At 42.0% G+C, this 122480-nt stretch overlaps 1 protein-coding gene across 1 annotated transcript; it reads left to right on the top strand.

Annotated features, from left to right (window-relative positions):
- Positions 1 to 19950: 19950 nt before the first annotated feature.
- Positions 19951 to 67803, top strand: nsun2 (NOP2/Sun RNA methyltransferase 2). The gene is made up of 19 exons (XM_060825335.1): positions 19951 to 20160; positions 25805 to 25962; positions 29493 to 29597; positions 29680 to 29785; positions 32007 to 32078; positions 35702 to 35786; positions 39138 to 39333; positions 40390 to 40464; positions 44595 to 44725; positions 45082 to 45155; positions 47585 to 47715; positions 49561 to 49657; positions 50236 to 50360; positions 51492 to 51584; positions 55149 to 55284; positions 55658 to 55738; positions 62646 to 62784; positions 64328 to 64367; positions 66286 to 67803. The coding sequence occupies exons 1-19, from the start codon at positions 20098 to 20100 to the stop codon at positions 66731 to 66733; spliced, it is 2355 nt and encodes a 784-aa protein (XP_060681318.1). The 5' UTR covers positions 19951 to 20097; the 3' UTR covers positions 66734 to 67803.
- Positions 67804 to 122480: the final 54677 nt, after the last annotated feature.

The raw sequence follows: 122480 nt of genomic DNA, 5'->3' as shown, positions 1-122480 counted from the left end.
GCTACGCTGACTATGCTAGACAAATGATTATGTTTCTTTGGCAAAAATATGAAGTTCATAATGTCATGCAAAGGGAACCTTTGGAAGAAATAAAAGGAATTTTGAGAAAAGCGCACTTCTTACATGTTAAGATTCAGTAGAATAGTCAGAGAATTGAGATGGATATTAAAAATATTCAGGATAATACTTGGTGGAATGACATCTGGAAATGGGGAGAAAGATGTAATGACCACTTGGGTTGGTACTATTACACATATAGACATTATTTTGTGTACTTGGATATATCTTATTGTCATGTTTTGCTGTTAGCGTCAGCAACAAATGCTGCAGCTAAAAATGGAATTAGTTCTGATAAAACATGATAATCTTCAAACTGCAATGGGTAACAGGCCAGAAACTGCATGGCCAGCTGCAAATGGCCATATTAGTTTGGAACCGGACCACTGTTTAACCCTCCAGTGAAACTGCTTTGTTAAAAGAATGTTGCTTGTCATAGTGTAAACTTCAGAACTTAAACAACTGTTTCATGGGTAGAAAGAAGCAGCAACGTCTCTGTCTGAAATCAACTGTTAAGGAACAGGGGGCAAACTGCTGCACAGGAATTCAAAACAATTAGCTGGGCCTGGGAGAAGAAGGAGTTAAAGTTATGTCAGCAAAACTGGCTGCCTTATGCAAAAAGCATATATGATTGCCCTGGAGTTAATCGACAGTCAATGCCAAATGTAACAAGGAACATCAAAATTACTTCCGATAAGGAGTTTCTTGATAACGTTTCAACGGAATTATGTTAGACCTTCCCTCACTCTTGATCCCTTTGTCTATCTCACAGTGTAAAGCACCTGAGTTAAAAAGATTACAGCAAACGAGTCAAGGTTAGTCAGTTAGAACTTTAACAGATGTGCCATGAGTACATATCCTTAACTATTCATGGCACGTCTGTTAAAGTCCTGATGGGAATAAGACAAATAAGTTAAACCGAGGAACATAGAAAATGGAGGTGTCCATGTAATCTATCAAGCCCGCTGTATTAATTAATATGATCATGGCTGATCAACCACTTCAACTACTTTTTCCCACTCCATCCCCATAGCCCTTTATGCCACTGGAAATCAGAAATCTATCAATCTCTACTGATAACTAACTCATAGTCTAAAGCTTCAGACATAGAGAGTTCCAAAGAATTACAAACATCTGGGTTAAAAAAAATCTCCTTGCCCCATTGCTAAATGACACCTCTGTTATTTACAATTTGCATCCCATGACTCTAAGCTCACCAACCAAGGGAAACAACGCATCTGCGTCGACTCTGCCTATTCTTTCATTCACTTTGTAGATTTTAATGGGGTTTGTCCTTTCATTTATAAGATGTGGATGCCAGATGGCAGTTAAATGTCTACCACATTGCTGTGGGTCTGGAGTCACATGTTGGCCAGACCAGGTTAAAGAAGGCTGAAGGAAAGTTAAGGATACCTTCCTCAATGACATTAACTCTTAATTGCTAAATGCTGTGTACATACCGCTACAAGCAAAGGATGAGGAAGCACTGGATGTGCTGTACTCTACCACTAACACCCTGGAGGTGGAACACCCCGAGACTCTGTTTATTGTGACTGGCGACTTCAATCAATCCAATCTAAGGAAGGTGTTGCCCAAGTACCACCAGAACATTACCTGCCCCACCAGGGGCCCGAACATTTTAGACCACTGCTACACCACTGTGAAAGATGCCTACAGCTCCATATCCCGTTCTGATTTCGGGAACTCCGACCACAATGCCGTGTTTCTTCTCCCGGCATACAGGCAAAAGCTCAGGCAGGAGACCCCCTTGCGGATACAGGTCCAGTGCTGCTCGGAGAAAGCAGAGAATCAACTCCGGTGCTGTCTGGAATCAACTGCTTGGGCCATGCTCCAACAGTCCGCTGGTACCTTGGACGAGTGCGCCACCACTGTCACAGAGGTTATCAGCAAGTATGTGGAGAACTGCAGACCAAGGAAATCAATCAGGTGTTCTCCAGTAGGAAACCCTGGATGAATCAGAATGTAGAGAACCTGCTAAAAACCAGGCGTGAGGTCTTCAGATCAGGAGACCAACACAAATATAAGCAATCCAAGTATGACCTTCACACACCCATTAAGACAGCCAAGAACCAATACCGATCCAAGCTAGAGACTCAGACAGACATCTGGTGACTATGGCAAGGACTGAATGACAGATCGTCTCAATGTCCTCTATGCTCACTCTGAGCAGAATTTCGGCAGAGAGGTAACACCTATCCCAACAAGTCCCGACGAACCTATCCCAACAGTCACTTCACCAGGGGTCACCTTCTGATGACCCCTTCTCCCGCCTCCAACACACCCCATCCACCTGGACACCCCGTGCTGGCCTCTTACCCGCCCTTGATCTCTTCAAGGACATTAACCGCCTCAACCTGTCCACCCCTCTCACCCACTACAACCTCTCACCCTCGCAACGTGCAGCCCTCCACTCTCTCCGCTCCAACCCCAACCTCACCATCAAACCAGCAGACAAGGGGGTGCGGTGGTAGTTTGGCACAGCAATCTTTACATTGCTGTGGCTAAACGCCAGCTCGTGGACACCTCTTCCTACTGCCCCCTTGACCATGACCCCACCTCCCACCACCAAACCATCATCTCCCAGACCATCCATAACCTCATCACCTCAGGGGATCTCCCATCCACCGCCTCCAACCTCATAGTCTCACAACCCCGCACTGCTCGTTTCTACCTCCTGCCCAAAATCCATTGCCCCGGCCAACCCATTGTCTCAGCCTGCTCCTGCCCCACTGAACTCACCTCTGCATACCTCAACACGGTCCTGTCCCCCTTAGTCCAAGAACTCCCCACCTATGTTCGGGACACCACCCACGCTTTCCACCTCTCCATGATTTTCGCTTCCCCGGCCCCCAACGCCTTATCTTCACCATGGACATCCAGTCCCTATACACCTCCATCTGCCATGACCAGGGCCTCAAAGCCCTCCGCTTCTTCCTTTCCCGCTGAACAAACCAGTACCCTTCCACTGACACCCTCCTTCGACTGACTGAACTGGTCTTCACTCTGAACAACTTGTCTTTCCAATCCTCCCACTTCCTCCAAACCAAAGGAGTAGCCATGGGCACCCGCATGGGCCCCAGCTATGCCTGCCTCTTTATCGGATATGTGGAACAGCCCATCTTCCGCATCTACATTGGCACCACCCCCCACCTTTTCCTCCGCTACATCGATGACTGTATCGGCGCTACCTCGTGCTCCCACAAGGAGGTTGAACAGTTCACCCACTTTACTAACATCTTCCACCCCAACCTCAAATTTACCTGGACCGTCTCAGACTCCTACCTCCCCTTCCTAGACCTCTCCATTTCTATCTCGGGCGACTGACTCAACACGGACATTTACTATAAACCAACCGACTCCCACAGCTACCTAGATTACACCTCCTCCCACCCTGCCCCTGTAAAAACACCATCCCATATTCCCAATTCCTTCGCCTCCGCCGCATCTGCTCCCAGGAGGACCAATTCCAATATCGAACAACCCAGATGGCCTCCTTCTTCAAAGACCGCAATTTCACCTCAGATGTGGTTGACAATGCTCTCCACCACATCTCCTCCGCCCTTGAACCCCGCCCCTCCTATCGCCACCAGGACAGAACCCCACTGGTCCTCACCTACCACCCCACCAACCTCCAGATACATCGTATCATCCTTCGTCATTTCCGCCACCTCCAAACAGACCCCACCACCAAGGATATATTTCCCTCCCCTCCCCTATCAGCATTCCGGAAAGACCACTCCCTCCATGACTCCCTCGTCAGGTCTACACCCTCCACTAACCCAACCTCCACTCCCGGCACCTTCCCCTGCAACCGCAAGAAATGCAAAACTTGCACCCACACCTCCCCCCTCACTTCCCTCCAAGGCCCCAAGGGATCCTTCCATATCTGTCACAAATTCACCTGCACCTCTACACACATTATTTACTGCATCCGCCGCACCCGATGTGGCCTCCTATACATTGGGGAGACAGGCCGCCTACTTGTGGAACGTTTCAGAGAACACCTCTGGGACACCCAGACCAACCAACCCAACAGCCCCGTGGCTGAACACTTTAACTCCCCCTCCAACTCCGCCAAGGACATGCAGGTCCTTGGCCTCCTCCAGCGCCAGACCATGGCAACACGACGCCTGGAGGAAGAGCACCTCATCTTCCGCCTAGGAACCCTCCAACCACAAGGGATGAATGCAGATTTCTCCAGCTTCCTCATTTCCCCTCCCCCCACCTTTTCTCAGTTCCAACCCTCGGACTCAGCACCGCCTTCTTGACCTGCAATCTCCTTCCTGACCTCTCCGCCCCCACCCCCTCTCCGGCCTATCACCCTCACCTTAACCTCCTTCCACCTATCGCATTCCCAATGCCCCTTCCCCAAGTCCCTCCTTCCTACCTTTTATCTTAGCCTGCTTGGCATACCTTCCTCATTCCTGAAGAAGGGCTCATGCCCGAAACGTCGATTCTCCTGCTCCTTGGATGCTGCCTGACCTGCTACGCTTTTCCAGCAACACATTTTTCAGCATCAGAAGTCAGATCAGTTTTCCTGCGTGTGAATCCAAGGAGCGCGATGGGACCTGATGGTGTACCAGACTCTGCACTCAGAGCATGCGGAGATCAACTGGCAGACGTCTTCTCAGATATCTTCAACCTCTCCCTGCAGCAGGCTACTGTCCCTGCCTGTTTCTAGAGGGCCAACATCATCCCTGTGCCTAAGAAGGCTCAGGCAGCATGTCTCAATGACTACTGTCCAGTGGCCCTAACTTCAGTGGTCATGAAGTGCTTTGAAATGTTGGTCATGGCACTAATCAACTCCAGCCTCCCCACTACTCTTGACCCACTCCAATTTGCCTATCGGAAGTGAGAGGGGCAAGATTTAAAGAGACCCAAGGTGCAACTTCTTCATGCAGAGAATGGTGCATGTATGAGTCAGAGAGTCATAGAGATGTATAGCATGGAAACAGACCTTTCGGTCCAACCGTCCATGCCGACCAGATATCCCAACTCAATCTAGTCCCACCTGCCAGCACCTGGCCCATATCCCTCCAAATTCTTCCTATTCATTTAACCATCCAAATGCCTTTTTAAATGTTGCAATTGTACCAGCCTCCACCACTTCCTCTGGCAGCTCAGTCCATACACATACCACCAACTGTGTGAAACATTTGCCCCATAGGTCTCTTTTATATCTTTCCCCTCTCACCCTAAACCTATGCCCTCTAGTTCTGGACTCCCCGACCCCATGGATATTTACCCTATCCATGCCCCACATGAATTTGTAAACCTCTGTAAGGTCACCCCTCAGCCTCCGACGCTCCAGGGAAAACAGCCCTGGCCTGTTCATCCTCTCCCTGTAGCTCAGATCCTCCAACCCTGGCAACATCCTTGTAAATCTTTTCTGAACCCTTTCAAGTTTCACAACATCTTTCCGATAGGAAGGAGACCAGAATTGCATGTAATATTCCAAAAGTGTCCTAACCAATGTCCTGTACGGCCTCAACATGACCTCCGAGCTCCTGTACTCAGTACTCTGACCAATAAAGGAAAGTATACCAAACGCCTTCTTCACTATCCTATCTACCTGCGACTCCACTTTCAAGGAGCTATGAACCTGCACTCCAAGGTCTCTTTGTTCAGCAACACTCCCCAAGACTTTACCATCAAGTGTATAAGTCTTGCTAAGATTTGCTTTCCCAAAATGCAGCACCTCGCATTTATCTGAATTAAACTCCATCTACCACTTCTCAGCCCATTCGCCCAGCTGATCAAGATCCTGTTGTAATCTAAGGTAACCTTCTTCGCTGTCCACTATACCTCCAATTTTGGTGTCATCTGCAAACATACTAACCATACCTCTATGCTCGCATTCAAATCATTTATATAAATGACAAAAAGTAGAGGACCCAGCACCGATCCTTGTGGTACTCCACTGGTCACAGACCTCCTGTCTGAAAAACAACCCTCCACCATCACCCTCTGTCTTCCACCTTTGAGCTAGTTCTGTATCCACGTGGCTAGTTCTCCCTGTATTCCATGAGGTCTAACCTTGCTAACCAGTCTCCCATAAGGAACCTTGTCGAACGCCTTACTGAAGTCCATATAGATCACATCAACTGCTCTGCCCTCATCAATCCACTTTGTTACTTCTTCAAAAAACTCAATCAAGTTTGTGAGACATGATTTCCCACGCACAAAGCCATGTTGACTATCCCTAATCAGTCCTTGCCTTTCCAAATACATGTACATCCTGTCCCTCAGGATTCTGGCCAACAACTTGCCCACCACCGATGTCAGGCTCACTGGTCTATAGTTCCCTGGCTTGTCCTTACCACCCTTCTTAAACAGTGGCACCAAGTTAGCCAACCTCCGGTCTTCTGGAACCTCACCTGTGACTATCTATGATACAAATGTCTCAGCAAGAGGCCCATCAATCACTTCTCTAGCTTCCCACAGAGTTCTAGGGTACACCTGATCAGGTCCTAGGGATTTATCCACCTTGATGCGTTTCAAAACATCCAGCACTTCCTCCTCTGTAATATGGACATTTTTCAAGGTGTTACAATCTATTTCTCTACATTCTAAATCTTCCATATCCTTTTCCACAGTAAATACTGATGCAAAATACTCGTTTAGTATCTCCCCCATTTTCTGCGGCTCCACACAAAGGCCGCCTTGCTGTTCTTTGAGCGACCATATGCTCTCCCTAGTTACCCTTTTGTCCTTAATGTATTCGTAAAAACCCTTTGGATTCTCCTTAATTCTATTTGCCAAAGCTATCTCATGTCCCCTTTTTGCCCTCCTGATTTCCCTTTAAGTATACTCCTACTTCCTTTATATTCCTCTAAGGATTCATTTGATCTATCTTGTCCATACCTGACATATGCTTCCTTCTTTTTTTTAACCAAATCCTCAATTTCTTTAGTCATCCAGCATTCCCTATACCTACCAGCCTTTCCTTTCATCTTGAGAGGAATATACTTTCTCTGGATTCTCGTTATTCACTTCTGAAGGCTTCCCATTTTCCAGCCATCCCTTCACCTGTGAACATCTGCCTCCAATCAGCTTTTGAAAGTCTTTGCCTCATACCATCAAAATTGGCCTTTCTCTAATTTAGAACTTCAACTTTTAGATCTGGTCTATCCTTTATCATCACTATTTTAAATCTAATAGAATATGGTCGCTGGCCCCAAAGTGCTCCCCCACTGACATTTCAGTCACCTGCCCTGCCTTATTTCCCAAGAGTAGGTCAAGTTTTGCACCTTCTCTGGTAGGTACATCCACATACTGAATCAGAAAATTGTCTTGTACACACTTAACAAATTCCTTTCCATCTAAACCCTTAACACTATGGCAGCCCCAGTCTCTGTTTGGAAAGTTAAAATCCCCTACCATAACCACCCTATTATTCTTACAGATAGCTGAGATCTCCTTACAAGTTTGTTTCTCAATTTCCCTCTGACTATTGGGGGATCTATAATACAATCCCAATAAGGTTATCATCCCTTTCTTATTTCTCAGTTCCATCCAAATAGCTTCCCTGGATGTATTTCCAGGAATATCCTCCGTCAGAACAGCTGTAATGCTATCCCTTATCAAAAACGCCACCCACCCTCCTCTTTTGCCTTCCTTTTTGCCCTTTCTGTAGCATTTGTATCCTGGAACATTCAGCTGCCAGTCCTGCCCAGCCCTGAGCCATGTTTCTGTAATTGCTATGATATCCCAGTCTCATGTTCCTAACCATGCCCTGAATTCATCTGCCTTCCCTGTTTGGCCCCTTGCATTGAAATAAATGCAGTTTGATTTATTAGTCCTACCTTGTCCCTGCCTGTCCTGACTGTTTGAGTCACTTCTGTTCTCAACTGTACCAGTCTCAGATCATCTCTTTCCTCACTATCTCCCTGGGTCTCACCCCCCCCACCTCACTTGTTTAAATCCTCCTGAGCAGTTCTAGCAAATTCCCTGCCAGTCTATTAGTCCCCTTTCAATTTAGGTGCAATCCATCCTTCTTGTACAGGTCACTTCCACCTCAAAAGAGATTCCAATGATCCAAAAATGTGAATCCTTCTCCCATACACCAGCTCCTCAGCCATGCATTCATCTGCTCTATCCTCCTATTCCTGCCCTCACTAGCTTGTAGCACCAGGAGTAATCCAGATATTACTACTCTTGAGGACCCCATTTTTAAATTTCTACCTAACTCTCTGTAATCTCCCTTCAGAGCCTCCACCTTTTCCCTTCATATGTCGTTGGTTCCAATGTGGACAATGACCTCTCGCTGGCCCCTCTCCCCCTTGAGAACGTTCTGCACCTTCTCTGAGACATCCTTGATTCTGGCACCAGGGAAGTAACACACCGTTCTGATTTTTCGCTGCTGGATGAGTTGCCAGAGGAAGTGGTGGAAGCTGGCAAAATTACGGTATTTAAAAGGCATTTATAAGTTGAAAAGGAAGGGTTTAAATGGATATGGGCCAAATGCTGGCAAATGGGACTAGGTTAATTTAGAATGTCTGGTCAGGATGGACAAGTTGGACTGGAGGATCTGTTTCTGTGCTGTGAAACTCTATGAATTCTATCAGAGAAACTTTGTTGCACCGTCTATACGAGAATAATGTCCTTCCTGAGGTAAGGAGATCAAACTGCGCGCAATACTCCAGATGCAGTTTAATCAGGTTTCCACACAGCTGAAGCAAGACCCCAAATTCCTGAACTCAAATTCTCTTGTGATAAAGCCTAACACACTATTAGCCTTCCAAATGGATTGCTGCACCTGCATGTTAACCTTCAGTGACAAATTGACAAGGACATCTCATTCCCTTTACATCTTGACTTTCTAACCTCTCACGATTTAAGAAATGCACATCATTAACGTTCACCTTGCCAAAGTGGATAACCTCACATTTTTCCACTTACATTTCATTTGACATGTTATTGGCCATCCACTATGTCTTTGCAAATCCTGCTGCAGCTGTTTCACATCTTCCTCTCAATACACATTCCTACCTAAATTCATAGATATTTTACAATCAACCAATTCGGAGATGTTATGACATATCCCTGGTGCAGGTGGTTCTCGAACCTGGGCCCTTTAACTACACTACCACTCTGTCACAAAACTACACCAACTTCCACCCCCAGTTTAGCTTTGTTTTACCTACAAATTTGGAAATATTACATTTGCTCCCCACATCCAAACATATAGTGAACAGCTTGGAGCCCAGATATTGAAAGATGCAGTACCCCACTAATCACCACATGCCAATGCGAGAATTACTCATTCATTCCTACTCTCTGTTTCCTATCTGTTAGCTAATCCTTAATCCATCCCAGGCCATTACCTCCTGTTCTATGGGCTTTAATGTTGCTAACTAATCTCCTATGGAGGACCTTGCCAACAACCATCAGAAAATCCAAGTGTACAATGTCCATCGATCCCCTTTATCAATTTTGTTTGTAACATAATGAAAAGAACTTCTATAAACTGGTCAGCCTGAGTCCCCATTTACAAATCCATGCTGACAATGTCCAAACAGATCATTTTCATCCAAGTCTCTGTCTTTAATAATATATTCTATAATTTTCCAGTGACTGATGTGAGGCTAAAGATTGACATGCATGCAATTTTCCATTTTCTTCCCTGCTCCCTTCTTAAATAGTGGGGTGATATTTGATAGCTTTCAATCTGCAAGAATCATCCCAGAATTTATTGCATTTTGGGAAACGATCACCAATGCAGTGACTATATCTCTAGCCACTTCCTCGCATACATGTTCCACAGGTAATATGAAAGGCAATTAAATGTTTGGCTTTATTTCAGAGGGAAGCGCATACAAAATTAGAAAAGATTTTCTAAAACTACAAGGCATTATTTAGGTCTTATCAGGAATACTATGAATAGTTTCGTTCTCCTTAACAAACAAAAGATATACTGAAGGAGTAAATTACTGCAGATGCTGGAATCTGCACTGAAAACAAAAATGTTGGAAGTCACAGTGAGTCAGGCAGCATCCATTCAGAGAGAGCAAGCTAACATTTCAAGTCTAGATGACTCTTCATCAGGGCTCTTCACCAGCTCAAATGAAGAGTCATGTAGACTCGAAATGTCAGCTTGTTCTCTTTCCATGGATGCTCTGATGAAGAGTCTTGAAATTTTACTTTGCTGTCTCCCCACAGATGTTGTGTGGCCCGCCATGATTTTCAGCATTTTAATTTTCAAAAGATATACTGAGGCAGTGCAGAGATTGATTGATCCCAGGTATGAAGGGATTGTTTTATAAGAAGAGATTGAGTCGGATGGGCCTGTAATCTTTGGAGTTTAGAACAATGAGAGGCGACTTTCTTGAAACATACAAGATTCCTCAGGGACTTGAGTGGACAGATGTGAAAAGATTGTCTTCCTTGTGTGGCAGCGTCTAAGACCAGAGGGCAGGATATCACAGTCAGAGATTGCCCATTTAAACAGAGATGAGGAGAAATTCCCTCACTTTAAGAGTGGTGAATTTGTGATTTTTATTTACGGCAGATGGTTGTCAAGGCAGACCTGTTAAGTATACTCAGAGCTTAGATGATTCCCTTACTGATTAAAAGTGTTTAAGTGTTATGGGGAGGAGTCAGAAATGTGGAGATGAGGATTATCAAATCAGTATGATCTTATTGAATGGCACAGCAGACTCAATAAGCTGAAAGACCAGCTACTGCTCCTACATCTTGAGATCTTATGGTGTCCTGCAACACCCTGGAATGTGGATGATCAAGTTCCAGACATCTATCAACTTTCAGTCCCACTAAAGTTTCAGTTAAAGCCTTTCTAGAAATACTAATTTTCTTCAACTCTTCATTCACCCTCGCCACTTGGATCTTCAGTTCTTGGAGATTTATGTAATCTCCCATTAGTGAAAACAGACACAATGTTATGATGTAGATTCTCCACCATTCCTATATTTTCCTTTAATAATTGTTCTGATTTTCCCTGTAACGGACCTACAGTCATCTGAGACAAACATTTCCTTTTTACATACCGAAAGAAGCTTTTACAGGCCATTTTTGTGATCTTTAGTAGATTGCATTCACATTTTATTGTCCCATTTTCTCATTGGTTTCTTGGTTCTCATTTTCTATATTCTAAAATCCTCACAACCTCAAATTTCTGGCAACACCATAACCTTTTTCCTTTAGATTAGATTATTAATTTAGATTAGATTAGATTACTTACAGTGTGGAAACAGGCCCTTCGGCCCAACAAGTCCACACCGACCCGCCGAAGTGCAACCCACCCAGACCCATTCCCCTACATTTACCCCTTCACCTAACACTACGGGCAATTTAGCACGGCCAATTCACCTAAACTGCACATTTTTGGATTGTGGGAGAAAACTGGAGCAGTCGGAGGAAACCCACGCAGACACGAGGAGAATGTGCAAACTCCACAGAGAGTCACCTGAGGCGGGAATTGAACTCGGGTCTCTGGCACTGTGAGGCAGCAGTGCTAACCATTGTGCCAACACATTTCTTGACTTGAAGAAGTGAGGACTGCAGATGCTGGAGATCAGAGTCAAGATTAGAGTGGCGCTGGAAAAATCAACTTTTCGGGCAGGGGTCCTTCATCAGGAATGAGGCTGGGAGTCTCCGGGATGGAGAGATAAATGGGAGCCGGGTGGACTTGGGGAGAAGATAGCTAAGAGTGCAATAGGTGGATGGAGGTGGGGATAAAGGTGATAGGTCAGAGAGGAGGGTGGAATGGATAGGTGGGAAGGACAATAGCCAGGTAAGACAGGTGCTGAGCTGGAAGGTTGGAACTGGGATAAGGAGGGGGGAGGGGAAATGAGGAAACTGGTGAAGTCCACATTGATGCCCTGGGGTTGAAGTGTTCCGAGGCGGAATTGAGGGGGGGTGTCAGGTGGTGAGGGAACGGTGGTGGAGGAGGCCCAGGACCTGCATGTCTTCGGCGGGGTGGGGAGTGGAGTTGAAATGTTGGGCTACGGGGAGGTGTGGTTGATTGGTGCGGGTGTCCCAGAGATGTTCTCTAAAGCGCTCTGCGAGAAGGCATCCAGTCTCCCTAATGTAGGGGAGACCGCATCGGGAGCAACGGATACAATAAATGATATTGGTGGATGTGCAGGTAAAACTTTGATGGATGTGGAAGGCTCCACTGGGGCCTTGGATGGAAGTGAGAGAGGAAGTGTGGGCGCAAGTTTTACAATTCCTACGGTGGCAGGGGAAGGTGCCTGGAGGGGAAGAGGAGTTGTTGTGAGGAGGCGTGGCCCTGACCAGGTAGTCACGGAGGGAACGATCTTTGTGGAAAGCGGAAAGGGGTGGGGAGGGAAATATATCCTTGGTGGTGGGGTCCATTTGTAGGTGGCGGAAATGTTGGCGGATGATGCAGTTTATGCGAAGGTTGGTGGGGTGCAAGATGAGGACCGGGGGTTCTGTCCTTGTTGCGGTTGGAGGAGCGAAGTTTGAGGGTGGAGGTGGGAGATGTCGATGAGATGCATTGGAGGGCATCTTTAACCACGTAAGAGGGGAAATTTCAGTTTTTAAAGAAGGAGGCCATCTGGTGTGTTCTGTGATGGAACTTGTCCTCCTGGGAGCAAATACAGCGGAGATGAAGGGATTCCTTGACTTGCTTTGTCAGCCATGGTTGACTGACATTTTTGAGTTTTTGTACCTTGAGGAAATGTATAGTTGCTTTAAGCTACGTAATAGTTATTTTAAGACTATCCAAAGCATTTGTGCAGTCATACCTTTCAGTATATTTTTCCATTCAATTTCCTCCCATGTGTGCTTCTTTAATTTGCATCAGATTAAACTACCTCACTTTTGAACATCATGTAAAATTCTATGGTCACTCATCTCTCAAGCTTGTTTTATAACAACATTATTACCGGTAATTAACCCTGACCCTGACCTTCCAGTTGCCTGTCACTTCAACACACCAGCTTGTTCTCTGGCCAATATCTCTGTCTCAGGCCTGCTGCAGTGCTCCAGTGAAGTTCAGTGTAAGCTGGAAGAAGAGCACCTAATTTTTTGTTTGGGACCTCTACAGCCTTCTGGATGCATTATTGAGTTCAACAATTTTAAGGCTTAAGATGTCCCATGTACATGTCCTTATCCTTACTCTTTCACACCACCGCCGCACCCCCCCCCCCAACCCCACCACTACCACTAGGCCACCCTACTGCGAATCCTCTTGCAAGGATGTCTGCCTTGAAGAAGTTTTCCTCCTTTCTCTACAAGAATCTCGGAGTCCCTCTCCCACCGCAACTTCCAGGTCATTTCCTCTGCCCTGAAGCTCTTTTCTCCTTTCCCCTTCCCCCACCTCATCCTAGTTTCAAACTTCCAGTTCAACACTCTCCCTATGACTTGTCCAACCGGCTTATCTTCTTTTCCACCTATCCACTCCACCCTCTCCTCCCTGACCTATCACCTTCATCTCCTCCCCCACTCACCCATTGTACTCTATGCTACTCTCTCCCCACCCCACCCTCCTCTAGCTTATCTCTCCATGCTTCCAGCTCACTGCCTCTATTCCTATTGAAGGGCTTTTGCCCGAAACGTCGATTTCGCTGCTCGTTGGATGCTGCCTGAACTGCTGTGCTCTTCCAGCACCACTGATCCAGAATCTTGTTATCACATTGTCTGTATTACAGACAACCCATTGTTAGCCACAAACAGTCCCCATTAATAACCATTCATCCTCCCAGCCTGATTGTTATCCGCTTCTTTGTCTGTCCAACTGTTCACTCTTTCTCTCCACCCATCGTTTATTCCTTATCTCCATGTCCCCCCACCCCACCCTTTCTTATGTGTAAAAACCAACAGTTACTATCAGTTATGAGGAAGAGTCACTGGATCTGAAATGTTCACTCTGATTTTTCTTCACAGATGGTGCCAGACCTGCTGAGCTTTTCTAGCAATTTGTTTCTGTTTGTTATTAATTAGCTCTTTTTCATGACATAATACGGCGCCCCAACTTACTGCTCTCGAAAACCATAATACAGAAACTCATCCTTCACAACTTTGGTGTTGAATTGGTTTACCCAGTCTATGTACTGATTGAAGTCACCCATAATAACTGCGTTGCTCGTGCTACACGTTTCTCTCATCTCCTGTTCATTACATGTCTCACTATAACTACTATCAAGTAGATAATAAATCACTCCAAATAAATGTCTTGCTTCTAGCTGTTTTGTAGCTCTATCCAAAAAGATTCCACATGTTCTTCCAATCTGAGATCCTCACTTACAAATGTACTTAATATCAGTGCAACTCCACTTCCTTTTCTTTCTTGTTTGTTCTTCCTAAATGTTAAATATCCTTCAATATTCAGACATCAGTCCAATAACGTTGCAGCCATGTTTCTGTAATAGCAGTTATTTACCTCTATTTGTACTCTCAGGTCATGAATGCAATTCAGGGAGAGTGATCTTAACTTTATCTTCTTGATATCATTCAGCATTTGAAGCGTACTTGATGCTGGTTTTGCTTCTGCTGTTTTCCAATCTCCCCAGCATCCTTCTGACTTTCTGTTACCAACTATACTTTCAATCCAACTTAGGTTACCTCTCAGGTTCCATTCTGGAGAAGCCATCCAACAGAAAGCTTACAACCGAAAAGTTGACTTCTCCACCTCTTAATGCTGCCTGGCTTGCTGTGTTCTTTCAGCCTCCTGCTTGTCTACATTGGATTCCAGCATCTGCAGTTTTTTTTGTTTCTAACCCAACAGCACTTGCAGTTCTCCCTGCGAGGATATTTGTCCAGCTTGAAAAAAACCAAGTTGTCCTGTATCTGAGGCTTTTTGGTAGAACACATTCAGCAGTAATGCTGAGACAAGTCATGATTCTCATTATTCATAATATGGTTTACCTTTGCTAAGATGATTTGAGAGCAGATTTAATCTCAGCAAATACTTTTTATGCATTGTTGAACACTCTTTTGAGCATTATAATCAACTAGGTGAAAGTGAGGACTACAGATGCTGGAGATCAGAGTCGAAGAGTGTGGTGCTGGAAAAGCACAGCTGGTCAGTCAGCATCTGAGGAGCAGGAGAGTCAATGTTTTGGGCATAAGCTCTTCATCAGGAAGATAAAGTCAAGCCCTTGAGCCCAGCATGGCCAAACTCTTATGGACTGTGGTGTTGAACTGTTAATTGTTTATTTGTTTTTCAACTTTTTTTAGTAAGCAGCATTATAATGTTTAACTTTTTAATTTTGTTTCTTATTTTTCTGCTTTGTACCTAAGATTCTGTACCTAAGATGGCACCGTAAGTGTAAACTTTTCACTGTACACGTGTAAGTATATTTGACAATAAACTTAATTCTAATTCTAAAATAGTTATCCACAACAAATCAGTTCAAATTGCTTTAATAATACTCTGATTTAAATTGAGACTTTTGTGATACATAGTCCAAACTTGAACACAAAAAGACCAACTGATGTTGAAGTGCTGAAAAAGGAGTGCTGTCCTTTCACAGGCACTATCCTTTGGATGCGATGTTAAACTGAGGCCCGTATCTGTTAAGGTATTTGTAAAAGGGATTAAAGTAGGGAGTCTTCTTTGCTGTCCTGATGAATATTTATCCTTTCATTAAGGTCAACAGATTTTCTGGCTATTATCATATTGCTATTGTGAGGGCAAATTGATTGTTGCATTTCGACATTACCACATGAAACTCCAACACTGACTGCACTTCAGATGTATTTAACTGGCTATAAAGTTGCTCCAAGGTGAATGGTGCTTTCAAAAGCTTTATATAAATGCATGTCTTTCTTTCTGTTTACCCATTTGAAAAGCTGTAAGTAGGCTGATTCAATTTTGTTTTTGGGTCACTCGGAATGTAGCATAAGTACAAATATCCATAAGATATGATTCCAAAACATTTCCATCTCGTTTCTAAGAAAGTTTGGTCATAGACCATAACATTTACAAGTAGTGAACAAATTAACCTCCTATGTCCAAACTCGACTGTCTTAATGAAGTCAATTTTGAATCTCCCAGAAATATTGTCACCATTTTGGATGCAGGCACATTTCAGACCATTCCATTTGGAGTTCCATATGCTTCTCACACTTAGTATAACCAAAGTTAGAAATCACACAACACCAGTTTATAGTCCACAGGTTTATTTGGAAGTACTAGCTTTCAGAGCACTGCTCCTTCATCAAGAAGCTATATGATAAAAGAGCAGTGCTCCGAAAGTTAGTACTTCCTAATACTGTAAACATGTTGAACAAAAACCTGATGTTGTGTGATTTTTAACTTTCTCCACTCCCCCAGTCTAACACAGGTACCTCTACATCATGGCTACTAAAACAAAACTGATGGTAATTGATTATATACTAGCAATAAAGTGATATAATTATTTAAGACCATAGACCATAAGACATAGGAGTGGAAGTAAGGCCATTCAGCCCCTCAAGTCCATTCCACCATTCAATCATGGCTGATAGGCATTTCAATACCACTTACCCGCACTCTCCCTGTATCCCTTAATTCCTTGCGAGATCAAGAATTTATCAATCTCTGCCTTGAAGACATTTAACGTCCCAGCCTCCACTGTGCTCCGTGGCAATGAATTCCACAGGCCCACCACTCTGGCTGAAGAAATGTCTCCTCATTTCCATTTTGAATTGATTCCCCCCACCAATTCTAAGGTTTTGCCCACAGGTCCTAGTATCCCCACCTGACGAAAACAACCTCCCAGCATCCACCCTTTCTAAGCCATGCGTTATCTTTTAAGTTTCTATTAGATCTCCCCTCAACCTTCTAAACTCTAATGAATACAATCCCACGATCCTTAGCCGTTCATCGCATGTTAAGTCTATCATCCCAGGGGTCATCCGTGTGAATCTCTGCTGGATTCACTCCAGTGCCAGTTATGTCCTTCCTGAGGTGTGGGGCCCAAAACTGCACACAGTGTTTTAATTGGGGCCTAACCAGAGCTTTATAAAGTCTTAGTAGCACATCACTGCTTTTACATTCCAACCCTTTTGAGATAAATGACATTACATTTGCTTTCTTAACTACAGACTCAACCTGCAAGTCAACCTTTAGAGAATCCTGGATTAGCACTCCAAGGTCTCTTTGTACTTTGGCTTTATGAATTTTCTAACTGTTTACAAAATAGTCCATCCCTGTATTCTTTTCTCCAAAGTGTAGTGCAAGACCTCGCATTTGCTCACATTGAATTTCACCAGCTATTTCTTGGACCCCACCTCCTCAGAACTACCTGCCTGTCCAACCAACTTTGTATCATCGGCAAACTTTGCCAGAATGCCCCCAGTCTCTTTATCCAGATCATTAACATATAAAGTGAACAGCTGCAATCCCAACACTGAACTCTGCGGGACACCACTTGCTACCAATGCGAAAAAGAACATTTTATCCCAACTCTCTGCCTTCTGTCAGACAGCCAATCCTCAATCCATTACAGTAGCTCACCTCAAACACGATGGGTCCTCACCTTACCCAGCAGCCTCCCGTGAGGCACCTTATCAAAGGCCTTTTGGAAGTCTATGTAGAACATCCACTGGGTTTCCCTGGTCTAACCTACTTGTTACCTCTTCAAAGAATTCTAACAGGTTTATCAGGCATGACCTCCCCTTACTAAATCCATGCTGACTTGTTCTAACCTGACCCTGCACTTCCAAGAATTTAGAAATCTCATCCTAACAATGGATTCTTGAATTTTACCAACAACCGAGGTTAGGCTAATCAGCCTATAATTTTCCATCTTTTGTCTTGATCCTTTATTGAACAAGAGGGTTACACTAGCGATTTTCCAATCATCTGGGAGTTTTCCGGACTCCAGTGATTTTTGAAAGATTACAACCAACGTCTCCGCTACTTCTTCAGCCACCTCCCCAGAACTCTAGGATGTAGCACATCTGGGCCAGGAGATTTATCAATTTTTAGACCTTTTAACTTTTCTAGCACATTCTCTTTTATAATGGCTACCATACACAACTCTGCCCCTTGACTCTCTTTAATTGTTGGAATATTACTCGTGTCTTTAGATTAGATTAGACTTACAGTGTGGAAACAGGCCCTTCGGCCCAACAAGTCCACACCGACCCGCCGAAGCGAAACCCACCCATACCCCTACATTACCCCTTACCTAACACTACGGGCAATTTAGCATGGCCAATTCACCTGACCCGCACATCTTTGGACTGTGGGAGGAAACCGGAGCACCCGGAGGAAACCCACGCAGACACGGGGAGAACATGCAAACTCCACACAGTCAGTCGCCTGAGTCGGGAATTGAACCCGGATCTTCAGGCGCTGTGAGGCAGCAGTGCTAACCACTGTGCCACCATGCCGCCCACAAAGACTAACACAAAGTATTTATTAAGTTCTTCAGTTATTTCCTTATTTCCCATTTCCTGCATCAATTTGGAGCACCCCAATCTCTACTTTTGCCTCTCGTTTGTTTCTTATGTATTGAAAGAAACTTTTACTATCATTTCTAATATTACTGGCTACCTTTACATATTTGATCCTCACTTCTTTATTTCTCTGATTAGAGTGGTGCTGGAAAAGCACAGCAGTTCAGGCAGCATCTGAGGAGCAGGAAAATCGATGTTTCGGGCCTTCATCTGCAGTCCTTGTTTTTACCTTCCTTATTTCTCTCTTTGTTAGCCTGTGTTTGTTTTTGTAGTCTTCCTAATCTTCTGATTTCCCAGTGCTCTTGGCCACTTTATAGGCTCTCTCTTTTTCTATGATACATTTCTTGACTTCCTTTGTCAGCCATGGCTGTCTACGTCCCCGCCCGCCCCCAGGATAGCCTTTCTTTTCTTTGGGATGTACTGTGTCCTCAATTACACCCAAAAACTCCTGCCATTGTTGTTCTCCTGTCTTCCCCACTCGGCTCTGCTTCCAATCGATTTTCGTCAGTTCCTCTCTCATGCCCTTGTAATTATGTTTATTTAACTGCGACACCATTACATCTGATTTTGCCTTCTGTCTTTCAAACTGCAGACTACCATATTATGATCACTGCCTCCTAAGTGTTCCCTTACTTTAAGATCATTTATAAAGTCTCTTTCAATAGCACTAAGTCCAAAATAGCCTGTTCCCTTGTGGGCTCCATCACAAGCTGTTCCAAAAAGCCATCCTGTAAGCATTCCATGAATTCCCTTTCTTTGGATCCACTGGCAACATTAATCACCCAGTCCATTTGCATATTGAGGTCCCCCATTATCACTGTGAGCTTACCTTTCTGACATGCCTCTATCTATTTCCCAGTACATCTTGTGCCCCTGGTCCTGGCCAATGCTGGGAGGTCTGTACAAACCCGTCTGTACAAATCCATAAACCCGACTGCCCGGTCAGACCCGTTGTCTCAGCCTGCTCCTGCCCCACCGAACCCATCTCTGTCTACCTCCACACTGTCCTGTCCCCCTGAGTCCAAGGCCCTGAAGCTCTTCAGTCTGGACATAACACCCATTTTGGGTTTTTCCTTGCCTTTGAGGTTCCTCAACTCCACCCACACAGGCTCTTATCGGTTTGTTCTTTTTTTTCAATGGACGCTGCTTTATCACTCGTTTGCGAAACTAGAGACGAAAAAAAAAGCTGCAGATGCTGGAATCCAGGGTGGACATGAAGAGGGGGGGGCAGGAAGAACACAGCAAGCCAGGCAGCGTTAGACAGAGACGTGAAAGAAGTGGCTGCTCTGTAAGACACTGAAAGCTGCGGGATATGAAGTCACGGCTACAAATGTATCATTTCTTTTGCTACATTTCGTTGCTGTGACGTATACGCCACACGCGCGGCTCCAACTCGCTGTGTCAATGAATGAATGAGTGAGTGAGTGAGAGGTTTCCATCCGGAGGAGCTGCAGAGATTCCGCCCCCGTGCTCCAGTTCAGATCCGGCTCCAGCCTTTCCGCTCCACTCCGCTTTGGGATCCAGCTCCGGTCTTTCCGCCGTGTGTGCTGCCCCTCCGGATCTCCCCGGGGCCTGCTCTCTTTTCCTCTGCCCCCGCGCCCAGTTGGGAGCATCACGTTTCTTCGGTTCTCCTCGGTCGTCCGCAGCATGGGGAGGCGAAAAAACAGACCCAGGAACCGAGACAGGAATGTAAATACCGACAACAAGCCTGTAGGTATTGAGACCGTCCGGCCTCCTTAATTAATATATTCCGTTTAAACACGTGCCTTAACTCCGGCTCCTGTTCGACCCACAGGTATTTCAGAGTCTGCTTTATACATTGTTTTTGTCATTATCGTCTAAAAGGCCATGCTAATGAGCCCACTGGTTTTATTTTAACTTCTGGTTTTACACATTCTCAGGTGGTGGATGGCTGTCGGCCTTGAGAAGTGGCTCATGTAGAGCTGCTGCCTTGTACCAATACCGTCTGTAGTCTACCTGTTACCAGAATGTTGTTAGGGAGGGAATTGCTGCCCTTCTACCCAGTGACAAGGGTATATTTCACAGATGTTTCAGGGTATCGGAGTCTGGATGGAGTATGGCTTGGAGTGGAGCTCGCAGGGGGATGGCGTACTTGCTGTCCCTTGTAAGTCCAGTTGATTAATGTTGTGGTTATGGGAGGTGCTGTTGGCAAAGTCCGAGTGAGTCTGTTGCGGGGCATCTTCTACACATTACACGTAGCTGCCACTTCGCACGTGGTTAACGAAGTGAATGTTAAGGTGGTGGATTTTTGCCAGTTAAAGGGGGTTCTTTTTGGCTTGGATGGAGGGGCAGCGGGTGGGTCTGTGATGGGATGATCTTTGGAGGGTTGGTATGGACTTGTTGGACTGAAATGGCCTGTTTCCACAATATAGGGATTCTGTAACCACGTCTCTATAACTAGGGCTCTTTTACCCTGAGGAACTTATTGGGACCCTTACGAGATGTCCCTACCGCTGGAACAGGAGGCCTGGATTTAAGTTCCATCTGTACCAGAGCTATGTAAGAATATTTCTAACAGATTAAGTAGAAAACAGCTAGTTCAGGCACCTGAATGTGGGAATCCTGTGATAGACCAGGTCAGTTTTGGTGCTAAAGATGTCCTTTGGCCACTTGGATGCAGTATCACTTTGTAAGTGGTGGCTTGTTAGCTCAGATGACTAAAGCATGATACTGACAGTGCCTTGGTCATATATTCAGTGTCTCTACTGGCCAGTGTTGTTGGTGTCTTCCCCAGACTTCAATTCTAAATGGCGTTTGTGGCTTAGAGGTAAGGATATTGCCCAATGCAGCAGGAGGACTGGGTTTAAGTCCTTTCTGCTCTGGACACCTCTGAACAGGTTGATAAAATACTTTCACCCAGGAACTCTTGCAGTGATGTCCTAGGGGTGAGATAATTAGTTTTTAATAGTGGCAGTCATCTTCCTTTTAAACAGGTATGACTCCAGCCAATGAAGAATTTTCCCTCTTGATTCCCTTTAGCTCGAATCTTACCAGAGCTTCTTGACCTCATGTGAAAAGCTGCCTGAGTGTTGAAGGTGATTATTTGTCCCTGATCTTTGAAAATTAGCACTTCTGTTCATGTTTTAATCTAAGCTGTGATGAAACCATGTGCTGAATAGTCCTGGTTCAGCTCAAATTGAGTATTGTTGGACAAGGTCTTTTCTGGGAGCTGGTGACATCATCCATAACTCTGTTGATCAAGAGCAGGCTAATGGGGTGGTATTTGACCGGTTCGGCTGTCTCGCTGATTGTGGGCTGGATGGCATTTGGTTAAACTGACGGGGTGTTATTTAAAAATGTGGTCTCCCGTTTAAAATGGAGCTGAGAGGGAATTCTATTGGTCTGTGGATTTGGTGTGTTTTGAAATCTCTTTCCCAGAGAGGAGTGGAAGTAGGATTATTGAACCATTTCAAGGCAGAAATGATGACTCCGTTAACTATTAAGCTGTTCATTGCAGAATCCACCTGTATGTTAAAGGGGTGAACGGTGGAACAGGCTTGAATTCGTGATGTTGGCATTTTTAAAAATTAACTCTTAGGAGACAGGGGTCACTGGTGAGGTCAGCATTTATTGCCCATCCCTAATTGCTCAGAGGGCAATTGAGACTCAACCACATTGCTGTGGGTCCGCAGTCTTATGTAGGTCAGACTGGGTAAGGGCAGTCGACGTTCTTCCTTGAAGGGCATTAGTAAAGCAGATGGGTTTTTTTCCCCTGACAATTGGCAATGGTTTCATAGTCACCATTAGTTCCAATCTTGACAAACAGGGAGTTGGCCTAAAAGTGGAATTGAAGTCACAATCAGATAAGTTGTGGTCGTTTCAAGTGTGGAGGTTCCAGGGCTTGAATGGTTAACTAGTGTTCTTAATTTTTGTATTTGTGTATTGTAAAGTGTATGAGGAAGTGAGGACTGCAGATGCTGGAGATCACAGTCAAAAAGTGTGGTGCTGGAAAAGCACAGCCGGTCAGGCAGCATCCAAGGAGCAAGAGAGTCAACATTTCGAGCATCCGGAATGAGGGAGTGGCCCAAGGGGGCTGAGAGAGAAATGGGTGGGTGTGGGGTTGGAGGGAAGATAGCTAGGAATGCGATAGGGCAATAGAGGTGAGGAGGTGATGGTGATAAGTTGGAGCAGATAGATGGGAAGGAAGATGGACAGGTAGGATAGTTCAAGAGGGCGATGCTGAGTTGGAAGGTTGGCTCTGAGATAAGGTTGGGGTTGGGGGAGAGAAATGAAGAAACTGGTGAAATCTACATTGATCCATTTGGTTGGAGGGTCCAAAGGCAGAAGATGAGGCGTTCTCCCTCCAGGCATCAGGTGGCTAGAGTTTGGCGGTAGACAAGGCCCAGGACTTGCATGTCCTTGGTGAGGTGGGAGGGGGAGTTAAAGTATTCAGCCACAGGGCAAATCCAAGCCCTGCGTTTCTCCCTCTCCCGCCAACCCAACCAGTACTCTTCCACTGACACAATCATTCGATTGGCTGAACTGGTCTTCACCCTCAACAATTTCTCCTTCAAATCTCCCCACTTCCTCCAGACAGAAGGGGTAGCCATGTGCTCCAGCTATGCCTGTCTCTTTATCAGATTTCGTGAAACAGTCCATTTTCCGCAGCTACAAAAGCACCATTCCCCATCTTTTCTTCCGCTACATCGATGACCATTGGTGCCAAATCATGCTCCTGCAAAGAGGTTGACCATTTCATCAATTTCACCAACACCTTCCACCCTGACCTCATTCATCTGGACCATCTCAGACATGTCCCTCCCCTTCCTGGACCCCTCTATCACGATTCCTGACGACAGACCCCGCACGGATATCTACTTCACACCCACCGACTCCCACAGCTACCTGGACTCCTGCAAAAACACTATCCATTACTCTCAATTCCTCTGCCTCTGCCATATTTGCTCCCAGGAAGACCAGTTCCACTGTAGAATATCCTGGATGGCCTCCTCCATCAAGTACTGCAATTTCCCCTCCCAAGTCGTTGACAATGCCCTCCAGTGCATCTCCTCCACTTCATCTTCTCTACCCTGAACCCCACCCCTCCAATCGCAACAAGGATAGAACCCCCTTGGTCCTCACCTTCCACCCCACCAAACTCTGGATACAATGCATCATCCTCTACCATTTCCTACAAACAGACCCCATGACCAGGGATATATTTCCCTTCCCACCCCTATCTGCATTTCGGAGAGACCAATCCCTCTGCGATTACCTTGTCAGGTCCACACCCCCAGTAACCCACCCTCCCCTCTGGGAACATTCCCCTGCCACTGCAAGAAGTGCAAAACCTGCACCCACACTCTTCCCCCACCCCCCACCCCACCTCTGTCCAATGCCCCAAAACATCTTTCTACATCAGACAGAAATTCCCCTGTACTTCCACACACACAGGGTCATAGAGATGTACAGCATGGAAACAGACCCTTCGGTCCATGCCGACCAGATATCCCAACCCAATCTAGTTCCACCTGCCAGCACCCGGCCCATATCCCTCCAAATCCTTCCTATTCGTATACACTTTGAGGTGCCTTTTAAATGTTGCAATTGTACCAGCCTCCACCACATCCTCTGGCAGCTCCTTCCATACACGTACCACCCTCTGTCTGAAAATGTTGCCCCTTAGGTCTCTTTTATATCTTTCCCCACTCACCCTAAATCAATGCCCTCTAGTTCTGGACTCTCCCACCCCAGGGAAAAGACTTTGTCTATTTACCCTATCCATGCTGCTCATGATTTTGTAAACCTCTATAAGGTCACCCCCTCAGCCTCCGCTCCAGGGAAAGCAGCCCCAGCCTTTTCAGCCTCTCCCTATAACTTAAATCCTCCAACTCTGGCAACTTCCTTGTAAATCTTTTCTGAGCCCTTTCAGATTTCACAACATATTTCCGATAGGAAGGAGACCATTATTATTTCAACAGTGGCCTAACCAATGGTCCTGTACAGCTGCAACATCATCTACTGTATACGTTGCTCTCAATGTGGTCTCCTCTATGTTGGGGAGATAGGACACCAACTTGTAGAATGCTTTTAGAGAACATCTCTGGGGCACATGTACTAAATAACCCCACTGCTCTGTAGCCGAACACTTTAACTTCCCCTCCCATTTCACCAAGGACATGCAAGTCCTAGGCCTCCTTCACCGCCAAACTCTTGCCACCTGACACCTGGAGGAAGAATGCCTCATCTTCTGCCTTGGGTCCCTCCAAGAACATGAGATCAATTTAGATTTCACCAGTTTCTTTATCTCCCCTCCCCCCACTTTATACCAGATCCAACCTTCCTACTTGGCACTGCCCTCTTGAACTGTCCTACGTGTCCATCAATTTGCTCCATCTTCCGCTCTGACCTGTCACCATCACCTCCATCTACCTATTGCAGCCCCAGCTCCCTCCCATTTATCTCTCAGCCCCCTTGGACCACCCGCTCATTCCTGAGTAAGAGCTTGTACTCAAAGCGTTGACTCTCCTGCTGTTTGGATGCTGTCTGACTGGTTGTGCTTTTCCAGCAGCACACCTTTTGACTATTGGACGATGTATATCTGGGCAATTCAGTCAGATAGGTGCTAGTGTTGCAGCTGTACTTCAATAGCTTGGCTAGGGGTATGGCTAGTTCTGGAGCACATCTTCAGCATTGCTGCTGGATTGTTGTCTGGACTCATCCTGTTTGCAGGATCCAGCGTGCTCAGCTGTTTTTAAATACTGTGTAGAGAGAATTGCATCTGCTGAAGACCGTCATCTGTGCTGACTGGAATCTTGAGCAGGCTGAGGTCTATCATCCACTTTTGATTATGGCTGAGCATGATTATAAGAGCTTCAGGCTTATCTTGTGCATTCCTGCAGGATATTGATTCCGGGATTGCTTAGCTCTCCTGTTTGTGAACATAAGTCAATGCTACTTCAAGAACTGTGCAATCTCCCTTCTTGTAGATGGATGCATTTGAGACAAATAGAGATGAAAATGTCCAGTAGAATTTCTCCCATACCTTGACCTTCATTGTCTGCCACTTGCTCAATCCTTCAGGACCTGATGTAGTCAGTCGTGCTTCTGATCCACTCTTAAAAATGGATGCTCAAATCTCCAAACAGGAGTTTATTTGCCCTGCTTACTTTCAGTATTTGTTCCAAGTGACTTGAACATGACCATGAAGAAATACCGAGTTATCGGTGATGGGAAAGTGATGATAAGTGGTGATTTGTTCGAAATTCTTTGTCCATGTCTGACCAGATACCATGGACGACAAAGTGCTCTAAAGATGAGTTTAGTTGTAAATGGGTCCAAATTGTTGCACTTATTTAACAGTTGAATATATATTATATGCTTTAATTTACAGGGTTGGGGAGCTGGTTACCAAGAGATTATTAAAGAAAACAAACTTTATGAAGAGTATTACCAAAGACAAAAGATTGTTCCTGAGGGGGAATGGGATCAATTTATGGCAACCATGAGGGAGCCGTTGCCAGCTACTATTCGGATAACTGGATATAAAAGGTAAGTGAATGAGAACTGGGTTAGTAGCCCAAATATTTGTGGTAGAACAAACAGTCAGACCATTACTAAGGGGTAAGTCAAAGGCAGCCTCCAGTGACTGTGTATACACAACTAAACTTGGAAATTGCTGACATGTCGTTCATGAGAAGAATCCCTCTTAATGGTATCTTACCAAAAGCATCAGTAACATTCAATCAAACATTGGGAAATTAGGTTAGAGTGCATCTTCATTGGATAACCAAAAATACCATAAAAACTTCATTCATGTTTAAGTACATTTTTAACTGTCTTAATTACTTTTGAACAATCTCTGGCAATGAAAATTTGGTTGAAGTCTCAAACATTCCAAATTTTACTTGGCATTGAAGACATAAAATGCAAATTAAACCTGTCTCAAAAACATTTTCATTCTCTTTCTTGTGTCGCTCTCAGTTCTGATTTTTCCTTCTCTCCCTTTTGTTTGCTGTGTACATGAGTTTGGTATTGAATTGATTGCTTGGACTCACACTTTATGGTTTATAATACATGTCTGATAGTCAGGTAGATGTTTCTGCAAAGTAGGTGGGAGTTGTGTATCGGAATCCTGCAGAATTTCCATCATAGCAGATTCTGAGGGAAGTATCCAGAAAATTGATTCTGCTTGGCACTTACCCTGTGCCTGGAACCCTCTAAAAGTACCCATTACAAATGAGAGAATTTGGATGGTTCGCTTGCAAAGCCTAGACTTAGTTCCTGGATGACTAATAAATTGTTCCCCAAGTCCTTGTACTGCCCCCACCCCCAACCTCCGCCCTGACCCTGACCCAACATGTTCCATTTCTGCCTCGGACATAGTACCTGCTTTGTCTCCCAGCCATTGCAGCCTATCCTCTTTGAACCCTAAACTCTCACTTGGTTTGAATACCTGTGCTTTTTCATGAACTGTCAAAATGGTTGTATGCGTTCCTGGATATCACTGCAATCAGTGCCATGATGACCCCTGATCCCGTCTCCTGTCAGAATATTTGGAAAAAAGAAGAGCAGAATGGCAATCCGAGTGTGATTGTTACTTCTTGGAAAATCCAGCTCCGTGTCCTTTGGTAGGAATTTATCAATCTGTTTATAACAGCTCGGCTGTTAGGGTTCCACAATCTTTTGGGTCGCTGTAGATCATATTACAAAAGCCTGAAAAGTCTGTGGGTGAGCATCGTAAACAGTGAGTGTGTTCATTCATCACTGATGGCAAAATTCAGGCCGGTAAGGAAAAGGAAGAAGTTTCATTTATTTAATAGTTACTCTTAAGTCCTATGTAAGCTCCATTAGACCAATGATTTCTTTTTAAAACGTGCAGTCACAGTTGTAGATACAATACATTGGATAATTAATACACGGCAGCACCTCACAAAAGGTTTTTTAATATAGCTGTATCAAATGCTTGGGGGTTGGTTAGCTCAGTTGCTGTACAGCTGGTTTGTGACTGTGTTACACCAACAGCATGGGTTCAATTCCTGCACCTGCTGAAGCTACCAAGAAAGAATCTCTTTCTCATCCTCTTCCATTGCCTGAGTCATGGTGACTCTCAGGCTAAGCATCATCCATTCTCTTGTCCTCGCGCCCACTCTCTCTCGCACTTGCTGACACTCTCTAATGAGAGTGCAGCCCTGTGGTCCCCGGAAATTTGACTTCTGTTTTTTATTCCCCAAACCTATCCCCCTCCAAATAGACTGCATTTCTCAAACTAGAAGGATATCTAAGACTTAATAACTGATGGCGAACAATTGCTCTAAAATAGTCTTGTGCATTGAAATTTTAAATATTTTCGCTATCTTGTCGATTTGACAATCCTGTGACATTGACTTTGGCATGCTAAATTGTAAGCAAGATATGCTTTTGTTTAAATTATAGCTGTTGATATTATACTGCATTGTGTACTTTTACACAAATATAAACACTATATGCTATATCACGATAGTTAAAACAGCATTGAGTTATGAAGCAGTGGTGCCAATCTTGCCTTTAAGTCAAAATTTCAGATCTCTAGTCCTGTTTCAGTATTTGGGCACAACAACTTGACACAGGAATACTACCTCTTAGATTTGCTGTCATGAAATGAGACCTTAAGTTGGATGATAAAAGGACTTTGTGCTGCAATTTCAAACATAAAAGAGGAGACTTATCTCCAGTTTTGTCCAATATTTATCCTTAAACACCATAAAAATCTGGTCATTGCTATACTGTGGGCACTTTCTGTAAGGAAAGTAGCTGCTGAATGTCCTTCATTATAATTGGGACTGCCCTTTTCAAAAGTATTTCATCATTTGTAAAGTGGACTGTAGAGTTCTCTGAGATGCCCTGTGTTCATGCAATGTACAAAGAAACCTCTATTGTCGGAAGGCATGGTGGCACAGTGGTTAGTACTGCTGCCTCACAGCGCCAGTGACCCGGGTTCAATTCCCGCCTCAGGCAACTGTCTGTGTGGAGTTTGCACGTTCTTCCCGTGTCTGCATGGGTTTCCTCCAGGTACTCCAGTTTCCTTCCACCGTCCAAGAAAAAATGTGCAGGTTAAATGAATTGGCCATGCTAAATTGCCTGTAGTGTGAGGTAAAGGGGTGAATGTATGGGAATGGGTCTGGGTGTGTCGCACTTCAGCGGGTCGGTGTGGACTTGTTGGGCCAAAGGGTTTCCACACTAAGTAATCTAATCTAATACACAGGCGGGAGTAGTTTGTTCGGTTCATCGATTCCGGATAATCGAATGCTGGATAACATAGTTTAGCCAAGAATCCGGACCTTGTGATCTTGCCGAATAATAATTCAGATGATTGAATGCCAGATAATTGAGGTTTCTCTGTAAGTGGACCTCTTTCAGTTGTTTGGAACATTTTGCACAATTCAGTGATTTGCATTAGCAATTCACTTGAAAATAGCCTATCGTTATGCTTCTATATAGAGTTCGTGTAATTGCAAAGACTGAGAAAGAACATTGCCAATGCAATATAAATTTTGCTTTAAGTAAATTTTTCTTCTCAACAGTATGCACCAAGATTGTTCTTTATTTACACAAAGTGCGATGTTTGCATTTTGACAATACAATGTTTTGTCATTTTTACCCAAGATTGAAACACTTTTTTTTACAGCGGTTATAGATCCTTTTAAGAATGTAGTAGTATAACGTGTAGTGAAGTTGTCAGCTGCTGATGTATTGCTGGCTCAGTTAGGCTGTTTCCAATCACACCTCAATCCCAAGTATCATTGCTGAACTGATTCTTGATCGTATCACTTCCTCTGGTCATCCTTTCTTTTCAAAGGAGCTGCCATCTTCCATTTTAAACTCGTTAGCTTGTTTTATGGAAGACTTTATTCAGCCAGGGATTTAGGTTTGGCATGCACCATTCATGGATTATGTGCTTCATAAACTTGAAAGGACGCCAGGAAAAAGTTGGTTTTCATGAACAAAACTAAATATTTGCCACATGACTGTCATTCGTTCAGTCAGAATATTTGATTTATCTCTTTTGTTCTTTTCTTCCCTCTCATTTTTGATTTGTAAAGCCATGCTGAAGAGATATTGCATTGTCTAAAAACAAAGTACTTCCAAGAATTGCAAGACTTGGAGGTGGACGGGCAGAAGATTGAGGCCCCACTACCTTTGAGCTGGTAAGAAATGGTCTCTTTCACACGTGTGACGGTGAAGTTGTAAATTTCAACAGTTTGAGATAAATTAAGATTTCTTTTGTAGGTATCCAGGTGAACTAGCTTGGCATATTAACATTAGCAGGAAAATGCTGAGAAAGTCACCAGTCTTGGAGAAGTTCCATCAGTTCCTTGTTAGTGAAACAGAGTCTGTAAGTATTCATATTCATTAGGGGGAGGGGGAGAGAGAGGGAAAGTGCAGTAAAATGATGAAAATTTTCTTGAGTTGAAACGCAAGAGAATGTAATTCACAATTTAGTCCACAAGTTTGTTTCTTTTGGTTTATTAATTACAGTTTTATTTTTGAGGATGGCATAAATTACTTCATGTTACAAACACAGGAATTCAGAATACACTTATGCCTGCTAATTATTTATTTGTGACTTTGTTTTGTGATATGATGGGAAAATGCATTATTTCCTTCAAATCTAAACGTTTTCACAGCTAGTGGAAGTTTTAACAATGCAGACAGATGTTAATCTTGAAATATTTGATTCTTATCTTAACAAGATAAATTGGTCAAAATTAAATAGCTGTTAATGTATTTTGGCATTTTTAGATGTGCAGAAAGCCTAAATAAAATGTTGGAAAAAAAATACGTGTCCCAAAGATCTTGACCTAATACAGCATAATTTCAAATCCCTTTTTGTGCAATTGCTGTTACTGCTTTGAATGTTTGTTTATTAATCATTAGTTCTTTGAAGGAAAAGGGATGGAAGAGATTTGGAGAAACCTTCAGTATGGTTACCCAGAACTTGTATTGGAATTATTGGTTTTCCTGGTACACTATGCCATGCATTTGGGTAAAAGGAGTACAATTTCAATGGTTGCAAATAATACAAAAATTGGTAACCTAGTAAAGTGTGAGCACGAGGAAGACATGGGTAAGATGGAAAGGCACTTTGCAGATGCAGTTAATGTTTACAAAATAATGCACTTGGGAGAAATAATATGGAGAGAAGGTTGTACCTAAAATACATGATCAGCGGAACATAGGAAGTGCAGGGCAAGTTGAAAGTGTAATTAAGAAAGCACGTAGGATACCTTCTTTGTGGCCCTCTACATTTGGGAAAGCATCTAATCATCCCTAATTCCGAAACCAATTTTGTCCCCAATTTACCACTGTCTCTTGAACACGATGCGCACTTATTTCCTGAATCAGACTTCAGTAGTTGACCAAATGCCTTTGAAAGCCCAAGTGCAACAATATATTGTCTTTGTTAGACACTTTTACTGAAAATAACAAAACAAAAAAACAAATAAATAGCAGAGGGTTCACTTTATAAATAGTGGGTATTGAATACAAAAATGGGGAAGCCAGTTAACCTGTTGTAAATATTTAATGAAGCTTTGGATAGAGTATTGAGACGCCACATTTCAGGAATAGGATACAGGGGAGTCGACCAACGTGACATCAATGATAAGGGACTTCAGTTAATTTGAGAGATTGGAGAAGCTGAGATTGATTCTATTTCATCCATATCTTACGTTTAATACTCCAACACACTTGGCTGGTGTCCCATGCTCTTTAAACATAAGATCATCCAAAATTATGTCTATGTCCTGACTTGAGCGAGTCCCATTCACCCGTCCGTGCTTTGCCGCCTTACCTGCATACATCTGTTTGAAAACTTTTCATTCTTAATTTGAAATTTCAATGTGGCTTTGCCTCTGCCTATCTCTGTAGCTATTATCTCAGTTTTGATCTCTCACGCATCATCACTTTTGGTCTTTGCACCAGTGGTGGCTGTGTGTCAGGTCCTTATAATTCTGTGTGTAGCTCATGTCACATTTTGCTTTGCAACAACTTTGTGAACCACCGTTGTGCACACTTGCGTTTGTGAGTAATACAATAAATGCAAGATATTCTTGAAATAACAGAGAAGATAAAGTAGGGCCTTAAGAGAGAAATGCAAAATATAAGGGATTGTGATCGAGCAAGTCAGGGAACAACTATCATAGATATTTTAAAAAGGCTAGAGAATGTGGAAAAATGTAGTTACACAGAGTTGTCAAAATTGATAACATTCTACCTGAAACTGCGGTGAACCACTTGCCATAGAAAATTTTACAGGGCAATTGGAAACATAATTAGACAGGACTGTTACAAAACTCAGGTATAGAGAATAAATTGAATGGCTATTTAAAGAGCTGGTAAAGACATTATGGGCCCAATTACTACGTTCTGTGCTGTAAGATTTATGATTTCATAAAATTGCAAAATTAAGTGTGCCTTGCACAAATGAATCCTGGTAAATCCTTTATCAGTTAGTCTTTGTTTGATTTGTGGGCTAACTTCCTTCATTTTACATTCTACTACTTTGTGACTGTAACAAACTTGGAGTTGTGAAATTTTTTTCTCCTTTTTTCCAGGGGAATATCAGTCGCCAGGAAGCTGTCAGTATGATTCCTCCTTTGCTACTTGATATTAAGGCACATCATAAGGTACAGTAGATATTTAATTCTAAAATATAGGAACAAAATACTCTGCATAGTAATAGAAAAATAGGTTAGATTACTTGTTTTGAAGCTAGTATTTCAAAATAAATTGCAGAATAGATTGAAAATGACGAGAGGGTATCATGGTGCTGCTGCTTTTGAACCACAAGTAATTTTGGATCAATGTCAATATCAAAATGGTAGAGCAACATGGTGCTGAGGCTTGGAGGTGTTCTATATTATGACAGTTTGAGTTTGCATTGAGTAGCTTTGCAGCCTAGCTTATTTCTGTTTGCAGAAGCTGTGGACCAGTTTGCACTTTGAATTAGCTAGTATGATTCTGTGAAAATGAGCAGAGCTTTTGAAAGTAGGTTCTATACAAAATAAATATATTTATCCTACTAAAGGCTTGTAAGTTCTTTTCATTAAACATTGAGATAACCATGTAGTGTTTTCTGAAGTCGCACTGAGAGGTGAAGCCAAATAGCTTCTTTTCCATGTTGTATATTCGTGAGCCAGCTGGCTTCTTACAACACTTGAACAGCTTGCAGATTTTGTTTTCTGATGCTAATCTGCAAATTATCTAATTATTTTTAGTTTCACCATTTTACCTAATGAACTTGTGTGCTAGTCATATGTCAAGGCTGATATGTGAAACTGCCCATAATTGAAGGTTGGAGGAATCTAGGAGAACAGTTCAAATAGCATTGACTAAAGTAGGCTTGGAGAAACTGGAGTCATGCCTACAAACTTTTTTTTTTGGTTAGTGTATGTGCGTGGGGTTTGCTGGAGCAGTCTCCCCAGACATGAAAGCGGATCTTAAGTTTATAAAAGATTTGAGCTTTGAATGTAGGTTTGCTCGCTGAGCTGGAAGGTTTGTTTTCAGAAGTTTCGTTACAATACTAAGTAACATCATCGGTGAGCCTCCAGATGATACACTGGTGGCATGGCTCACTTTCTATTTGTGTTTAGGTTGCCTTGGGTTGGTGACGTAATTTCCTATGTCATAGATTGACCTGAATGGGTAACAGGGAGTTTGAGGAGTTGGGGAGGTGTGGGGGGGAGAGGCTGAGGGCTTGAGAAATTTTCTGTACTTTTATTATTTCTTTTAGATACAGTTTTGTGCTGACAAGAAAGGTTTTCCATCCAGTCCACCCCAGGAACTGGCAGCCTCCTTGGCAATTCCTGGGTCATCTGGCTTGACTCACAAGTCAGCCTGCTCCCCAGGACTAAAAGTAAGGCTGTGGACATTTCTTAACGAACAAAGAAAATTACTGCACAGGATTAGGCCCTTTGGCCCTCCAAGCTTGCTCTGATCCAGATCCTCTATCTAAACCTGTATCTAAGGTTTAGATAGAGGATCTGTATCCATCTGCTGCCTGCTCCTTCATATATCTGTCTAGATACATCTTAAATGATGCTATTTAACCCGTCTCTACCACCTCCGCTGGCAATGCGTTCCCACCACCCTCTGCGTAAAGAAGTTTCCACTTATATCTCCCTTAAACTTTTCCACTCTCACTTTGAACTCGTGAACCCTAATAATTGAGTCCTGTACTCTTGGGGGGGGGAGTTTCTTGCTATCCGCCCCGTCAGTACTTCTCATGATTTTGTAGACCTAAATCAGGTTGATCTTCAACCTCCGTCTTTCTAATGAAAATAGTCCTAATTTACTCAACCTCTATTCATTCCTAGCGCCCTCCATACCAAGCAACATCCTGATGAACTTCCTCTGCACCCTTTTCAAAGGCAGACTGTGTTCATTGGGTACCCATTCTTTTTGAATACACTGTATAGGTGATTTTCCTCTGTGCTGCAGTGTATGGTGGCTCGTTGAGATAATGTTCTCATGCAGCTTCAGTTGTAGGTGTTGGAATGACTGGGATGATATCAGGATTCTTAGCAGAAGCCGTAATACAGGGACTCGAACAAACAGCTCTGCCAACCATCCAACCCAAACTTTGGGTCCGCTATGTGGATGACACCTTTGCCACCACTCAATGAAACAAATTAGAGGAAATCTTCAAGACCATCAATAATACCCTTACTGGCCTAAAACTCACCAAAGAGGAGGAAAACAACAACAAACCGCCAATCCAAAATGTCGCAGTAGAATGAACAGCCATTGGGGAACCTCAAAACAACATTTACAGAAAAACAATACGTACGGACCAAATATTGAACTACAGAAGCAAACATCAAAACACCCACCAATGAACCTGCATTAGAACATTATTTCAACGAGCCACCACACACTGCAGCACAGAGGAACTATGCAGAGCAGAGAAAAATCGAACTATACTGTGTGTTCAAAAAGAACGGGTTCCCAATGAACACAGTCTGCCAATTTCTCAGCAACAAACCTACCAACACGCTGAAACAGCAGCTAATGAACTTACAAGGCTCTCTACAGGCAACACGCAAAATTAACGTCATTTGTAAAATACCATGCAAGAACTGTAACAAACACAACATTGGACAAACAGGCAGAAAACTAGCCGCATGAACATCAACTAGCCACAAAAAGACATGAGCCACTCTCTCTAGTATCCTTACATACAGATGAGGAAGGACACCACTTCGACTGGGGCAATACATCCATCTTAATACAAGCCAAATGGAGACATGCATGAGAATTCCTAGAAGCATGGCATTGGAACTCTAATACCAAACACATTGACTTGGATCCCATTTACCACCCCCTGAGAAAAGAGCACGAAATGACATCACCAACCCAAAGAAACTTAAAACATATAAATAGACAGCGGACCATGCCACCATTGCTTCATCCAGAGGCTCACTGATGTTACCTAGGACGTTGACTAAATGTCTGAAAACAAATCTTCCAGCTCAGTGAGCAAACCTACAGCCAGAACCTCAACCTGAGCTACAAATCTGCTCAAAACTCGCTAGATTTGAGCTTTATAAAGAGTTGAGGAATTGAACTGAGAACTATTTGGTGTGAAAGAGCAAACTTTAGCAGTAAAGGAGATGTGCAAATATTTCGGAGATCAAATTCTATAATGATCAAAATATGGGAGACTAAAGTTAGAGGTGGTGGCTGTTGTGTAGAATTGGGAAGAATAGATCTTAAATTTCCTGTTTGTAAATCTTTCTATAATCTTGTTTGTTCTATGATGGCACGATCATCACAATGCAATTTAGGCATTCTCTTAGAACAGAAATGATTTAATGTTTGTGATTTAGGATTTTCATGAAGATTTGGCAGAATTGTCAAATTCTGTCTTCAAAATCCACTGCTGTAAAGCAGCACTTGACTTTTCCATACCTATTCAGTGACTTGCAAAATATGACCTTTGGCACTTTGTGATTTCTGAACCTAAATGTTATGAGCCCTTTTGTTTTCATTCCAGTCTATTCAGAGATCATTTTGACATGATTCTTCAAAACTTCATGCAATTTTCAAAATAATAGTAATTAATTCACGGGTAAAGCAATAGAAATGCTGCCAATGAATATTTAATTCTCTATCTCAAGTGTTTGGCCTTTCATAATTTAAATTTTGGATTTCATTATTGTATCATATTTTGTGTTTTTTTTCCTTAAAGTTGAATTATGATGTAAATTGAGTGAACAAGTCGAAGTGCAAAGTTTTTGTTCCTTGTTAGATTCTCGATATGTGCGCAGCACCTGGATCAAAGACTGCTCAGCTGATTGAGATGCTGCACTCTGATATGAACGTTGCCTTCCCAGGTAATTCTTTTTCTGATGGTTGGGCATTCAAACTCTGCAGTGTCAAAGTCTCTGCCCTGCTATTTTTATCACTGAAGAATAGACCTTCTGCGAATCACTATGACATCAATACCTGCGAATGGCAATCTCAATGTAATAACCTGATGAATTGAAAATGCAGTGTTCTGTCAATCCTGGTTTAACATGATAAATGCGAATCCCTGTTTTATAAATTTGATTTGACAAATGATTACATTTTATGGGCTATATTGTAGATTAATTTCCTGTTTCAAATAAATATCCCTTTGAAATTGGCATCCTAATATACAATGGGCAAAACAACCAGTTGTAAAATGCTATTTGTTACTACTTAAAGATTCCTGACCTTGTTTTCTCTCTCCATTTATATAAAGTTTCTACACACACTGGGCAAATATGTGATTTAAAATCTATTCCATGCTTATTCTTTTTTATCATTTTATGCACTTAAAACCTTGCTATGAATGCAACTGTGCCAAACTAGAAGGCAAACAGTCATTATTCTCGGTTGAATTCTCTTCCTGATTTTGTTTGGTCTAATTGAAATTATTAACACACTGTCCTCCCTGTTTTCTGTCAGCATCACTTATTGTTTTTGCAAAGAAGTGTAGAATGTAAATTGGTTTTGAGAGACAATCATTATTAACAACAGGTGGGAGACTTCATCTGATCTTTGCATATTGCCAGAAGTGTAAGCCAGCTTGATGCTATTGCTAAAGCTGTTTAGATTTTAATGTTCAACGTATTAAGGATATCACTACTTTTTATTTATCATTGGTGGTGTAGAAGTGGTGAGTGTAAAATGCAGTTAGGAAGGACGACTGCTGAGCACATGCGCACTGTTTTTAATCATTTACTGATTACCATGTCTTATTACATTAAATCAGGAACAGATTTAAGTTGTAGATAAAGTAAATTGAATTTGAGGTCTGAATTATTTTTCTGGGAGGTTGGAGGACAACTTTGCTATAGTTGCGAAAGCAAATAATTGAGTAGAGTCCATGAGCTGAGATTTTGTCATAATTGATTCAGGGGGAACCCTAATTCTGTTAATGATTTCTCCCATGGTCATTATCTAGGGGTACCTACCTAGTGGTGTTTATAGTGAGAGTTATAAATGCAAAAGGAATGCTACTTTTATTTGATTAGATTAGATTACTTTAGATTAGATTACTTACAGTGTGGAAACAGGCCCTTTGGCCCAACAAGTCCACACCGACCCGCCGAAGCGCAACCCACCCATACCCCTACATATACCCCTTACCTAACACTACGGGCAATTTAGCATGGCCAATTCACCTGACCCGCACATCTTTGGACTGTGGGAGGAAACCGGAGCATCCAGAGGAAACCCATGCAGACACGGGGAGAATGTGCAAACTCCACACAGACAGTCGCCTGAGGTGGGAATTGAACCCAGGTCCCTGGCGCTGTGAGGCAGCAGTGCTAACCACTGTGCCACCGTGCTGCCCTTTTAACACCTTTACCCAGTGCCCTTCTTAAACCATTGGCATTTGTTTGTTTAAAATCTCAGTCTGCTATCTTATGTTGTACTAGATGAAGATGGAGGCTGAAGTTGTTTTCCTTTTTACTTCCAGACTAATATTACAAACAAAGTTTGAAGGCAGTAAAAAGCATGGGATATGGAATGTAAAAAGTGGACTATGAACCACTTACTAATGATTATTCAACTGTGATTTGAGTATTCTTTGGCAGGAGGGGTTAAAGTTCGAGTATTGCTGAAAAGGACACTTTATCAGCATTTTGTACTCATCAGGACAATACTCAAGAATACGAATGTAAGGGAAAACCATCCTCTTATATTGTATGAAAGGAGAGTGCAAATTGGCACTGTACTCTGGTAGAGGTATTTCCATGGAGAATGCACCAATTAATGCTATTGGTGAATGAAAGCAGTTAGGTATGGGTTAAATTTTAAACTAGGTGGGTTACTTCTGATTGCACCAGCTGATGGCTGTTACCTGTTTGAGTTGTAGCAGGAGTGATATGTACATCTGTCTGCACTGACCAGGCCCTGTGTGTTAATATATTTAACTTCGGTTATTACACTGGCAGTCCCAAATTATTTGTCAGTGTAATTCTTCACGTATTCAGGATTATGTTGTCCTGTTACAGAATCATATCTGATGCTGGTGGCTTTATTGCAAATTTGGCATGTGTGGGCTGGTTGGTTGTGTTCAGTATCTTGTTTGCTGCAAACGGTTGAAGAGTTGGTCAAAATCCTAGTTGGACCCTACTGTGAGCAGATCTGGGAACCACAATTTAGGGGGTGCAATGAAGTTTTAGAGGAATGATACCTGGACTTCAGGGACTATGTTATGAAGAGAGCTTTTCCAAAATTAAACCTGTTTTCTTTTTAATTTTGAAGGTTAAGGGGTGATCTGATCAAAGCCTTCAAGATATTAACGGGTTAAAACAGGATCGATAAAGATCAACTATTTCCACTGGTTGGGAATTCTAGAACTTGGGGTCATAATCTAAAAGTTAGGGCCAGTCAATTCAGAAGAGCTGTTTGGAAGCTTATCTATACGCAGAGGGTGGTAGATGTTTAAACTCTCTTCCATAAATGGCCGTGGATGCTACATTAGTCATTAATTTTAAATCTGAGATTGATGAATTTTTTGTTAAGCTAAAATATTAAGGGATATGCACCAAAGGCAGGTACGTGGAGTTAGGCCACAGATTAATCACGATCTCATTGAATGGCAGAACAGGTTTGAGAGGTTGAACAGGCTATTCCTGTTCCTATCAGCTGTTTGATTTGATCTTCTGAGGAAGGATCAACAGACCCGAAACGTTAACTCTGATTTATCTTCACAGATGCTGTCAGAAATGCTGAGCTTTTCCAGCAGGTTCTGTTTTTGTTTGATTTTCTGCAGTTCTTTCGGTTTTTATTTGATGTTATAGTGGTACGAAAATTCATCTAACATATTACTTGTATATGGGCAAACTTTTTGCCTCAACTACAGCATTCTGTTAGAAGTGAACTTTGGTCAAGGAGTTGCCCTTAAAGATTTGAGACACTCTGCCTGACTTAAAATGTAAACACAACAGGGCCATTAGCTGTCAGTCATCATTAACTGATGTGTTTTCCATGTCACTTGCCAACTAATCAGCACTCTTCTCTCGACTAAATGTTGTTATCCTTTACATTGGTATTTATGCGATTTGTTGAATGCTTTGGCAGAATGTATTTATTCAGCAGTACTCAAGTTCTGTATGATCTCACAACCTATTTAATTTGTTTTTGTTCCTCCATCACATTTTAGTTATGAAATTTGATACTAATATTTTGTTTTGTTTTTATATAAGAGGGTTTTGTAATTGCTAATGACGTTGACAACAAGCGGTGTTACCTGTTGGTTCATCAGTCAAAGCGCTTGCATAGCCCTTGTATTATGGTAGTGAATCATGATGCATCGAATATACCAAGATTGCAGATGATGGACAGCGATGGTCAAAGGAATATTCTCTTCTATGACCGGATTTTGTGTGATGTACCATGCAGGTATAGTGGTGTGCATGCCATAAACTTGTTACTATATTTTTTGTTGGAAGAAATTCCTTTTTATTTACAGCTAAGTATCCTTCGAGTAGCTGCATGCCTTTCACAAACACAAATTTCTGTACTGATTCATGGTAATTTCATAATTATCCTCTTCAAAATCCTCATTTAAATATTGCACTTAATTTCTTCATTATTACAAGGAAGAAATGTAATTCTATGCATTTTGTGTCTCTAGTTTGCACTTTTAATTATGCTGTATAATTGGAAGCAAGCCTTACAAAACTGTGAAGGTGAACCAGTAAATGTAAGGTTACTTATAGTTAAAATTTTGTGAGCATTTGGAGTATGCTAATGTGACTGAACATTTGAGAAATAATTAGTTACTGCAAAACATTAAAGATCTACTTAAACGGCCTGTTATAGGTAATTTGGGTTCATTGTTGTGAAGGAGATGAACGAAAGTAAAATCTCATAGAAGTAAGCATGTTAAAGGTTAAAATCCTGTTGTTTATCTCTGTATATTCAAAATGTTTATTTATTGGTGTTTCTTTCCTCTGAAAGGGGGTAGAAAGAGATTACTCTAACAGGGAGTTTTGTCATGAAATTTGTAGCCATACATGAACTGCCTATAATGCAGAACAATTTGCATGATGCTTTATTTTCCATTGAGCTGCATCATCCAGTCAATTGATATTCTCAAATTAATAGTATAGGGGGTCTCTGATTGAAGAACAGGTGTACTTACGGACGCAATCCCATACAGAGTTGTAATTTAAAGCATCCATCGTAAGAGCGTTTCTTGTATTACAAACAACTATTGAATATTGTCTGGCAGTGTGTTCCAACTTAGTTACAAATCGACTTGCAAATGCACTGAAAAACAGAACCTGTCACAACCCAAGGATTGCCTGTGTTTATTTTGTGGTGCTAGCTTGTCCTGTCAGGGAAATTCACTAACATGAAAGAGTAGGCATTGGATTTGGGCAGCTTGTACACAAGTTTGTCTGTTAACTAGTTCTTTTCTCATTTTGAGAATGTGCTTCTTTATGATTCTAGTGGTGATGCAACCTTGAGAAAGAATATTGATGTGTGGAAAAAGTGGACAACCAGCAACAGCCTCCAGTTGCATGGGTAAGACTATTAAGCTTCCCCGTTGAGGATAGAGTCTTGTCTTCTGTTTATTTCTCAAGTAATAAGTATTTTACCAATCTGTGCATTGTTTGGCTCACAGTGGCACATGGGCTGACTACTTCATTTCTGAATTGAGCTGCTGAAACTTGGAGTCCGGGTCAATAAAGAACAAGCATTGATATGAAAAGGATATGTTTTAGTAGAGTTGTTTTGAGGATATAAATATGTTAGAGGTGATTCAGAGGATGTTTGCTAGATTAATACCTGACATGTGTTATCTTATGAGGAAAAGTTGGACAGGCTGGGCATGTTTCCACTGGGATTTAGAAGAGTGTGAGGGGTTACTTGATTTTTGTGTAAAAGATTCAACACGATCTTGATGAGGTGGATGTGAAAAGAATGTCCTCTCCTCTCCGTCTGGAAACAGGGCACTGTTTCAAAATTGGGGGTTGGCCTTTTCAGGCAGAGATGAAGGTTTTTTATTCCTGTCTGTTTAGAACACACTCAAAGTGCTGAAGGTGGAGTCATTTAACATTTTCAAGGCAGAAGTTAATAGATTTGTTTTGGCAAGGGACTCCAAGGTTACTGGGGATGGCATGTGGAATTAGACATAAGCAGGTAAGCCATAATCTTGTTGAATATCTTATTGAATAAGCTATAAGCTTGTATCAATAAGATTACCTTATTGATATGCTGAAATCTTAGTTGAAAATGTGTTGCTGGTTAAAGCACAGCAGGTTAGGCAGCATCCAAGGAATAGGAAATTCGACGTTTCGGGCATAAGCCCTTCATCAGGAATGCTGAAATCTTATTCAGGCTTAGGGACTGAATGGCTTACTTCTGTTCCTAGTTATCTGACCTGCATAGAAAGGAGTGAGGCGCTGGAGCTTCAGGATTTCAGAAGTCTTTTAATGTTATCCCAAGTAATTGACTGACTTAGAAAAAAACATTTGAGATAGTTATTTAGCAGAGTGGTTATGCAAAAGATGTTTTCGTGAAATCCTGCAACAAATGAATTCCACATTTGCAATATTACACTGTTAGACTGACCTCATGATAAACAGAACTTTGTTCCCTATTTCAGTATCCAAGTGAAATGACAAATGTTTCTCTATTATTTATCAGCATGTTCCTTTTGATAGAGGACTTTGTATCCCTTGAAAGCGGTTGGTTTGTTCTGTTGGCTGGACAGCTGGTTTGCGATGCCAACCACATGGATTCAATTCTTGTACCAGCTGAGGTTACCATAAAGGACATCTGAACCTCTCCCCTTGGCTGTGGCATCGCTCTCTAATGAGAGCACAGCCCTATGGTTTGTTAGGACAACGGTGACTTGACCTTTATCCTTGTATTCCTTGCCTTTAGTCTCTGCGTAGTCACCATAACTTTAATATAATTTAGTCTTGACATTTCATAAACATTGAAGACAAAATCATTTATTTCACTTTTTTTTTAATTCCTTGATAGGATGTAAGCATCGTTGGCAACACCAGTGGTTGTTGTCTGTCCCAAATTACCCCTGAGAACTTGATAGTCGTGTCATCCTCTTAAGCCACTGCAGCCTATGTGGTGTAAAGTAACTTGTATTACTGTTCTTTCTGGGAAGGAGTACCCATGATCACGAAAGAATGGCTTGTGAGTTGTTTGCAGTCCATTAGAGAATGGAACATGTTGATATAAGAAGGTTAGCGAAGGTTATTACCTTGCACTTGTTGTGGAAAAAAAGTGTTACTTGCCACAGATTAGCCAAGCATAGATATTGTCCAGATCTTGCTGCGTTGCTCCTCAGTAGGTGTCGTGAATGGTGTTGAGCATTGTGTAATCATCAGTGAACATCTCACTTGTGAGCTTATGATGGAGGCACCTTAACTGGCAAAGCACCTGAAAATGGTTGGGCCTGGAACGCTCCTGCAGGAGTTCCTCAGCATAATGTCCTGCAGGCTATAATGATTGGCTACCTACAATTAAAACTATCCTCATATGTACAACCAATGACTTCAGCCTTTGGAGAATTTACCCTCTGATTATCTTTTAACTTAAATTTTACTAGAACACCCTGATGCTGCTATAGGTCAACTAATGTTAAGTATGTTCCACCTTTGGAGATAAGTTGTGTTTGTCCATATTTAATCTATAGTGAGCTCGGGGCTTTGTGGCCCTTGCAGAACCAAAATGTGGTTGGGTGTACAGGTTATTGCGGTCCACGTGTCACATGAAAACACCTTTGATCACTTTGATGATTGAGAGATGACTGGAATGTTACTTGGCAGAATTACATTTCTAATTTTTTGATGGATAAGAACTATCTATCCATCGTGCACGTTGTCTGCCAGATACTATTGTTGTAGCTGTGCTGGAACAGGCTGGGTAGGGACACAGCTAGTTCTGGAGAATAGTATTTCTGCCAGGATGTTGTTCGACCCCATACGTTTTGCTGTAAGTAGCAAATTGTTGATTCACAGTTCAGCTATTTTTGCAATGTCACATGTAATGTTGATCACAGGAGGAGACTGAGATGGATCATTGAATAGGCACATCTGGCTGTGGCTGTCAGTGGTTGTACATCCTTCCATCTTGTGCAGTGATGCATTCCCCATCATTGAGGATGGAGATATTTGTGAAACTGTCTGCCCTGTTTGTTGTTTAATTGTCCACCATGATTCTAAACTGGATATGAAAAAAAATTGATCTGTTGGCGTATGATTTTGCTGTTTGTTTTGGAATAAGTCCTGTGTTGTAGTTTCACCAGTTTGGCTTATTTTATTTTGTTGATCTCCTGCCTTGCTGCTAACGGTAGTATGAGAGATATGCCAGTCCATGAGGTTACAGATTGTGATTGAATTAAATTCTTTTGTTACTAATGGCCGACAAGGCTTCAAGGATGCCCAGTTTTGACTTACTACCTGTTCAATATCAGTCCGTCAGTACCACACAGTTCAATTTGGATTAATATCGACAAGGATTCCTAACTAAACTGTTGAGAATGTTCATTCACAATTCTTCACCTCTCTGGAGCAAATCAGTCATTTTCTTCTTCTGTCTTGGAGGGTACCAGCCACTTGTCTCCGGCCTAGTTTGGCAAATGTGTCTCTTCGGACCTGGGTAGATTGGACAGTCATGGTATTGTGAGCCACACCTGATTTGTGATGGAGGGGCAAGAGAGGTGGGGGGGGAATGGGCGCGGTGGCAGATGGAGGAAGAGGTGGCGAGGCAAACTCCAACAGAAAGATGCCAATTGAAATCAGGGGATTTCCTTGCCACGTCAGAGGGTTTGACCTGATGCCACGTTTTTTGAAGATTCCCAGGACCTGATTGTGTACCATTGTTTAGATTAGATTCCCTACAGTGCGGAAACGGGCCATTTGGCCCAACAAGTCCACACCGACCCTCCGAAAAGTAACCCACCCAGATCTGTTTCCCTCTGACTAATGCACCTAACACCATGGGCAGTTCACCTGACCTGCACATCTTTGGACTGTGGGAGGAAACTGGAGCACTCGGAGGAAGCCCACACAGGCACTGGGAGAATATGCCAACTCCACACAGTTTCTGGAGGCTGAAATTGAACCTGATCCTTGGTGCCGTGAGGCAGCCATGCTAACCGCTGAGCCACATGCCGCCTCAAGCCACCGTGGGATCTGTTCCATCCACTATATTAGGCAGATAGATTTTCTGTACACTGCTTGACATCAGCTTGGAGCGTGGTTTTACTCTTGGGAATGCAGCATTGTCCAATAGTTTCTGTTTCTGTGCTGTATAACTCTTAAGACTTTATTGTAACAGAATTTATAAATGACCCAGTAATTGGGGTGCAAATTCTATCTGGTGCAATGCAAATCAGTTTTTGCATGTAGTTATTCAGTGCGTATGAATAACTTTTGAAATCGTTGAGATGATTGTGAACGTGTGTCTATAATATCTTGGACCTATCCAGCTGCCTCATGAGTTGGCAGTGCCTGGCGGCTTTCCTCAAATATTTGGTTTGTGTTACAGAATTTTGATAATATACTTTGATCTCATTAAAACGAGCAGCATTTTGTGTTCTATTATTATTATTTATTTGCTTTTTGTTTAGTTCTGAAGCACTTTGTGGAGCAAATTATCTGTCTCATTGAACTTTCATGTCTAAGCTTACAGCAAAGAATTGCCATCCGTGGTGTCGAGCAGTTAGCAGTGGGAGGCAGAATGGTTTACTCCACCTGTTCTCTGAACCCTATTGAAAATGAAGCTGTAATAGCAACTATTCTTGGGAAGAGTGAAGGTGAGAATGTTGAACGTTTGCATTAAATGCATTTTTGTTCAAAACAAAATTGTGAAATTTTAAAAATATAGGATAATACATGTAAGCTATAATGATTGCTCTGGAGATTTCTGCTTTGGAGTAATTTTAAAAAGAATAATCGTTTGAGGACAGAGTTCTATTATGTTCAACCACTGAGGACGTATTTTCGGTTAAATTTCACTTCTAATTGCGGTTCGGAGCTTTAAAGGCTTCCAAAAACTGGCATGTGTCGTTGTTGGTTTGCGAGTTCTATAAATTGGTTTACAAGGTGGGGGTGGGCAGGGGGTATAAAACTTTACACTCTAAATCAGTTGACAAATGCTAATCTGTTGTAGGAATCCTTGAATTAATTGATGTTTCATCTGAGTTGCCAGGGTTGAAGCGAATGCCTGGCATAACATCATGGAAGGTAATTTTGTTTGTGCTGAAACTCTTCAATCCCATCAATCTTTCCCCTGCTCAAAATTCTCCGAACTGTCATGTTGTTACATTGTTGTTAAATGCTGTGAAGTCATTCAATTAAATCCTTCAGTCTACAATCAAAGCTGTTTTTAGTTACAACCGGAGGTGTGGAAATTTTGTAATTTTACAACTGAAAGGAAAGCATTTGAAAAGTATCGGATTTGAGTTACGGTTACAAAGTCATAGAGATGTACAGCACAGAAACAGACCCTTCAGTCCAACCCGTCCATGCCGTCCAGATATCCCAACCCAGTCTAGTCCCACCTGCCAGCACCCAGCGCATATCCCTCCAAACCCTTCCTATTCATATACACATCCAAATGCCTCTTAAATGTTGCAATTGCATCAGCCTCCACCGCATCCTCTGGCAGCTCATTCCATACACGTACCACCCTCTGCATGAAAAAGTTGCCCCTTTGGTCTCTTTTATATCTTTCCGCTCTCGCCCTAAACCTATGCCCTCTAGTTCTGGACTTCCTGACCCCAGGGAAAAGGCTTTGCCGATTTATCCTATCCATGCCCCTCATAATTTTGTAAACCTCGATAAGGTCACGCCTCCAACACTGCAGGGAAAACAGCCCCAGCCTGTTCAGCCTCCCCCTGCTCAGATCCTCCAACCCTAGCAAATTCCTTGTAAATCTTTTCTGAACCCTTTCAAGTTTCACAACATCTTTCCGATAGGAAGGAGACCAGAATTGCACGCATTATTCCAACAGTGGCCTAACTAATGTCCTGTACAGCCGCAACATGACCTCCCAACTCCAGCACTCAATACTCTGACCAATAAAGGAAAGCATACCAAACGCCGCCTTCACTATCCTATCTACCTGAGACTCCACTTTCAAGGAGCTATGAACCTGCACTCCAAGGTCTCTTAGTGCAGCAGCACTCCCTAGGACCTTACCATGAAGTGTCTAAGTCCTCCTAAGATTTGCTTTCCCAAAATGCAGTACCTCGCATTTATCTGAATTAAACTCCATCTGCCACTTCTCAGCCCATTGGCCCATCTGGTCCAGATCCTGTTGTAATCTGAGGTAACCCTCTTCACTCTCCATTACACCTCCAATTTTGGGGTCATCTGCAAACTTACTAACTGTACCTCCTATGCTCGCATCCAAATCATTTATGTAAATGACAAAAAGTAGAGGGCCCAACACCGATCCTTGTGACACTCCACTGGTCACAGGCCTCCAGTCTGAAAAGCAACCCTCCACCACCAGCCTCTGTCTTCTACCTTTGAGCCAGTTCTGTATCCAAATGGCTAGTTCTCCCTGTATTCCATGAGATCTAACCTTGCTAATCAGTCTCCCATGGGGAACCTTGTTGAACGCCTGACTGAATTCCATATAAATCATATCTACTGCTCTGCCCTCATCAGTCCTCTTTGTTACTACTTCAAAAAACTCAATCAAATTTGTGAGACAAGATTTCCCACGCACAAAGCCATGTTGACTATCCTGAATCAGTCCTTGCCTTTCCAAATACATGTACATCCTGTCTCTCAGGATTCCCTCCAACAACTTGCCCACCACTGAGGTCAGGCTCACCGGTCTAAAGTTACCGGGCTTGTCTTTACCACCCTCCTTAAACAGTGGCACCACATTTGCCAACCTCCAGTCTTCCGGCACCTCACCTATGACTATCAATGATACAAATATCTCAGCAAGAGGCTCAGCAATCACTTCTCTAGCTTCCCACAGAGATCTCGTGTACACCTGATCAGGTCCTGAGGATTTCTCCACCTTTTACCGTTTCATGACATCCAGCACTTGCTCCTCTGTAATCTGGACATTTTGCAAGATGTCACGATCTATTTCCCGACAGTCTATATCTTCCATATCCTTTTCCACAGTAAATACTGATGCAAAATATTCATTTAGTGGCTCCACCCAAAGGCTGCCTTTCTGATCTTTGAGGGGCCCTATTCTGTCCTTATTTACCCTTTTGTCCTTAATATATTTGTAAAACCCCTTTGGAATCTCCTTAATTCTATTTGCCAAAGCTACCTCATGTCCCCATTTTGACTGACGTGACTGGCTTTTCTATGGTTCGGGCATAAGTCCTTCTTCAGGAATGGCTTATGCTCTAAACGTCGATTCTCCTGCTCCTTTGATGCTGCCTGACCTGCTGTGCTTTTCCAGCGACACATTTTTCAGCTTTGATCTCCAGCATCTGCAGTCCTCACTTTTTCTCCTGACTTTTCTATGTGCTGTGTTTTGCCTTGCTTTTGTTTTCTCGCAGTGCAGTATGAACATTGCTGTCCTTGGTTCGCAGCAGGGTGGGTGGGAATGGAAAGAACTGTGAAGGTATGAAGGTAGTATTTTAAATTCACTTAAGCATTGCTTATATCTTTGGTTGTGAACTTTGTTATGCCAGGTAATGACAAGGGAAGGGCATTGGTATGCAGAGTGGTCAGAAGTACCAGAAAATAAACAGACTCAGATCCGTCCTACAATGTTTCCAATCAAAGACCCTGAGAGGCTCAAAGCGATGAATCTGGAAAGATGGTTAGTGGTATTTAGTGCTTGTAATGTTACTGCTGTAATATGTGTAATGTTTAAACTATAAATAGCTAATTTAAATTGTGGATACTCCTCTCGAAGAACATTAACTCCTGTTTTGAGTATTTCATTTAATTGATCAGAAGAGTAACTTGGATGTCCATGATTAATAAAAACATCAACCCATCATTACAGAATATGCCATGAGTTTTTTTTTTTCCATTATGGCATGTTAACTTTGTCAGTGCTGTTATTTTAAACTATTGTTAACAGGTAGTGATAATGAAGGAAATATTACATGAAATATAAAATTGGCTTCGCCTTTCCTAAGTACATCTACTTCATTCACTGAAGTGATTTATAGACTTGTAGATGTTTACAGTGCTAAATGAGGCCTTTTGGCCCATATGTTTGCACTGATGAACAAAAATATGTCTGCATTAATCCCATTTTCTCGCACTTGACCATCAACTCAAATATGTATCTAGACACTGCCTAAATGTTACTAAGAGCTTCTAACCCTCCATCCTGGACTGCATCCTTTTCTGCACTTTCTCTAGTGCAATCCACATCCCTTCTATTGTGTGGTGACCAGAACTCCACCCAGTATTTCAATTGTTGCCCATCCAATATTTTATATAGTTCCAGCATTATCTCACTGCTTTTGTATTCTATGCCTCACCTAATTAAATCAAGCACCCTTCTTAACCACCTTATCTGACTGCCCTTCTCCTTTCAGTATCTTCCAGGATCCTAACATTATTAGTGTAATCTCATGCCTTGTTAACTCTCCTGACTGCATTTTTGCACTGTTCAGAGCTGAATTCCATTTGCAGTGCTCTGTCTACCTGACCAGTCCATTGATATTCTCCTGCAGTTATGGCAATTCCCCCTCACTACTTATCAAAATTTTCTGTCCTCTGTGAACTTCTGGATTATAATCTTTATGTTTATGTCCACATCATGAATATACACCATGCACCACAAAGTCCCAGTAATGAACCCTGAGGAATCCCACCAGAAACAGACCTCCAGCCACAGAAGCGTCCCCCTACAATCGTCTTCTGCTTCTTATCTCTCTGTCTGTTTGGGTTCCAGTGTATCATTTTTCCTTGGAACCCATGTGCTCTTTCGTTCTTGAACACACTGCTGCATGTGACCTTATTGAAAAATCTACTTAAGGTCCATGTAGACAAAATCAAGTGCGTTAACCTGATCAACACTTCTGGTTACCATCTCAAAATTTGATCACCTTTTTCAAACACTATCTTACCTTAACAAATCCATGCTGACTATTCCGAATTAATTTGTGTGTCTCCAAGTGCAGATATATTGCTGCTCCTCAGAATTCTTTCTAATAACCTTTCCACAACAGAGTAATGAAACATTTGTTGGATCAACTTTTAACCATGCAGCTTAGTTTGTAACAGTAGCTTATGTCCAAATTGCACAAACTCGAATCTGTAAAATGGTTCTTCGGTAGTTTTTTTTTCTGAATGTGCATGTCATTGGTGCTGAATTGCCACCTTGAACTGGTGCAGTTCATGTCAGTTTCTTGGCAAATTGCTTGGATTTCAAATTTCGGTCAGGTCAACTTTATTGCAAGTTACTGGTAATTAAGAAGAGGGTACTAAGCACCCTTTTATCTATGTGAAAGTATCAAAACTTCTGATTATTCTCCTTACTTATTGGCATGTTGATGTAAAAAGAATAAAATGGCAAGCCTTTTTTTTGAGAAGATTATATATGTTTGACAATACTACATATAACTTGTATGATAATTGACTCATCTGAAAGAAAAATACAGTTAAGGTGTCTGTTGCCTTATATGACTACTGAATTTATTTACAGCATTAGGATACTTCCTCACCATCAAAATACTGGAGGATTCTTTGTTGCTGTTTTGGAGAAAAAGGCTCCAATGCCTTGGAACAAGCGAGAAACAAAAGTATGGTAGTGTGCCTGTTTGAAATATTTGAATAATGATCTCTGTACTTGAAATATTGTACATTTTTTTTTAATTCCTGGCTTTTACTGTTCCACAATGGTACTCATAGGGACAGTGTTCCTACCTCTGTATTGCATATTTGTCTGATAAAGTGTGCAAGTGTCCAGGTTATTGTCTGTTGAACAGACTTTCAAGTCTACTTTGTACTAATTACCTCTCCCCTGCTCCTCTGTCTCTTCTTCCCCCACCCCGATTTTGGTATCTTCCAGTCGCTGTAAACCACTGACCCAAGAAAATCCCTTTCAAGGTCTGGGTTGATGGGGCCTGACAGCCTTTCAGCCACATATTCCCCCTTCTGCCTCACGTGTTTCTAATTGTCCCAGATACTGATTTTTGTTTTGGAAACAATGCATACGAGTTTGAAGATGCCAAGCCCTTAAGGTAGCTGGAGTCTGTTCTTCGGTTTCCCAATCTGAAGCACAAGATTGGTAGGGGAGACTGAAAATGCGTGGGGATTGAGGATCAACCTTGCTTGAGGAAATAATTTATTAATCATTTTAATCTGTGTCTTTTGGCAGCTGAGACATAAAGGAATGGTGGCTGATTCCCTAGTTGAAGGCACCAATGAAAAATCTGCAGAAATGGAAGAAAGTAAAACTGAAGAGGGTGAAGTATCATCAGCCAGCAAAGATGGTATTTGTTGGTAAGTTGAACCATAACTTGCCGAGCTCATGAAAAATTTATTCCAGTGTAATTTGCCTTCTATATTTTTTAAAAATTAATGCTTGGTGCAAAAGTGGAATGGTGTCTGTTTTTCAGGGGCCACAGCAGCAGTTCATGTTGTGGGGTAGCATACTGTAGATTTGAGCTGGTGAACTGTCTGATGAGCGATTTATTGCTTGTCGTGTGGCTGAGGGAGACAAGGTCTAAGCTTTTATGTTGGAGAAGGGAAATCTGAAGTCATCAGACAACTTAATAAATTGATGAAAGCCCAATGTCACGTCCATGTGCATTTACTTTCATGCACACACAGGGAGAGGCAGTCTCCTTGCAAAATTAATTGTAGAGAGTTACAGACCACTCCAAGCTTTATATTAAAATATACCAACGTATGTGTTGCAATAGCCATATTTCTTCGCCTATGTGTATTATGTTATCGATTTCTTCCAGTTTCCACAAGCATTGTCTGTATTTCACCCAAGGCTCACTCTTTCTTCCTGATGGTGTAATTCCTGCGCTCCTAACCTGCCTTTGCATTTCACATCTTAGTAGTGTGATTGAAAATTTAACTCTTCACACATTCAACCCGTTCAGTTGCTTTGGATAGTTTAACTTCAATCTTAGTGATTGGTTTCAAGGTGTTAATTGTATAGGCATTGTGCAAGTTAGCTACCTCGATTAAAGTTTGAGTTGTGATCCAGGGAAACTAAGATGAGAATTGTTTTGCTTTCCTTTGCCCTTGTTAAAATTTGATGCATTGATCTGTTGGCTTTCAACTTTCATCATGGAGATTAACTGACTGCTTTTTCAAACTCTGCTTTATTGTCTAATTTTGTTTAATGCATTTATCAAGTCAAGGTAATGCCCATGTAATTTCTCACCTTTTTTCCTGTATCACTGTTTTAATTGCTAAATTAAAAACATTTCTGACTCTTCAAATATTTTTAAGTGTTGACAATATGTCAGCATAAAGCAATTTTATTTGCTGACATGAGTAAAAAGTGAAGGTATACTTTGAGACTGAGTTGAATCAGGATGTTTCTTTTCTGCAATTTCTTGTAAATTTTCCATCGCAATAATTCTTGTAAAAATTCTTCTTTTTAATTGTCTTTAGTCCACCACCATCAAAGAAAATGAAACTGTTTGGGTTCAAAGAAGACCCCTTTGTCTTCTTGAATGAAGATGATCCAATATTTCTACCAATTCAGTAAGAAATGTTTTGACTTCTTTGTATTTTCATGTCTGAATGGAAGTGAAAGCTTTAATAGTGACCAACAATTAAATTCTATTGGTTTGAATCATGCTGTGTTTTTGAAATACCTTCCCCTAAGAGTTATGACAGCATCTGCCTAGAAATAATAGTAAGTTAAGTTAATAGGTATTTCAATTTGGAATAGATTCAAAAATTAAAATCTCTACCAGTGTGGAATGTTATTGGGTAACAAATCCATAAGCAGCATAGCTCAGAGATTCAGTCCATAGGAGTCTGATTCCTTTTATATTATTTTGAATATTTTTACTTTTCATTAATGTGATATGGCTTGTTCCAAATGGCTTGATTCATCATTCCAATAAGGCAGTTAAGGTTCAACCACCTATGGTGGGTTTGGAGTTGTATGGAGACCAGATCATGTAAGGACAATGGGTGTTTCTTGTATGACAATTATTGTCACCATTAGGCAAGCGTTTCACTCATGATTTTTATCATTGAATTCATGTTTGTGGTTCAAACCCTTGTCTCCCAAGCATTAACCGGGGTCTCTAGATTACTTGCCCATCAAAACTGTCTCACTGTACTCCATACTTGTATGAGGATAGTGAATAGTTAGGTGATTGAGAAGGATAGGGGCTGGCGGATGTGCTGGACATGAGTCTAAAACTGGAATAAGGTGCTCGATGTGAATATAGTGGATATTTTCGCACCAGTTGGTACAAGAAAGTGCACAGTATTTGGAGAGGGGTTATGGTCAGTTTATAGGGTGGCTGTTGTAAACTGTGATGGGGAAGGAGTGGGGAGGCAGAGTTGGTGCTAGAGGATGCCCTACAGTTTGAGGTAAAAAAAAATTTCGCATGATATTACAGATTCAGCATTTTGATTCCAAGACTGATGCTGTATCAATTTGCTTATTTAATTCATGGGGCAAATCAGAAGCTTTAATTTCCAGCTGCCTGGCTTCATGAACCACCCAGTTGCATCTATTGAGACAATACATCGAGTCATTAAGCTTAGAAACGGGCCCTTCAGCCCACCATATATATATATGCCGACTGACATAATACCAAATTACACTAATCCTATTTACCTGCCTTTGGTCCATAGCCTACTATGCTCTGGCATTGTAAATGCTCATCCAAATGTTTCTTAAATGCTACAAGATTACCTGTCTCCACCACCCCCTCAGACAGCATGTTCCACATTTCTACTATCCTCTCGGTGAAATAATTTTTTCTCAGATCTCTTCTGAACCATTTACTCCTCACCTCAAGCTTACGCCCTCTGTTATTCGACCATTAGCCATGAGGAAAGGATTCTCATGATTGACTCTGTCTGTATCTCTCATAATTTTGTATGCCATAATTAGATCCTCCCTCAGCCTCCTCTGTTCTACAGAAAATAAACCCAACCTATCCAGTCTGTCCCCACAACTGAGACTTTTCATTTCAGGCAGCATCCTCTTCCATCTCCTCTACACCCTCTCCACTGCAATCATGTCCATCTGACACTTGTGGCGAGCAGAATTGTACCCAGTATTTCATCTGTGGCCTAACTAATGTTTTATCAAGTTGTAACAAGACTTCTGTTCTATGTCCTGACAAATGAATGCAAGCATCCCATATACCTTCCTCACTGATCTGTCTACCAGTGGTGCTGCCTTCAGGGATCGATGGACTTGTACACCAAAGTCCCTTCCTCCTTCAAGTCTGTTAGGAATCTATCATTTGTTGTTTATACTTTCCCTTTTTGGACTTCCCAAATACATCACCTCATGCTCAACAGGATTAAATTCCATTTACAATTGCATTGCCCAATTTGTGGCCTGATCAGCACAAAACTGTAGCCTGAGATCATCTTCCTGACTATCATCAACTGCAATTATATTCATGTGACTTATAGATTTACTTATTAAACCTCCTACATTCACATCCAAGTTATTAATGTATATAACAAACAGCAGGGGTCCCAGCATCGATCCCTGTGGTATGCTGCTGGTCAGAGGCTTCCAATCACACAAATAACCCTCTGCCCCCACAATCGCATATGAAACTTCTATACCCTGATATGTTGCGTTCCCAGTCCTGTCCTTCCTTCAACCGTGTCTCAGTGATTGCAACAATATCACATTCCCACATGCTGATCAATGTTTCAAATTTATCTCCCTTACCATTCATGCTCTTGGCCTTAAAATAGATAGCTTTGTGGGCAATGCATACATGCTATCCTGCCCATTTCTACTCTGCCTGTTGACATTTCCAGCAGTCCTTCTGTATATGTTTGGCTTGCTCTCGCATTACATCTATTCTGTGCCTATTCCACTACCAAACCAGTTTAAACCTCCCAGCAAAAATATGGGACCCATTCCAGTTCTGGTGTGAACTGTCTAGCTACTCTAGAAACTGTTGCAATGATCCAAAAATCCGTAGCCTTCCCGCCTGCACTATCCCTTTAGCCACATCTTCATCAAACTCATCTTCCTATTCCAGTACTCGGTGGCAATACAAGTTTTTTAATTTGGAAATGTTCCCAGAAACACTTTTTTATTTATGTATAAAGCAGGGCATGTAAAAAAAAAAGAAGTGCATTTGTATATTTCCTACCAAAACAGTTCATTGTGGAATAGTTGGGATTTGGAGTTTGAAGTGAAACTGAGTGGTAAATATGTAGGCAAAATCTTCAAACTCTAGTTTGGCTATTCAGGAGTGAAATCGAGAGACATTTAATCTCTCATATGAGTGGAAAACTAGAACTTGCTTGCTTCCCTTCAAAAGACAATCAGTGTTTAGCAGAAAAACAAACGAGTATCAAAGGCAGGTGAATGGAATTCAAATGAAGATCCCCTATAATCCAGTTGAATGTCAAAATAGGTTGAGGTTCTGAATGTCCTACCTATTACAATTATGCTGTTCATAAAATGACACAAATATTGTCCATTTAAATATCGTGGAATAACCACAAAACAATTCAAAATTAGGAAATGAAAAGGGAAGATGAGAACTGGAAGTAGTGGCATTGGGAAGAACTTTTCTGAGTATAATGTTTGTCTTAAATTTAAATGTTGTGATTCAACATGAGATTGTGTTCAGAAGCACCTTGCCGTTCAGTCTCATTCTTGAATTGCCTTGTCATCTGTAAGTCACCTGTAGTCTTTTAATTGTTGAAGCTAACCTATTCTTTGCTGTGCATAAAATAGTCAAGGTGGTACAGTTGTCCAAAATCTTCTGTGCAGTTAAATGCCAGTTATCTCAGTGATACATCTTGTGTTAAACTTTGAAGCATCTTCTGAATTGGAATGTCCGACCTGCTAATTGATCTTATCAAGACTTATGCAACACCGTGTACAAGTCTAACCAAGCTGAAGAATAATTGAAACATTAAGTTTCAGTATTTTTGTTAAGAGCATGTCCATTAAAGTGAAGTGTTTCAAACACTGATGTCTGCAAACGTTACTGGGTGTGTTTGTCTGTGTTGTTGGTACGGATGTCCTGTTAAATTGTCTGATGTATAAGAGAAATGTGACACTTCTTATCAAAATACTAAAACAATTTTTAATAGGAAATTTTATCAATTGGATCCATCTTTTCCAAAGTCGAATGTCCTCACTCGAACGCATGAGGGAAAGAAGCGTCATCTCTACATGGTTTCAAAGGAACTAAGAAATGTGCTTCTCCATAACAGTGAACGAATGAAGGTTGTTGACAGTTTCCTCTTGCATTTATTTTTAAAAAATTCTAGCTTCTAATGGTAGCCTTTTGGAGTCATTGAGAATTTTCATTTGGGGAGGTCTGTTTCTAGTTTGCCATGCATTTACTTGTTAAATATTGACCTGGTCTGCGACAGGCACTCTGTTTGTTCAGACTTCAGGTTTGAGGTATGCTTTTAAACAAACTTGCTTTTCAAGCCCATTTTCAGCTGATGTGAACCCTGCCTTAATAAGTTAGTCTTACATTATTAAAGGAATGCTAAGAAAGGGGAAATATGACTCGTAAAACTGAGCTGTTCATGTCGTCGTGGTTATATGGCTCGTACATGGGAAAAGTGATACAACTGTTTTATTCTCCTAGGTGATTAACACAGGTATTAAAGTTTTGAGTCGTAATAACGATGGAGAAGAATTTGGCTGTGCCTTCAGATTAGCACAAGAGGTAATAATGCTCTTTGTTATTTGCAGATTATCGGTGGTGGTGATGTGATACTGGCTTTTTGTTCAGAAATAACTTTTTATTTCTCCTCTTTTAGTAGTTGGTTAACTTTGCAGTGCATTTTTCATTACACAAATTAAGATTTCAAGTAACAAAAGACTAAATGATTGTTGATTTCATTTTAAAAACTGTGAAGTTCTTTATTCAAGTCAGCCATATTCAGATATTTGATCTGTTAACTTGAAATCTACGGTTGTTAGCAATATTTGGGGAAAACCTCGAAGGCCTTGCAATTACGTATAACGTCTGAGAGTGGCACTGTGATCATTCTTGTAATCTCATCTGTAGAATAACATCAAATATTTCTGTGAGATTTTTGTCTGACGCTCACCGACAATTTCCTGAAAAACCATTTGGTGTGCTTTCTTGGGGCAGTGGGGGGGGGTGGGAAATTGTCACGCTTCTTTAGTAATGAAAAGGGTAAAATGTAATATTTCATGGAAGTAGATGTTTTATATTCACTGAATTATCTTCGAAGTTTTAGCTTTTCAAGCACTCTTCCAAGAAACATCTTACCATGTTGGTGCAATGAAAATTTATTTTGGACAGTTTGCGAATGCAGTTGACCCTATTGCAAGATGCAGCAGAGTTGTTGAAATATTATTCTTCCATGCTCTTTGGTTACTTCTGAATTATTCAAACATCTGAAGTGCAAATTTCAAAAGCTTCGTTTAGGCAAAATTGACTTGCTTTATATGTGTACATGAGAAAACGATAGTTCCAATTGTGCAGCTCAGACCATTTTGTGTAATGTAAGCATCAGGGAGCGCATTAAATTAAAAGACTCAAAACTTCTCTCAACCTTAGTTGAGTTCATTTTTCAAACAATAAGTTAGTTGGCTTTGAAACCAAATATTTATGACAATGATTGATGATGGTGTTTGCAGTTGGAGTCAGTTAGTGTTGCTGCGAGGACAGCTGCCAGACAAAGTGAGTCAGAAAAAGCAGCCTTTAATTTGCTCCTGGTGATCACTTGTCACAGTGATTATAAACTAACATTTAAAATTTTCTAACACCTGTGCAGCAATGTCTGTCTTCATCTTAATTTAAATTCTTTGAACCAAACAACAAATTTAGTTGCTTTTTGATAGCTATAATTATCAGCAATGACTTGGAGGAACAACAGTCATCTCAGCAGTCCCTCCAGCCTGGAGCATCATTTGATTGGATTCTGGCTGATGGATACCACAACTCTTTTTACCCTTTTATTTCTATTTCCTTTGCTCTCAATTAATTGAACTTCTTCAATCTTGAGTCTGTTACTTTCAATTGACCTGCATCATCAACAGCCATTTGATAGGAAGTGTTCTTATCTCTGCAACAAATTTGTATCTAAATTCCCTTTTCTGGGATTATCTACCGAGGCAATAATTACTGAAGCTAATCATTTGTCATTTATCATGTGTCATTTTCAAGAACCTAGATCACATCACACTTCAATTTGCTAAACTCCATAAGGTAAAATCAATCTTAAAAATGACTCTAAATCAGCCAGTTACAGCATATTACAGCACACCTTTGAGACTGGTGGGATTTGAACCCTGATCATTTGAGTAAAAAATGAGGTCTGCAGATGCTGGAGATCACAGCTGAAAATGTGTTGCTGGTCAAAGCAGAGCAGGCCAGGCAGCATCTCAGGAATAAGGAATTCGACGTTTCGAGCATAAGCCCCCTGATGAAGGGCTTATGCTCGAAACGTCGAATTCCTTATTCCTGAGATGCTGCCTGGCCTGCTGTGCTTTGACCAGCAACACATTTTCAGCCCTGATCATTTGGCCAGATACAGAGACACTGCACCACAAGACCCCTCAAAGTCAAGCTTGTGCAAGTAATCTTAATTTTCCTCTTCAAATTCAGACGTGATTTTGGCAAATGTGGGCTGTACTCTCTGCCCTGTGTAGTTTTCTTGAGAGTTGGTGTCCATAACTTAACACCGTACTCTAGATGGGAACTTGCTGATGGAAAGTTGGAGTCTTAGGATATTTAGTCTTTCTTGCAGATGAGACAGACAAAGAGCGATGGGTGTTGTGGAATCCATCATTAATCATAACTTGAATTTTTTGCAACAATCCCTTTATGAGTCACTAATCATCTTTGCCATTCATGGGTCCTGCACCCAATTACTATGAAACCTTTGCTGTCCCTTTTACTAACAAATGAGGAATTAGCAGTGAATGAAACCTTGCACTCTAACGATAGTTGTACCAAATTGCAGATTCACCTTCTGGAAATTATTTGATTTGCAGTGGTAGATAAGTAGGACAACAAATAATGCCACAACCATGATAGCTGTGGGAGGAAGAGTTAGTTGACCATTCTGTCAGATTCAGTATTATCTCTAGAGTGAGAAACAAAGTAATCACAGACTTAAGCTGCTGAGTTTCTCCACTAATTTCATTCAGGTTTCCAACATTACCTGCAGTATTTTGTTGTTGTTTGGATTAACCAATTTTGTTGAGAAGCAAACTCAGTCATTGAAGCTTTTTAAGAAGATTTTTTTTGTTAAAATAAAATATTTAGATAAAATTGATCTGATTTTTATTTACAGCTCCACCTCTGAGCTAGGGGATGGAATTTTCTACTCTACTGCAGCGCGTTATCCTGAATTAAAATTAATAATTTTTCTGAAGAAAAAAAAACTTCAGGATTTTTGTTTTAAAACCTCTCTCCTCCCCAGTGAGTGGGTGGCTTGGACGGGTTCTGTCTGAAATGGAACCATTTCATCCTAATGCAAATTAAAAAGATTTGTAAATTAAGACGTTAAAATTTTGAAAAGCAGTATTTCAGACATGACATGCAGTAGATGGGACACACTTTTGATGGAACAATGGTTTGAATCTATAGTTTGCAAAACACTGCAGCACTGGGTTTCCCTTTGTATATTTTTTTGGATCTCTTGCAGGCTATTTGATGAAAATTGATCTGCTGTGGTTGTTCAGAATGCTTGAAGGAAGATTAGATGGACTGCTTTATTTGTTTTGTAGCAATTCTAGAATCTCTCCAGCTATTTCAGCCCATTGATTCTGCACTGACCCTCCAAAGAGCATCCCACCCTAACACCATGGGCTCTTAGTTAGCAGCCTCCTGTGTGACACCTTGTCAGAGCCCATCTTGTAATCCAGATAGATCACGTCCACTGGCTCTGATTTGTCTAAATTGCTTATTACCATCTCAATGAATTTTAACTGCGTTGTCAGGCATGATGTCCCCTTGATGAAGCCAAGCCAGTTCAGCTGTACCATGCAATTTTGAGTACTGGGAGTACTTAATAATGGACTCTTAACATCTTACCAGTGATCGAGGTCAAGCAAACTGGTATATAATTCCCTGCCTTCTGCCTCCCTAGGAGTGTCACATTAGCTGTTTTCCAGTCCTCTGGGATCCCCCCTGACTTCAGTAACTCATGCAAGATCAGCAGCAATGCCTCTACAATCTCCTCAGCTGTAAAACCATTAGACATAGGAGCAGAAATTAGGTCATTCAGCCCATTGAGTCTGCTCCACCATTCAATCAAAGCTGAAGTTTCTCAACCACATTCTCCTGCTTTCTCCCCGCAACCCTTGATCCCCGTGATACTCAAGAACCTAACCATCTCTGCCTTAAATATATGCAATGACCTGGTCTCCATAGACTTCATGGCAGTGAATGCCTTAGATCCACCACTCTCTGGCTGAACTCCTTCAGAATGCTGGGATTTTACTCATCCATCCGGCTGATTTACCCACATTCAGACCTTTCAGCTTCCCCAGTGCCTTCTCCTTCATGATGGCCATTGCACTCACCTCTGCCTCCTTACTCTCTCATAGTTCTGGTATGCTGCGGTTGTTTTCCACTGTAAATACTGGTGCAAAGTACTTACTCAATTCCTCTGCCATTTCTTTATTCCTCATTGCTACTTCTCTAACCCCATTTTCCAGCCATTAATGTCCACTCTTGCCTCTCTTTAACCTTTTTTATACATCCAAAGAAACTCTTAAATTTTCTTTTATATTACTAGGTAGTTTACCCTCATGTTCCATCATCTTGCTCCTTACTGTTTTTTTAGTTGTCCTTTGGTTGTTTTATGGTCACTGCCCTGGGACTTTATTCACCTTAAGCTCCGTCATCCAGTTTGCCTCATTACACACCACCAAATCCAGAACAGCCTGTTCCCTCGTGGGCTTTACCTCAAGCTGCTCCAAAAATAAATTTCACAGACATTCCATGATTTCCTTTTCTTGGGATCTGCTCTCAATCTGATTTCCCCAGTCCACCTATATATTGAAGTCCCCCACGATTATTGTTAGAGTGCCTTTCTCACATGGCTCTTCCATCTCCTCATTTATTTACGGCCCCAATTCCTCACTACTGCAAGGGTCTTTTCAAGTGCAAAATTAGTGTAACATAATTCAGTACAACCTCGGTTATCCAAATTTCGGATTATCTGAACAAGATCTCAGGGTCCCGATGCTTGGACCTCTCCCCATGGCCATCCGATTAGTTATCCAAACAAAATAGTCTGTCTCTCACCACCGCCCCCCCCCCCCCCCCCCCCCCCCACCGCCACTGTCTTCGCAAAATTGAGTCTGTTATGTCCTGGGGTTCTGTGATCTTTTGAACTTTTGTTTTAAAGAAAGCATTGTGTGAAATGCTTGCCCTGCTTAGTCAAGACTGAATGGAACCAGCCACCATGGCAACTTTCAGGTAATTACACTTAATAAAGAGACTCATAAATTTAAAATGGTTGGTTATAAGAGCGTTTAATAAGTATGGAGTACACTTTTTAAATGACTCTAGTTGTTTAAAAATCACTTTCATTTGTTCTAAACCTGTTTATTTACTGGTAGTGGGATAAACTATATTTATCGTAATAAATGCTTTTAGCTTACACTAAGTTGCCACACTTTGTTTTAATGAGTTTGAGTTTGATTCATTGTTGTCACAAGTGCAGAGATATGGTTAAAAAGTGTTGTTTTGCGTGCAATACAGGCAGATTGCACTAATCAAAGGGCATCAGGATGGCAGAACAGAGTGCAAAATACAGTGTTAACATTTGAGACGCACATTCAAAAGTCTGACAGCAGTGGGGAAAAAAGCTGTTCTCGAATCTGTTCACGTGTATTCAAACTTTTATATCTTCTGCCGAGCAGAAAAGGGTGGAAGAGAATATAACTGAGGTGGCAGAGGTATTTGATTTTGAAAAAAATAATATTCTCAAATGCTGCCTGGCCGCTGCAGTTCAGGATAGATTTCACACTTTACGTTATTGGAAATAAATGGATGGGAGCGGCACGGTGGCTCAGTGGTTAGCATTGCTGCCTCACAGTACCTGGTTCCTGGGTTCGATTCCCGCCTGTCTGTGTGGAGTTTGCACATTCTCCCGGTGTCTGCGTGGGTTTCCTCCAGGTGCTCCAGTTCCCTCCCACAATCCAAAGATGTGCAAGTCAGGTGAATAGGCCATGCTAAATTGCCCAGAGTGTTAGGTGCATTAGTCAGGGTAAAAATAGGGTAGGGGAATGGGTTTCGGTGGGTTTCTCTTCGGAGGGGCGGTGTGGACTTTTGGGCCGAAGGGCCTGTTCCCACACTGTAGATAATCTAATCCAAAAAAAACTTGAGCAGACAAAAACACAGCAGGTCCAATTTGTACTCCAAGTGGATCCCCTCCCTCTAATTCTCTTTAGTGTTTGTGATTGTGAGGTACTATTAGCCCCATAATCAGTTAACAACTTTTCAGCAGCTGTTTACGTTTCTGCAGTTATGGTCTTGAATATATTTGGACTTGGGCTGAGATTGCCAAAACTAATTACAGTTTGGATCCAACAACCAGCAAAGAAAAGGCATTTTCAGTGCCAGAGTTACTGTGCTAGAAAATCACCAATTTCTATTACAAACAACGAGGAAAGACTTGGCAGCTTGAATCCAGACTTGGCCCTTCCTACTTTTTTGAATTTAATTGAAGATTGCTGCTGATTTTTTGAATTTCTTTGGGTGTGACTGCACTTGAAGAGTTAATTTGTTAAGTGACTCTGGTTTGTACATTATTGCTTCCTAAAAGAGACAGAGCGATGCCGTGTCCATAATGTAAGCTAGACAGTAGCCTTGCTTTGTTATGGGAACAATGCATTTTAAAATTTATAGTTAATGAGAGAGAAATTTGTGATAATTTAGGTGCGATCAAGAATGTGTTCAAATCCCTGAAGGTTCGGACAGCGATTAAGTCTAAGCAAATGAATTAACATTTTTTAGCTATGTTTTTGTGAACTGAGTTTTTTTTAAGGGAGATGGATGCAATTTCCTTATACTATAACTACCCATTACAGTAATTGCATTAATTTATAATAAATCAATCCACGATATTTACGACAGGAGTTGTTGCAATTTAGCACTGCGTGAACTAAGCAAACGGTGATTTGGAGAATAGCAGTATCTGAATTTCAGCGCCATTGGCTATTTCCAGCTTCCAAAGACCTGGTACTGTACTGTGACTAGTGACTCGGATAGCTTAATGCTGTTTATGCTTAAAACGTGTTTCATCCTTCTCGAATTATTTTGGCATGGGTAATTGGAAAGGGCTATTTGGAATTTAGTTGTCTCGATGGTGGATGGATCCTAAATCATTCAAATTTATCATTCTTAGTAACCTGATGTATGTGCTATTAGAAGCATGAATTGAGTCCAGTGTAAGCACTACAACCTTGCTATAAAGAGAACCTATGATTTTAGAGAAAGGAAGGAATTTCTTGAATTATCTGGCAGCCAAGCAGAATCAGTATTATTATTAGTAGTAGTAATAATAGTACTATTGGAAATGAGGTGTTTGCTCTTCCAAGTAAAACATAAACAGCTAAGCATTTACTTTTATGTTCTTCAGGGTATTTATACTTTAAATCCGTACATTAATGAAAGAATCATTAAAATTTCTATTGAAGATGTTATGGTGCTGTTAACACAAGAAAATCCATTCATTGGTAAACTTACAAGTGAATCACAGAAACAAGCCAAGAAGCTGAGTAAGTTGTTATGTTGGCACTTTTAATTGAGAATAAATTAATAATTGATGAAGCTGTTTGTGATTCTGTTTTTCTTTAAAAGTATGAATGTCACACAGTTATCCTTTTGTTGTTTTTTGTTTTGCATTTTTCAGGAATAGTCTGTTCCTTTTTTTATGTAAAATGCATTCATTTCAGCTTGCAATATTGAAAAATAAAATTTAGGAACTTGGCATGAAGCATCAAAAATGCCAGGTGTTTGATTATGAGATCATTCACTCACTGCGTCTTATCGTTCCCAATACGTTTGCATTTGAACTTCAAATCAGCTCAAATTAATAAAATCTGTAAATCTTATTAGCATTCACTTTAAACCGTCTTTTTTTTAATTCAACAGGAAATATCAAAAATTGAAATTAGAAAATTGGAAAACAAATTGTATGTAACATCTTCTGATAGTCATTTCATTTGCTTGCTGCACACTTCTTAATTGATTTTCATGTTTCTAATCCTCCAAATTTAACCCTTATTTAATTTCTTTGTAAGAGAATTAGTGGAGTTATTTTGTCCAAGCCATACTCGGTATGGGTGCAATCATTTATTGATATTAATTCGTATAGAAATGAAAAGCAAACAGTAAATATAATGTACAGCGGTGTAACTAGCATTAGGTAATTTTTTTCCAGTTATCTTCATTTTGCTGAATATTGTGATTCATTCTGTTTAGCCGAAGACAGAAGTGTATTACTGAGCATCTGTTTCTCTTCAAAATTCAGAGGAACCTTGATTATCTGAAAGAAATGGGTGGGCAGTGTGTTTTGTTTGGATAATTGAATATTCTGTTAATCTGGGGCTTGGAATTTTCTGTAAAGTTGGCTCCCTGTTCAGGCGATAAGGCAGCATTACAGCGCGTACACACTCCCGCCCCCAACCTCGTCCAACATTGCCCCTCCGCCCACCCTCCAAACCTTCTTTACACCATCCCACCATTTCTCTCCCCCCCCCACCCCGAGCCAGCTGAACTGGACACCAACAACTGCAGCCGCTACTGCCTTTTTTTGGGGGCGGGGGGGGGTGAGTCTCCAAATAGCGTGCGCCCCCACAACTTTTTACTGCAACTTTTTTGACAGGTTCCACAGTGTTGGAGAGATTATCTGGGGAAGGGGGTGTTGGAGAGTTACACCCCTGTGTAGAACTCCAGGGAAAGTGTGGGAAGAAAGAAGTGAGGTGGGAGGTCAGTCATTTAGAGACAGTGCCTGCACTTCCATCAGTCCAGGACTGTTCTTGGTAGCACTTTAAATCACTGTAAATAAAAGACGCAATCAGTGTTGGACGCATGTCTTTGTAATGTTTCTGTCAGTACCTTGAGATTGTCTTCGGATAATTGGTATCCGGATAATCAAGGTTTGTCTATTTATTCTTGTTAAAAAAATATGTAACCTAACAGGGGCTCTGTATTTATCAGCCTTCTAACTATTCAGAAGAAATTGAAATGTTATCTTAGAGCTGTTCCACTGTAGTTAATGACCACTCAAATAATGTATTTGTCTTTTCACTAAAACAGGCATGGGGAGCATTGTGTTGAAGTATGAACCGAATCCTTCGTAAGTTTTTCAATAAATTACATGTTTTTGCTTCACTTTTAACAAGTGTAAGATGACTTTTCCTTTTCAAATTATTCAGTATGCACTTTGGTGGGCATTGCAGCAGAGCCTGGTGGAATCTTCAACTAACGTTTATAAACATATATTTCTTGTGATGTAAAGTTTTCTTTGTCAATTCATTTTGCTAATCTATATTATTTGATTCGTAAACTATCATGACGGAATTCAGAATTCTAATCTCTGGGTTGATTGTGCTAACCACTAGACTACTCATACAGTGGATACTGCCTTCATCTACTCAACCATGAGGGAGTTGTGGATTAAGTTTATAATTTAGAGTTAAATGGCAGTTTTATTTTAAATAATTTATTCCAAAAAGTCTGGCTGCAGTTAAAGTACTGTACTTAATCTAACAAGAAAAGGACTGATCTGGTATTGACACTTTGCATATCAGTTGCCCACCATTCGATGATCTATCATTACCAATCATGCTTTTAACTCTAATGTATTTCTAACCTGACCTCTTACTTCTCTTCACCAACCACTCTCGCACGCCATTGCTGAGACTCTGTGTAATTACCAGGTCTAAATTCCTCTTGCAAGGATGCCTACCTTGAAGAAGTTCTCATCCTCTCTGTGCAAGAATCTCAGTGAGTCTCTCCTTCTCACTGCAACCCCCAGCTAGTCTCTGACCTATCACCTTCATCCCTACCCCCATCCACCTATTGTACTTTTTGCTATCTTCTCCCCAGCCCCACCCCCTTCCCATTTATCTCTCCACGCTGGAGGCTTCCTGCCTTCATTCCTGATGAAGGGCTACTGCCCGTAATATTGATTTTCCTGCTCCTCAGATGCTGCCTGACCTGTTGTGCTTTTCCAGCACCACACTAATCACTGCCCTCAACGACAAGGCAGAATTTCACCAAGTATTTCATCATCTAGCAAATCTACGGTCAGTGGGAAAACTATCCCTAGGTTTGGAGTCATACAAAGAAATGCGGTGGTATTTGTAAGAGATCCGTTATTCTAGCCTGCAACATCTCTGCAGGAGTTCCTTAGAGTAGTGGGGTAGAGACCTAATTATCTTCAGCTATCCATATGTAGCAAGACCTCAGCATCCAGGTTAGCGCTGATATATGGCAAGTAATATCTGTGCTGTGCAAGTGCCTGATGGGGCCCTTTTTCTAATGAACTATAACCTGATCATTACCCCATCAAATTCAACAGCTTTACCGCTGCTGAATCTCCCACTAGCAGCATCTCTGACTAGAAACTGAACTGCACGAGTCAATATGGCTACAGATCAGACACCAGGAGTTCTGTAGCGATTAACTCTGACTCTGTTTCCCTGATACCTGTCCACCACCTACAATGTGCAAATGAAAATTGTGTTGGAATGCTCTCCACTTGTTTGAATAGGTGCAGCTCCAATGACACTCAAAAAGCTTGGTGCCATTCAAGACAAAAACAAAAGCTATTTGACTGGCACTCCATCGACCACCTTTAACATTCACTCCATTTACCAGCAACACATGGTGGCAGCAGTGTGTACCATATGCAAGATGCACTGCAGTGACACACCAAGAATCCTTTGAGAGCACCTTCCAAATCAGTGAGCTCTACCACCGGGAAGGACAAGGGCAACAAATTCATTAGAGCACCACCACCTCCAAGCTTCCCTTCAACACTCTCGCCTTCCTGATTTGGAACTACACCATCATTCCTTCACTATCACTGGGTCCAAATCCTGGAGCTCCCTTGCTAACCGCACCAAAGGCCTGTGCAAGTTCAGAAGGTAGCTCGCACCATCTCCAATTGGGAAAAGGCAGTAAACAAAAATGCATAAAAGTAGACTTCATTCAATCAGTTAATGTTTGCTATTTTTCTTCTCTCCTACTCTCCACAATTGTGTTTGCAGAAACACCGAAGGTCCTAAGTGCCCTATCGTGTTGTGTGGCTGGAGGGGAAAGAATTCAATCCGTGCCTTCGTTGCCAGGAATGAGCGTTTCCATTATCTGCGAATGTTGGGAGTCGAGGTTTTCCGAGACAAGAACAAGGGCGATGGATCAGACAAGGGCGATGGATCAGACAGTGTGGCTACTGAGAAAACTGAGGAGCCAATGGAAGAAGAGGATTTGAATGTACATGGAGACGCTGGGCATTTGAAAGGCGATTCTAACATTGTACAGCAATCCGAAGAAAAATGTGATCAGATCTTGGGACCAGCAGAAGAATCTGAAAAAGATCAAGAAATAATCCAGCACACGAAGATGGAAATCGACAATATCACAACGTCAAAACCCATTGATTCATGTTCAAACATGGAAAATTTTGGTGCTGAAGTACCGCATCTGGATACAAATTAATGAGGTTTTAGCTTTCAAGAAATGTCAAACGTGAACTGATACAGGTGGCAGCATAAACTTATCTGATGACTTGGTGTTGGATATCCAGTGCTGTTTCTGGAGGAAAACGACATTTACTTGCAATCCAAAGTTGAATATTTCCTATTAATGTCCTCCGACCTTTCCTAACTAGATGCGTAGTCTTGAAAAATTATTTGATCTCTCATTAATAGAGCACACCTCTACTATACATGTCTTTCTGAAAAATATCTTGGTCACTTCATACTCTGAGAGATGAATAAAACAAGTATGTTAATGGAGGGGAGCAGGGGAGGAGAAGATAGTTGTATCACTTTCATTATGACTTCATTAATGAGAGTGGTGAACTACAGTGTTATTCACATGATTTAAGATGTTCTTTGCAAACAGCTTGACAGTCACTTCACTTGCAGACAATAACCTTTTAAATTGACATCTCAAGTGATGACCATTTTGTTCATGCCTTTCTGCTTTTTTTTAAGAAAATATCTTTGAAAGATGATGTAAAGCTTTTACAGATGAATTTATAAATCTGAAATGCTAACTTTATTTTAAAAGACAGGATGCATTTTATGGTAATTTTTGTTCTCCACTTGAATGGTAAATTATTGGGAATCGAAAGAACTACAGAAGCTGTAAATCAGAAACAAAAGCAGGAGTCGCTGGAAAAGCTCAGCAAGTCTGGCAGCGTCTGTGGAGAGAACTCCGAGTTAATGTTTCGTCAACCCAGTTCTGAGGAAGAGTCACCGGACCTGATACATTAACTCTGATTTCTTTTCACAGATGCTGCCAGACCTACTTAGCTTTTGCAGCAACCTCTGTTTTTGTTTGTGATAAGTTAATGGGGTTGGATTAGCTCCATGCACCTGCACGGTTTCCTGCTGGTTTACCCCCCCCCCCCCAAGTGGTAAAGCTGATAATTACCTCTTTAAAGTCATAAAATTTATTTAATTTGCATATTCAAGTTTGTATGAAACATGGTTATGGATATGAGGACATTTGTTTTTGAGGCAAGTTGCCATATTTTGCCCAATAAAAGGCACTGGATCTTATATTCTTGTGTTGCTATTTCAGTCCTCTTTTGTACATAAAGTCCTTGAGTGGTATAATTGAATCTTCCTACAGTGGAAATGTTGCAAAGCAGTCACGATCCTTGGAGATTACAAGCACAAGCTTCCTCTCAAGTAAAACTGTTCATTTTTGTGCCTGCATTACTAGTCTGCACTGTAGCTCCTGGTAAGTCCTTTAACTCAAAGTTACTTAACATGAGTATTGTTAACAGATGGCATCTGTGCTTAGAAATACTGTACACGGAAGAGAAATATGGAGATCAAGGGTCACTCTGAAGTCCACCATGCTAAGAGTTCTGCTTTGGGATGATGAAGAAAGACAGAATTTTTCGGTCAATATTTTATGAGCAAAGAAATGCCTCATCCCGTACAGTGAAACAGGGGAGAAGTTGTGTTTGCAATTTCTGCTTGGTAGAATATGATATTGTGGGAAGGATTTTATGTAATGATTTGTGAATAATTTAAGTTGGAAGCGAAGTACTGTGGATCCTGAAAATCCAAAATAAAAGGAAAATCTACAACAAATTTGAAACTTGTGGAGAAGGACAATCCGATAAAGGTTTCAGGACTGTGACCTTTTATTAGAGGGTAAAAGTTAGTGATTAGTAGGTTATGAGCAATTAATTGAGGGTGGAAAAAAATACCAAGTTCTGTGATGATTTTCAAAGCATGGGAATAGATTGGTTCAAGCAAAGAAATAAAATGAGATAGAAATGGTGGGGTAGTAGATTTCCGATAACAATCAAGGATGCAATTAGAGAAAGACCAAACCTGCAGAAGAACATGAAAACAGAAAGGGAGTAGGGGTTTATAATCTAAAATTATTGAACTCTGTATTGAGCCCAGAAGGCTGTAAAGTGTTTAGCTGAAAGTTGAATTGCCATTTCTTGAACTTATGTTGTGCTTTACTGAAACACTATAGCAGATCAGATTGGGAGCAAGGTGAAGATTTAAAATAATGGTTGGCTGGAAGCATGGGGTCAGTCTTGCAGACGAGGTGGAGACATTCCACAAAACTGCTTACCAAATCTGTATTTGGTGTGTTCGGTGCAGACGAAATGATGACATGAGCAGTAAATATAGTAAATTTGAAAGAAGAACAAGTAAATCGCTCTTTCCTTGAGAAGAATATTTAGAGTCTTGCATGGTGAGAAGGCAGGCTTAAAGGGACAGTGAAAGGAGAAATACTGCCTGACATTTACGAGAAAGATGACTACAGGAGAAGCAGTGTATACAATAAATCTGAATTTTCAGAAGGCATTTGATAAGATGCCACATATGAGATTGGGGACAGCAGAGATGATGAATGAATTGATGTTGTCATGTTGGTCCAGGGAATCGTTCAAGTGGGGAGAGGAAATAGGAATGTAATTGTGGTAGAGGGTAGTATCATTAGATGGATGGATTCTGTTCTGTGCTGGAGATCCAAAAGCTGTGTTGCCTGTCCAGTACATTAAGCACACTAGATTAGATTCCCTACAGTGTGGAAACAGGCCATCTGGCCACCGACCCTCCAAAGAGTAACTCACCCAGACCCATTTCCCTCTGACTAATGGACCTAACACTATGGGCGATTTAGCACGGCCAATTCACCTTTAGATTAGATTACTTACAGTGAGGAAACAGGCCCTTCGACCCAACAAGTCCACACCGACCCGCCAAAGCGCAACTCATCCAGACCCATTCTCCTACATTTACCCGTTTACCTAACACTACGGCCAATTTAGCTTGGCCAATTCACCTGACCCGCACATCTTTGGACTGTGGGAGGAAACCGGAGCACCCGGAGGAAACCCACGCAGACACAGGGAGAACGTGCAAACTTCACACAGTCAGTTGCCTGAGGCGGGAATTGCTAACCACTGTGCCACCGTGCAGCCCACGCAGACACGGGGAGAATGTGCAAACTCCACACAATCACAGCGGAGGAAACCCACACAGACACAGCGAGAATCGAACCTGACTCCCTTGCTAGTCACTGAGCCACCATGCCTGCTGTCTGGGCTGGAAAAGAGCTTGAAGGAGGGGAGGGATCCAGTTGTTGTCCACATTGGTACCAAAGACATTTGTACAACTAGAAAAGTGTTTTGCTGAAAATCCTTGAATGGTTAGGAGCTAAATTTAAAAAGTGTAATTTTTGTATTACTGTCTGAGCCATGGGCATACTGTTAAATAAAGTCAAGAAGTTAGATGCGTGGCTCAAATTGGTGTGGGTGGGATGGGTTTTATTCTGGCACCAGTACTAGGGTAAAAGGGAGGATGAATGGGATGAGTTTCACTTGACTGTGCTGGGATCAGCGTCCTGGGAGGGGGAAGGTTTGTGAGAGGGGAAACTGAGGCTTACAGAGCAAGAAGATGGGACACTATTAAAGGGCAGCTATTTGGGTAATGACATTCAGATTGGGACAAGGAATACAAACTGATAGAAAAACAGTGGTATGTAGGATAAGGGGTGGGGGGGGAGGGGAGAAGAATTTTTTTTTAGAAAGGCAAAATTGATGGCTGTTTCTTTGAAAGTATAATGTTCAGATCAAAATTAATGAATTATCAGTACAAATGTGGATGAATCAGTATGATCTCATAGTTACTATGGAGACATGGTTACAAGGAGATCAAAGCTGGGAATTAAATATTCAGAGATATGTAGCATTTCAAAAGGACAGGAAGGAAGGAAAAGGTGATAGCATTATTGTGATGGAATTATTGTTGTATAATGGAAAGAAATACTCTTGGATCAGAAGATGTAGGGTCCACACGGTTGGAGGTAAAAATATATAAAAAGGAAAGCCAACACTGGTAGGAGTAGACGACAGTACATAAACCGTGGGACAGAGAATAAATCAAGAGACCGCATGTAGGAAAATAAAGGCAGTACACTAATCAGTGGTGACTTTAGTCTTGATGTAGTTTGTGATAGTTGGACTAGTAGTGGAAGCCATGACAGAGAATTCATAGAGGGTATTCTGGACAGTTTCCTGGGACAACAGACTGTGAATCCAACCAGAGATCAGGATATTTTGGATCCAGTGATGTGTAATGAGGCAGGTTTAATACATTATGTCAGAGTAAAAGATCACCTTGGAAACTGACCATCACACAGAGTCGTACAGATGTACAGCACGGAAACAGATCCTTCAGTCTAACTCGTCCATACCGACCAGATATCCCGACCCAATCCAATCCCACCTGCCAGCACCCGGTAATCCGAGATGGAGGACATGAAAAATTTCTGGCTGTAAGAGCTGCTCCTTTTTTTTTTTGAGGTATTTTAGGTCTTGGAGGTGATTTCCTTGAATTCCAGGAGCAGCAATTACTGTTTTATGTGCTGTTGCATTCTTTTCGAAGTTTGGAAAAAAGAAGTCAAAACAATAGCAGTTTTAAAAGGGAGAAGAGCAGACAAAGGAAACACATGGTGAGGACAGTGCGAGAGAGAGAGAGAACCTGCATTGTTATCGCCTTTGCTGTTTGAATTCATGTATCGCTGGACATTGGAGTGAATTTCACAAGTAAACTTGGAGGAACTGTTGGGCGAAGTTCACAGCACAGAATCAGATAAGCTAATTGTTGTTTTAAGTCTGTCCAAGAGAGAGGCTGCAGTAGTGAGTATAGTGGATTCTTTCTTGATATGTTTTTGGAGATAAGTCTCTTGATTAAACTTAAAATATAAGCCATAGCTATTACTTTAACCTGGGGCAGTGTTTGTAGAGGAATAAGACGGTGTTATTTTCTGGGTCTGTAGATTGTGAAAGAGCAAAAATAGCCTTTGCAGTGATATGTACTTCTTGTCAGATGTGGGAGTTTAAAGAGAGTTTAAGGGATACTGCGGATTATATCTGCCATAAATGCTGTTGGATGCGAATCTTATCAGATCGAGTCGATCGGTTGGAGAGACAGATAGAAGCAATGAGGAATTTGCAACAGCAACAGTATGTGATGGATGGCAGTTATAGGAAGGGGGGAAAGTCTCAGATACAGTCACATAGATGGGTTAACTCGAGGAAGGGTAAGTGAGTAAGGCAGCTAATGCAGGAGTCTTGTGGATATACCCATTTCAAACAGGTATGCTGTTTTGGAAAATGTAGAGGGTGATGGATTCTTAGTGGAACGTAGCATGAACAGCCAAGTTTCTGTTGTTGTGTGTCTCTAATGCAACGAGGGGTATGTCGGCTTCCAAGAGATCAATTGTGTTAGAGGATTCTGTAGTCCGAGGTACAGACAGACATTTCTGTGGCTAGCAGAGAAAAAGCAGAATGGTATATTGTTTCCCTGGTGCCAGGATCAAGGATGTCTCGGAGAGGGTGCAGAATGTTCTCATGGGGGAGAGGGGCCAGCAGGAGGTCCTTGTCGACATTGGAAGGGAAAAGGTTGAGACTCTGAAGGGAGAAGACAGAGAGTTAGGCAGAAATTTAAACTGGAGGTCCTCAAGTGTAGTAATATCTGGATTACTCCCAGTACTACGAGCTAGTGAGAGCAGGAATAGGAAGATAGAGCAGATGAATGCATGGCTGAGGAGCTGGTATGTGGGAAAGGATTCATATTTTTGGATCATTGGAATCTCTCTTTTGGGGTAGAAGTGACCTGTAAAAGAAGGATGGATTGCACCTAAATTGGAAGGGGACTAATATACTGGCAGGGAAATTTGCTAGAACTGCTTGGGAGGATTTAAACTAGTAAGGTGGAGGGGACCCAGGGAGATAGTGAGGAAAGAGATCGATCTGAGACAGGTACAGCTGAGAACAGAAGTGAGTCAAACAGGCAGGGACAAGGTAGGACTAATAAATTAAACTGCATTTATTTTGAGGCAAGGGGCCTAACAGGGAAGGCAGATGAACTCAGGGCATGGTTAGGATCATGGGACTGGGATATCATAGCAATTATGGAAACATGGCTTAGGGATGGGCAGGACTGGCAGCTTAATGTTCCAGGATACAAATGTGACAGGAAGGATAGGATGGGAGGTAAGAGAGGAGGGGGAGTGGCATTTTTGATAAGTGATAGCATTACAGCTGTGCTGAGGGAGGATATTTCCAGAAATACATCCAGGGAAGTTATTTGGATGGAACTGAGAAATAAGAAAGGGATGATCACCTTATTGGGATTGTATTATTGACCCCCCAATAATCAGAGGGAAATTGAGAAACAAACTTGTAAGGAGATCTCAGCTATCTGTAAGAATAATAGGGTAGTTATGGTAGGGAATTTTAACTTTCCAACCATCAACTGGGACTGCCATAGTGTTAAGGGTTTAGATGGAGAGGAATTTGTTAAGTGTGTACAAGACAATTTTCTGATTCAGTATGTGGATGTGCCCACTAGAGAAGATGCAAAACTTGACCTACTCTTGGGAAATAAGGCAGGGCAGGTGACTGAGGTGTCAGTGGGGGAGCACTTTGGGGCCAGTGACCATAATTCTATTTGTTGTAAAATAGTGATGGAAATGGATAGACCAGATCTAAAAGTTGAAGTTCTAAATTGGAGGAAGGCCAATTTTGACGGTATTAGGCAAGATCGGGGATAGATGTTCGCAGGTAAAGGGACAGCTTTTGATGTATATTTTGCATCAATATTTACTGTAGAAAAGGATATGGAAGATATAGACTGTAGGGAAATAGATGGTGACATCTTGCAAAATGTCCAGATTACAGAGGAGGAAATGCTGGATGTCTTGAAACGGTTAAAAGAGGATAACTCCCCAGGACCTGATCAGGTGTACCCGAGAACTCTGTGGGAAGCTAGAGAAGTGATTGCTGGGCCTCTTGTTGAGATATTTGTATCATCGATAGTCACAGGTGAGGTGCTGGAAGACTGGAGGTTGGCAAACGTGGTGCCACTATTTTAAAAGGGCGGTAAATACAAGCCATGGAACTATAGACTGGTGAGCCTGACCTCGGTGGTAGGCAAGTTGTTGGAGGGATTCCTGAGGGACAGGATGTATATGTATTTGGAAAGGCAAGGACTGATTCGGGATAGTCAACATGGTTTTGTGCGTGGGAAATCATGTCTCACAAACTTGATTGAGTTTTTTGAAGTGGTAACAAAGAAGATTGATGAGGGCAGAGCGGTAAATGTGATCTGTATGGACTTCAGTAAGGCGTTCGACAAGGTTCCCCGTGGGAGACTGATTAGCAAGGTTAGACCTCATGTAATACAGGGAGAACTAGCCATTTGGATACAGAACTGGCTCAAAGGTAGAAGACAGGCTGGTGGTGGAGGGTTGTTTTTCAGACTGGAGGCCTGTGACCAGTGGAGTGCCACAAGGATCGGTGCTGGGCCCTCTACTTTTTGTCATTTATATAAATGATTTGGATGTGAGCATAAGAGGTACAGTTAGTAATTTTGCAGATGATACCAAAATTGGAGGTGTAGTGGACAGTGAAGAGGGTTACCTCAGATTACAACAGGATCTGGACCAGATGGGCCAATGGGCTGAGAAGTGGCAGATGGAATTTAATTCAGATAAATGCAAAGTGCTGCATTTTGGGAAAGCAAATCTTAGGAGGACTTATACACTTAATGGTAAGGTCCGAGGGAGTGTTGCTACACAAAGAGACCTTGGAGTGCAGGTTCATGGCTCCTTGAAAGTGGAGTTGCAGGTAGATAGGATAGTGAAGGCGGCGTTTGGTATGCTTTCCTTTATTGGTCAGAGTATTGAGTACAGGAGTTGGGAGGTCATGTTGTGGCTGTACAGGACATTGGTTAGGCCACAGTTAGAATATTACGTGCAATTCTGGTCTTCCTATCGGAAAGATGGTTGTGAAACGTGAAAGGGTTCAGAAAAGTTTTACAAGGATGTTGCCAGGGTTGGAGGATCTGAGCTACAGGGAGAGGCTGAACAGGCTGGGGCTGTTTTCCCTGGAGCGTCGGAGGCTGAGTGGTCACCTTAGAGGTTTACAAAATTATGAGGGGCATGGATAGGATAAATAGACAAAGTCTTTTCCCTGGGGTCAGGGAGTTCAGAACTAGAGGGCATAGGTTTAGGGTGAGAGGAGAAAGATATAAAAGAGACCTAGGGGGAAATTTTTCACGCAGAGGGTGGTACGTGTGTGGAACGAGCTGCCAGAGGATATGGTGTAGGCTGGTACAATTGCAACATTGTACTGGCAGGTGGGACTAGATTGGGTTGAGATATCTGGTTGGCATAGACGGGTTGGACCGAAGGGTCTGTTTCCATGCTGTACATCTCTATGATTCTATGACCCGGCCCATATCCCTCCAAACCCTTCCTATTCACATAACCACACAGATGCCTTTTAAGTGTTGCAATTGTACCAGCCTCCTCCACTTCCTCTGGCAGCTCATTCCATACATGCACCACCCTCTGCGTGAAAAACTTGTCCCTTAGGTCTCTTTTACGTCTTTTCCCTCTCACCCTAAACCTATGCCCTCTAGTTCTGGACTCCCCCACCCCAGGGAAATGGTGGAATTTAGAGGCAGAATCATGGTTCAGAAACAACTACTAAACTTAACTAAGGGTAAGTTCAAAGGGATGAGAACAGAGTGGACTGAGGATAAGCAAAGACAGTTGAGAAACAAGGCAGATGTTTAAGAAAATAATTCCATTCTGGCGAAGTTCACAATACCTGAAATGTTAGCTCTTCTCTTTACAGAGGCCACCAAAACTGAGTTTTGCTATTACTTCCTGTTTTGTTTTGGTTAGATCTCCAGCATCTGGAGTTCTTTATTTCCTTAAACTGATAAACAATTCATGGCTCACAGCAAAGACATATTCCACTGAGGAAGAAGGTTGGATGAGGAAGAAGGGAAATAATCATGATTAATTAGGGAAGTTAAGGATTGCATCAAATTGAAAGAAGAAACATGCAATGTGGCAAAGATTATTGGTAATCCAGAGGAATAGAAAATTTTTTAAAAAACCAACAAGAGACCAAACTAAAATGTTGAGCGTAAGCTTGCAAGTAGTATCAAAACAGACAGTAAAAGTTTCTTTAAATGTATAAAAAGGAAGAGAGAAGCCAAAGTGAATGTAGGCCCCTGAGAGAATGAGTTTCAGGAAATAAGAATGGTCTATCAGGAAATTGTAGAGGAGTTGAATAAATACACTGCATCGGTCTTCAGAGTAGAAGATATAAAAAGCATTCCAAGATTGCTGAATGATCGAAGGGCACAACGAGGGGGAGAAAATACAAGGACAACAACTATTGCTAGAGGGAAGGAAAAACAACTAGGGAAACTAATGGGTCTGAAGGCTGATAAATCCCCTGGACCTCATAGGATGAATATTAAAGGAAGTAGCTACAGAGATATAGATACATTTGTAGGTTATCTTCCAGGAATTCTTAGATTCAGGCTAAGTCCTTAGATTAGTAATGTAACACTTTTATTTCAGAAAAGATAAAAAGAACAGGTAACTTAAGCCAATTAGACTGATGTCTGTTATTGGGGAAAATATTAGTCTTATTGGTTCTTTGTAAAAAGATGTAATAGCAGAGCATTTAAAAATACATACTATGATCAAGTAGAGCCAGTACAACTTCATGAAGGGGAAGTCATATCTGACATTTACCAGAACTATGAGCAGCATAGATAAATGGGAAACAGTGGATTTATAGATTTGAATTTTCACAAGGTATTTGAGGTACCATACTTTATGCTATTTAATAAGGAAGGACCTCATGATGGTGGAAGTCATACATTAGCATAGCTTGAGAATTGGCTAACTAATGGATAACAGAGTTGGGATAACAGGGCATTTTCAAGATGGCAACCTGTAACTCTTGGTGTGCCACAGGAGTCAGTACTGTGACCGCAATTATTTACAATATAAATGACTTTGAGGGTGAAACAAAAATAGGTATGATGTGGAGGTGCCAGTGTTGGACTGGGGTGGACAAAGTTAAAAATCACACAACACCAAATAAACCTGTTGGATTATAACCTGAAAATACTTCCAAATAAACCTGTTGGACTATAACCTGGTGTTGTGAATTTTAACAAAAATAGGTGGGAAGACAAGTGGTGAGGATGATACAAGGAGTCTACAGAGAACTATAATACAGGGTAAGCAAGTGGCCAAAAACTTGATTAATTGAAATAAAATGGGGGAAAATGTGAGGTCACACACCATGGCTGGAAGAATGTAGGGGCTGAATGTTATTTAAATGGAGAATGGCTGCAGAAAGCCACAGCACACAGGAATATGGGAGTCCTCTCTGAATCACACACCATAAGCATCCATGTTCAGCGAACAATGGGACGAAAATGGATTGTTGGCCCTTATTTCAAAGAGAGTATATAAAAGAGTTTAAAAGGGAGGAGCCACTGCTGAAACTATGCAAAGGACTAGTTAGATCACAGTTGGAACCATTTTGGGCTCATTATCTAAGACAGGATATACTGGCATTGGATGCAATCAAGAGTAGGTTCGTTGTTTAATACCAAGTAAGAAATTCCTATCTTAACAGTGGAGTTAGGTAGGTTGGGCCTGTACACATTGGCATTTAGAAGAATGCAAAGTGACCTTACTGAAACATACAACATTCTTGGGGGACTTGACAGAGTATTTGTTGTTTTTCTCTGTGGGAGCTTCTAGGACAGAGATCAGGAGAAATTTCTTCAGAGGATGACGAAACTGTGGAATTTTTGACTATGACTGGGCATTTGAGGCTAGGTCATTCAGTAAATCCAAAGCTGAAATAGACAGATTTTAACCAGTTAGGGAATCTCGAGGTGTAGGGTAAAGGCAGGAAAGTGGAGTTGACGATTAACTCAGATCAGACATGATCTCAGTCAAGGCAGAGCAGGCTTGAAGGGCCGAATGACCTATTTGTCCCAAGTCCCATGATCTTGTGGTGCAATTGTTGCATCTCCTGCACTTGTATAAAAAGGTGTTGTAGGGAAATAGAGGGGGAAGTTGATGGGTCTGACCGAAGAGAGAACAAGTGTGTCAGGGAGAGGACAGTCCCTATGGAATGCAGGGAGGATGTGTTTGTTGGCAGAAATTGTGGAGCATGTTGAATACATGATGGTTGCATGGAAGGTAAGGACATAGTGAACCCTATAATGGTTCTGGGAGGGAGTGCATCAGTTGAGAGCAGTTGTTTGAAATAGAGCAGAAATGTCAAAGACCTTATCAATCTTGGTAAGAATAAATCTTGGAAAAAGGAGGATGAATTGAAAGTGCTAGTATGGAAGGGTGACTCATCCAAACGGTTTGCAATGAAGAGCAAACTGGGAGACTGGGATAATCATCATTACAGAAAATGTTTTGTGCACTGTCGTTAAGATAACTGAGAATAAATATTGGTTCATTACCTGTCTTCAGAAATCAAGGTAGCAATGTCGGGGAAGGGAAAATTCAGAGATGGTCCGAGTGAAGGTGAGAAATAGGAAGCAAATTTCCCAGTTTTCATGAAAGGTCACAGATCTCCACGTTGCCCGACCTGCTGAGGATTTCAAGTGTTACTTTGTTTTTATTTACAACGGAGTATGGTATTGAAGAAGAGCTTTTTCCAGTTTTCTTCTTTATAAATTATTTACTGCATTACTGTAACAGGCAACAGCACATAGCAAATATTTTATTATAAAGACGTAAAAATGGTTGACACATCAATTTATTGCAAAATTATCCTGGATGTTAGAAATACTCAACATTTGAGCAGCTCAGATCTTTCCAGGGCAATGTATCCCACACAATCAGCACTGCTTAAACATTCATTTCCTTTCCCATTAGTACAGTGTGATTGGAGTTTGTACCTTCTACTAGTTGTTTCTACACGCACACACTCCCTTTTAACAGAACTTCACAAACATGCAGTCTCCATATAGAAAGTCAAGGGCAGCCAAAATAACCCGCAATTCTGCTTCAAGTCACACACACTATCTGGAAATATATTGCCATTCCTGTGTCACTGGGTCAAAATTCTGTAGCTCCAGCATGTCCTGACCTCTGACTGCAATGGTTCTAAGAGGCTCATAACTATCCTCTCGTGAGAATACTGGGGTTGGATAATAAGTTCTGGTCTTGTCAGCAGCACCATATTCTGTGAAAGAAGTGATTGGCAAAATAAAATGGGAAGTTTGATTCTGCTTCATTGTTTCCTCTGATGTTTTACATCACTTCTCCCTATTATTTCTATTTGCTTCCATCTCTCTCCTCCCCACCCACATTGGTTGTGTTATCCCTCCGCAATCTGAACTTATTTGATCTGAAAAATTCATATATATCTAAATTGTTCAGTATACTCCAGTTCAGCGTGATGGCAAATCAACTAAGAGTGCAAATAACTGAGGAGCAGGTTCTCAGTTGCCCCTATCTTCTGGAAGTGAAAAGTCATTGTTATATATCAAATAAATGTCTGTACACACAATCGTGTCTACGTGATGTTTAAAATATTTCATATTATCAGCTATGCTGTTAATATTAACTAACATCAACGTATAGATTTTTTTCTCTTGTAACTTGACTATTGTTAACTGTTACTGATAAATATTGAATGGATTCAATGGATATTCAATGCTCTTTCGCCCACCTCCAGTGTGGTGCCACCATCAAATGCATTTCCTTTCCTCCACTCTGATCATTCCGAAGGGACCAATTCATCCAAAGCAACTTGCTCCTGTCCTCAGACATCCCCAACTAATTGGAAGGTTCACACAGCAAGATTTAAAACTTTTTTTCTGTAACAAAGTAAAACGTTGACCAAACACTAAATTTTTTTAGAGACAAATCACACTGCAAAATGTGAAGCTGTTTCTCTCATTTATCTTTTAAATAGAACATTACAGCGCAGCACAGGCCTTTCGGCCCTCAAAGGTATGCTGACCTGTGGAACCAATCTGAAGTGTATCTATCCTATAGTGTTCCATTTTCGTTCATGTGTTTTTCCAGTGACCATTTAAATGCCCTTAAAGTTGTCGAGTCTACTACTGTTGTCAGCAGTGCGTTCCACGCCCCCTACAATTAATTGAAAATTCTCTGCCACAGTTATCCTTTATGGATGGGTGTTTGTAAGTGGAAAAAAAGACATGAAGAAACAAAGAATATAGCACAAGGGTGACATATGGTTAGAGGCCATTAATGCACTGTATTGAAGAAAGTTATAAAATGTAGTTGTACCTGTCTTTTATGCACTTTCACTCCCTTATCACTTAACCTTTTATCAATTCTGGTGGAGACCCCCAATGTGTTGTTGACTTGCAAGCTTTAAGTTTTTTTTTTAAACAAAGCAAGTAAACCATGAAATATTTGGATGAGTTTCCATTGCCACTCCTTGTGGATTCACATCTCAATTGTATTTCAGCCCACTTACTTTACACTGGCTTGGAATAAATTTTTGTGGAAGCTTGCTGTAGCTGTCATATTTCTTAATTCACATTTTAAAAAAAAAGTCATTGGTTGTATAGCTCTTTGAGATGTCTAGAGGAAAAATGTCATATAAAGTCTTTAGGCTATTGTTGCATTATCCTTTTGGCAGGAGCAGTGTTTGCTCCATCTGATAATCGTGAAATTTCCAAAACCACTGTAATTGATCACATAAATGACAGACTGCGGCAAAGCAGAAGCCTTTTAAAGGCTTGCATAATTCACTCTAATTGTAGCCTTTCAGCAACTTCCTTTGTTACAATGCTGAAATGCCAAGGTAAAGCAGATTTGGAATCATCCGACATCTTCTGTATATCTGATGATTCATTTATTGTTACTGTCCCTGGCAGTTATGTGATTGAATAAAGGCAAATTTGAACTCTATCCACAGCCCATATAATAATATGAAGATGCTTCAGTTCACATCAATCTGCAAAAGTGTTCTCTGGATTTAAATAATAAAAAAAGCACTCTGTGCTCACATTCCTGAGTTGTAGAGCTGTTGCAGTGCTGAGTTTAGACAAATCAGTGCTTCTGGCTGATGCTGGTGTATCCACAGCACTCTGGCAGACTAGTTCAGAGAACAAGCAGTGCTCAGGGAATAGGGGGATGTGAGCTATATGTTGACAGATAGGATTAGTTCGGTTGGCACAGACATGGTGGGCCCAAAGGCTGCTGCTTATACTGTACGGTTCGATGCTTGCAGAACCAAACTTAGATTATGTACAAATTTCAGAGAGTATACAGGATGTGCTCGCAGGGTTTGAGACTTATTTATTCATTCTTGAATTGTTGGTGATGGCAGCATTTGATATCAATTCCTGCCTAAAGTGGAAAAGGTGATAATGAGCTGCCTTCCTGAACCTCTATATTCTGTGTAATGAAGGTACTTCCACAGCGCTGTTAGGAAGGAATTTGCACAGTTAAAAATAAACAAGTATGATATAATAGCTATTGTAGTGGCATGTTGCATATGGCCAAGGCTGAGAACTGAGTATCGAAGGATATTTGATATTTTGGAGGGATGGGAAGAAAGGAAATGGAGGATATTGGTTTAACAAGTGATTAGGACAGCAAATAAAATGTCAGCAGTTATTGCATGGGGCATAGAAGTAGGGAAGTCTTGGTGATCACTTTCGGAGTACTAAATACAGTTTTGGTGTTCCTTGAAAAAAGTAATATAATGACTTTCAAAGCAATTCTGTGGGTTTACTTGACTCTTTCCTGAGATGAAGGGATTTCTGATTCAGGATGCATGAACAGGTTGACCCTGTACCCATTGGAGTTGAGAATAATTGAAGGTCATCTTATTGAAATATGAGGGAATTCAATGGAGTTGATGCCAAGCAGTTGTTTCCACTTGTTTGGAGACTGGAACAGTGTTATGAGTTTGACCAGAGGATTACACTGGTAACCAAGTCCAACTACACACTGGTCACACCGATAGATTCACTGCTTTGATTCAATCTCTGAAATGGACAAATGATTCCTTTGTATAATACTATTCGGGTTTTTTTTAAAAACTTAAATCAGCTTCTTGAATAAACTCAATAATCATTAATATAACAAAAGTTATCTTTAAAGTGAATGGTAAACACTGGTTAACTTCTAAGATATAATTCAGAATTAGAACCATATACCCTTGATTAAGAACGTAGACTCACTCACGCAATACAGAATACAACAATCTGTACAGAGATGATGTCTTTCTAAATGAAAAAGAATCCTTGATGGCATAATGCCTGAAAGCAAAAGATGGAATTTCATGATTTGTCATGGACCAATGGTTCTCATGATTTTATTTTCTAACAACCTGTTTAGAGATCTGTCTCTTGATAAAATTTTTTAAAAAGTACTAAATTAGCCTGAAGCACTTTTTTAAGAGCAATAAGATTAGATTAGATTAATTACAATAGCCCTTCAGCCCAACAAGTCCACACTGACCCTCCGAAGAGCAACCCACCCCCAAACACTTACCCCTTCATCTAACACTCTGGGCAATTTAGCATGGCCAATTCATCTAACGTGCACACTTTTGGACTTTGGGAGGAAACTAGAGCACATGGAGGAAACCCACGCAGACACTGGGAGAATGTGCAAACTCCACACAGACAGATTCGGGAATTGAACCCGGGTCTCTGGTGCTGTGTGGCGGCAGTGCTAACCACTGTGCCAGCGTGCCACCTGGTGGTGCTATTTTCAGGGTGTGTAGATTGTGAAGATGTCCGTCAGTAGAGTGATATGCTCTTCCTGTTGAATGTGGGAGTTTAGGGAGAGTTTCCATGTTACTGATGATTATGCCTGCAGGAAGTGTGTTTGGTTGTGAAACCTATCAGATCACATGGATCAATTGGAGCAGCAGTTAGAGGCAATGAGGAATTAACAGAGCTAGGGGGTGTGATGAATGCCAGTTATAGGAAGGGAGAAAAGCTGCAGATTCAGTCAGGTAGATGGGTTCACTCCAGGAAAGGTAGGAGGAGTAGGCAGGGGGTGTAGGAGTCTTCTGCGGCTATCCCCATCTCAAACAAATATGTTATTTTGGAAAATGTAGAGGGTGATGGACATTCAGGGGAGTGCAGCATGAACAGGCAAGTTTCTGCCACTGAGGGTGGCTCTAATGAGGGGTATTGATTGTGATAGAGGACTCTCTAGTCAGAGGCACAGACAGATGTTTCTGCGGTCAGCAGAGAAAAGTCAGAATGATGTGTTGCCTCCCCGGTGCCAGCAACAAGGATATCTTGGAGAGGGACCAGCAGGAGGTCATTGTATACAATGAAACTAATGACATAGGAAGGGACAAGGATTAGATTCTGAAGGGAGAATATAGAACATTAGGCAGGAGTTTAAAAGGGAGGTCCTCAAGGGTAATAAATCTGGATTATTCCCATTGCTACGAGCCAGTGAGTATGTGGATAGGAGGATAAGAGCAGATGACTGCGTGAGCTGGTGCAGGGAAGAAGCGTTCACATTTTTGGATCATTGGAATCTCTTCTGGGGTAGAAGTGACCTGTACAAGGACGACGGATTGTACCTAAATTGGAAGAGAACTAATATCCTGACAGGGAGATTTGCCAGACCTCCTTTAAACTAGTACGGTGGGGTGGACCCAGGGAAATAGTGACGAAAGAGATCAATCTGAGATGGGTACAGTTAGGAAAAGGAGCGAGTCAAACTGTCAGGACAGGCAGGGACAAAGCAGAGAACAAAGTAGGACTGATCAATTAAAATACATTTAATTCAATGCAAGGAGCCTAACAGGGAAGGCAGATGAACTCAGGGCATGGTTAGGAACATGGGACTGGGATATCATAGCAATTACAGAAACATGGCTCAGGGCTGGGCAGGAAAGGCAGTTTAGTGTTCCAGGATACAAATGCTATAGGAAGGATAGAAAGGGGGAGCAAGAGAGGAGGGGAAGTGGTGTTTTTGATAAGGGATAGCTGTACTCAGGGAGGATATTCCTGGGAATATATTCAGGGAAATTATTTAGGACGAATTGAGAAATAAGAAAGGGATGATCACCTTATTGGGATTGTATTATAGACCCTTTAACAGTCAGCGGGGAATTGAGAAACAAGTTTGTAAGGAGATTTTCGTTATCTCTAAGAATAATAGGGTGGTTATGGTAGGGGATTTTAGCTTTCCATATGTAGACTGGGACTGCCATCGTGTTAAGGGTTAGGTGGCAAGGAATTTGCTAAGTGTGTACAAGAAAATTTTCTGATTCAGTATGTGGATGTACCTACTAGAGAAGGTGCAAAACTTGACCTACTCTTGGGAAATAAGGCAGGGCAGGTGACTGAGGTGTCAGTGGGGGAGCACTTTGGGGCCAGTGACCATAATTCTATTTGTTTTAAAATAGTGATGGAAAAGGATGGACCAGATCTAAAAGTTGAAGTTCTAAATTGGAGAAAGGCCAATTTTGACGGTATTAGGCAAAAACTTTCGAAAGCTGATTGGGGGCAGATGTTCACAGGTAAAGGGATGGCTAGAAAATGGGGAACCTTCAGAAATGAGATAACGAGGGTCCAGAAACAGTATATTCCTGTTAGGGTGAAAGGAAATGCTGGTAGGTATAGGGAATGCTGGATGATTGGGGAAATTGAGGGTTTGGTCAAGAAAAAGAAAGAAGCACATGTAAGGGATAGACAGGATAGATCGAGTGAATTCTTAGAAGAGCATAAAGGCAGTATGAGTATACTTAAGGAAATCAGGAGGGCAAAAAAGGGGACATGAGATAGCTTTGGCAAATAGAATTAAGGAGAATCCAAAGGGTTTTTACAAATATGTTAAGGAGACAAAAGGGTAACTGGGAAGAGAATAGGGCTCCTCAAAGATCAGCAATGCGACCTTTGTGTGGAGCCACAGGAGATGGGGAGATAGTAAATGAGTATTTTGATTAGTGTTTACTGTGGAAGATATAAAATGTAGGGAAATAAATGGTGACATCTTGAAAAGTGTCCATATTACAGAGGAGGAAGTGTTGGATGTCTTGAAAAGTGTAAAAGTGGATAAATCCCCAGGCTGATCAGATGTACCTGAGAACTCCGTGGGAAGCTAGGGGAGTGATTGCTGGGCTTCTTGCTGAGACACTTGTATCATCGATAGTCACGGGTGAGGTTCTGGAAGACTGGAGGTTGGCTAACGTTGTGCCACTGTTTCAGAAAGGTGGTAAGGACGGACCAGGGAACTATAGACTGGTAAACCTGACATCGTTGGTGGGCAAGTTTTTGGTGGGGATCTTGAGGGACAGGATGTACATGTATTTGGAAAGGCAAGGACTGATTAGGGATAGTCAACATGGCTTTGTTCGTGCAAAATCATATTTCGCAAATTTGATTGAGTTTTTTGAGGAAGTAACAAAGAGGATTGATGAAGGCAGGGTGATGGGCGTGATCTATATAGACTTCAGTAAGGTGTTCAACAAGGTTCTCCATGGCAGACTGGTGAGCAAGATTAGATCTCATGGAATACAGGGAGAACTAGCCATTTGGATACAGAACTGGCTTGAAGATGGAAGACAGAAGGTGATGGTAGAGGGTTGCTTTTCAGACTGGAGGCCTGTGATCAGTGGAACGCCACAAGGATCGGTACTGGGTCCACTGCTTTTCATCATTTATATAAATGATTTGGATGTGAACAGAGGAGGCATAGTTAGTAAGTTTGCAAAGGTGTAGTGGGCAGCAAAAAAAGTTACATCAGATTATAATGGGATCTTGATCAGGTGGGCCAATGGGAGCTGGGAGTTTAATTTAGATAAATGCAAGGTGCTGCATTTTGGAAAAGCAAATCAGAGCAGGACTTACACACTTAATGGTAAGGTTCTGGGAGTGTTGCCGAACAAATAGATCTTGGAGTGTCAGTTCATAGCTCCTTGAAAGTGGAGTCACAGGTAGATAGGATAGTGAAGAAAGCATTTGGTATGCTTTCCTTTATTGGTCAGAGTATTGAGTATAGGTGTTGAGAGGTCATGTTGCAGTTGTACAGGACATTGGTTAGGCCTTTGTTGGAATATTGTGTGCAATTCTGGTCTCCTTTCTATTGGAAGGATGTTGTGAAACTTAGGGTTCAGAAAAGATTTACATGGATGTCGCCAGGTTTGATGGATTTGAACTATAGGGAGAGGCTGAACAGACTGGGGCTGTTTTCCCTGGAGTGTCGGAGGCTGAGGGTTTATCTTATAGAGGACTGTAAAATCATGAGGGGTATGGATAAGATAAATAGACAAGGTATTTTCCCTGATGTGGGGGAGTCTAGAACTAGAGGGCATAGGTTTAGGCTGAGGGGGGAAAAATTTCAAAGGGACCTAAGGGGCAATTTTTTCACGCCGAAGATGGTGTGTGTATGGAATGAGCTACTACAAGAAGTGATGGAGGTTGGTACAATTACAACATTAAAAAGGCATCTGGATGGGTATATGAATAGGAAGGGTTTGGAGGGATATTAGCCAAGTGCTGGCAACTAGATTAATTTAGGATATCTGGTCGGCATTGACGAGTTGGACCAAAGATTTGTTTCTATGCTGTATATCTCTGTGACTCTATGTTATCCACACCTCTGAAACAGGGTGAATTTGAATACAGGTGTCCTGGTCCAAAGGTAGGGACACTACCGCTGTACCACAAGCGCCATACTCCATTGAGCCGCTTCCTTTGGCACAAATGCGCTATTACACTCAACTGAGTGACTTTCCCACACTGTTGGTTTTCTTTTTTAAATTTAACTTGTTTTCCTAATCAACTTGTTCAGATGTGTTATTGTACACTTCTGAAGCAGTGAAACATGAACCCAGGGCCTCCCAGTCCATAAGAGGGCGACTCCCTTGGGTACTAGCCAATAAAATCAAATTGCTGACAGCTGTGGGCCAGCTTGTAGGTGATGCAACACCTTCTTTGAATGGGGCCAACAAGTGTCACACAATGTCTCCTCAACACCATGCCAGGTCTGGGGGTTTGTTGTAGGACGGTGCAGACAGGACTAACATATAACTGTTGCACGCTGAACTTTGGGCAACTGAAGGATGCAACAAGGAGATGAAAATTTTTGAAAGCGGCAGCATTGTGCTGAGAAAGAAACTGAGAATGTACATCAAAGAGGAACATCATTTTCACCACCCTGCCACACAGCATCAACAGCTGCAGCAACCAATACCAGGCGACTTTGGTAACCACTTTCAATGGACTTGAGTTGGCTGAACTCACCACTCACTGTTGGTAAATGTATTGATCCTGGAGAGGCCAGCATCCCTTGCTTAATCCCAACAGCAAAAGTTGCTTACCACAGTATTCTTTCTTTGCTTTTCCTTTTGTTTAATGAAAGTTAAGTTTATAATTGATGGAAGCCAGTACAACATCCAGTGCCCCCTCATTGAATCCTGACAAAGTTTCATCCTGGTATGGGTACAACAAAAAGAATAGCTATCCTTCAGGGAGGGGTAGAATATTGTGTGGCACTAAGGATGGCTCGCCTCTCTTACTTCATTCTTGTTCGGGCAGCAAAAGTGACACACTGGCAAAACAACACCTCAACTTGCATTTGGGGACCTTAAAGTCTTCAGGGCTCAATATCAAGATTAAATTTTTTTAAGCATGAAAACCACCCTATATCTATAACACACCCCAGATCCTGTCATGCATTGCTTTCAGCACAGCCAACTCATTTTCAACTACTCACAGCCCTCATTATCTCCCATCTAGCTTGTCTCCTTCCTTGGCTTACTATCCACAATCCCTTTGTCTGCCTGCCTTTTTTTTAAACCATCTTTTCCTCCCTGCTATCCTTTCTGAAGAAGGTTCATAGGGCTTGAAACATTAACTTTGTGCTTCTCTCCACAGATGCTGCCAGACCTGCTGACTTTCTCCAGCAGTTCCTGTGTTTGTGGCAAGAATCTTACATGGTAGTCGAGACGTATAATTCTCAGCAGCACCAAGTGAGTGGTCTCTATTTTCTCCTGCTAAGGTAAGGATTCTCTCTGCATACAGGGTAAGGAACAAATGTTGGGCACCCTTTATCTTGGCCCTATATGCCAATTGTTGATGACCAGCATGAACAAGATGCACCAAAGGACCTCTTTCTGTATTATAAAACCCTGTGACTCTGAATAACTGCATCAGGTTTGCTCATGAAGAAACGGTGACAACAAAGCATTTTTCTTTAATCTATAGATCCAAAAGTTGATGACATTCTGGTAAGACAAAGCGTAGAAGAATGTACTGTAGGGTATGATGTATTGTTTAAAACATTTGGTATGTTGTCTATATCCAAAGGAAATTTAGTTATAGGCATGGTGAGATTCAATTACAGATCTCAGAGTTTGAGAGAATCAATAGTAATCCATTTTAACCGGTTTAGATTGTCCAGCGAAATATTGCGAGAATGAAGCTTTAAAGCTTGAATTAATTAGTGACCATATAGTAGTTGCTGTGAGGGATGGGAACTTGTCAGAATTCCCTCAGTCCAAGAAAAATTTGTGGTTGGAATAGGCATTGCAATTTGTTTTGCAGGAACAAATCAGGGCCCCAGATCAGTCAGCTCTGTGAGGAATCATCTGGGATTCTTCAGAAATTGTTGGATGCGTAAGGCTCAAGATGGCATCGTCACCCTCCTAAATGCCCTCTAAAATTCCAAAAGACCCAATGTCAGTAATCATATTAGATTGTAAAAGATGCGGGTCAAAACGCACGAGAAACAAGTGGACCTAAGTGCTTTGATGTGACCGAAACTTTTAAAACATCCTGTTTGGTTGCAACCCCATTGTCACCTTTAAAACAACAGAAAAATGCTGAACAAGAAAGTTCCCGGATGAATGGAAACTACACAACAAGGAAAAAAGTTCATTAACTTAGATACAGAACAAAAAAATTACCTCTACATGAAGTCAAAGAAAGAGCCTCAGATTTTGGACCATCAACTTGAAGGCACAAGGGTTCGAAACAGAATTGAAACTCGATACAGGAGCAGCTGTTACCCTGCTGGCATATCCACGGTTGAATTACGTGAAAGTTAGATGAACTTCAATGTCCAATAAGCACAGATCTTAAGATGCATGGGCAAATTACCTTGAAACTTACTCACAAAAGGTGAGATATCAATGAGACACTGTATACATTGACAAATCAAACCATTTCATTTCTGAGTAGAAATCCATTAGCTAGTGTGTGTCCCTGAGTGCACAATGTCCTTGCTTCCTGAAGTCGATGACCACTCATTCATTTTGTTGATATTGAGGTAAAGATCATTGCCTTTACACTGTGCCACTAAGCTGTATATCTTGTTGTCGTTAGAGATCTGACCCCCTATGGTGTTGTCATCAGCAAACTTGCAAATGGAGTTAGAGCTAAATTCGCCCACAGAGTAGGGACACCAATATTGAGATTAGTGTGGAGGAGGCGTTTCCTACTCTTACTGATTGTTAGGAAGTCACGGATCCAGTTTCAGATTGGACAGCAGGGTCCTAGGTCTCAGAGCTTGGAGGTAAGTTTGGTTGGAATTTTGGTATTAAAGGCAGAGCTAAAGTCAGTAAATCGGAGTCTGATGTAGATGTTCTTGTTATCCAGATGTTCCAAGGATGAGCAAAGAGCCAAGGAGATAGCATCTGCCATGGACCTATTATGATGGTAGGCAAGTGGTAGTGGATCAAGGCAATCTGTGAGGTGGGAGTTGATGTGTGCCAATACTAACCTCTCAAAGCACTTCGGAATGAGCAGAGAACGCTGATTCTGAATGCCCCAAGCAAGGCGTGGACTGGTAACGAGAGTACTTACTGATAATTTCAGTCCAAAGGCTGGACTGAGGCCTTCTGACAACTGTAGGAAGCTTCCTGGCTTTACATCTGTGATGGGAGAAAGTGAGGACTGCAGATACTGGAGATCAGAGTTGAAGAGCGTGGTGCTCGAAAAGCACAGCCAGTCAGGCAGCATCCGAGGAGCAGGAGAATCAACGTTTTGGGCATAAGACTGTCATCAGGAATGAGGCTTGTGAGCCCGGGGGACTGAGAGATACATAGGAACGGGTGGGGATGGGGGGGAAGGTAGTTGGGAATGAGATAGGTAGATGAAGGTGGGGGTGAAGTGATAGGAGAGGAGGATGGAGCTGATGGACAGGTAGGACTGTTCAAGAGGGCGGTCCACCTCAACCTGTCCACACCCCTCAGCCACTCCAATCTCTCACCCTCACAATGTGCAACCCTCTCTCCCCCGGCTCTAACTCCAACTTCCTCATCAAACTAGCAGACAAATAGGGCGCTGTGGTAGTTTGGCACACTGACCTCTGTATGGCTGAAGTCAGGCATCAACTCGCAGACACCACCTCCTACTGCTCCCTTGACCCATCAAGAAGGTGGTGTCCGCCTCAACCTGTTCACTCCCCTCACCCACTCCAACCTCTCACCCTCTCACTATGACAGTGAATGAAAAGCCCAGAAATGCAGCCTGGTCCGGTCCATTAGCTAGGTGCATGTCCCTGAGTGCACAATGTCCTTGCTGCAGCAATACAATGCTAGTTGCCAGTGCAGCCTGAAGTGCAGAAGTGCCCAGTAAGTGGATGAAAGATGTTTTATGAAGGTTTGTAGAGGCTGGCTCATGCTAGATGCCAGTGTTTGGGGATGTGGGTTGTGTGTGAGTGTGGAAAAAGTGAGAACTGCAGATGCTGGAGATCAGAGCTGAAAAATGTGTTGCTGGAAAAGCGCAGCAGGTCAGGCAGCATCCAAGGAGCAGGAGAATCGACGTTTCAGGCATAAGCCCTTCTTCAGGAAGGTTGGGCCAGTTGTGGGTTGTGTGTGTATGGGGCCAGTGCCCATGGAGTATGCCCTGAGATGTTGGTACCTGGTGACCAAATGGAGATCTTTTGTAGCAAGCAACAAGTTGAACGTACTGAACACCTGTTCTGATATCTATGTTGAATTTTCCCAATGGCTAATTTGGATGACACATTTGGCAAGATCACCATGCATGATGAGTTGGACTGTAAATAAGCCATTTAGCATGCAGTAACGAGTGTTAAATTGAGACTCTCTACTCTCCAATGAGAATCTCATCACCCGCTTGAGAAAAACGCGGAACTTGCAATGAGATGATCTTAACGTCAGATAAACCATCTCCCCTGATTCTACCACTCATCTGTCCATAGCCCATGTCCCTCAGAGCCTGGTAAGATTCAGCACTAGGATTTTGCCGTATCAGCTGAGCACAGTATGCCATCTTATTTGCAGTCAGTGCCATGTGATCTGACCACATTTTTCCCTTTTCTGTAGCATTTTGCTTAATCATTTCAGAGAGCAGTTACAAGTCAACCATGTAGCTGCAAGTCTGGAGTCACTTGTAGGTCAGGTCAGGTCGGGAAAGCAGATTTTCTTCCCCTAAAAGGGGAAAGTTAAACATCACACAACACCAGGTTATAGTCCAACAGGTTTATTTGGAAGCACTAGCTTTCAGAACGCTGCTCCTTCATCAGGAAGCTGTGAAGGAGCAGTGCTCCAGAAGCTAGTGCTTCCAAATAAACCTGTTGGACTATAACTTGGTGTTGTGTGATTTTTAACTTTGTCCACCCCAGTCCAACACCAGCTCCTCCACAAAAAGGGGAAAGTGAACTCGATGAGTTTTGCGTCTATCTCATCGTTTTGTTGTCACTATTTTCCAGATTTATTAATTGAATTTAAATTCCACCACTTGCTGTGTGAGATTTGAACCTTTATCGCCTGCACATTTGTTTGGGTCTCTGGAATACTAGTTTAGTAACATTTCCAAGACACCTCCATCCCTGTAGTTTAGATAAGCACGTAAGGGCGAAAGGAATACTTGTATGATGATACTTTTATTTGACAAAGGGCAGGAAGAGGTTTGTGCCAAGTAAAGATGTAAATGTAAACTTGCTTTCTGAAAAGCTTGTTTTATAGTTTGGATTCGATGTAAGTTGATATGATTAATGCACATTGCTTCAATATAAAAATAAATTAAAGACAAGGTTGTTTTAAGTAGATTTTCAAGAAGTCTGAAAACTAAAAGGAATCTCTCTTCTTTTTAACATTTCATATTCCATTTCATTTACTAATCCATGGACATTTAATTTTCTTTTTTAATTTAAATTGCTTGGAAAAAGTTGCTATTTGAGGTACAGGGGTAGTTAAACCAGAGATATTGGCTTTTTTACTTTCTATTATGGTAATTGTTATGTCCTCATTGAAACCATGAAAAGTAGAAGACTTTCATAAACTACAACAACTCCACATTGATAATTCTGAAATGGCCTTGAACTAACCTTGAGCTGCAAATTAGCTTCAGTCTGGCTAAGGTAAGTAATACTGATTCACTTATTATTTTTGCCAAGAATAAAGAGAAGCCAGTTTATTTTGTATTCCTATTTGGTTAAACTCAGTACATACAGCTGTATTTTCAGATGGTGCCTGATGTATTACTATAGATGTTCGAAGATAAAAGATGTTTCAAATGGCTGACTGTTATTCGAGTTATAAAAATAACATTAGGAGAACTGTTTACTGAACCAGTGTGGTGATATATTTAGCTGGACAGTTCTATGTGAAATTCCAATCTTGAATGCATTCTTATCAAGTTTGTGGATAAGAGGTAGGCTTGCCATCTTGTATAAATTATCTGGGCTAGGAAGAAAAAGCTTCCCCAACTCTCCTGCTCAAACTCCTCGTGACTTAATCAAAGGAGCATATTACCATATCTGTGAGCTACCTGCTGTGTTCCAATATTCGGACATGAAAATGGAGCCTTTAAAAGCAGAGGGGAGAATTCTGAAAGTTCTTTAATAAAAATTTCAGTAACAACAGAAATATAAAATATCCAGGGCAGTGAAGAAATTTTATCTGGTACTAGGGTAAGTGAGTGATAATGATCCAGCCTGTTACACGTACAAATTCCTTTGTACAAATTTGACTTTAGACAATTAAATGAAAGCTGACATCAAATAGATTTTATTTGTGCATTATTGTATAAATATAAGACTTAAAGTAGATAGGGAGCAAAAATAGTTAGGACGTTATTGCTTTAATTTTTGTTGCTTAATATCACTCAATTAATAATCCCAATGGACCAGTTAGCAAAATTCAGAAGGTGTTGTGTATATAGAAATAAAATAATCCTGAAGTAAAGTTTAACTGACTTAATAGATTGATAAAATACCCAAACTTTAATTTGAATTAAAATTTATTGGGCACAAAATTCATTGCTGTAGTGCTGCTGGACTTGTGGTCAGCTGCTGTTACTGGAGTGTAATGTATCACTGGGTATTTCCTGCACAGCCCCTTAATGAAAGGGCACATACCTTTACTAATTTACCTTTACTAATGCGGCAAGATTATATGCATACATGTTATTTCAATGTCACTCCATCAAACTCACTGATGTAATGCCAAGATACATAATTTCAACCACACAGATCCAAGCAGTGGAACTGACAATCATTCACCAAACAGTTGCAAGATGAGCTATTCATTAACAGTCTTTAAAAGGCAGGCAGCCAAACTGAAGGCAATGAAATCATTACAAACTCTGCAACAACAAGCCGTCTGGAAACATCCTCAAGTGTTTATGGTTTTGTTGTGGTAGGTTCCTGAAAATAGCAGGGAGTGTTGCTAAATCTTTATGGTCAGGCCAGAGGAGTACATGAACTGTCCATACAAAAACTACAACTGGGCATCTGCGTCTGCAACACAACTCAGTGAGGAAGCAGACGCTACGGTGAGAATGGGCTCTGCAGCACGTCCTCTGCCAAGTTGGAGGTGACCTCCATGCTCATTGACAGTGACAGAAATGTGTCCAGTAGGTGAGTCAATTCAGCCAGCATCTTGGTGTCCTTGCCCATAGTGTTCTCCTGTGTGTAGTCCTATCAAAGTCCCTATATGATTCCCCTACAATAGAACTACTCTGTCATCTTGACCTCCAGGAATTGGGCAAACGAGTCATAATTTAATTCGGGTCTGCCTGCAGCTTACTGACACTTGGTAACTCTTCATACATTGATTACAATCTATACTTATTGTCAAGGTTTGCATGGTGTTAGAAGTCAGTGCAAGTGGAAGATCATTAGCGCTGAACTGTTGCTGTCTATTTTCCTGTAGCATTTGGCCATTGTGCATGTGCATACAACAGTTCTTGGTTGACTGACAACAAGAAATCAGAATTGGGAAGATTGTTGTGAGGTAAAAGCAAAACGTCCATTGTCACACCACCTGCAGCCTGCCCACCTTGTGAGATAGCAAGATGAGGGTGAGCTATGCATTGAGAAGAAATATGCAGGAGGAACATACCATCATCCTCAATGCTCTAAATAATGACTGCTATCACAGGAGCAAATTACTGTAGGTGCTGGAATCTGTTCTGAAAACAACCAATGCTCGAGATCACAGCAGGTCAGATGGCATCCATGGGGAGAATTGAAGCTATCGTTTCGAGTCTAGATGACCCTTCACCAGAGCTGAAGTGAAGTGTTGAGGAGTGGGAGTGTGTGGGGGTAGTGGGTGTATGGGGCTGGTGGAGAAAAGGTGTTGATAGTTCAGACTAAGTGATCAGAATGTGAGTATGACGGAACAATGGTATGTCTCCAGACGGACTTGATATGACAGACAGTTCCAGTGGGGGGGGGGGTGTTGTTGGATGGGGGAGGAGACATGATAACAGAAAGTAACAAGTAAAGCTAAAAGAAAGGGAAGAATTGGTTCACAATTTGAAGGTGTTGACCTCACTATTAAGTTCAGAAGGCTGTAAAGTGCCTAGCCAGTTGGTTCTCTACATTGTGGAGACAGGACGCCTTCCTGCGAATCGTTTCAGAAAACTTCTCTGGGACACCCACACCCAGCAACCCTACTGCCCTGCAGCTGAATACTTCAGTTCCCCTTCCTACTCCATCAAGGACTTGCAGATCCTGGGCCTCCTCCACTGCCAAACTGTTATCACCCGACACCTGGAGCAGGAATGCCTCATATTCAGCCTTGGGGTCCTGCAACCACACAGGATAAATATGGATTTCAACAGCTTCCTCATTTCCCCTCCCCCCCCATATTATCCCAGTCCCAAGCCTCCAACTTGGCACCACCCTCTGAACCCATCCATCACTGCTCCCTCTGACCTATCACCTTCTCCCTCACTTTCATCCACCTATCGCTTTCTCAGCTACCTCCCCCCCCAACCGCACCCCCTTTCCATTTATCTCTCAGCCCCGACCCACAAGCCCCATTCCTGATGAAGGGCTTATGCCTGAAATGTCGATGTTCCTGCTTCTCGGATGCTGCCTGACCTGTTGTGCTTTTCCAGCACCACACTCTTGATTCTGATCGCCAGCATCTGCAGTCCTCACTTTTTCCCAAACAGGACTTTGATGCTGTGGAAGCCGTGGTACAGAGTAAGGGGTTTTTCCAATGATAGTGTAGTGATTGGAACCAGGTGGATCTTATTGACAATGAGATCTTTGGTTGGGGTTGTTAACCCGGGCCAATCAGTGAGCCTTGGCTGACCCAATATAAACAGCAGGGGTCCCTGCCCTCCCCTTCACTGTTTTGATCACACAGCATTGCCCTTTGATGTGAAGGGCACTGCTCGTCACAGGCCACTCGGGTGTTTTCCTACTTTTCCTGGTGGTGGAAATTAAATAAAGATTTGTGCACTTTATGTCTCTCACTGTGTCTCACAGCTGCACACACACACACACACACCATGGGTGCTGGGAAAAAAAATAAGCACTACCGCAGTTAGGCGGTAGTGTGGGGGTAAAAAGAAAAAAAAAATATAAACAGCAGGGGGGCAGGTGGTTTGCTGGATTGCTGGGATATATGTCTTCTGTGCATTGTTTTGATGTTTGTTTGACTGGACTGTCTTGTATGAGTTTGGTTTACTGTTCCCTTTTTGATGACTGAAGATGGGATTTGCAGTTTGTTCTCATTGCCCTGTTAACAGATTGCATACAAAAGCTGTATTCCTGATGAAGGGCTTTTGCCCAAAACGTCGATATTACTGCTCCTCGGATGCTGTCTGAACTGCTGTGCTTTTCCAGCACCACTAATCCAGAAACAGATTGCATGGTGGGGTTTGGGGTTTGGCCTTGCTGACCCTTCCCCTGTTAATAGTGGTCTTGTAAACTGCTGCTTATTGTTTGTTGATAACTGTTGGTATTTTGTACCATTTCATAAAATTACAAATATATATATATATATAAACAGGGGATTCAGCATCTCCTCACTTCAGGGACAGACACTGAGCTGGTTAGTCACAGCTAGTGTACTGTATAGATGTAAATAAAGGATACCTCGGTGAGGGGATACCAGCCCTCTGTGCAGTTATTTCAGTAGGGATGGCAGAAAACAGTATGTGCCTGAAGAACATTTGCTTGCAACAATCCTCTGAGTTGGGGTAAGCATTGCTAGCATGATGCCTTTCTTTGGGAAGCTGGACTTGTTTGATCCTGCTGTCGAAGACCGGGCCCAACAAGGACAAACCATGCTGCTGGAGATGCCCCCACATTCGTGGGAATGGCCAGATAAACCCTGGACTCATTTACATAGTGACTACACCGTCCCTTTTTATGGGCTCCATGTTCCTGATCATTGTGGATGTCCATTAAAGTGGTTGGATGTGCTTGGAGTTCATTAGGCAAACTCAGGAATGACAATTGAAAAGCTGCGAGCAGTGAGGACTGCAGATGCTGGAGGTCAGAGTTGAGAGTGTGTTGCTGGAAAAGCACAGCAAGGTCAGGCAGCATCTGAGGAGCAGGAAAATCGACATTTTGGGCCAGAGCCCTTCATCAGGAATGAGGCTGGGAGCCTCAGGGGTAGAGAGCTGGTTTTTTGGAGGGGGGTGTGGGTATAGTGATTTTTAAAAGATATACCTTTCTTTACTCCCACACTATAGCCCAACTGCAGTAGTGCTTATATTTTCCTTGCATCCATGTTGTGTGTGTGCAGGTGTGAGACACCGTGAAAGGCAACAAGTGTGGAAATCTTTATTGAATTTCCATCACCAGAAGAATGGAAACACCAGGGTGGCCAGTGACCAGCAATGACCTTCTGGGGTGTAGTGATTGGAGCTAGGTGGATCTTATTGACTCTGAAATCCTTGATTAGGGTCTTTTAACCTTGGACAATCAAGGAGCACATGTAAATAAAAGGTGACTTGGTGATGGGAAATCGGACTCTGTGCAGTTATTTCAGATAGTTATGCTATCTATATGCTTTAAAGGAGGGTGAGGAGTCCACCTCAAAGGGGATGTGAGTTTTATTTCTGTGCTTGACAAGTGCTGTCAACCATTAGAAACTATCCAATATAGTATTCCAGAAAAAGGCATAAGAATTCACTTCATCTTATTTACTATATACCTTTTGATTTGGATTTATTTTAATCTCAATATTAATTTCATGTTATCTGTATTCTTTTTGCTGTCATTTTTTGTTATCTACTTCAGGAAATGTCTTCTGCTGCTTTATCATTCACAGCCATTGGAATCCTTTTGGCAACTCATTTAAGAAGCCATTCTTCGTTCATGAGTCTTGATGATAAGTGTTAATGTGCTCGCCATCCTTGGAGAGATTCAAAGGATTACTGATTCCTGATCTTAGCTGGAATCCACAAACATGTAGACTTAAGAACAAGTGTAGAAGCAGGCCATTCAGCTCCTAGATTTGGTAAGATCATAGCTGACCTGAATATAAAATTGCCCGTATTGTTAGGTGCATTAGTCAGAGGGAAATGTGTCTGGGTAGGTTATTCTTCAGAGGGACGGTGTCGACCTGTTGGGATGAAGGGCCTGTTTCCATACTGTAGGGAATCTAATCTAAAATCAAATTTACATTCCTGTCTATCTGATTACTTTACCTCTTTACTTACCAAGAATCTCTCCACCTTGGCTGTAAAATACATTCGAAGACTATGTTTCCATTGTTTTTTTAGGAAGAAAGTCCAAAGACTTGCCACTTTCTGTGACAAATGATGTTTTCTCCACCCTCATCCCTGTTTTAAATGGATGATCCCTTGTAAACAGCAACCCCCAGTTCAAGATTCTACCATAAGAAGAAACATTGTCTTCACATTTACACTGTCACAATTCCCAGGATCTCACATAGACTCATAGAGTTGTATAGCATGGAAACAGACCCTTTGGTCCAACCCATCCATGCCGACCAGATATCCCATCCTAATCTAGTCCCACCTGCCAGCACCCAGCCCATAACCCTTCCTATTCATACACCCATCCAGATGTAAATCTCCTCTTACACTTCTGCAGTCCGGCACATTTAAATATACTGTGTCCAACATTTCCTCATGTGAAAACCAGCCTATTTCCAAGTTTTGGTCTGGTGAACCTCTGAATTGCTTCCATTGCATTTTATCCTTCCTTGAATCAAGTGACCAATACTACACTGTAGTCTAAAAGTGGTCTCACTGCTGTACTGTGTAACTGAGTAATAACCTTTCAACTTTTTTATTCAATTCACTTCATATTCTATTAAATTTTCTCTTTACTTCTGTACCTACATACTAACATTCTGTGGTTGATGCAGGAGGACACCCAGATCTCTCTGCTTCTCAGAGCACTGCAATCTCCTTGCACTTTGCTAATATGCTTCATTTCTTTCTTATTGCCAAAATGGTCAATTTTACATTTTCTCTTATATACGCCATACACAAGTACTCCATTTGAAAGGTCTTTCACCATTCATTTACCCGTTAACCTTGTTGTAGCCTCCTTATGTTGTCTTTGCAACTTACTTTCCTACCTACTTCTGAGTGATCAGCAAATCTGGCAATTATCCTTTCTGTCCCTTCATCCAAGTCATTTATATAAATTGTAAACAGTTAAGCTCCCAGCACCGATTTTTGTAGCATACTACGCATTACATTCTAACAATTATATCCTGCCAACCTGAAAAAGATCCACCTATGCTAATTCCCTGCTTTTTGTTGCCCATTGTCTTTTAACTATGCCAATGTGCTACCCTATATTCCATTAGCTTTTGTTTTCTACAATAACCTTTGAAGTGGTGCTTTAACAAATATCTTCTGAAAACCTATACACAATATACTCACTGGTTCCCCTTCATATGCAGCACATATTGTGGGCGGCACGGTGTCACAGTGGTTAGCACTGCTGCCTCACAGCGCCAGAGACCCAGGTTAAATTCAGGCGACTGTCTGTGTGGAGTTTGCACATTCTCCCCGTGTCTGCGTGGGTTTCCTCCGGGTGCTCTGGTTTCCTCCCACAGTCCAAAAATGTGCGGGTTAGGTGAATTGGCCATGCTAAATTGCCTGTAGTGTGAGGTAAAGGAGTAAATGTAGGAGGATGGGTCTGGGTGAGTTGCGTTTCGGCAGGTCAGTGTGGACTTGTTGGGTCGAAGGGCCTGTTTCCACACTGTAAGTAATCTAATCTAAAAGTAATCTAATAACCACAATTGATTGATTAAACATGACTTTCCTTTCACATAACAATGTCGATTCTGCCTGATTACCTTGAACGTCCTGCTGTAACCTCTTTAGTAATAGCGTCTAATATATTCCCTATAACAGTTATTAACTGGCCTAAACTTTCTTTTTTATGTCCCTCCCTTTTTTGAATGAAGCAATTACTTTTACTATCGTTCAATCAAATGAGCCCTCCCCAAATCTAGGAAGTTTTAGAAACTGAAAACCAATGCACCAACAACCTCTCTTGCTACTTGTTCTAAAACTTTAGAATGTTCATTGGGACCCAAGTGCTTGTCAGCTTGCAGGTCCAACGGTTTACTCAGTACAACCTCTCTGGTGATTACAATATTCTTGAGTTCCTCTCTCTCTTCCAATTCCTGACTTATAGCTGCTTCTGGGATATTATTTCTATCTTGTATCGCAAAATCTAATGCAAAATGCCTGTTTAATTTATCTACCATCTTCTATTTTACATTATCAGTTCTCCAGACTCACATTTTATCCAGCTAGTTCTCACTTTGTTAACTAATTCTTTTAACAATATTAATAGAACTCTTACTATCTGTTCTTATATTTCTGGCTTGCTTTCCCTCAATCTCTACTTTTTTTTCTCTTGATTAAAGTTTTAGTCAGTCTTTGCTGATTTAATATTCTGTCCAATCTTCTGATGTGCCACCTGTGTTTGCATAATTACATCACTTTTCTTTAAGTTTGAAAATATCTTCGCCTTTCTAGTTAGCCATGGAAGGTGGATCTGCCCCCTTGGAATTTTTCTTACTTGTTGAAATGTACCTATTCATTATATTCTGAGGTATCCTCTTAAATATATGCCACTACTTCGCTATTGACCTATTAACTCTGACACCCCCCACCCCCAATCCCCCTCCCCCAACCTTATTTTAGTGAATATAAAATTCAATCATATTCTGCTCACTGTTATCTAGTGGCTATGCGATTACGATGAATTATTTAATCCTATCTCATTGGATAGTATCAGGTTTGATATAGCCTGTTCTATTATTGGCTCCAGAACAAGCTGTTTTAAGAAACTGACCTGAAATCACTCTATGAAATGTTCATCTAGGCTACCTTTGGCCATCTAATGTTTCCAATCTATATGTAGGTTACAATTGCACATCATTATCAATGAGTCTTTCTGAAAAGCTCCCATTATTTCTTCCTTTGTGTTACATTCTCTTATGTGGTTCCTGTATGGGGCTTGTACACACTCCCACAACTGACTTCTTGCCTTTATTCTTTCTCATTACTTACCCAGGCATCCTAGTATCATGAAGTTGGGTTACCCCTCTCTTTTGCGCTCATACCATCATTAATTAACAGAGCCATCCTTCACCTTCTTCTCATTTGCCAATTTTCCTAATATCCTGCATTTACTATTAGATTGTACTTAATTATTTCTGTTTGCACTCTCAGTTCATCTGTTTGGTTTCAAATGCTACATGCATTCTCATGCAAACTCTTTAATTTCATCCTATTTTGGATCTTCTAGTCTATCTGTTGGTAAACTCGAGTGTTTGCACTCTCTATTCCTTGCTTTCATGGTTTGTTTATAATTTCCTGTATTAATATCTTTTCTTTGACTTCTCTTTTTTTTTGATTTACTGCATTTTCCCAAATTTGATTCCCTGCCTTTGCTATTTGGTTTAGAATCCCTCTCTGCTTCCTTAACTAATTGGCTCACAACTGCACTGGCTCCAACATGACTGGGTGAAGAGAGCTCTTCTTCCCCCAGTACTGATGCCCAGTGCTCCATGAACTCGAAGTTGCCTCTCCTGTGCCAGTCTTTGAAGCACATATTCATCTTTCTAATCTAATTTGCAGTATTCCAATTTGCACATACCTGAGGTAATGATGTGATTCGTTTCTTAATTTGGTTCTTAGGTCCTCATATTGACTGTGCAGAATGTCTTCCCTCGTCTTTCATATATCACGGGTACTTATGTGGATCACAGTGACTAAAGCCCCTTCAAGTAGAGGCTGTTTGGCATCCATGGATGGTTGCTGCTGGTTCTGGGCTTGTTGCTGCATCTGTTACTCTTCCATTTCTCTGTGCCTCCAATTCCCCACAGCAGCAGTGATGATAACCCCTGCTGTTGTAGAATCTATCAGTCACTTCCAAAGAATCTGTATGGGGTACATAACAAACAGAACAGGCCCTTAATCACGTGAACAGTCAGCTTTCACAGTATACAGAAATGAAGGCATAACATAGTCCTCCACACATTTGGGATATGAAGCAGTCTGCCAAGGAGGGCCATTGAATGCTTCTACATGGAACTTCGGCACAGAACCTTATTCTGATCGATGTAGCACCATGTGGAAGTGCCGGTGTTGGACTGGGGTGGACAAAGTCAGAAATCACATGACACCAGGTTATAGTCCAACAGGTTTATTTGAAATCACAAACTTTCAGAGGGTGGCCCCTCCAGGTGAAATGAGAGTGAAGCAGACAGAATTTATAGGCAGAGAGATCAAGGGTAGAGAGATCAAAAGATCATAGAAAAGGTGTGAGTGCAATGTCAAATAATACGTTTCTGCAGGTGACCATGAATGTTAGATGGTGTGAGTAAAGTGTTAATAGCTGAATAACAACCGAAAGGATGACCTACAATCTGACTAAATGGGGCCGAGAGATAATTACAAAAAATTCAAAATAAGGTGGTGCTGGAGACAATAATTCCTGAAGAAGGGCTTATGCCCGAAACGTCGAATCTCCTGTTCCTTGGATGCTGCCTGACCTGCTGCGCTTTTCCAGCAACACATTTTCAGCTCTGATCTCCAGCATCTGCAGTCCTCACTTTCTCCTCCACAATAATTTTATTGCTGAGTTCAGTAATTTTAGGGCCTGAACTCTCCCACATCCCAACCCTCAACCCCACACATCAAGCATAGTCTGCCATTACATACCACCTATTGCTAGCCACTAACAGATTCCATTAACAGCCTTTCACCCTTCCAGCCAGCTCATTATCTATTGCTTTGTCTGTCCAATTGTTCTTCTCTCCCTTTTGGGCTCTATCCCCACCCTATTATTTAGCACCATCATCTCTCTCTCTCTCTCTCTCACACCCCTACACACACACCCCTACACACACACCCCTACACACACACACACACATACACACACCCCTACACAAACACAAACACCCACTCCCCACACACACACACCCCACACACTCAGCCCACCCCCACACACACACCCCCAACGCACACACACCCCACACACTCAGCCCACCCCCACACACACACCCCCAACACACACACACTTTTCCTAGCTTCTATCACTTCTGAGGGAGGGTCACTGGACCCAAAACATTAACTCTGAGTTCCCTTCACAGATGCTGCCAGACATGTTGACCTTTTCCAGCAATTTCTGTTTTTATTTCTGATTTACAGCATCTGCAGTTCTTTTGTTTCTTACATAGATCAAACTGATCCAGCCCGTCTTCATACATCAGAACTGCCACCCCAAAAGTCAGTCTGGTAAACCTTTGCATTCCCTTTGTAGCCAGTACGGCCTTCCTCAGATAAGGAGACCAAAATTGCACACAATAATTTAGGTATGGTCCCACCAAGTCCCTGTACAGCTGTAGCAAGATATTCCTGCTGCAGTACTCAAATCCACTCACTATGAAGGCAAAAACATCACTAGGCTTCTTCACCGCCTGCTGCACCTGCATGCTTACTTTCAACAACTGGTTGTCAAGGACACTCTGGTCTTCCTTTCCCAATTTATCACCATTCAGATAATAATTTGCTTTCCTGATTTTCCTATTAAAGTGGATAGCCTCACATTTATCCACATTATACTCCATCTGACATGCATTTGCTCACGCACTCAACTTGGCCAATGGTGTTTCAAAAGTGCAAGTCGTAGAGTTCTCACAGCACCAGTCAGCGAACCTCCATCTACTCTAATCCTGTTGTTCCAGCTGTTGGCTCACAGCCTTGCATGCTTTCTTCATTTTTGTTTTGAACGACATGAGGAGAAAGTTAATTTGGAGAGTGAATAATTCCAAAGTATAAAACAGATTTAAACAATCAATAGGAGCTGTGAGGTGTAAACGACAGGGTCATAGAGTCATAGTTTTTGGAGAGGAAAGGTTCTGAAGCCTTTAGACAGCTGAGAGAGAAGAATACAACAAGAGCAGCCAGGAGTGGAGTTACTATGTGAGAGAAAACAAATCGTTTTTTATTCACTCTTAAAAGCTACACCGTTAGTCAAACCTTTGCTTACCGGTCTTTACATGACTTGGTGCCTCACCTTGGTTTGTAATGCTCCTGTGAAGTAATTTGGGATATTTCATTCTATTAAATCAGCTAGATAGAATACAAGTTGTCGCTGTTTCTCAGTCAAATGTGCATTTACATAGCTGTATTGCATGTTGCTTCTGCTGTTTTGCAAGCCTGTCCTGAGATGTAATCTCACCAAGCTAGCACTTCATTTTAGGTATGACTGGTGCTGCTCCTGAGGTGCTCACCTGCATCCACACTGAACCACTGTGGGCCCTCCAACGTGATGGTAATGGTAAACTGAGGGATCTGCCAGTCCATGAGATTACAGATTGTAATTGAATAATATTCGGTTGCGATTAATGGCCCATTTCACCCCATGGAGGCCATTGAGTTGTGAGAATTGCTTTGCATCTGATTGATTGAGTTTATGTTGATAGTGCAGCATAATGCAATGATTGGTGTCAAGATTGGAAAAACCCTGGGGAAAATTGATGTACAGAGCGACCTGGGTATTCAGGTCCATTATACCGTAAAGGGGAAATGCAGGTCGATAGAGTAGTCAAGAAGGCATATGGCATGCTTTCCTTCATCGGACAGGGTATTGAGTACAAGAGTTGGCAGGTCATGTTACAGTTGTATAGGACTTTGATTTGGCCACATTTGGAATACTGCGTACAGGTCTGGTCACCTCATTCAGAAGGATGAGGATGCTTTGGAGAGGGTGCAGAGGAGCTTCACCAGGATGTTGCCTGGTATGGAAGGCGCTAGATATGATGAGAGGTTGAGTAGATTTGGATGATTTTCATTAAAAAGGCAAAGGTCGAGGAGGGACCTGAATGAGGTCTACAAAATCATGAGAGTTATAGACAGGGTAGATAGCAAGAAGCTTTTTCCCAAAGTGGGGGACTCAATTACTCAAGTCACGAGTTGAAGGTGAGAGGGGAAAGGTTTAAGGGAAAAAAGCTTGGAAAGTTCTTTGCGCAGAGGGTGGTTGGTATCTGGAACACGTTGTCAGTGGAGGTGGTAGAGGCGGGCATGATAGTATCATTTAAGATGTATCTAGACAGAGACATGAATGGGCAGAGAGCAGAGGGATACAGATTCATAGAAAATAGGCGGCAGGTTTAGACACTGGATCTGGATCTGCTTGGAGGGCAGAAGGGCCTGTTCCTGTGGTGTAATTTTCTTTATTCTTTGTTCTTTGTAAGATGACACTTCATCCTCACAAGGGCAGTGCAGTGGCCATGTATACCAATGGCCATGGATTGGTGCACCTGTTCAGGTAGATCAGTAGGATCATGTCACATAGGTTTTTCCTTCTTGTTGGTTCCCTCAACATCCTTCTGCACTCAGCCAGCTGGGTCAACAATGGTGCTAGTGAGCCACTCTTGGTGGTGAACATTGAAAACCCCACCCAGCATCCACTCTATTTCCTTGCTACCCTGAGTGCTTCTTCCTGATACTCTCTAACACAGAGGACTCCTTCATCAGCTGACAGAAGGTGCAGTGGAAATCTGCAGAATTACTAACATTAAGGTCTGATGATAGCATGTGTAGAATCCCCCCGCCTAGACAAAAAGATGCAGTACAGCGGTGTAATTATTCTGGTAGATAGTGAGATCCTTTATACTTCAACTTAAACCTTGAAGTTTACTGCTCGGATTTCTTCTGTCAGAAATGTTTATAAAATTTCGATCAGGTTGGAGAGTTGTGGCTCAGACGATCAGTCATGGGACAGAGAAATAACTAAAATATTTTTTTGTTGAGCTCAGGATGGACCTGGTGATAATGAATACATATTCAGGATTCATGTGATTAAAAACGTATAAAAATGTTTGAATATTAATGCATCAATAGATACATCAAAAATCAGAACAAAGCACTGTGAGTCTACCTTCATCAGATAGATCGCAGCAATTCAAGATGACCGCTCACCAATACTGTCTCAAGGCTAATTGAGGATGGGTAACAAATGCTACACTCACCAGCAGGCTCACATTCCAGGAAAGAATAAAAAGTAAGGATGCAATCTCAAGGACATAGTCCACAAATAAATTGTACATCCGTAGTATTGCCAGATAATTTATCCTGATACTCCTATTTTACTAACTATAGATGCCCTTTCAGCATTTGCTTGCCTCAGCAACACCAGCAAGTCTGACTGTGCGGAATGAAAGAATTGAATCAGCTGGATCCAGATCACCTGCTGTGACATCTCGTTGCAGACACAAAGCAAAGGCTCAGCATATGTACCTCGCTGGTAGTTAGCTGCTGTCTAGCACATGAACTGAATCTGTGGGCAGGTGCAACTATAAACCTCATGGGATCAAAGGCAGTTTGAGCTTGTTCTGCTTTAAATTGAATGTAATGCTCTCCGTCAAATCTGCAGCTTGAGATGAGTTCATCTGAATTTGCTTTTGCAAGATTTGGCATATTGTTTGATAAATTTTACAATGATAAGTTGTAGCCCAATTGTTTCGATAGCTCCTGATCTCTGCTTAAGTTAATTATATTGATTGAACAGAATAGTAAAATCTACAACCAGGATTACCTTGTTCAAATCAAAATTAGAGCCGGCATTGTGGCTTCAAGGTTAGCACTGTTGCCTTACAGTCACTGCCTTGGGTGACTGTCTGTATAGATTAGATTACTTACAGTGTGGAAACAGGCCCTTCGGCCCAACAAGTCCACACCGACCCGCCGAAGCGCAACCCACCCATACCCCTACATTTACCCCTTACCTAACACTACGGGCAATTTAGCATGGCCAATTCATCTGGCTCGCACATCTTTCGACTGTGGGAGGAAACCGGAGCACCCAGAGGAAACCCACGCAGACACGGGGAGAACGTGCAAACTCCACACAGTCAGTCGCCTGAGTCGGGAATTGAACCCGGGTCTCAGGCGCTGTGAGGCAGCAGTGCTAACCACTGTGCCACCGTGCCGCCCACGAGTTTGCACATTCTCCCTGTATCTGTGTGGGTTTCCTCCCACAGTCCAAAGATGTGCAGGTTAGGTAAATTGACCATACTAAATTGCCCATACTGTGCAAGGATGTGTAGGTTAGATGTATTAGTCTGCAGTAAATGTAGGGGAATGGGTCTGGGCGAGTTACTCTTCAGAAGGTCGGTGGGGGCTTGTTGGGCCAAAGGGCCTGTTTCCGACAGTAGGGATTTAATGAAAATCTAAAGTTTAGCGCAGTTGGTGCAGATTTTGCAGTAATTATCAAAGGGATAGCATTCACTGCTGGTCTGAAACTATACACAAAGATTGGTGAGATGTCTAATATCAATTTCCTTATTTTGATGTTAATTCAATCTTGCTCCAGACCAAGGGGAAGCAGACTTAGCAGCTGATCAAGTTGGCAATTCTCATTGACTGCAATTTAGGAAGTAAAAGAAAAGAAAAATACTGCAGATGCTGGAAAAATGAAATAAAAACATAAAGTGCTGGAGGAACTCAGCAGGTCTAGCAGCATCTGCACAGACAGAAACAGAGTTAACACTTCGAGTCCAATGACTATCAGATTCCAAAGTTGAGCTATATTGGCCTCCAAACATTGACACTTTTTCTCTCTCCACAAACGCTACTGGACCTGCTGAGTTTCTCCAGCACATTCTGTTTGTTTTTTATTTGAGCAAGTAAAAAAGCACCGATTATCATTAAGTTTTAATCACTTTATAGAAAGCAAAATAAAGATTGGGAGGTACACAGGATTACAATAGAAGCTGAAATATAATTAGTAACTTTTCAAAAAAGGAATTATTTTTCTTTTCAAAAAACATTGGATTTTTCTCATTGGGAAATATGTTACACTTTAGATTTGTAAAATTAATTTCTCAAGATTTGAAATATTACTGAGCTGTACTGTGACACAATATGTTGCCAAGCATGCAGCAAGGCTTAACCTTTTCAATTATTTTCCAGCAAGAATAATGTGTAAGAAATTGAATTTCAAGTCAAGTCGCTGATTTCCGTGCATTGGGAAAGATTGCAATAAGACACTCCATGGAGGAACAGGGTACCCTTGCCATCAACTTTAAGACTTCCAGATTTAACTGCAAGTGTGAGTGCCAGAGGTTACTCTAAATTTCAGAGAATAATGGCAGCCAATGGAGGCTATCTTGTTAGCATGAAAAGTCAGGCATAAAGAACTATTCTCACCAACAGCAAATCAAGAAGTAAAATACACTGATTATCTTTCACTATTACTTACATTTCACAGAGAGTGAAATGGTTGGAACATGCATAGAGATTAAGCCAGAAGTTGAAATATCATGAACTTTTTTGTATAAGTAATTTGAAAAAATATATACTTTTTATCGCAAAGATGAAATTTTACATTACATAAATATAAGACTAACATTCCAGATCCAAGAGCATGTTCAAAAATAATTATAATTTAATATACATGTACAGTACTGTTAAAGCTTAGTTATCCCAGTTCCCAAGGTATAACTTCTACAAGAGGATTGTAATATAAAAATACAAGTTTGAGTAAAGGAGTTGGGATGTGATGTCATGGTTGTACAGGTCAATGCCGTACTTGGAGTATTGTTTATAGTTTTGTTCATCCTATAGGAAAGACATAGTTAAACTGGAAAGAGTGCAAAGAAGATTTACAAGGATGTTGCCAGGACTAATAGGCCTGAGTTATAGGGAGAGTTTGGCCAAGATAGGAGCTTATTCCTTGGAAAGTAGCAGAATGAGGGATATATTCTTCGAGGAGAAAGTGAGGACTGCAGATGCTGGAGATCAGAACTGTAAACAATACTTCAAGTACGGCCTCAACAATGACCTGTACAACCATAACATCACGGCCCAACTCCTTTACTCAAACTTGTATTTTCATTCCTGAAGAAGGGCTCATGCCTGAAACGTCGATTCTCCTGCTCCTTGGATGCTGCCTGACCTGCTGCGCTTTTCCAGCAACACATTTTCAGAATGAGGGATGCAGGCAGGATGAATGCATATAGTCGTTTTCCCAGGGGTGGGGAATTGAAAACCAGAGGGCATAGGTTTAGGGTGAGAGGGGAAAGATTTAAGAAGGACCTCAGGGGCAAAGTCTTCACGCAGAGAGTGATGCACATGTTGAATGGGCTGCCAGAGAAAGTGGTTGAGGAATGTACAATAGCAACATGTAAAAAACATTTGAATACGTATATGGATTGGATGGGTTTAGAGGAATATGGACCAAATCTGGGTTATTGGAACGAGCTGAGTGCGAACCATGGTGGGTTAGCATGGATGAGTTTGTGCTGAAGGGCCTGTTTCCATGCTGTATTACTCTGTGACTCTATGACACATCACTTTAGTAATTTCTGATTCATTGCAGCTCAGGGAGACTGTAACAGCATGCCTGCTGGAGAAGCATTTAATTGTTGAAAATAACTTCAGGATTTCTGCATTTAACTCTGTACCTGGGGCATTATAAGTTGCTCTCCGTATCAGAGGTGTATTGAGAGTGAGTGCGGAGAGTTCTGTCGTCATGTCTGCTGTAAACCTGAGGCCATAGCAACTATATTAACAAAGGATGCATCAATCAAACCCCCGGTCCTCACCTTCCACTCTACCAACCTCCGCATAAACTGCATCATCCACCGACATTTATGCAACCTACAAATGGACCCCACCAAGGGATATATTTCCCTCCCCACCTTTTCTGCTTTCCACAAAGACCGTTCCTTCTGTGAATACCTGGTCAGGTTCACACCCCCTAACAGCCCACCTTCCCCTCCAGGCACCTTCTCCTGACACCATAGGAATTTAAAACTTGCACCCACAACTCTCCCCTCACCTCCATCCAAGGCCCCAAAGGAGCCTTCCACATCCATCAAAGTTTTACCGGCACATCCACCAGTATCATTTATTGTATCTGTTGCTCCCGATGTGGTCTCCTCTACATTAGGGAGACTGGACGCCTTCTTGCAGAGCGTTTTAGGGAACATCTCCAGACACCTTCACCAATCAACCCCACCGCCCCATGACGAACATTTCAACTTGCCCTCCCGCTCTGCCGAGGACATGTAGGTCCTGGGCCTCCTCCACCGCCACTCCCTCACTATCTGACACCCTCCCTCTTCTTCCGCCTCAGAACACTTCAATCCCAGGGCATCAATGTGGACTTCAACAGTTTCCTCATTTCCCCTCCCCCCACCTTACCCCAGCTCCAACCTTCCAGTTCAGTACCATCCTCATGACCTGTCTTAGCTGCCAATCACCCTTCCCACCTATCCGCTCCACCCTCCTCTCCAACCTATCACCTTCATCCCCAACTCCATCCACTATTGCACTCTTAGCTACCTTCTCCCCAGCCTCACCCCCCCCCCCCCCTATTTATCTCTCCACCTGGAGGCTCTCTACTTCATTCCTGATGAAGAGCTTTTGCCCAAAACATCGATTTTCTGCTCCTCAGTGCTGCCTGACCTGCTGTGCTTTTCCAGCACCACACTAATTTTGACGTATTGTCCATGCACCAGCACTACTGATTGTTCCTGGTGCAGCCCAAGATAGAGCACTGAAGTGCAGAAACGACACATACGTGAATTGGAGATATGCCCTGAGCGTTCTTCGAGGCTGGCACATGTCAGATACCAATGTCTGTGGAGGTGGAGGTACATTTGCTAGTGCCCTGTGATATTGGTGCCCAGTGTCCAACATGGTGATCGCCTGGAGAAAGTGGCAGTTTGGTTATATTGACATAGCTTTACAACAATGGGTAAAGACACCTTAATACCCCTTAGCTCCTCCCAGGAAATATCCTTTTTCTTGTGAGGTCCATTATCTTTTCAGGTAATAACTGACTTGTGGAACAGGGTCAAATTTCCATTTGAGCATGTTGTTCCTTTTTGCCATCATTCCCCAATCATTAGCATAATTGTGTAGAATGTAATACCAGTTTCTGCATTTTTTTGGCATTCCTTTCCATTACACTAGACATGGCCCCACCTGCACAACTGGCCATGACCCCAAAATAAATTCATTCATCGAGTTAGTTTATGCTAAAAGTGGTCATTTGCAAACCTGTTGGACAGCTCCACAATTTAAACTAGATCTTTTGTGAACCAGGAAACGAATAGTGGTATTCTGTAAGATTTGAATTGTTATTTTTAACTTAAACAATTTAAAATCCATTTCTTTGCAAATGGTACATTGACTTAGTGATTGGTGACACTTATATTTTGTGATCAGCATATTTCAGTTATATTAATCAGCTGCCCCACGAGTACACCCTTGCAATTACTTTTTAAATGTTTTCTGTCCATGGCAGATATTGCATTTGTAAGTGTAATAATTAATGTAAATGTAAATCAATTAGAGCAGAACCTTAGTGTGAAGACACTTTTCAAAACTAGAACAATTTAGATACAATTTGTGCAGAAAAATTGCTGATTGTACTTAAATCAGAAACTCCAGCCCAGTTTATTCAATGACGCCCATGTTACATATATACGGAGTGTTTAATCAGCGAAAAATGCATTTCCATTTTGAAGAATGCTACTAGTTTAAACAGCTCTTATGGTGCAGAAAGAACATGTAAATAGACACTTGGGAAGTATCACTGAGCAGCATCATACTGATTTCCACTATTTTTAAAGTTAAAATCACAGAGCATCAGGTTATAGTCCAACAGGATTATTTGGAAGGACTAGCTTTTGGAGCACTGCTCCTTTATCAGGTGGTAAAGGAGCGGTGCTCCGAAAGCTACTGCTTCCAAATAAACCTGTTGGACTATAACCTGGTGTTGTGTGATTTTTAACTTTGTACACCCCAGTCCAACACCGGCACCTCCAAGTCACAGCTACTTAAAAAAAAATCATTTAACAGTAAATAGTAATGTTTAGTTATATGACATGGTGCCAAAAAAGCATAGTTAACAAATTCTGAAATTGGTGAACTGTCACAGGTCAATGTATGAAAGTGTCTATATTGGTTGTATTGCTTTCCCATCACAGGAGGCATCATCTGGCACATGATGGACCCAAAAGTCACAGCTGCTGGTTGGCTAAACAGGCAGAGAGTGGGGTATGGTCATCACTTGTTCCATCCATCAGTTGCTCTTGAGTCGAATATGTTTTTTTAAAAATTAGATTCCCTACAGTGTGGAAACAGGCCCTTCGGCCCAACCAGTCCACACTGACCCATTTCCTTCTGACCAATGCACCTAACACCATGGGCAATTTAGCATGGCCAATTCACCTGACCTGCACATCTTTGGACTGTGGGAGGAAACCGGAGCACCCGGAGGAAACCTACACAGACACGGGGAGAATGTGCAAACTCCACACAGTCACCCGAGGCTGGAATTGAACCTGGAACCCTGGCACTGTGAGGCAGCAGTGCCAACCACTGAGCCACTGTGTTGCCCTTTGCATGTGTTTAATTTAATCCTCCTCCCAGTATATGCTACATCCTATTTCAAAGCAGAGGAGAGCAGAATGAATCCATATAGACCAGGTGCGTTTCCAGCCTAAACTATGTTTGCTTTTAAATATTGCAGTCTAACAAAATGTCCAATATCAGCAAAATGTTAAGCTTGTGCTGGCTTAGATTACCATTACAGTTGTGACCAATCTGTTGTTGCAGCTGTCAGTTTCCATGCAATGCAACTGTTGGATCCATAAAGGGAGGGAGAGGGGAGTAATCCAGATTACTGTACAACAGGCAAAAATAAAAATCCATTGGCCTGGATCCCACAATAGTTAAGATAGTTGTTACAGCAACATAGACAAGGCATGCAAATTGGGAATGTATGGAAGTCCCAATGCTGTTGACTCCTCAGGAATTGCCTGGGAAGCTTAAAGTTTGGATCCCTCTGAAAAGGCTCCAACTCTGAGTTAGAGTTCGAGATTTGAGTGGGTTCGTGAATAGATAAAGTTAGACTGAGCAAAACGTGCTTCCCTGGGTAGTGGGAAAACTGACTCCCTGTCTCAAAACCGATCCCCTCCCTTCCCGACTTCACTTCAACACCCAACCTCACCCTGATCTGACCACCCAATATTCCTCTCCATTCCCAACCCCCTGACCCAACTCGGTTCGGCACAACTCATTGCCCTCAACCTCTCCCTAACCCAAGCCATTCCGAGCCCTCTCTCCCCACTTGACCCAACTCCAACCTGACATGGCCTCACCACCTGACTTGCCCTGGCCCTGTCCGATATCCCCACCTCACCTGCCACCATACCACCTCACCACCCCACTCACCTGCTATTCTGCGTGCCATGCTCACCACCGACCCACTTACATCCTTGCCATCCTACTCTGGTGTCCCTACCCAGAGGCCTTCTACTCCCTCACCCATTTGCCTCACTGACTCACACTTATTTTATGATTCCTAGTGAATAACATTGAATATTAAATAACAAAAATCTAATTCCAGTTAGAATTATTAAATAACAGTGTAATTAAGTATTTAGAAGAAATTTTAAAATCATTACATTTACAATTTGTGCATAACTATAACACTAAGAAGAATAGAAAGAATGAGAGTCTATATAATACCTGGTAAAATGCTATGGAATAGAACATAGAACATAGAAAAGTACAGCAGAGAACAGGCCCTTTGGCCCACGATGTGGTGCCGAGGTTTAATCCTAATGTAAAATATAATAACTCAACCTACGCACCCCTCAACTCACTGCTATCCTTGTGCATGTCTAGCAGTCGCTTCAATGTCCCCAATGACTCTGTTTCCACCACCACAGCTGGCCACGCATTCCATGCACTCACAACTCTGCGTAAAGAACCTACCTCTGATGTGTAAAAGCAAATTACTGCGGACGCTGGAATCTGAAACCAAAAAAGCCAAAATGCTGGAAAATCTCAGCAGGTCTGGCAGCATCTGTAAGGAGAGAAAACTCGAAACATCAGCTCTTTTCTCTCCTTACAGATGCTGCCAGACTTGCTGAGATTTTCCAGCAGTTTCTCTTTTTTGGTACCTCTGATGTCTCTTTTATACCTTCCTCCTAATATCCTCAAACTATGACTCCTCGTACCAGTCAATCCTGCCCTGGGGAAAAGTTTCTGGCCATTGTCTCTATCTATTCCTCTCACTACTTTGTACACCTCGATCAGGTCTCCTCTCTTCCTCCTCCTCTCCAGAGCAAAAAGTCCGAGCTTATTCGACCTTTCTTCATAAGGCACACCCTCCAGTCCAGGCAGCATCCTGGTCAACCTTCTTTGCACCCTCTCCAAAGCCTCTGTATCTTTCCTATAGTAAGGCGACCAGAACCGGACACAATTTACCTTTACCTTTAAATCCTTGTACTATCTTCTGTTGTCGTTAAGAGTTCCCGGCTCCCCTGGCTTCATTGGGAGCCTGCTTCCACTTCCCCTGTACCAAGATCTACCCACTTTTCTAATGGTGTTTTCGGGAAGCAGCGAGCACCAGGAGGACGGTTGTATAAAGCACAGGGAAGTTATTAAGTGGGTTTTCCAACAATTGATGTTAGAAATTCTGGGCCAATGCATCTATAATTTATTAAAATTCTTGAGCCCTGAACTTCAACAGTGCAAAGTGCAGCCCATCTAATCAATCAGAAACCGTGCACAGACCGAATCTATTGTTAAAGAGATGGAGCAAAGGTTGAATTTGGTTGCAGATTATCCATGATCTTATGGAAAGGATGTTTATGGCCTGCTGCAGTCCTCCTTTTCCTGCGGTGTACTCATTTTGTACTAGTCACCAAAGAGTGGATGTTCAATGATTCAGCCACACTGCAGATGGATTGTCTGTGCACACATCATCAGATTCCACTTACACCACTCTACCTTCCTTCTGTGATGAACCATGACAATATCATGAAATAAAAGTCACCACAAACCAAACTTTTCATTTCAATTTTATCTGATGACACATCTAATATCCCATACAAAAGTCAGCTGATCACATTGTTGCTTTGCCTTTGTAGCTGTCCTGTGGGGGCCCTTGCCTGACATCGTAGGACATAGAACATTACAGCACAGTACAGGCCCTTTGGCCCTCGATGTTGCACCGACCTGTCATACCAATCTGAAGCCCATCTAACCTACACATATGCTTGTCCAATGACAACTTAAATGTACTTAAACTTGGCGAATCTACTACCGTTGCAGGCAAAGCATTCCATACCCTTACTACTCTCTGAGTAAAGAAACTACCTCTGACATCTGTCCTATATCTATCACCCCTCAATTTAAAGCTATGCCCCCTCGTGCTCGCTGTCACCATACTTGGAAAAAGGCTCTCCCTGTCCACCCTATCTAACCCTCTGATTATCTTATATGTCTCTATTAAGTCACTTCTCAACCTTCTTCTCTCTAACGAAAACAGCCTCAAGTCCCTCAGCCTTTCCTCGTAAGACCTTCCCTCCATATCAAGCAACATCCTTGTAAATCTCCTCTGCACTATTTCCAAAGCTTCCACATCCTTCTTATAATGCGGTGACCAGAACTGTACACAATACTCCAAGTGCAGCCGCACCAGAGCTTTGCATAGCTTTGTATAACCTCATGGTTCCGGAACTCAATCCCTCTATTAACAAAAGCTAAAACACTGTATACCTTCTTAACAACCCTGTCAACCTGGGTGGCAACTTTCAAGGATCTGTGTACATGGACACTGAGATTTCTCAGCTCATCTACACTACCAAGAATCTTACCATTAGCCCAGTACTTTGCATTCCGGTTACTCCAACCAAAGTGAATCACCTCACACTTGTCCGCATTAAACTCCATTTGTCACCTTTCAGCCCAGCTCTGCAGCTTATCTATGTCTCTCTGTAACCTACAACATCCTTCGTCACTATCCACAACTCCACTGACCTTAGTGTCGTCTGCAAATTTACTAACCCACCCTTCTACGCTGTCATCCAGGTCGTTTATAAAAAGACGAACAGCAGTGGACCCAACACCGACCCTTGCAGCACACCACTAGTAACTGGACTCCAGGATGAATATTTCCCATCAACCACCACCCTCTGTCTTCTTTCAGCAAGCCTATTACTGATCCAAACTGCTATATCTCCCAGAATCCCATTCCTCCGCATTTTGTACAATAGCCTATTATGGGGAACCTTATCGAATGCCTTGCTGAAATCCATATACACCACATCAACCTGTTTATTCTCATCTACCTGTTTGGTCAACTTCTCAAAGAACTCAATAAGGTTTGTGAGGCACGACCTACCCTTTACAAAACCGTGCTGACTATCCCTAATCAAATTATTCTTTTCTAGATGATTATAAATCCTATCTCTTATAACCTTTTCCAACACTTTACCAACAACTGAAGTAAGGCTCACTGGCCTATAATTACCAAGGTTGCCTTTACTCCCCTTCTTGAACAGGGGAACCACATTTGCTATCCTCCAGTCTTCTGGCACTATTCCTGTAGACAATGACGATTTAAAGATCAATGCCAAAGGCTCGACAATCTCCTCCTTGGCTTCGCAGAGGATCTTGGGATAAATCCCATCCGGCCCAGGGGACTTATCTATTTTCACACTCCGCAGAATTTCTAATACCTCTTCCTTGTGAACCTCAATCCTACCTAGTCTAGGAGCCTGTATCTCAGTAATCTCCTCGACAACATTGTCATTTTCTAGAGTGAATTCTGTCAAAAAATATTCATTTAGTACTTCCTCTATCTCCTCTGACTCCACACACAACTTCCCACTACTATCCTTGATTGGCCCTAATCTTACTCTCGTCATTCTTTTATTCCTTAAATACCTATAGAAGGTCATAGGGTTAACCCTGATCCTATCCACCAACAACTTCTCATGTCTCCTTCTGAGCTCTCTCTTTAGGTCTTTCCTGGCTACCTTGTAACCCTTAAGCGCCCTATCTGAGCCTTCACATCTCATCCTAACATAAGCCGCCTTCTTCTTCTTGACCAGGGATTCCATTTCCTTAGTAAACCATGGCTCACGCGTTCTATATCTTCCTCCGTGCCTGACAGGTGCATACTTATCTAGGACACACAGGAGCTTTTCCTTGAATAAGCTCCACATTTCTAAAGTGCCCATCCCCTGCAGTCTCCTTCCCCCTCCTATGCTTCTTAAATCTTGCCTAATCGCATCATAATTGCCTTTCCCCCAGCTGTAACTCTTGCCCAGTGGTAAAAACCTATCCCTTTCTATCACTAAAGTAAACATAACAGAATTGTGATTACGATCACAAAAGTGCTCACCTAATTCCAAGTCTAACACCTGGTCGGGCTCATTACCCAGTACCAAATATAATGTGGCTTCAACCCTTGTTGGCCTGTCTGCATACTGTGTCAGGAAGCCCTCCTGCACACACTGGACAAAAACTGACCCATCTATAGTACTTGTACTATAGTGTTCCCAGTCAATATTTGGAAAGTTGAAGTTCCCCCTGACAACTACCCTGTCTCTCTCACTCCTATCGAGAATCATCTTTGCTATCCTTTCCTCTACATCTCTGGAATTATTTGGAGGCCTATAGAAAACTCTTAACAGGGTGACCTCTCCTTTCCTGTTTCTAACCTTGGCCCATACTATCTCAGTTGATGTGTCCCCAAACATCCTTTCTGCAACTGTAATACTGTCCTTGACCAACAATGCCACACCTCCCCCTCTTTTACCATCTTCTCTGTTCTTACTGAAACATCTAAATTCTGGAATCTGCAACAACCATTCCTGTCCCTGCTCTATCCATGTCTCCGAAATGGCCACAACATCTAAGTCCCTGATACCAACCCACGCTGCAAGTTCACCTACCTTATTCCGAATGCTCCTGGCATTGAAGTAGACACACTTCAAACCAACTTCTTACTTGCCGGTGCCATCTTGCATCCCTGAAACTTGATTACAGACCTCCCTACTCTCAACCTTTTCTATTCTCGAATTTTGGTTCCCGTCTCCCTGCTGGATTAGTTTATACCCACCCCAATAGCCTTAGCGAATTTCCCCACCCTCCTCCAGGATATTGGTACCCCTCTGGTTCAGCTGAAGACCATCCTGCTTGTAGAGGTCCCACTACCCCAGAAAGAGCCCCAATTATCGAAGAATCCAAAACCCTCCCTCCTGCACCATCCCTGTAGCCATGTGTTCAACTCTTCCCTCTTCCTATTCCTCACCTCACTAGTGCATGGCACAGGCAACAAACCAGAGACAATAACTCTATTTGTCCTAGCTCTAAGCTTCCATCCTAGCTCCCTGAATTTCTGCCTTAAATCCCCATCTCTCTTCCTACCTATGTCGTTGGTCCCTACGTAGACCACAACTTGTGGTTTTTCCCCCTCCTCCTAGGGATCCCAAAAACACGATCAGAGACATCACGAACCCTGTCACCTGGGAGGCAACATGCCAACCGTGAGTCTCTCTCGTCCCCACAGGACCTCCTATCTGTCCCCCTAACTATGGAGTCCCCAGTGACTACTGCTCTGTTCCTCTTCCCCTCTCCCTTCTGAGCAGCAGGGACAGACTCTGTGCCAGAGCCCTGTACCCCACTGCTTTCCCTTGGTAAGTCGTCCCCCCAACAGTATCCAAAACGGTATACTTACTGTTGAGGGGAATGGCCACAGCGGATCCCTGCACTGCCTGCTGGGGGTTCCCTTTCCGTCCCCTGATTATAACCCATCCACCTTTTTCTTGTAACTGAGGAGTGACTACCTCCCTGTGATTCGTCTCAATAACCCCCTCTGCCTCCCAAATGATCCGAAGTTTATCCAGCTTTAGCTCCAGTTCCCTAACGTTGTTTTCGAGGAGCTGGAGTTGGGTGCACTTCCCGCAGATGTAGTCAGCAGGGACACTAGTAGTGACCCTTACCTCCCACACTCTGCAGGAGGAACATTCAACTGCCCTCACCTCCATTCCCACTTTTCTAAATTCCCAAAGAGACTGTTGAAAAATAAGGAATAAAAAAAAACTCGTTACCTTACCAATGTGGCGCACAGAACCTTTTTTTTGGTTAGAAGAGAAGGATGGGTGGGAGACCCTACCCGAGTAGTGTTTTGGGTAACGCAACCACACAAATATATGACTTCCCAGAAGTCCTTCACTCCTCCCTCACATCTCTCGGCAAATCTGATCCTACACAATGCTATCCCAGTCACTGCAATATGCCTCAAGATGGAGTCTGCAGGTATTCTCAGGTAGGCCAGCAGATCCACATGATGGCATGGGAAGTAAGAAATGCATGCATACGTCATCTGTGGTTTGTAATTTAGAGGAATATTAGAATTGTGTCAATGAAGAGTAGGTGGGATGTGAGAAAGAATTAGCTGTGAAGTTATTGTCAACTTCAATCACTTCAGCCCTTCACTGACTAAAGTCTTATCACTGGCTGTCCCCATAATGGTTTCTCCATGGTGATTATTATGTATTGGTGTACCCACAACCTCCCTACTTCTACACCCAGCCCACCTTCACCACCACCATTACCCCCAGCGAGCTCCTTCTGCCTCCTATAGTGCAACACCTTATCTTGCAAAAGAGAGAAGCAAGTTTACAAGTTTCGTGCAATCTCTTTGGCTTGCTGACAGAGTATGTCAAGGATGAAATGTGTGATGCGAGGTTTGCAGCAGTGCTGATTGAATGGGGGTGTGCTAGAACAGGGGAATAAATGTCAGTTATAGATCCTGGTGGATAGGTGGATGACTGAGGTGGTGAATTGAAGAGTTTCTGAAACCGGTGGTGTAAGTGGTAAAGTATGCCATTGGAAGATATTTTCATTGATCTTGACCTCATGTGTGAGATCATTGAACTCCTTGTATCACAGCATCTGTGTCTTGGTGTCTGCCTTCTTCCAGGGAATTCTGCAACTTTCTGAACATGTATTTGAATGGCTTCCTAGCCACTAGCAAATATGGGACATCCCACCTATTTTCCATCTCTCCTCCATAGTTTTCAGTGCAGGATAAAATCTGAGAACATACTCTCTTCATGTGATGCCATTATTCAATGTTTCTCAAGACAGATTCACTTTCTGTTTCATTCTCTTCTTTTCAAAATGTGAAGATGAACTTTAACTTGAATCAACTATGTATGATATTAACCCCCTGTTCGTGAGTCCAGTTGATCCATAATACTGTTAGTTCTGCTTAGATAGTGAAATCAGGTGTCAGGACTTGATGAGTACCTGAGGCATATGATGCAATTAGTGGAGTATTTAAGTTGAAAATGTTTTCACTGACCTTAACCACTCATGTGGGATCATTCAATTTTTTTGTAACATTGTACCAGTGCCCTCAGTGCATGTTTCTAAGCATTGATCTCTGTAGCACCTTGACTGCATATTCGGAGGCTCTTCATTTAAAATACCAGGCAGGACAAAGTTGGCATGCTGTCTATGTTAATCAAGTATTCATTTCTGCTCCTGTTTTTGGAGGACATTGAACTTAGCCTCCGGATAACATTTCAAGCAAGGCACTCTCCAGTTCCTGAATATCAAAGAACTGATTAATTGGAGGCCTTTGAGGTCTGGTTTTGTACAAATTAGAAGCGCACGTGTATATTTTCAGGTTGCTGTAGCTGTTACTGGGATTATCAGTCATAGAGTTATAGAATCATAGAGATGTACAACACGGAAATAGACCCTTCGGTGCAACTCATCCATGCCTAGATATCTAAACCCAATCTAATTCCACCAGCCAGCATTTGGCCCATATCCTTCCAAACCCTTCCTATTCATATACCCATCCTGATATCTTTTAAATGTTACAATTGTACCAGCCTCCACCACTTCCTCTGGCAGCTCATTCCATACACGTACCACCCTCTGTGTGAAGAAGTTGCACCTTAGGTCTCTTTTATATCTTTCCTCTCTCACCATAAACCTGTGCCATCTAGTTCTGGACTCCCCATCCTGGAGAAAAGACCTTGTCTATTTATCCTATCCATGCCCCTCATGATTTTATAAACCTCTATAAGATCATCCCTCAGCCTCCATTGCTTCAGGGAAATCAACCCCATCTTATTGAACCTCTCCCTATTGCTCAAATCCTCCAACCCTGGTAACATTCTTGTAAATCTTTTCTGAACCCTTTCAAAGTTTTACAACATCCTTCCGATAGGAAGGAGACCAGAATTACATGCAGTATTCCAAAAGTGGCCTAACCAACGTCCTGTACAGTTGCAACATGACCTCCCAAGTCCTGGACTGAAAATGTGTTGCTGGTTAAAGCGCAGCAGGTCAGGCAGCATCCAAGGAACAGGAAATTCGACGTTTCAAGCCAACTCCTGTACTCAATACTCTGACCAATAAAGGAAAGCATACCAAATGCCTTCTTCACTATCCTATCTACCTACGACTCCACTTTCAAGAAACTATGAACCTGCACTCCATGGTCTCTTTGTTCAGCAACACTGTATGAGTCCTGCTAAGATTTGCTTTCCCAAAATGTAGCACCTCGCATTTATCTGAATTAAACGGCAAGTGGCACAGTGGTTAGCACTGCTGCCTCACAGCGCCAGAGACCTGGGTTCAATTCCTGACTGAGGCGACTGTCGGTGTGGAGTCTGCACTTTCTCCCCGTGTCTGCGTGGGTTTCCTCCGGATGCTCCGGTTTCCTCCCACAGTCCAAAGATGTGCAGGTCAGGTGAATTGGCCATGCTAAATTGCTCGTAGTGTTAGGTAAAGGGGGGAATGGGTGGGTTGTGCTTCGGTGGGTCGGTGTGGACTTGTTGGGCTGAAGGACCTGTTTCCACACTGTAAGTAATCTAATCTAATCTAAATTTCAAAATCTATCTGCCACTTCTCAGCCCATTGGCCCAACTGATCAAGATCCTGTTGTAATCCGAAGTAACCCTCTTCGCTATCCACTACACCTCCGATTTTGACGCCATCTGCAAACCTACTAACTACACCTCTTATGCTCACATCCAAATCATTTGCATAAATGATAAAAAGCAGTGGATCCAGCACCGATCCTTGTGGGACTCCACTGGTCACAGGCCTCCAGTCTGAAAAACAACCCTCCACGACTACCCTCTGTCTTCTACTTTTGAGCCACTTCTGTATCCAAATGGCTAGTTCTCCCTGTATTCCATGAGATCTAACCTTGCTAATCAGTCTCCCATGGGAAACCTTGTTGAATGCCTTAATGAAGTCCATACAGATCATGTCTACTGTTCTGCACTCATCAATTCTCTTTTTTACTTCTTTAAAAAACTCAATCAAGTTTGTGAGACATGATTTCCCACGCACAAAGCCATGTTGACTATCCCTAATCAGTCCTTGCCTTTTCAAATACATGTACATCCTGTCCCTCAGGATTCCCCCCAACAACTTTCCCACCACCAACATCAGGGTCACTGGTCTGTAGTTCCCTGGTTTGTCCTTACCACCTTTCTTAAGTAGTTAGCCAACCTCCAGTCTTCCGGCACCTCACCTGTGACTATCAATGATACAAATATCTCAGCAAGAGGCTCAGCAAATGCCTAGCTTCCCACAGAGTTCTAGGGTACACATGATCAGGTCCTAGGGATTTATCCACTTTTATGCATTTCAAGACATCCAGCACTTCCTCCTCTGTAATATGGACATTTTTCAAGATGTCACCATCATGCCTACATTCTATATCTTCGAGGAGAAAGTGAGGACTGCAGATGCTGGAGATTAGAGCTGAAAATGTGTTGCTAGAAAAGGGCAGCAGGTCAGGCAGCATCCAAGGAACAGGAGATTCGACGTTTCGGGCATAAGCCCTTCTTCAGGCTTCCTGAAGAAGGGCTTATGCCCGAAACGTCGAATCTCCTGTTCCTTGGATGCTGCCTGACCTGCTGCGCTTTTCCAGCAACACATTTTCAGCCACATTCTATATCTTCCATGTTCTTTTCCACAGTAAACATCAATGCAAAACACTCATTTAGTATCTCCCCCATCTCCTGCAGGTCCACATAAAAGCTGCCTTGCTGATCTTTGAGGTAAAAATGTGTTGCTGGAAAAGGTGTCCTATTCTCTCCCTAGTCACCCTTTTTGTCCTTAATGTATTTGCCAAAACTCATTAACTCTACTTGCCAAAGCTACCTCATGTCCCCTTTTTGCCCTCCTGATTTCCCTCTTAAGTATACTCCTACTGCCTTTATACTCATCTAACGATTCACTCGACCAGTCCTGTCTATACATGACTTATGCTAATCAAACCCTCAATTTCTTTAGTCATCCAGCTTTCCCTACACCTACCAATGTTTCCTTTCACTCTAACAGGAATATATTGTCTCTGG

Source organism: Hemiscyllium ocellatum, chromosome 5, assembly GCF_020745735.1.
Source record: "Hemiscyllium ocellatum isolate sHemOce1 chromosome 5, sHemOce1.pat.X.cur, whole genome shotgun sequence".
Lineage (NCBI taxonomy): Eukaryota > Metazoa > Chordata > Chondrichthyes > Orectolobiformes > Hemiscylliidae > Hemiscyllium > Hemiscyllium ocellatum.
This window is presented reverse-complemented; position numbering and strand designations above follow the sequence as displayed.

Coding starts and splice junctions, on each gene's coding strand:
- nsun2 (XM_060825335.1), top strand. CDS start 20,098: ATGGGGAGGCGAAAAAACAGACCCAGGAACCGAGACAGGAATGTAAAT. Junction 49,658..50,235: donor GGAACAAGCGAGAAACAAAA/GTATGGTAGTGT, acceptor GTCTTTTGGCAG/CTGAGACATAAAGGAATGGT. Junction 62,785..64,327: donor GAAACAAGCCAAGAAGCTGA/GTAAGTTGTTAT, acceptor TCACTAAAACAG/GCATGGGGAGCATTGTGTTG.